Source organism: Cenococcum geophilum (genome assembly GCF_001692895.1).
Source record: "Cenococcum geophilum 1.58 unplaced genomic scaffold K441scaffold_55, whole genome shotgun sequence".
NCBI classification, from domain to species: Eukaryota; Fungi; Ascomycota; class Dothideomycetes; order Gloniales; family Gloniaceae; genus Cenococcum; species Cenococcum geophilum.
The window spans coordinates 754,843-894,118 of record NW_027137613.1 but is presented as its reverse complement, the minus strand read 5'-3'; the positions used below and the strand labels follow the sequence as shown (position 1 = coordinate 894,118).

The window sequence follows — 139,276 nt, the reverse complement described above, 5'->3', positions numbered from 1 at the left end:
TAACGGTTATCCTATTAAAAAAAGGTAAAGCAGATTACTTAATCCTAGGAAGCTACCGCCCTATTACCTTAGAAAACACCCTTAGTAAGATCTTAGAAAGGGTAATAGCGGAACGTATAGCAGATATAATAGAGGAACACGCCCTACTACTATAAAGCTAAATAGGGGCAAGAAAGAACTGCTTAACACTATTAGCACTTACGCTACTCGCTGCCACTATTAAATCTATATAGGCGATATAAAAGGACTTTATAGTATTAATACTTAGCCTAAATATTAGTAGTGCCTATAATAATATACCCTATAAGCGTCTCCTATATATCCTTAGGGTAAAGGGCTTCTTAGAATGGATTATATAATTTGTCTAAGGGTTTATAGGCTAGAAAGAAATATTATTAGTCTTTAGCGGATACCAGAGCCCCCCTATTATAGTTATAATAGGAATACTACAAGGATTACCCCTCTTGCCTATTCTCTTTCTTTTCTTTATAAGCAACCTATTTAACTCCTTTAAGGAAGGGGCGACCTAGGGGATAGGCTTTATTAATAATATAAACCTAATTATATACGGGCTAACAGCTATAGAGAATTGTAAAATACTAGAGAAAGCCTATAATACTTATATAGAATAGGCAAAACGTTATAGAGTTTAATTCTTACTAAAGAAATACTAGCTAATTTATTTTATAAGAAAACGTAACTAATCTACAGATCTTTAGCATATAATTTATATTTAAGGCTTTAAGGGTTAACCAGTTTAGGGCCTAAGGGTATTAGGAGTATAGGTAGATAGTAAGCTTCGGTAGAGCGTATATATAGTATAAGCGGCCTATAAAGGCCAAGTATAGTTTATCGCTTTATCTAGGATTATTAATTTTATATAGGGTCTATGCTTTTAGAGGTTACGCCTACTATATATAGTAGTTGTCCGGCTAACCATAATATATAGATCCAGTATTTGGGCCATTAGAGAAACTAAAAAGGGCCCCCCTAAATTACTCCTTAAACTACTTTAAAAGGTCTAGATAGCTTACCTTTAAAGTATTATAGGTGGGTATAAGCGAACGGCTATAGTACTGCTTAAGAAGGAATCTAATATTCCCCCCCTACAGTTATATATTAAAGCCGCTATAATATAAAAAATGTAAAATAAACGTAACTTTAATGTTATAAAGTATATTAAGACACGCCTAAGTAAACTATAGAGGGACCTTAAGGTACCTTATAGGAGAATAAACCAACAACCCTAAAGTAGGGAAGAGATATTAGAAAAACAGGTAAAGAAAGCAAAAGAAGAATAGTGCCGCTTTAGGGCCCAGGTCTATATAAAGGAGGAAGGGAGACATATAAGAGGTTAGTAAAGATAATAATAAGATAGAGAAAGGAGCTAAAGTAGAATATATAAGAACGCTAGGAAACCATCCACTATAATACAATACTAATTAGACTAACGCTAGAGAGGTAAATAGGAGTTAAAGGTATAAAGGCTAACTTAGGCAAGACGAACCTAAGCTATAGTATAGTTAACGCTATAGGGGGTAAATACCTAAGGGCTCTAAGAAGGCCTAATAAAGGTAGAAAATATAATAGTAATACTCTTAAGAACAGGAATAATAGGACTAAAAGATTAGCTTTACTAGGTAGGAGTCCTAATAGGTAGCCTAAAATGTAAATATGGCTAGCTAAAACAAATATTAAAACATATAATACTGCTATGCCCCCTATATACTAATTAAGAAATAATACTCTTAGTAGCTAGCACAGAGAACTATAATATACTGCTTTTAATATAAAAAGGCCTTAAGGCGGTTACCTAGTGGCTTATTAGTTAAAATATGCTAAATTAGTTCTAGGTTATAAGGGAAATAGTAATAAAAGGTAAGGGGGCGAGCAGTAGGTGCCCCCTAGTAACTTTATAGTAGTAGAGTAATAGTTTATAATACTAGCGCGTCCGTAGGCTTGTTATGGTAGTAGTGGTTCCTAAGAAGGTTAAATAGTAAGGTAGTAGAGCACTATAGGCGACTTATAGGCGTTAAGTAGGCGAGTCCTAAAAGGCGGGAAGATGGATTACGGGGTTTTCTTATTTTTCTTAAATAGAGTTTTCTCCCTATATGTAAATAAGGAGTAGTCCGCGTGGGCCCAATAGGGATCTAAATTAGACGTTTAGTAATAGTAATACCTAATTATTCTATACGTAATTAATATAATACCTTAAATACTATTCTAGTGTTTAGTTTAATCTTTCTATTTAACCGTCTATCTGCGGATAATATATAGTAGAAGTTACTACTCTAACTCCTTATTCCGCTAAGAATACCTTTTAAAATACTGCTATAAATCTTAGATCTCTATCTAATATAATTTTACTTAATACTCCGTATCTTATAAATACTTCTTTAACATAGATTTTAGTGATATCTTTTATTAAGATTTCTTCTATATATGCTATAAAGTATCCCTACTTTATAAGCTTATCTACTATTACTAAAATTGCGTTATAATCTTATCCGTTAATAGGATCTCTTAACTTTAATAATTTAATAATAAAGTCCTATAATATAACCTCCTATAGTTTTTCTAGTATTTTAATAGGTTATAGTCCTCTACATAGCTTATACCTTATTAGTTTATTTCTCTAGCAATCTAGATACTCTTTTATTACTTTTCTTATAATATTTTAGATTCCGTTAATAATATACTCCTTCTAGAGTCTTAACACTAGGCCTATAGCTCCATTATATCCTTAAGTTATTCCCTTATAAAAATCTTTTATAAATTACTCTATTATACTTTTTAGGATATACTTCGCTTCTTAATTTTTATATATATCTATCTATAGATCTTCTAGCTAGGCCTTTAGAATTCTTTATACCTAAAAGCTTTTTAGTATTTTATAGATTCTTCCTAGCTTATTATTTTCTTAAGTTGCTATAATTTTTAGATAATTATACCTAATTAATCTATCTATGTCTTTTCGCAGTAAAGCTCCTAACGGCTTTTTATTATTTTATAGTTTAGCCTTTTAACTTAGAGCATCTGCTCTTATATTATCTATACCCTTAGTATACTAAATCTCAAAATAGTATTCTATAAGTATCTCTACCTATCTAACCTATCTTTAATTAAGTTCCTTTATTATTAGGAATCCTATTAGGTTCTTATAGTTTATCTTAACTATAAATAGTTTCTTTATACCTTATAAGAATGCTCTTTATTTCTTTAGTACTATAACTATACCTAATAACTCCTTATTATAGATATTATAGTTTAACTCTAGTAGTATTATCTTCCAACTGTAATATGCCACTAGGTGCTATCTATCTTAATATTTCTATATAAAGCACGCCCCTAGTATATAATCTAATATATCCGTTTTTATAACTATCTCTAGCCCTAGTTAATAGATCTTAAGAACTAGTTCCTAGGTAAATAACTCCTTAATTTTCTTAAACAATTCTTATTACTCCTTTCCCTATACCTATAGTTCTTCTTTCTTTATTAATCGCGTAAATGGCTTAATATCCTTTAACTATTATACTATAAACCTTTTATAGTAATTACAAAACCCTAAAAACAATTTTAACTGCGTAATATTCTCTAGTTCTTACTAATTCACTATAGCCTTAATCTTCTTTAGATCTATATTAAGTTAGCCTAATTTAATAATAAATCTAATAAAATTGGTCTTCTTAGTAAAGAACTCGCATTTATTAATTGCTACTAGCATTTATTCTTCTTATAGTCTTTTTAAAACCTATTTAACGTATTCTCTGTATTCTTCCTTACTTATTAAGTAGATAATAATAATATTAAGGTATACCATAACAAATTTATCTAAGTATTCTCCTAATATATTATTAATACGTTTCTGAAATATTACTAGTATATTTATAAGTCCGAATTATATAACTAATAGTTTATATAATCCTTCCTTTAACCTAAAAGCTATCTTTTATTTATTACCTTTCTTAATTCTAATCTAATAGTATACCCATCTTAGATCTATCTTTATAAAGATTTACACATTACCTATCCTATCTTAAATTTCGCTAATTAAGGGTAAAAAATACCTATCCTTTTTGGTAATGCTGTTTAACTATCTATAGTTAATATATAGTCTTAGTTTACTGTTCTTCTTTAGTACGAACAGTACTAGATAACCCGCTAATAACTATAATAGTCTAATATATCCCTTTTATAGATTTTTCTAGATAAACTCTTTTAATGCTTTACCTTTTTCTTTAGTAAGCTTATAGATTAGAAAGAACTTTAAATTTATTTTTAGTTCTAATTCTATCTTATAGTCATATACTATATAATCTAATAGCTTTTTACTTTTTAGCGACTATAGTTTTTTACTATACTTATAGTATCTCTTTAGTATATAGCCTAACCCTTTTTCCATTTCTTTATAGGTTGCTTTTACTTAGTACTATACCAACTTAGTTTATTATTATATTTTACGGCATTAAGTATCTCTAATATTAACCTAACCCGTAATCCAATTAATCTTTAAATTATATTCCTATAACTAAGGTATTCCTAATACTGCCTTATCTCGTCCCAATAGTAGGATATTAAAAGACATTTTAATTTGTTTTTCTTTAATTGTTAGCTAAATAGGTCCTATTTTAAGATTAATAATCCCTCCTCTATAGGCTATTAGATCCCCTAAAATTATAACTAATAGGTAAAGTTGTTCCTTCTATCTATAAGGTAGTCCTATTCTTTTAACTACTACTAATAAAATATAGTTTTACGTTACTCTACTATCTATTAGCGCTTTAAACTACTAATCTTACTATTTAACTTATAAATTTAGATATTATCCTTAAATTCCTTTAAGGGTCTAAGGCTCTACTACTAGCTCCCTTTAGTCCTATAGGCCTCTACTTTTCCTAACTATTAGCTGCTTAATTCTATTACACTTAGCTTATTCTTTAGCTAATACCTTATTCGCTTTTTATCTTTAATATACTATAGACATATATTCTCTAAATATTCCCACTACTATTATCTATTTAAGTATTCTTCTATAAGGAATCTTTTTGGTTAAAGTATTAAGTCTCCTAACTCTTAAACTTCTACTAGGTACTAACTATATATATACTTAGCGTTTCTATACTTTACCTCGTTTAATAACTAATATATTCTTACTAGGTACTTTTAGTTCTTATCTTTTAGTACTCTATATATATTATATATATTATCTATATATATTATCTATACTAACGTATAATATACTAGGTGTTTTAGGTTAACTCTTAGTTTATCTTTATTCTTAAGTTTAAACCTTTCTTATATTAATCTAAGCGTTGCGACTTTATTTATAGGTACTATAATTTACTTCTTACTTCTCTAGTCCTCTAATTACTCCTTTAGATCTTTTAATATTATAATTAAGGCTCCTTTAATATAACTTATGGCCTTTTCTATAATTAGGTGGTTCTAGATAACTTTCTTATCTAACTATATATAGAAATCTTCCTACTCGTTATTATGTCGTTGCCTATACTACTTTTAGTATAGCCCTTTAAGTATATACGGCTTATCCGTAAGGAAGTATCTCCTTATTACTATATTATAATAGCCTTTTATATATCGTTCTTTAAACCTAGTAGAAATTCCTAGATCCTCTTTATTCTCTAGTTTAGTAAGCTATTTAGCTCTTAGTATACCTATCCTAGGCCTATTAGTAATTCTTTGTACTAGTGCTCTGTCCCTTATACGTCCTAATATACTAGATCTCTTATCTAGTTTCGGTTCTTACTATACGATAATTCTTTACCTAAACTCTTTTATAGTTTCTTTCGGTTTACGTCTTATACATAAATCCTTAAAGTCTTCTTACTTCTTAATCTTGGTATTAATTCTTTAATTTTTAGGCTAAATACTATATTCTTCTAGTAAGTCTTTTAGGTCTATATATCTATCTCCTAGTCTAGTTGCTATTTATACTATAGATTCTCTAATCTATAAAGAAGCCTCTTACCTCTTATTTATAGGTGTCCTTATTTATACTCCAAATTCTTAACCCCTTTAAATTCTTAATCTTAAGCTTGCTTCTATCTTAAGCCTTACCCTAGCCTTAGTCTAACTAAGCTTACTTAGTATTCTTATCTTATTTTAAAAGTCTTAAATCTTACTTATCTCGTCTTAAGAGTCTTATGTCTATAGGAAACTCTATCCCGAGCTTATTTGTATATCTTTAAACTAAGCTACTACTCTACTCTATCGATTATTGTCCGTTATAGGTCCTTAAGCTTACCTTATCTTGTCTTAAGAATCTTAATCGTCTCTTATCTCGTCTTAAGAATCTTAAGCCTTTAGCCTTTTACCTTTATTAAGTGCTAAAGTGGCTTACTATCCTACTTCTCTTACGTCTTATAAAGCAATAAACATTATATTTAGTGGGGTCTTAATCCCTACTAATATTCCCTATTCTATAGTAGAATTATTCTCTACCTTTTATATAAAAATGTCTATTCAAAGCGAAGTCACGCCTTCCCTCCAAACAGCAACATCAATATCTATCACAATCAGCCTTTTAGCTTTTCGCTTTGAAATAAGGCTTATTTAATAAAGATTTTGTTGTTTATTCGTCTTATAGCCTTAATAATACTATGCCGTACGGCGTTGTGTTGTCGTCGCAATAAAACGTCTTACCCCTAGAGGATCGCGAAGTTTCGCGTCGCGTCTTTCCACAGCAGCTGTTGATAAGTAGTCTTTCCTGACAATTTTTCCCATAGGGTTTTTCAACAGGTTTTGAATTAACGCTTTCCAGCTTTCTCCCTTCCTCCTTCCTATATTGGTTATTGGGCGCAGGCCTTATACCGCTAGGTTCGTTGTTAACAGCCTTTGATATTACCTAGGTTCTAGGTTACCCAAACGGTCTTTTAACGATACCCTACGGGCGTAAAAAAAGACGAGATATATTCCTACTTCTATATTGGTTGTGGGGCAGGCCTCGTACCGCTAGCTTCTAACGGTACGCGTTGTTTGGGGCAATGAGTGTATAATCATCTACCACTGCTTAAGATAGTAGGGAACCTACTATGCAATACAGCAGGCTGAGATGATTACCCTCTCCTCGGGCCTACACCCCCCAATATAATATACTATTTAGAATATATCTTTATCTCTACAAGTAAGTAAATAGATAAAAATGTCTATTTAAAGCGAAGTCACGCCTTCCCTCCGAACAGCAACATTAATATCTATTACAATTAGCCTTTCGGCTTTTCGCTTTCCCACCCTCTACCCTATAGATAGATTTTGCAGCCTCTTAGGCTTGCGGTAGGCCCGAGGGGGGCAATAAGTGTGTAATCATCTACCACTGCTTAAGATAGTAGGGAACCTACTATGCAATACAGCAGGCTGAGATAATTACCCTCTCCTCGGGCCTACACCCCCTAATACAATACACTATTCAGAATATATCTTTATCTCTGCGAGCAAGTGAATAGATAACATCTCTAAGGTCTATATACTCCTAGTAAGCCGCTTTCGTCGCCTTATTATTATAAAATGTTTCGCCTATATTAAAGTTATTGTCCTTAATATCCGATCTACAAACTGGTTTATTAGTTCCTTTATATTTTAAGGATTTTAGCTCCTATAGCTAATAGCTTACGCTATACTTAGCGTTTTTATAAATTTAGTATGCGTTATTATAACAAAACGCAAAACTTTTAATTAAACACTCTTTTGTTCCTCGTAGTATATTATTATCCCTTTATATATATATATTGTCCGCTAGTCTTATTCCCTTTACTATATAGTAACTCTAACCACTTCTATAGTCTTTAATATAATAACCTTATTTTCCGTAATTTATATAAGCTCCTTCTTTAAACCATTTTTCTTATTATAGAGTCCGCCTAAATATCTTCTACTACTAAGATCCCTGGTTTAGCCTCTGCTTTTTAAACCTTTAATTACTTAATTCTTATTCTCTAGGTTTCTATAGCTTTTTGCTCCATCTTTTATAGGCTTCTTTAGTACTACTTAGGTCTATTAGCTCTGCGCCATACTATAGTTTTTAACTTAGCTTTAGTTGTTACGTACTCTACGCCTTATATAACTATAGAACTTTATCCTAGCCTCTTTTAGCCTGTTCCCTTTAGTAGATCTAATTATTAATCTTAATTACTTAATCTATTAGTTCCCTTAGGGTATCTGTATCTTCTATTAGGATAATTATATCCTAGACTTTAGCCTTAAGTCCTTACTTATACTATGCTATAAGCGCCTTATTATTTAACTTAACTTATATTACTAACGTTTAGAACTATGTTATATACTTAATTACTAAGGTTTATTATATAATGTCTTGGAGTTTTCTTTCCGCTATAGTTACTACCTCTAGGTCTCTAAATATTTGTATAAGTCGCTCTATAAACCCTTCCTAGCTTATAAATATAAACCGTACTTCTTAATTAGTGGTCGTTATACCATTCGCTTATATCTCCGTAAGGTAAAGCTTAAACTATTTAAGTGCTCTTCTTAATAGGAATAGTCCCGTATATGCTATTCGATCTATAGGTATTAGTAGTTTTACCCCTTCTTACGTAACTTTAAAGTGTATTTAGGTAAGAAACCCCTTAAGCTTTAACCTTTCTCCTAAGTACCTCTTAATTAATAGTAACTTAATCTTTACTACTCTAATTCCATTAATTCTATTTTCTAATATCGTATTATTTTCTATTAGCTAGTTAACTATTCCTTATAGTTATCTAACCGTTATAGGTTGCTATAAGTTAGTATCTGCTATACTAGTGTCGTTACCTAACCTTAAAGTAGTTGCCGCCGTTAATGGCGTCGTAGCTGGTGCTTTTAGTGGTATATTATTCGACTTTTTGTATTTAATACTATAACTAGGTAGTAATTATATAACGGAATCTTATAGTAGGAACTACAGTGGGCTCATTATTAGGCTAGGTATATAGGTAATGTAAATTAAAGTTAACAACGTAATAATAATTGGTGGAGTGGTTGCCTAACAGATTAACTTTAATTATATTCTAAGAATTACTATAGAGGAAGAAACTATCTAGGTAGGGATTAAGGGTCCTTAAATATACAACCGTACTCCTATAAAATCCTTCTTATACGTAATGTATATATACTCTATCTACTCTATTACGGATTATACAAATCCTATAGATTATACAGATTACGTTATATAACCTTGGTTATTATTTCTTATTATATGGCTCTACCGGCTCCATCCTAGACTATACTTAAATTAACTAACTAGCTTCTTCTAACTCTTTTCCAAGTAGTCGTAATATCGTACTTAAAGCGTCCGTAATAATCCGTAGTGCGGTTAATATTAATAGTAAGAAGGAAGATATAGCCGTCTCTAGATTAGGGATATTAAGATATTTAATAAAGAGGGTTAAGCTTTACTCTAGGCTAGTATACTATAACTTTAAGGGTTTCAATGGAGCGGGTTATAAGGAGTTATGCCTAAGAAATCCTCTTAACTTTATAGGGGCTAGCACCATCTAATAACACCTAAATACTCTTCGCTTTGTAGGATTCTACCCTACTTACTAAGTTTAAGGAGCGCCGCTACTATATAATTCAGCTAAATTCCCGTAGTTTTATCTAGTATACTTATATAAAGTTGCCTAAGTGGATAAACTTCTGGAGACTAAAGCTGTCTAATCCTATATTAACGTTTATAATTAAAACTACGTCTATATAAGCCGGCCCTGCTCGGTTAAACCTATACAAGGATATTACTAAGCCATTCCCCTAGGCTTTGCGCTAGTAGTTTAGCCTAAAAGTGCTATAATTCGTTAAATCCAACCCCGGCGTCGTCCGCCATTAGTGCTTATATAAATTTACCCCACTTAATTAACTTCTAGATATTAGACTTGTCCAATCTAGTCTACTTACTCGCACTATTTAATCCAGCCCCTTATTCTATATTGGGCCGTCTCTATATAATACTACTCCCCTTACTATAGCTTCTTACGTTCCTTAGAGCTATGCCTACCTTAGATCTACGCCGCTCTACTAACTAGTTAATATTAGCACTATCTTATCTATATCGGCTATACCTACCCTACTTGCTTAGATGGTAGGGGCCTACTAATATAACCCCTCTGCTCTTAATTAGGCCGTGTTTATATAATAATCTATATAACTTAGGCTAAACCTAGCTGATATTATCTAATCTAATTTACTCTTTACTAAGCTATACCCCTATAAGCCCGCGCCGCGCAGTCCAACCTATTTAATTCACTTCCTTATTTCCTAATTAGGCTATATCTATATAAATCTCCTCTCTTAGGTTAGCTTATAAAGGCCTATACTATCTAATCTAAGCCCCTTATACTATACTAAGAAGCGTTAGTATAAAGTCTAGGTCGCCATCTAAGGAGTATTTAAGTTTATACTAGGTAAAGCGGGTTTATTAAATCTCCTCTTTAACCTATATCCTAGTCCGCCCCTAAAGTATTTAAAGGCACTACCTAATCCTATTATTCTAGCCATTTATATTATAGGGTTTATTTAAAAGTACGTGTAAATCCTTTAAACGATTACCTAAAGGGGAAAACTATATAGTTATTAGCCGGAAGTTAATATGGAAATACTACTAAAACACTTAAAAGAATAAAACGATAGTTAATAAGGAGCATTTTGTACTATATAGCTATTTTAAATGTCACGGAACCCCACCGCAGGGGCCTCTATAGAAGAGCCCCGTGCTCTCGCGTACACCTCGCGTACAGCTTATGTCAGCTACGCGTAGGTATATCACCTCCTTACGCCCTCGACCCTTACGATCGATCGCGTAACGTCTTGTAGACTCCTCAAATACATACGCTTTGTAGCCACTGCCCCCGTCCCATAACATTAAATAATCTTAATAATTGCGGTATAACCCAAAATCTAAAGCTGGGCATAAGTTAAGCTAGGGTCGTTAATATGGTTGCGATAAGGGGTAAGCGTAAATACGTTAGTAATGGTTTTAAGGATTAAAGGAGGTGGCTAAGTCTAAGATAGTAGTCTTGGCCGAAACTTTTAATTTAAGGCAATATTAGGCATCTTTAGCCGATTTCTAAATTTGGGCCCTAAGGGCCCAGAACTAGACCCCTCCTTATATACTTAGGGCGTGCTTAGGGCTGCTTACCCTCAGCTTAGGTTAAAGCGGCGGCTGCTTAGGTCTAAAGACGGAAAGGGATCTTAGTAAGGGGAGTTTTCGTTAAGGACTATACTAGTAGTAGTACCTAAATTAGTTCGCGCGATGACTTACAAAGCACTGCGTAGGGACTTGCCCTTTAAGGAGGACTTTACTAAGGTCTCCTTTGGCGCGTTCTAAATCTAATTTAGACTCCAAAATTAAGATTTAATTGTAGTGTTACAGTTATAAAAGTTACGTGGCGCGCATTGATTTTCGCGATATAGGCGTAAATAAGTCAAACGCACGTAATATTCTAACTTGGTAAGGAAGCGTCTAAACTTAGTAAGGAACTGTTTAAACTAAATAAGGTAGGGGTGTATACGTATCAATTAGGGGGTATACACGTATTATTTAGGGGTATATCGCTAGCAGTGTCCTAAATTTATAGCAACTAGTACATTTCTATACTTATTAAAGTTATCTTATAGATATATAAAGTCTTAGTAGATAAATAGAAAAAAGTAGGGTACTATTTATAAAAACATATAGAATAGTTGACAATATAAATATAACTGGTAGAGTGGTTACCTTATAGATTAACTCTACTTATATTCTAAGATTTACTATAAAGAGAAGAACCATCTAGGTAGGGACTATAGTCCTTTAAATATATAACCGTACTCCTAAAAAATCCTCCTTATACGTAAGGTACGTCTTATATATAAGGTATATAAGTTTTTCCTATTCCTTTTATTTAATATATAGCATATTATATAACCTTAGTTACTATTCCTTATTATATAGTTTTACTGGCTCTATTTTAGACTATACCTTAATTAACTAACTAGCTACTTCTAACTCCTCTCCTAGTAGTTATAATATTATACTTAAAGCGTCTATAATACCATCTCCCTCCCTTCTATCTTCGTCTTTAAAAACTCTTAATATCTTTAAGTTATTTACTAGAGATATAATATCCATCTAATTAATTTAGTTAATATTATTGCTTATTATACCTAAAGCTTCTTCTTTTTTATATACCTAACGTTATACTTATACCGTTGCTGTAATATTATCGCTTAGTGAAATTATACTACCTCCGTGTTCTCGCTATATAAAAGAGGGGTTAGTTTATATTATACTAGCGAGTCTATCTTCCTAATAACCGTCCTTTTACTTAAAGTATACTAAAGCAAATATTCGTTTATTTTATAACGTTTACTTTACTTTTAATACTAAATATACGCGCTTTATTACTTTTAATAGTTATCTAGTTCCTTAATTAATTTGCCTTAGGGTCTTATATTTAATCTACTATTATACGTTTTAATAGCGAGTTATCTTAAGCCTTTATTAAGTTAAAATGTTTTTATAATGCGGAATAGAAGGCCCTAAATACCCGTATTACGGCGTCTACTTAGTTACTCCGTCTTAAGAAGGTTTATAAAAAGGTTTATTTTGAGGAGTAAAAACTTATAAAATAAGGTTTATAGGAACTTAGTAATAAAAAAATGGATTCTCTTCTAACTAAGAAGGAAATAGATTTAAGTAGTTCAGCAACTACTCTTCTTAGGTCCCCCTTAGGTGGCTTATTTTTTAGTAATTTTTTTTATTAATACTGCCTAACCTAATCTCTTTTAATACTCCTATACCTTTCCTATAGCGTTTTTTAGGTTCTTTAATAGCTTTTAGGTAGTCTTATTATAGCCTATCTACTTAACTTTATACTATATTTTATCATTAATATCCTTATAACTAATATCCTTACAACTAATAATCTTTAAAACTTACTATTTATCTTCTTCTTGCCCTCTATACGTGTCTACTTTATAAACTAGTAGCTTAATATTCCTATATGCTAGTTTTAGCATTATAATATACTATATAGGGTAGATCTTTATTCTAGCTAGTAGGTTTGACTTAAATATAACTAGTAAAATCCTTTATATAATCTTAAAAGGTCCTAATCTAATATAGTCTAACTTCTTACTTAGTTATTAACTCTTTAAATTTTTATATAGTAGTTATACTTTATCCCCCTCCTTAAGATCTAGTCCCTTAGATCTCTTAGCGTTATAATACCTTTTTATTCTTTCTTATACCTTTTTTACTAATTCTATAATGTTACGAACGCTTTAAGTACGATATTACAACTACTTAAAGAGGAGTCGGAAGAAGCTAGTTGGTTAATATAAGCACGGTCTAGAATAGAACCCGTGGAACTATGTAATGAAGAATGGTAAGCGAGTTATATAATATTATACGCAGTATACGCAGTGTACGTAGTGTATATTACGTACATTACGTACAACACGTATATTATATACAAGAAGGATTTTATAGGAGTACGGTTGTGTATTTAAGGACCCTTAGTCCCTACCTAGATAGTTCCTTCCTTATAGTAATTCTTAGAATATAATTAGAGTTAATCTGTTAGGCAACTACTCCACTAGTTATTATTACGTTGTTAATTTCCTGCAATACCTACACACCTAGCCTATTAATAGAACCTATCGTAGTTACTGCTATAAGGTTCCGTTATATAATTACTACTATAGTTACGGTTTTAAGAAGTTAAATAATATGCTACTAAAAGCAGCTACCACGACGCCATTAACGGCGGCAACTACTTTAGGGTTAGGGGGTAATACTAGTATAGTGGATACTAACTTATAACAACCTATAACGGTAGGATAATTATAGGAAATAGTTAATTAATTAATAGAAAATAATATGGTACTTAAAAGTAAGATTAACGGGATAGATACAGTAAAGGTTAAGTTACTATTAATTAAAATATTTTTAGGAGAGAGATTAAAGCTTAAAGGATTCCTTACGTAAATGCACTTTAAGGTAATATAGGAGGGAGCAAAGCTAGCAATACCCGTGGATTAAATAGCGTATATAGGACTGTTCTTAATAGAAAGGGCACTTAAATGGTTTAAGCCTTACCTTATAGAAATATAGGCAAATGGAATAATAACTACAAACTAAGACGTACGGTTTATGTTTTTAAGCTAGGATGGATTTATAGAATAACTTATATAAATGTTTAGAGACCTAGAGGTAATAACCACGGCAGAAAGAAAACTTTAAAATATTATATAGCGAACCTTAGTAATTAAGTATACAATATAGTTTTAAACATTAGCAATATAAGTTAAGTAGAATAATAGGGCGCTTATAGCACAGTATAAATAGGGACTTAAGGCTAAAGTCTAGGATGTAATTATTCTAATGGAAGATGCGAATACCCTAAGGGAATTAATAGATTAAGTAATAAAGATTAATAATAGGATCTACTAAAGGGAATAGACTAAGAGAGGTTAGGATAGAGTTCTATAGTTATATAAGATATAGAGCACGCAATAACTAAAGCTAAGTTAGAAACTATAGTATGGCGTAAAGCTAATGGACCTAAGTGGTACTAAAGAAACCTATAAAAGATAGAGTAAAAAACTATAGAAACCTAGAGGTTAAAGATTAAGTAATTATAGGACTAAGAAGTATAGGCTAAACTAAGGATTTTAACAGCAGAAGATATTTAAGCGGACTCTATAGTAAAAGCAATAGTTTAAAGATAGAGCTTATATAAATTACGGAAAATAGGGTTATTTTATTAGAGACTATAAAAGTGGTTAGAGTTATTATATAGTAAAGGGAACTAGACTAATAGTATATAATATATACATATAAAGGGATAATAGTGCACTATAAGGAATAAAAGAATGTTTAATTAGAAGTTTTGCGTTTTATTATAATAATATATACTAAATTTATAAAGACGCTAAGTACGGTATAAGCTATTAGCTATAGGAGCTAAAGTTAAGAGGACTTAAAGGAACTAAAGAGTTAGATAAAGAATAAGATTAACTCTATAAGCTAGATTAAGATATTATAGTAACATATAAATAACGATTAGTAATAATAACAATGGAGTTAGAGTACTTATTAATTAATAGCGATAAGGACAGTAAAGGAACTAACTAGGGGTATTTAAACCTTAATAACGTAATAAAAGTAGAGATTAAGACCGCTATAGAGCAAGGTTTAGTAATGGGTATTATAACACCATTAAATACGGCATCTATTACTTTATAAGACGGAAGGAGTAATATCTAGAGACGATTAAGTAAGTAAATAACTGCTAGTGCTAGCTTATTACTTAATAAAGGTAAAAGGCTATAGGCTTAAGATTCTTAAGACGAGATAAGAGATAACTAAGATTTTTAAGATAAGATAAGGCACGCTTAAGGACCTATAATGGACAAAAACCGATGGGATAGAGTAATGGCTTAGTTTAGTAATATACAAATAAGCTTAGGACGAAGTTTCCTAAAGGCATAAGACTTTTAAAATAAGATAAGTAAGATTTAAGACTTTTAAGATAAGATAAGAATACTAATAAAGCCTAGTTAGACTAAGGCTAGAGCTAAGCTTAAGTTAGAAGTAAGTTTAGGGTTAAAGAATCTAAGGGATTAAGAATTTGGAGTATAAATTAGGACACCTATAAGTAAAAGGTAAGAAGCTTCTTTATAGATTAGAGAATCTATAGTGTAAATAGTAATTAGACTAGGAAACAGATATATAAACCTAGAAGACTTACTAGGCAAATATAGTGTTTAACCTAAAGATTAAAAAGTTAATACGGCGATTAAGAAATAAGAGAACTTTAAAGATCTAATTATAAGACGTAAACAATAAGAAACTATAGATAAGTTTAGAGTAAGAATTCTTACATAGTAAAAAAAGAAACTAGATAAGAGATCTAGTATATTAAAACGTATAAAGGATAAAGTACCTATATAAAGAATTACTAATAGGCTGAGAATAGGCATACTAAAAGCTAAGTGGCTTACTAAACTAGAAAATAAAGAGGATTTAGGGATTCTAACTAGGTTTAAAGAACGATATATAAAAGGCTGTTATAACATAGTAATAAGAAGATACTTCCTTATAGACAAGCCGTATATACTCTAGTAGTTATACTAAAAGTGGTATAGACAGCGACATAATAATAAGTAGGAAGATTTCTATATATAGTTAGATAAAAAAAGTTATCTAAAACCACCTAATTACGGAAAAGGCTATAACTTATATTAAAGGAGCCTTAATTATAATATTAAAGGATCTAGAGGAACAATTAAAGGACTAAAGAAGTAAGAGACGTATCTTAGTACCCGCGAATAAAGCTATAACGTTTAGATTAGCATAATAAAGGTTTAAACTTAAGGATAAAGACGAGCTAAGAGTTAACCTAAAGCACCTAGTATACTATANGCTATTATAGATTGCATATATNGANNATATATATAANATATATAAGAATCNAAANGAAAAGAATTAGAAATACCCTATAAGGATATACTGGATAATAGATAAATAATAGTACAGAAATGCTAAGTATATACACAGCTAGCATTTAGCAGAAGTCTAAGAGGAAGGAGATTTAATACTTTAACCAGGAAGATTCCTTACAGAAGAATGCTTAGATAAACAATAGTGGTGGGAATGCCTAGAAAACACGTATCTATAGTATATTAAAGATAAGAAACAAACTAGGTATTAGCTAAAGAACAAGCTAAAGCGTAATAGGAAAAGTGGAGGCTTATAAAACTAAAGGGAGCTAGTAGTAGAGCCTTAAACCCTTAAAGAAATTTAAGGATAATACCTAAACCTAAAAGTTAATTAGTAAGATTAACAGTTTAAAGCGTTAGTAGATAGTAGAGTAATACGAAACTATATCTTACTAATAGCAGTTAAAAGGATAGGGTTACCGTATAGGTAAAAAGAGCACCCTTATCTATTAGTAACAATTTTAGAAGATCTAATAGCCTATAGAGGAGGTATTATTAATCTTAAAATAGGATTAATTTAAATAACTATTAAAGGGAGATAAGTTAAAATATCTTTTAATATATTACTATTAGGGAATAATAAGGCAGTATTAGGAATACCTTAGTTATAAGAATATAATCTAAAGATCGATTAGATTACCGGTTAGGTTAATATTAAAGATACTTAACGCTGTAAAATATAATAATAAACTAAGTTGGTATAGTATTAAGTTAGAGTAATATATAAGGAGACTAATTAGGAACCAAGTTATATACTAAAGAGATACTATAAGTATGGTAAGAAACTATAGTCACTAGAAAGTGAAAAACTATTAAAATATATAGTATAGGATTCTAAGATAGAGTTAGAACTAGAAATAAGTTTAAGGTTTTACTTAACTTATAAGTTAACAGAAAAAGAGTTATAGGCACTTAAGAAGTTTGTCTAGGAAAATCTTTAAAAGGGATATATTAGACTATTGCAGTTATTAATAGAATATCTAGTACTATTTATACTAAAGAAGAATGGAAAACTTAGGCTATGCATTAACTATAAATAGTTAAATAGTATTACTNGGAAGGATAGGTATTCTTTACCCTTAATTAGCGAAATTTAAGATAGGATTAGTAATGTGTAAATCTTTATAAAGATAGATCTAAGATAGGCGTACTATTAGATTAGGATTAAGGAAGGCGATAAATAGAAGGCAGCCTTTAGGTTAAAGGAAGGACTATATAAACCACTAGTTATATAATTTAGGCTTATAAACGTACTAGTAACGTTTTAGAAGTATATTAATAATATATTAAGAGAGTACTTAGATGAATTTGTTATAGTATACCTTAATATTATTATTATCTACTTAATAACTAAGGAAGAACACGGAGAATACGTTAAATAGGTTTTAAGGAGACTACAAGAAGAATAGATGCTAGTAGTAATTAAGAAATATAAGTTCTTTACTAGGAAAACCAATTTTATTAGATTTATTATTAAACTAGGCCAACTTAATATAGATCTAAAAAAGATTAAGGCTATAGTAAATTAGCAAGAACTAAAAAATATAACGTAGTTAAGGTTATTTCTAGGGTTCTGCAATTACTATAGAAGGTTTATAGCTTAATAGTTAAGGGACATTAAGCCACTTATAAGATTAATAAAGAAAGAAGAATTATAGGTATAGGGAGAGGAATAAAAGGAACTATTTAAGAAGATTAAGTAGTTGTTTACCTAGGAGCTAGTTCTTAAGATCTATTAACCATAGTTAGAGATAGTAGTTAAGATAAATGCATTAAACTATACACTAGGAGCATACTTCCTATAGAAATATTAAAATAGATAGCACCTAGTAGCATATTATAGTTAAAAGATAACACTACCGGAACTAAACTATAACATCTATAATAAGGAGTTATTAGGTATAGTTACAGTATTAAGGGAATAGAGATTATTCTTATAAGGTATAGAAAAACTATTTATAGTTAAGATGGATTATAAGAACTTAACGGGGTTCCTAATAATAAAATAACTTAATTATAGATAGGTTAGATAGGCGGAGATGCTTATAGAATACTATTTTAAGATTTAGTATATTAAGGGTATAGAGAACACACAAGCAGATGCTTTAAGTAAAAAGGCTAAACTATAAAGTAACGAAAAGCTATTAAGGGCTTTACTACAAAAGGATACAGACGGATTAATTAAGTATAATTATCCGAAGATTATAGTAATATAAGAAGAGAAGATCTATAAATTACTAGAGAGTAATTAGATATAAAAAATCCTAAACGCATAAATAAAGGATCTAGACTTAAAATAGTACAAAAATTAAGAAGCAATATATATACTAAGATCTATTATAAAGGAGTTTATTAAGTTATTTTATAAAGGACTAACTTAAGGACATAATGGAGCTATAGGCTTAGTGTTAAGACTTTAAAAGGAGTATATTATTAATAGAATCTAAAGACTAGCTAGGTAAGTTATAAAAGAATATCTAAATTACTAAAGGAATAAACTAACAAGGTATGAGCCATATAAAGGGCTACAACTAGTTAAAATACTAGAGAGACTATAGGAGGTTATATTATAGAACTTTATTATTAAGTTACTAAAGTTAAAAGATCCTATTACCGGATAAAATTATAATATAATCTTAGTAATAGTAGATAAGCTTACAAAGTGGGGATACTTTATAGTATATATAGAAGAAATATTAGTAAAAGATATCGCTAGAATCTATATTAAAGAAGTATTTATAAAATATAGAGTACTAAGTAAGATTATATCGGATAGAGATCTAAGATTTATAGCAGTATTCTAGAAAGTATTCTTAGTAGAGTAAGAAGTTTAAGTAGTAACTTCTACCGTATATTATCTATAGACAGACGGTTAAACGGAAAGATTAAATTAGACACTAGAATAATATCTAAGGTATTATATTAATTATATATAGAACAATTAGGTATTGCTATTACTAGTTATATAGTTTGCATATAATATAATACCCTAAGAAGGAATAGGTATATTACTATTTAAGGCGAATTATAGATATAAGCTAAGAACATCGTTATTACTACGGTAAGTAAAGAAAATAAGTAGTATAGCTAAAGAAAGAATAAAGATATTAATAAATCTTTATGCAGACCTTACGGAAATAGCTAAGGTGGTATAGCAAAGGATAAAAAGGTACTATAATACTAAGAGATCTAAGGGACTAGATCTTAAGGAGGGAGATAAAGTGTAGCTACTATATAAAAATTTTAAGAGTTAACGACTAAGCAAAAAGTTAGACTATATTAGACTAGGACCTTTTAAAATTACGCAGAAAATTTCATTAGTTATATTTAAGTTAAATCTACCAGCTAGGATAAAGATCTACCCTATATAGTATATTATAATGCTAGAGCTAGCATATAGGAATATTAAGCCACTGGTTTATAAAGCAGACACGTATAGAGGATAAGAGAAAGATAAATAGTAAGTTTTAAAGATCGTTAATTATAAGGATATAGACGATAAAATATAGTATAAAGTAAAGTGGATAGGCTATAATAAGACTACCTAGGAACCACTAGAGAACCTAAAGAATGCTATAGGAAAGGTATAGGAGTATTAAAAGAGAAAAGGTTAGGCAATATTAATAAAGGGGAATTGCTAAAGAATAAGTTATCTAAGGGGGACCTAGAAAGAGTGACTGCCGAACTACTTAGAGTTATTTCCTTCTCTGTTAGAAGAGGATCCATTTTTTATTACTAAGTTCCTATAGACCTTATTTTATAAGTTTCTACTCCTTAAAACGAACCTTCTTATAAACTTTTTTAAGACGTTAAAGATAAGTATAAGCTAAACGTTAAGCTTTAAGGACACGAGCGGATTTTTTTAAGGTACGTTAAACCTTAAGTAATATAGAGGCTAGCTTACTATTAAGCTTCGCAGTAGTAAGTTAAATACGAGACCCTATAATAAATTACTTAGGGAACTTAGAGACTATTTAGAGTAATAGAACGCGTATACTTAGTATTGGACGTAGAACGAACGTTATATAATAAACGCATATTGGCACAAGTGCATTTAAAATAAGAGGAGGGTTAGTGACCGGAAGGACTCGCGATTGTAACGTAACTTAACTCCTCTTTTATATAATGGGAGCAAGGAATCGCTATTACTTCGCCTAGCGATAGTATTAAAGAAACGGTATAAAGGCGACGCTCAACCTAGGAAAGGGAAAAAGGTGCTTTAGGTATTATAAGTAACGATATTAACTAAATTAATTAGACGGATATTATACCTCTAGTAAATAACTTAGAGATACTAGGTATCTTTAAGGACAAAGATAAAGAGGAGGGAGATAGTGTTATAAACGCTTTAAGTACGATGTTATAACTACTTAGAGAGGAGTTAAAAGAAGCTAGTTGGTTAATATAAGTACGGTTTAGGATAAAACCCGTAGAACTATGTAATAAAGAATAGTAAGCGAGTTATATAATGTTATACGTAGTGTACGCAGTATATATAGTATATATTACGTATATTATATATAACACGTATATTACGTATAAGAAGGATTTTATAGGAGTACGGTTGTGTATTTAAGGACCTTTAATCCCTACCTAGATAGTTCCTTCCTTATAGTAATTTTTAGAATATAATTAGAGTTAATCTATTAGGCAACCACTCCACCAGTTATTATTACGTTGTTAACTTCCTGCAATACCTATACACCTAGCCCATTAATAGAACCTATTGTAGTTACTGCTATAAGGTTCCGTTACATATAAGATCTATATAAAGATTTATTAGTATCTTTATCCTTTCTTTAGCTATACTACTTATTTTCTTCGCTTATTATAGTAATAATAATATTCTTAGCTTATATCCGTAGTTTGCCTTAAATAGTAATATATCTATTCCTTCTTAAGGTGTTATATTATATATAAACTATATAATTAGTAATAATAATACCTAATTATTCTGTATATAATTAATATAATATCTTAAATACTATTCTATTATCTAATTTAATCTTTCTATTTAACTATCTATCTACAAATAATATACGGTTAATATTACTACGCGAACTCCTTATTCTGCTAAAAATACCTCTTAGAATACTACTATAAATCTTAAATCTCTATCTAATATAATCTTGCTTAGTACTCTATGTCTTATAAACACTTTTTTAATATAGATTCTAGTAATATCCTCCGCTAAGATTTCTTCTATATATACTATAAAGTAGCCCTATTTAGTTAACTTATCTACTATTAATAAGATTATATCGTGCTTTTATCCGGTAATAAAATCTCTTAACTTTAGTAACTTAATAATAAAGTCCTATAATATAACCTCCTATAGTCTCTCTAGTATTTTAATAGGTTATAGCCCTCCGTATAGCTTATACCTTATTAGTTTATTCCTTTAGCAATCTAGATACTCTTTTATTACTTTTCTAGCTATGCCCTAGATTTTATTAATAATATATTCTTCCTAAAGCCTTAACACTAAGCCTATTGCTCCATTATATCCTTAAGTTATTCTCTTATAGAAATCTTCTATAAAATACTCTGCTATACTTTTTAAGATATACTTTACTTCTTAATTCTCGTATATATTTATCTACAGATCTTTTAGCTATGCTTTTAGAATTCTCTAAACCGAAAAGCTTTTTAGTGTCTTATAGACTCTTTTTAGTTTATTATCCTCTTAAGTTACTATTAGCTTAGGGTAATTATATCTAATTAATCTATCCTTATTTCTGTATAGTATTGCTCCTAATAGCTTCTTATTATTCTATAGTTTAGCTTTTCTACTTAGCGCGTCTACTCTTACGTTCTTAGTTCCTTTAGTATACTAAATCTTAAAATAGTATTATATAAGCATCTCTACCTATCTAACTTATTTACGGTTAAGTTCTTTTATTATTAGGAACCCCATTAGGTTCTTATAATCTATCTTAACTATAAATAGTTTTTTTTACGCCCTATAAGAATGCTCTTTATTCCTTAAGTGCTATAACTATACCTAATAACTCCTTATTATAGATGTTATAGTTTAACTCTAGTAGTGTTATCTTTTAACTATAGTATGCTACTAAATGCTATATATTCCTATACTTTTATAGTAAATATACCCCTAGTATAAAGTCTAATGCGTCTATTTTTATAACCGTGTTTAGTTCTAGTTAATAAATCTTAAGGATTGGCTCCTAGGTAAATAACTCCTTAAGTTTCTTAAATAGCTTTTTTTATTTATCTCCTTATACCTATAGTTCCTCTTTTTTAGTAAGCCTAGTAAACGGTTTAATATTCTTTAACTATTATACTATAAACCTTCTATAGTAGTTACAAACCCCTAAAAATAACCTTAATTGCGTTATATTTTCCGGTTTTTGCCAACTTATTATAGCTTTAATCTTCTTTAGGTCTATACTAATATAACTTAGTTTAATAATAAATTTAACGAAATTGGTCTTCCTAGTAAAGAACTTGTATTTTTTAATTGCTACTAGTATCTGTTCTTCTTATAGTCTTTTTAAAACCTATTTAATATATTCCCCATACTCTTCCTTAATTATTAAGTAGATAATATTATTATTAAGGTATACTATAATAAACTTATTAAGGTATTCTCCTAATATACTATTAATTCGTTTCTAAAACGTTGCTAATATATTCGTTAATCTAAATTGTATAACTAATGGCTTATATAGTCCTTCCTTTAACCTAAAAGCTGCCTTTTATTTATTGCCTTATATAAAAGGAGCTCTTGCTACACCTGGCCCAAAAAGACTAAAACCAACCAAAAGAACCCTAAAAAATACCTAGAGAACCCCCTTAAGATATATGCATTACAGGGGAGGCACACGTTAAATGACGGTGGCTCGCACTTGCGCGCGACCGTTAGAACTACGCCTAGTAATAGCCCTCTATAATAAAGACGGGCGAATACCACACTATAAAGCGGAAATACCTCTATTAAGAAGGCATCTAATAAAATATAAAGCCTATTAGACGCGTTTAGTATCTAGAATTGTGGGGAAGTAACCGTTAGTTATAACGAACTAATATAGCTAGTAAAATGGCTCCGCTAGTCTAGCGAACCTTAGGCGCCCCTCTAGTAAACCCTTAATTAAATCCTCTAACGGCTAAGCAAAATTAAAAATAAGTATAACCCCCCTTTACCGGCGAACCGCACCTAGGCCGCCGTAGCTGCGCTTTTATAGCATAGGGAACCTACCCCCCTTAAGTTAATAACCGGGTATATAATTATAATATAACTAAATATAGAANAAGTAGAGGGGCTTAGGGGATAATTAGAAATAGAAGTCCTTATAGAAATATGTAAAGAGGTTTATAACGCTATTATAGTCTAATACCTTAAGAGCGAAGATATTAGAGTTACCCTAAAAGATTAATAGGCAAAGGAATAAGCCGTAAGGGTAGGGGATAGGCTAGGAGAACGTATTAGTATAAAAGTACTCTGTAAGGATTACCTAGTTAAAGTCCTAGTNGTTCCTATAAGCCTTAAGGTAGAAAAGGGACGCTAGGTAGATAATATAGCAATTATATAAGAGATAGTAAGATAAACGGAACGCCCTATATTAGGACTCGAAATTACCTAAATCTAATAGCTTTAATAGGAAAATATAAATTAAGTATATAATAAGAATAATAAGAGGATATAAGGGTCGCCGGAGATTTACTAGGGAGATACTGGACGAACGTATAGCTCCCTTATCGTTAGTATACATATATTAGGAATGCAAAAACTCCTTATTTAAAAAGAAATAATTATAAATAGCCTTATATATAACACAAGGCTCTATAACTATAAACTACGCCTAGAATAATGCTATTGCTGTATATAATAGGGACATACCTAATCTATATATGTAGTATAGGTGTGCTACGGCCACTATATAGGCCCCTATAATATAAGATATTACTTAAATTAAGACTAAATAAAATACGTGAACTACTACTAAAGCACATATAAGGCGTGGGAAAGAGAAGACTGTATTAAATATAGGAGATGGAAGGTAAGGGCTTAATAGCTACGGGAATAACTATATACTAGGTTATATAAATAGAAATAATAGGCAATAAGCTAGGGGAACGTAGGTACCTTTTTAGCGTTTCCTACCTTTAATACTAGAGGGCTAGGCTAGCCATCCTAAGCCTTAACGGGCTAGAAGTAACGCCGCGCGATATTACTAGATTAATTAGGGATATAAGGGTTATAGGGGACATAAGGGAGAGGACACCCCGTAGGAAGACCTCTATAGATAGTGATAGTAGGCTTAAGACTAGGATAATTAAGAATTAGACTTAATACGGCAAATATAATATTTATAGCCAACCTATAAAGGGTATATAGCCGACTAGTAAGAATAGGGGAAGAACTGGTAATAATAATAGATTTAAATATAGAAGCGCTAATAGGAACATAAAACATGGGAATAAAAAGCTCTATATAAAATAAGTAGTAACTAAGGTATAGATATAAGAGATAGAAGCTCTAAATATCCTAAAGAAAATAGAAATAGAAGAAGTAAGGAATAAAGGAGAGTTAAAAAACCCTTACTAGGGGTCCGCTACCTATCTATTATATAGTATAACTACGGCAATATAAACCACCGCCTCGCAAGGCCCCTACTAGATAGTTTAGACCTAGAGAAATACTATATCCTTACTATATAAGAACTGTATTATAATACCTTTATATAATTAATATACTGCCCCTAAGGATTTTAGCTCCTATATAAACCAAAAGCAGCTATATACGTGTGCTTTATAATTAGTAAAGCTATTAGCCTGTCTTTATAGTTATAGTAGGCAGTTAACCTAGATATTACAGTTATAATAATCCAAATATATAGGGGACTGGTATAAATTATTAATATATATAACCCTAGGGTTAAAGGGGTCCTATAAATAAAGAATATTATATCGGTAATAAGCTTACTAGAAACTAAAGGTATAGAGTTTATCCTACTAGGAGACATAAACCTCTACTACCCGCAGTAGGGGGGTATCTATGTTGCTGCAGATTAATAGTTAAAGTGCCTACTAAAAGCTATAGATATTTAGGGCCTTAAGCTAGCCACCCCCCTAAAAGCAATTATATGGCAATAAGGCACTGCCAGAAGTATAATTAACCTTATATTTATAGATAAAGGCTTATACTAGAGACTTAAAAGGTGCAACCCTAAAGAAGAATAGGCACTTACCCTAGACTATATCCCTATTTAGATATAGCTAGACCTAAATACTAAAGCGCAATTAAATAGAAAAAGATATGTAATAAGGAAGCTTAAGATAAACAGTTTCCTTAATATAGTTAAACAACAACTTTAAGACTTAGAAGAAATTCACCTAATACTAAATAAGTAAGGCTTATTGGCTACCCCTAAGGAAATTAACTAAAGACTAGAAAGAATCTAGGCAGCAATTAAAAATAGGCTAGAAGAGTACTGCCTAATCTTAAAACTAGGCCCCTATGTGTAATACGTATAGTCTATATAATATATAGTTCTAGTTACCAGCTAATGATAAGTAAGAAGGAAATATATAAATAGCTATAACCCTAAAAATAAGAGACAATATAAAGATATAAGAAACTAGCTAAAGAATACCCTAAAAAAAAAGTAAGGAATAACTAGAGATGGTTTATAAATAAGTATACTTCTAACCCGAGCCTCCCCTATAATAAGGGCCTTTGGGCTATAGCGAAATAGGTAAAAAAAAAAAGGTAGGGCGCTTAGCAGAAGACCTATACCTACTACCCCTATAAAGAGTAGAAGAATTATAGGCTATAAATAACAATAATAAGAAGGCAAAGATCTTTATAGAAAGGTTCTTCCTCTAACTAGCTCTAGTAGACCTTAGTAATATTATAGGCGAAATACTAGTGACTCGCCTACGGGTCGACAGCGATATAATAATAGAGGAAATGGCTAGAACTATTAGCTGCTTTTTAAATAATATAGTACTAGGACTAGATAGGATTCTAAATAAGGCCCTAAAAACCTATAGGCCACTTATAGCACCTTAGCTTATAGATATAGCCAAAGCATACTTTGCTATAGGCTACTACCTATAACTTAGAAGATTTATAACAATGGTTGTTCTATAAAAAGAAGGCAAAGCAGATTACTTAATCCCAGAAAGCTACCGCCCTATTACCTTAGAAAATACCCTTAGTAAGATCTTAGAAAGGGTAATAGCGGAATATATAGTAGATATAGTAAAGGAATACACCCTACTACTATAAAGCTAAATAGGGGCAAGAAAGAACCGCTTAATACTATTAGCACTTACGCTACTTACTGCTACCATTAAATCTATATAGGCGATGCAAAAGGACTTTATAGTATTAATGCTTAGCCTAGATATTAGTAGTGCCTATAATAATATACCCTATAAGCATCTCCTATATATCCTTAGGGTAAAGGGCTTCCTAGAATAGATTATATAATTTATCCAAGGGTTTACAGGCCAGAAAGAAATATTATTAGTCTTTAGCGGATACTAGAGCCCCCCTATTGCAGTTATAACAGGAATACTATAAGAATTACCCCTCTCGCCTATNTTCTTNCTTTTCTTTATAAGCAACCTACTTAACTCCTTTAAGGAAGGGGCGACCTAGGGGATAGGCTTTGTTAATAATATAAACCTAATTATATATGGGCCAATAGCCGCAGAGAATTACAGAATACTAGAGAAAGCCTATAACACTTATATAAAATAGGCAAAACGTTATAGAGTCTAATTCTTACTAAAGAAATACCAGCTAATCTATTTTATAAGAAAACGTAACTAATCTGTAGATCTCTAGCATATAATTTATATTTAAGGCTTTAGGGGTTAACCAGTTTAGGGCCTAAAGGTATTAGGAGTATAAGTAGATAGTAAGCTCCGGTAGAGCGTATATACGGTGTAAGCGGCCTATAAAGGCCAAGTATAGTTTATCGCTTTATCCAGAATTATTAATTCTATATAGGGTCTATGCTTTTAGAGGTTATGCCTACTATATATAGTAGTCGTCCGGCCAACCATGATATATAAATCTAGTATTTGGGCTATTAGAGAAACTAAAAAGGGCCCCCCTAAATTACTTCTTAAACTACTTTAAAAGGTCTAGATAGCCTACCTTTAGAGTATTATAGGCGGGTACAAGCGAACGGCCATAGTACTGCTTAAGAAGGAATCTAATATTCCCCCCCTATAGTTATATATTAAAGCCGCTGTAATATAAAGGACGTAAAATAAACATAACTCTAATGTTATAAAGTATATTAAAACACGCCTAAGTAAACTATAGAGGGATTCTAGGGTGCCCTATAGGAGAATAAACTAATAACCCTAAAATAGGGAAGAGATATTAGAGAAATAGGTAAAAAAAAGTAGAAGAAAAATAGTGCCGCTTTAGGGCCTAGGCCTATATAGAGGAGGAAGAAAGACGTATAAGAGGTTAGTAAAGATAATAATAAGATAGAAAAAGGAGCTAAAGTAGAATATATAAGAATGCTAGGAAACTATCTACTATAATATAATACTAGTTAGACTAACGCTAGAGAGGCGAATAGGAGTTAAAGGTATAGAAGCTAACTTAGGTAAGATAAACCTAAGCTATAGCATAGTTAACGCTATGGGGGGTAAATACCTAAGGGCTTTAAAAAGGCCTAATAAAGGTAGAAAATATAATAGCAATACTCTTAAGAACAGGAATAATAGGACTAAAAAATTAGCTTTACTGGGTAGAAGTTCTAGTAGGTAGCCTAAGATATAAATATGGCTGGCTAAGACAAACACTAAAACATATAATACTGCTATGCCCCCTATATACCAATTAAGAAATAATACTCTTAGCAGCTAGCATAGAGAACTATAATATACTGCTTTTAATATAAAAAGGCCTTAAGGCGGTTACCTAGTGGCTTATTAGTTAAAATATGCTAAATTAGTTCCGGGTTGCAAGGGAAATGGTAATAAAAGGTAAGGGGGCGAGCAGTAGGTGCCCCCTAGTAACTCTATAATAGTAGAGTAATAGTTTATAATACTAGCGCGTCCGTAGGCTTATTACGGCAGTAGTGGTTCCTAAGGAGGTTAAATAGTAAGGTAGTAGAGCACTATAGGCGACTTATAGGCGCTAAGTAGGCGAGTCCCAAAAGGCGGGGAGATGGATTATGGGGTTTTCTTATTTTTCTTAAATAGAGTTTTCTCCCTATATGTAAATAAGGAGTAGTCCGCGTGGGCCTAATAGGGATCTAAATTAGACGTTAAGCAATGAATTATTATTATTATTTATTGCCTTCCTTAATTCTAATTTAATAGTACGCCTATCTTAAATCTATCTTTATAAAGATTTAAGCATTACCTATCCAATTCTAAATTTCGCTAATTAAGGATAAAGGATACCTATCCTTTTAAATAATGCTATTTAACTATTTATAGTTAATATATAGCCTAAGTTTCCTATTCTTCTTTAGTATAAATAGTACTAGATAACCTACTAATAACTACAATAGTCTAATATATCCCTTTTATAAGTTTTTTTTAGATAAACTCTTTAAGTGCTCTTAATTCCTCTTAAGTAAGCTTATAGGTTAGAAAGAATTTTAAACTTATTCCTAGTTCTAACTCTATCTTATAGTCCTATACTATATATTCTACTAGCTTTTTACTTTTTAGGCTCTATAATTTCTTACTATATTTATAGTATCTCTTTAGTATATAACTTAAGCCTTGCTTAGTCTCTTTATATATTGCTCTAACTTAGTACTATACTAGCTTAGTTTATTATCGCATCTTATATTATTAAGTATCTCTAATATTAACCTAACCTATAATCTAATCAATTTTTAGGTTATATTTCTATAACTAAAGCATCCCTAATACTGCCTTATCCTATCCTAATAATAGAATATAAAAAAATATCTTAATTCGTCTTTCTTTAATAGTTATCTAAATAGGTCCTATGTTAAGATTAATAATGCCTCCTTTATAGGCTATTAGATCTCCTAAAATCGTCACTAATAGGTAAAGTTGTTCCTTCTATCTATAAGGTAATTCTATTCTTTTAACTACTATTAGGTAAAACCTAAGTAGATAGTTATATAGCCGTAAGGTATGGGCGACCCTAGGGCAATCTAGGGGTGACTCGCCCGTAAGGTACGTGCTCTATATATACCTAGGGAAAACCCTTCCTACCTCGCATATAGACTCCTCCTTTTCCCTTAAGGATTTGTCTCTGTCTATACAATATACCTATTATTCTATTATTGGACTCCCTATCTATATTCTTACCTTACATTTAAATCCTTACTAATCTCCTTAGGAGGATAGCCGGTTTAATTTTTCTATAATGCCTCTAAAAAGAAAACTAACGCCTACACCTAACGGTAATACGCTAGCAATGCGACTGTAGAATGCCTTAAGATCTAGTGTAGACAAAACCGCGAGAAGTATACTAGTAGCATCTAAGCCATTTTCTAAATCTTAAAACGATTAGATATCTATAAGCGCTAAAGACTAGTTTAACTTATATACCTAGGCTTAGTAGGAGCTTAGTAAGGTTACTAGCGTCCTATCTAATACCGCTAATATAAAGGAGCTAGATAAGCTAGCTAAGAAAATAGCTAACTTACGAAGCATTATTAATTTAATAAAGCCCTCCCGTTACCTCTTTAGTAAAGAGTATAAGTTATATAGCGAACGCATACGCTAAATAAATCTTAACGCCCTAGTTAAGAAGTCACCACCTAATATTAGTAGTATTACTTAACAGCATTTTAACCGGTAGATCGCCGCAGTTAAAAACCGATTTAAGGTTAATAACGCTAACTATAACTATAAGCGACGCACGCGCTAGGCTATTAAAGGTCTTATAAAAGAGAAGATAATTACCTAGCTAGTTTATTGCCGATTAAGTATTAAGGACAAGAGTCCTTTACTATAGGATAAATTTAAGACTATAGTCTAAGACCAGATCAGGAACCCCATAGTAAGACGCTTTAATAACGCTATAATGTACTATACGGCTGTTATAAAGGAGAACTAGAGGTTTAACGTCTTCTTAGCCCGTATATATAGCTTAGAGGACCTCTTTTTATATACCCCTTTTATTAATCCTAAATAATAGGTAAACTTTTAGTTCTTATATCTCCCAGCCTACCTATAAGTAGAGCTCTTCCACCAGAACTTTGCCTAATGGGTAAAAACCACTAAAGACCTCTTTAACGAAACCCGCCGTATAAAGCAATTACTTAATACTATAAAGCTCGCAAAAGCTCGCGTAAGTAGTAGTGGTAAATTATTGCGTAGAAAGCGTGGTCGCAGCATAGGCTTTATAAAGTTAGGCTTAGGGAACACAACCTAAAAAGGGTAACGCTTTTCTAAGCAACCTCCTAGGGAGACTACCTAAAAGCTAAATAGCTTAGGGGACCCCCCAGACGCTAGTGCTACGTAGGTAAGTTAAAGGACCATAGGCGGCTACTATAAGGAATACTAGAAGTAGGCTAATAAAGAGAAGTTAGCTTAGGCTTTGGAAAACCTAAAGCCCTAGTAGCGCATTTCTCTTAACTACAACTAGGGCCTAATATAGAGGGAAAAAAGAAACGCATTATAGTATATATTGCGATAGATACACCCTAGGGTAAAGTCCGCCCACGTGCTTTATACAATAATAGGTACTAAATTAACCTTATTAATTAAGATATTATCTATAGGTTTAACCTACCTATACGCTACGCGCTATATTTACGTAAACCTATTATACGTTTCCTTAATAGTAACTAGATAATAATCTAGGATACTTATAATCTAACGGTTACTACTAGCGATTCCTAGGGTACCTCTTACACTATTAGCCCGCAAACCTTTTAGGGCGGCTCATTTAATAGTTATAATATAGTTCTTAGATAGGATTAGCTCGCGGAAGCAGATTTATTAATTAGCTTCCGTTTTGGACAGTTTATTTAGGATACTTTAGACCCTAGACGCCTCTAAATAGTTACCCTTAACGCTTTCCTAGCAGATATTAAGGCTAGTAAAATAGTCTATTCGCTATAGCTAAAAGACTTCTTCTCTACGCTGGTTGTAAATATAATAGAGGACCTATTATTACTAGTAGCGAGTACCTATATAGACCCTCCGGACGTAGAGACACTAGTTATAAATATAATAAAGGACCTACTGTCACTAGTAGCGAGTACCCGTAAAGACCCTTCGGTGCTAGTATAGATTACCTATATATAAGGGGGAGGTAATTAAAACCCTAAAACTATTAAGTATACTACAGTAGAGCTGTATATACTCTCTATATAAGCATACCTACAAAACACATATTGGCTACACCCTTTTTTTTACTAACTCCTAGAAGCGCACTACTATATAATAGTTGCTTTAACCTCTATAGCCCCTAGCCTGCTAAATATATATAAGGAGGAAATTAATATCTTCTCTAATAAGCTAGTAAGTATACTACCGCAGAACTCTAAGTACGACTATGCGATTAACTTAAAAGAAGGCAAAACGCTACTATAAATGCCCCTCTACAACCTCTTATAAAAAGAGTTGTAGATCTTATAAGAGTACCTAGATAGTGCTCTTAAAAGGGGCTAGATTAGGCCTAGTAAGTCGCCTACTAGAGCGCCTATCCTCTTTATACCGAAAGTAGACGGTATATATGGCTATACGTTAACTATAGACGCCTAAATAAGATTATAATTAAAAATCGGTACCCCTTACTGCTAGTCGGCGAGCTCTTTAATAGGCTTAGCTATATAAAAATATTTATAAAGCTAGATCTTTATAATGCGTACTATAGGATTTATATTAAAAAGGGAGATAAATAGAAGACTGCATTTAAAATACGCTACGGTTACTTTAAGTACCTAGTAATGCCCTTTAGTCTTACTAACGCCCCTATAACCTTTTAGAGCTATATTTATAAAGCTCTAGAAACCCTAGTAGATACTATCTATATAGTTTACCTAGATAATATTCTTATCTATTTAAATAATAAGGACAAGTACGTTAAGCACGTTAAGTAGGTACTACAATAGCTCTACGCTTAGGGCCTATACGCCAAACTATTAAAATATATCTTTTATACTAAGAACGTTAAGTTCCTAGGCTCTATTATTACCCCTAGGGGTATTATAATAGACCCTAACCGTGTAAAAGCTATTAAGGAATAGCCTAAGCCTAAGTCCTATAGAGATATCTAGGTCTTCCTTAGCTTTACCAACTTTTATAAGCAATTTATCTAGAACTACTTAGATACCGTATACCCCCTATATATATATCTTGTATAGGCATATTATAACCCAACATTAGATAGGGAGAAGAAGAAAAAGCGTAAGTTAAAAGAGCCTACTAAATAGTATTAACCCTAGTCCTGGCCTAATAACGCATAGAAGGCGTTTTATAAGCTACGCTGTTACGGACGCTTTAAGTACGATATTACGACTACTTAGAGAGGAGTCGGAAGAAGCTAGTTAGTTAATTTAGGCACGGTCTAGAATAGAGCCAATAGAGCTATATAACAAGAAATGGTAACCAAGGTCACGTAACGTAATCTATATAATCTGTAGGATCTATATAATCTGTAATAAAGCAGATAGAGTATATATATATTACGTATAAGAAGGATTTTATAGGAGTACGGTTATATATTTAAGGACCCTTAGTCCCTACCTAGATAGTTCCTTCCTTGTAGTAATTCTTAGAATACAATTAAAGTTAATCTATTAGGCAACCACTCCACCAGTTATTATCTATTGTTAACTTTTATACTTACATTACCTATATACCTAGCCTAACAACAAGCCCATTGTAGTTCCTGCTACAAGGTTCCGTTATATAATTACTACCTAATTATAGTATTAAATATAGAAAGTCAAACAACATGCCACCAAAAGCAGCCACTATAACGCTATTGACGGCGGCAACTACTTTAAGGTCAGGTAATGACACTAGTATGGTAGATACTAACTTATAGCAACCTATAACGGTTAGACAGCTATAAGAGATAGTTAACCAGCTAATAGAAAATAATATAATATTAGAAAATAGGATTAACGGGATTAAGGTAGTAAAGATTAAGTTACTATTAATTAAGAGGTACTTAGGAGAAAGATTAAAGCTTAAGGGGTTTCTTATTTAAATACACTTTAAAGTTACGTAAGAAGGAGGTAAGCTACTAATACCTATGGATTAAATAGCCTATACGGGACTATTCTTGTTAGGAAGAGTACTTAAGTAGTTTAAGCCTTACCTTATGGAAATATAGGCGAACGGAATAACAACCACTAACTAAGATATGCGATTTATGTTCTTAAGCTAGAAAGGATTTACAGAATAACTTACGTAAATATTTAGAGACCTAGAATTAACAACCACAACAAAAAAAAACTCTAAGATATTACGCAACGGACCTTAGCAATTAAGTATACAATATAGTTCTAGACGTTAGCAATATAAGTAAAGTAGAATAATAAGGCGCTTATAGCATAGTATAAGTAAGGACTTAAGGCTAAAGTCTAGGATATAATTATCCTAATAGAAGATATGGATACCCTAAGGGAACTAATAAATTAAGTAATTAAGATCGATAATTGGATCTACTAAAGGGAATAGGCTAAGAGAGGCCAGGATAGAGTTCTATAGTTATATAAGGCGTAGAATACACAATAACTAAAGCTAAGTTAAAAATTATAGTATAGCGCAGAGCTAATGGACCTAAGTGGTACTAAAGAAGCTTATAAGAGATAGAGTAAAAAACTATAGAAACCTAAAGGTTAAGGATTTAATAATTATAGGACTAAGGAGCAAAGGCTAAACTAGGGATCTTAGCAGCAGAAGGCGTTTAGGCGGACTCTATAGCAAAGTTAATAGTTTAGAGAAGGAGCTTATATAAATTGCGGGAAATAAGGTTACTTTGCGAGGGATTATAAAGATGGTTAGAGATACTATATAATAAAGGGAACTAGACTAATAGTAGACGACGTATATGTATACAGGGATAATAACGTGCTGTAAGGAATAAAAGAGTGTTTAATTAAAAGTTTTGCGTTCTATTATAATAACGTATACTAAATTTATAAGGACGCTAAGTACGGTGTAAGCTATTAGCTATAAGAGCTAGTACCTATAGGATATAGAGGAATTAACAAACCAGTTCGTAGATCGGACATTAAGGATAATAACTTTAATATAGGCAAAACATTTTATAACGATAAGGTAATAGAAGCCGCTTACTAAGAGCGAGCAAACCTCGGAGATATTATACTAGAGGTAGAGGATAATTCCACTACAGAATAGGGAACATTAGTAGGGATTAAGACCCCACTAGATATAATGTCTATCGCTTTACGAGACGTAAAAGAAGTATAATAATAAACCACTTCGGCACTTAATAAAGGCAAAAAGCCAAAGGCTTAAGATTCTTAAGATGAGATAGGAGATAATTAAGATTCTTAAGACGAGATAAGGTAAGCTTAAGGACCTATAACAGACGATAACCAATAGAGTAGAGNAGTAGCTTAGTTTAANNATATATAAATAAGCTTANGATAGAGTTTCCTATAGGTATAAGACTCTTAAGACAAGATAAGTAAAATTTAAGACTTTTAAGACAAGATAAGAATACTAAGTAAGCCTAGTTAGACTAAGGCTAAAGCAAGGCTTAAGTTAGAAGTAAGCTTAGGATTAAAAAATCTAAGGGACTAAGAATTTAGAGTACGAATAAGGACACCCATATATAAGAGGTAAGAGGCTTCTCTATAGATTAGGGAATCTGTAGTATAAACAGTAGTTAGACTAGGAGACAGATATATAGACCTAGAGGACTTACTAGGAGAATATAGTGTTCGGCCTAAAGATTAAAGAGCCGATATTAAAATTAAGAAGTAAGAGAACTTTAAGAATCTAAGCGCAAGACGCAAACTAAAAGAAACTATAGAAGAATTTAGATAAAGAATTATCGTATAGTAAGAATAGAAACTAGATAAGAGATCTAGTATATTAGGACGTATAAGGGATAGAGCACTAGTATAAAGAATTACTAATAGGCCTAGGGTAGGTATACTAAGAGCTAAGTAGCTTATTAAACTAGAATAAGAAGAGGATCTAGGGATTCTAACTAAGTTTAAGGAACGATATACTAAAGGCTGTTATAATGTAGTAATAAGAAGATACTTCCTTATAGACGAGCCGTATATACTTAAGGGGCTATACTAAAAGTGGTATAGATAATAACGCAATAATAAATAAGAAGATTTCTATATATGGTTAAATAAAAAAGTTATCTAAGACTACCCAATTACAGAAAAGGCAATAAGTTATATTAAAGAAGCCTTAATTATAATATTAAAGGATTTAGAGAAGTAATTAGAGGACTAGAGAAGTAAGAGGTAAATTATAGTACCTATAAATAAAGTCGTAACGCTTAGATTAATATAGGAGAGGTTTAAACTTAAGGATAAAGACGAATTAAAAGTTAACCTAAAACACCTAGTATATTATACGTTAGCGTGGATTATATATATAGATAATGCGTATAATATATATAGAGTACTAAAGGATAAGAACCAAAAGTACCTAGTAAGGATGTATTAGTTATTAAATAAGACGAAATATAGAAATATTAAGTATATATATAGTTGGCACTTGGTAGAAGTTTAGGAGTTAGGGAATTTAATACTTTAGCTAGGAAGATTTCTTACGGAAGAATACTTAGATAAATAATAGTAGTAGAAATACCTAGAGAATATGTGTCTATAGTATATTAAAGACAAAAAGCAAACTAGGTATTAGTTAAAGAGTAAGCTAAATATAATAGGATTAAGTAGCTAATAGTTAGGAAAAGTAGAGGCCTATAGGACTAGAGGGAGCTAGTAGTAGAGCCTTAGACCCTTAAAGGAATTTAAGAACAACACCTAAATTTATAAGTTAAGTGGTAAGATTAACAGTTTAAGGCATTAATAGATAGTAGAGTAATAAGGAACTATATTTCGCTAGTAGCAGTTAAAAGAATAGGATTACCGCACAGATAGAAGGAACAATCTTACCTATTAGTTATAATTTTAGGAGATCTAATAGCCCACGAAGGAGGGATTATTAGTCTTAAAATAGGACCTATTTAGCTAACTATTAAAGGAAGATAAATTAAAATGTCTTTTAATATCCTACTATTAGGATAAGATAAGGCAGTACTAGGAATACCTTAGTTATAGAAATACAATTTAAAGATTAATTAGATTATAAGTTAGGTTAATATTAAAGATACTTAACGCCGTAAGATATAATAATAAGCTAAGTTAGTATAGTACTAAGTTAGAGTAATATATAAAGAGACTAAGCGAGGCTTAAGTTATATACTAAGGAGATACTATAAGTACGGTAAGAAACTATAGTCACTAAAGAGTGAAAAGCTGTTAGAATATATAGTATAGGACTATAAAATAGAATTAGAACTAGGAATAAGTCTAAAGTTTTTTCTAATCTATAAGCTTACCGAAGAAGAAGGTAGAGCACTAAAAGAGTTTATCTAGGAAAACTTACAAAAAGGATACGTTAGACTATCGCAGTTATTAGCAGGTTATTTAGTACTATTTATATTAAAGAAGAATAGTAAACTAAGGCTATATATTAACTATAGATAGTTAAACAGCATTNCTAGAAAGGATAGGTATCCTTTACCCTTAATTAGCAAAATCTAANATAGNATAGGTAATNTATAAATNTTTATAAAGATAGATCTAAGATAGGCGTACTATTAGATTAGNATTANGGAAGGCNANAAATAAAAGGCAGCCTTTAGATTAAAGGAAGGACTATATAAACTATTAGTTATACAATTCGGGCTTATAAACGCACTAGTAACGTTCTAAAAGTATATTAATAATATATTAAGAGAACACTTAGATAAATTTATTATAGTATACCTTAATAATATTATTATCTACTTAATAACTAAGGAAGAATATAGGGAATATATTAAATAGGTCTTAAAGAGACTATAAAAAGAACAGATACTAGTAGCAATTAAAAAATATAAGTTCTTTACTAGGAAGACTAATTTTATTAAATTTATTATTAAACTAGGCTAACTTAGTATAGATCTAAAGAAGATTAAGGCTATAGTAAATTGGTAAGAACTAGAGAGCGTTACGCAGTTAAGATTATTTCTAGGGTTTTATAATTACTATAAAAGGTTTATAGCATAATAGTTAAAGGATATTAAACTATTTACGTAATTAATAAAGAAAGAAGAACTATAGGTATAGGGAGAGGAGTAATAAGAATTATTTAAAAAAGTTAAAGAGTTATTTACCTAAGAGCCAGTTCTTAAGATTTATTAACTAGGACTAGAAACGGTTATAGAGATAAATATATTAGGCTATATACTAGGGGCGTACTTTATATAGAAATATTAAGACAGATAGTACCTAGTAGCATATTATAGTTAAAAGATAATACTATTAGAGTTAAACTATAACATCTATAATAAGGAGTTATTAGGTATAGTTATAGTATTAAAGAAATAGAGAGCATTTTTATAAGGTATAGAGAAACTATTTATAGTTAAGATAGACTATAAGAACCTAATAGGATTTCTAATAATAAAAGAACTTAACTAAAGATAGGTTAGATAGGCAGAGATGCTTATAGAATACTATTTTAAAATTTAGTATATTAAGGGTATAGATAACACAAAGGTAGACGCTTTAAGTTAAAAGGCTAAACTATAAAATAATAAGAAGCTATTAGGGGCTTTACTATAAAAAAATATAGACAGATTAATTATGTATAATTATCTAAAAATTGTAGCAACTTAAGAAGATAAGGAGCTAGGAAAGGTTTACGAGATATTAGAAAGCTTTTAGGTATAAAGAATTCTAAAAGTATAGCTAAAAGATCTATAGACAGATATATATAAAAATTAAAAAGTAAAGTATATCCTAAAAAGTATAGCAAAGTAATTTATAGAAGATTTCTATAAAGGATTAACTTAGGGATATAATAGAGCTATAGGCTTAGTGTTAAGACTTTAGGAGGAGTATATTATTAACGGAATCTAAGGCTTAGTATAAAAAGTTATAAAAGAATATCTAGATTACTAAAGGAATAAATTAATAAGGTATAAGCTATATAGAGGGCTATAACCCATTAAAATACCAGAGAGACTATAGGAGGTTATATTATGGGACTTTATTATTAAGTTACTAAAGTTAAGAGATTCTATTACCGGATAAGATTATAACGCGATTTTAGTAATAGTAAATAAGCTTATAAAGTAGGGATACTTTATAGTATATACAGAAGAAATCTTAGCGGAAGATATCGCTAGAATCTATATTAAAGAAGTGTTTATAAGATATAGAGCACTAAGTAAGATTATATTAGATAGGGATCTAAGATTTATAGCAGCATTTTAGGAGGTATTCTTAGCGGAGTAAGGAATTAAAGCAGTAACTTTTACTATATATTATCCGTAGACAGACGGTTAAATAGAAAGGTTAAATTAAATACTAGAGCAGTATCTAAGGTATTATATTAATTATATATAATAATTAGGTATTGCTATTACTAGTTATATAGTTTATATATAATGCAACGCTATAAGAAGGTATAAGTATATTACTATTTAAGGCAAATTACGGACATAAGCTAAGAATATTATTATTACTATAGTAAGTAAAGAAAATGAGTAGTATAGCTAAAGAAAGAATAAAGATATTAATAAATCTTTATATAAACCTTATAGAATTAGTAAAGAAGGTATAAGAGAGAATAAAAAGGTATTATAATACTAAGAGATCTAAGGGACCAGATCTTAAGGAGGGAGATGAAGTGTGGCTACTATATAAAAATTTTAAGAGTTAATAACTAAGTAAGAAGTTAGACTACGTTAGACTAGGACCTTTTAAAATTAAATAAAGGATTTTACTGGTTACGTTCAAGTTAAGCCTATTAGCTAAAATAAAGATCTACCCTATATAGTATATTGTAATACTAGAGCTAGTATATAGGAATATTAAGCTACTAGTCTATAAAGCAGACACGTATAAAGGATAAGAAGAAGATAAATAGTAAGTTTTAAAAATTATTAGTTATAAGGACGTTAATAATAAAATATAGTATAAGGTTAAGTAGATAGGCTATACTAAAACTACCTAGGAGCTATTAAAGAATTTAAAGAATGCTATAGAAAGGTATAGGAGTATTAGAAGAAATTAGGTTAGGCAGCATTAATAAAGAAGGATCGCTAAAGAATAAGTTACCTAAGGGGGACCTAAAAAGAGTAGTTGCCAAACTATTCAGATCTATTTCCTTCTTTATTAGAAAAGAATCCGTTTTTTTATTACTAAGTTTCTATAAACCCTATTTTATAAGTTTTTACTCCTTAAAATAGACCTTCTTATAGATCTTCTTAAGACGGATTAACTGAGTAGACGCCGCAAGATAAGACTTAAGGGCCCATTACTAAGCATTAGCAGCCTCCTATTCTATATTATAAGAATGGCATAACTCTGCTAAAGTAATAGACAGTTTATTATCTAGCTATATAGTAGTAGATTAAGCATAAGACCCTAAGATAAATTAATTAGGGAACTAGACGACTATTAAAAGTAATAGGTCGCGTATATTTAGTATTAAAGACGAAGTAAATATTATAGGATAAACAAATATTCGCTTTAGTGCACTCTAAATAGAAGGACGGTTGTCGCGAAGATAGGTTCGCCAATATAATATAGACTAACCCCTCTTTTAAATAGCGAAAATATAAAGATAGTATAATCTTACTAAGGGATAATATCGTAGTAATAGTGCGAATACAACGAGCAGTTAAAGAAGAAGAAATTACTTTAGGCATAATAAGTAATAATATTAACTAAATTAATTAGACGGATATTACACCTCTAGTAAACGACTTAGAGATATTAGGGATCTTTAAGGACGAAGATAAAGAGGAGGGAGATAGTATTACGGACGCTTTAAGTACAATATTATAACTACGTAGAGAGGAGTCAGAAGAAGCTAGTTAGTTAATTTAGGTATAGTCTAAAATAGAGCTAATAGAGCTATATAACGAGGAATAGTAACTAAGGTTACGTAACGTAATCTATATAATCTATAGGATCTATATAATCCGTAATAGAGCAAATAGAGTATATATATATTACGTACAAGAAGGATTTTATAGGAGTATAGTTGTGTATTTAAGGACCCTTAATCCCTACCTAGATAGTTCCTTCCTTATAGTAATTCTTAGAATATAATTAAAGTTAATCTATTAGGCAACCACTCCACCAGTTATTATCTATTGTTAACTTTTATACTTATATTACCTATATACCTAGCCTAATAACAAGCCTATCGTAGTTCCTGCTATAAGGTTCCGTTATATACGCGCTATATTTATATAGGCTTCTTTACTTCGCTACTTTAACCCTAATTTACCCCTAATAGTAATTACTAACGCTTCCAACTATACCTATAGCGGTATACTTCTATAGCCTTTAGGGTAAGGAGATTAACTCTACTAGCACCTAATCGCTTATTATAGTTAGAAGCTTACTAGCCTAAAAGTATAGTATAATACGTATAACAAAGAACTACTCGCTATAGTGTAATGCTTTAAGACGTAGCGCCATTACCTTAAATACGCCGCGTATGTGACGTGTATACTCTGCGATTATAATAATCTTAGGTACTTTATAACCACTAAAAGCTTATCTACTTATTAGGCCTAGTACGCCAAAAAACTAGCTAAGTTTAATTTTAAGATTAAATATAAGCTAGGTAAAGTAAATCCCGCTAATATACTATCCTAGCGCCCGGATTATATTAAAGGCTTTAAAGATAGTAGTAAAAGGACAATCCTTAATACTATACTGCCTATATTATAGCAAAAGTTACGGGTTATAGGCCTTATAGGCGGCCCTAGTACTACTATACTAAACTAGTAAGTAGCATATATATAGTATATAAGCGACCCTTGCGAACTTAGCGCTGGCAGACTAGAGCGTCTTACTATTTTTTCTAAAACCACTCCAACTAACCTGATAGCGCTTAACCCTAAGGAAGACCCCTTAGCCTAGGCTATAGTCCCCTATAATAACCTAGTAAGTCACCTATATATTATACGTTACTTCGCTAGCACTAACTTTACGCAGAGTCTCGTGCCACGGTAAGAAGTAGTAGTAGCTACTTTAGCTAAAACGGCGTTTATGGAATAACCCCCTAAGTCACTAATTAATTTTATTTATAGAGTATAAAAAAGAGACGCCTTTACACGCTTTATATATAATTAGTTAACCTAGGAATAAGTTCTTACTAGTAATAAGGACTATACCCTTAATAATTAAGGACTTTTAAGGTAAAATAATAAGGTCTAGGTGCTAAATTGCACACTACTATAATAGGAGATCCTTAAGTGGAATTATAACGATCCTATAGGCGGCCACTATAGTTTTAACTATACTTTTAAGGTAATCGCGCGAAAGTATACTTAGAATAGCCTTACCTAGGACCTTCGTAAATACCTAGATAATTATAATGCCTACTAACGCTCCAAATCGCGCCGCTATAAACCTTATAGTAAGCTATAGCCTCTTTAGGCCCCCACCCAAGCCTAGCGGCATTATTTACTTAACTTTATTACGGATTTCCTAAAGTCTAAGACTCCTAATAGCGTAGAGTATAACCCCGTCCTTATCCTTATAAACCGTTTTATAAAGCTAGTACGCTACTATTTAGTATATAAGATAATTAATGCTATATAACTCGCAGAACTCTTATTTAGAGTCTTTATATAAATAGGCCTCTAAATAATATTATCTCTAATAGGGGTAGTATATTTATAAGCGAATACTAAAGCACTATATACTACCATCTCCGTATTTAACGTAAACTTAGTACTATATTTTATCCGCAAATAGATAGTTAGACGAAGCGTTAGAACTAGGAGTTTAAGGTATACCTATATATATTTACAAACTAGGAACAGTTTAATTAGGCCTCCCTACTTAAAAAAGCAGCCTTTACCTATAACTTTAAGGTCTATACTATAATTAAGCGTTCCCCTATTAAGCTCGCCTATAGCTAGCTACTAAACGTCCTAAACGGAGTCCTAGATAGTATTTAAGACGCCTAATAAAGTAGGGAGGGGTTTAAATTAATAAATATCCAACTTATAAAGATATATCTATAACGCCTACGCCTTATACATAAGGCAGCGGCGGCGTTAATAATGCACGCCTAAAAGCTTTAGGTAAAATACTATAATNNTNACNACCTAGCTAANNACTTNNCCGTNAGTNAANNAGTCCNNCTNTCCTCNAAGAANATCNNNATAAAACGTCCCTATAAAAAGCTTAACTATAAGTTTATAGGACCATTTTAGATCCTAAAGCGCGTAGGGCAGTAAGTATATAAGCTAGAGCTCTTACCTACTATAGTATGGCTCTACCTAGTCTTCTATATCTCCCTACTAGAGCCTTATAGGTCACGCCCTAGGTTTTAACCCCTAGCAGTAAAAGAGCTTAAGAAAGGCAGCTAGGAAGTAAAAGCAATTATTACCTACTAGAATCGTATTAGACAACTATAGTACTTTATTAAATAGCTAGGATGGCTAAATAAGTATAATAAATAGAAATATAAGACAGAACTTAAGAATTAGTAATAACTATTAGATAAGTACCGTAAGCGGAATACCCTAGCCTTATAGCTAAAGCATAGGCAAAAAGTAAGCGCTGCTATTAAAATATAACCTGCATTAAAGCAAAATAGAGGATGTTTAAAGGGATTAAAGAATAAGCAATAATTCCTATAACTTATAGGCGAGGCTATAGCGTATACTAGCAACAAAGCTTAATTTAGAAAGCACCCTTCCTAAACCTAGTCCGTTACTCTATACTAGCTAAGTAGATTATTTATATATTAGAGAATAGGCCCGTTTATAACCGGGGTCTATTTAACTAGGGTTTATAACCTACTAGTAACTTACTAGTAGTAACCTATACTAACAACTTACACTATTTTACGTATATGCTATGTAGATAATATATAAGGCTAAAATATAGGTTAGTAGCGGGTTTAATAGGTATATAGCCTTACCGTCCTAGTCTGGCTGTATATAAATAACCTATAACCTACCTATAAAGTATATACAGCGCTACGCCGGTATAGCGTAAGGCTAAAGCAGGGTTAGTAGCGGATTTAATAGGTATATAGCCTTACCGTTTACAAATCTAGCTGTATATAAATAACCTATAACCTACCCGCAAGGTACTAGCAACCCACCTATATAAGTAAGCTTTGGAATATTTCTAGTCTACTAAATTTAAATAACGGTATTAAGCTCTACTAGCTCTACCTATTAAATGGACTAATTAGGATTTTCTATACTAGGTATATAAAATTGCTACTAGCTTAGTTAAATGCGGGGGAGTCTTAGCAAGGCAAATCTAATTAATTAAATAACTTTAACCGCTAGTTAAAGTTCCTTAATATCTTCGCGCCACGTATATATACTACCTGTCTCTCTATACGCAAAATTAAGACACTCTTTCCCCTTTAAATTTTTTCCTTACTAAGGTTTTTTATGGGGTTTTATTAAGGCTTAAGTATATAAAGGATTGGGGACAACACTTTTTAAAGGGGGGGGCATTATTAGGTAAAACCTAAGTAGATAGTTATATAGCTATAAGGTATAGGCGACCCTAANGCAACCTAGGGGTNACTNGCCTNTAAGGTANNTGCNCTATANATACCTAGGGAAAACCCTTCCTACCTTATATACGGACTCCTCCTTTTCCCTTAAGGATTTGTCTGTCTATATAATATACCTATTATTCTATTATTAGACTCCCTATCTACATCCTTACCTTATAACTACTGCTAGTAAGATATAGTTTTATATTGCTCTACTATCTATTAGTGCTTTAAACTATTAATCTTACTAATTAACTTATAAATTTAGGTATTATCCTTAAATTCCTTTAAGGGTCTAAGGCTTTACTACTGGCTCCCTTTAGTTCTATAGGCCTTTATTTTTCCTAACTATTAGCTACTTAATCCTTATACACTTAGCTTATTTTTTAGCTAATACTTAGTTCGCTTTTTATCCTCTATATACTATAAATATATATTCTTTAGGTATTCCTACCACTATTATCTATTTAAGTATTTTTCTATAAGGAATCTTTTTAGTTAAAGTATTAAGTCTCCTAACTCCTAAACTTCTACTAGATGCTATCTATATATATACTTAGTATTTCTATATTATTGCTTCTCTAGCGCCTAATATATTCTTATAAAGTACTTCTAATTCTTTTCTTTTGGGTTTTTATATATATTTTATATATTGTCTATATATATAATCCATAATAGCGTATAATATACTAGGTATCTTAGGTTAACTCTTAACTTATCTTTATCTTTAAGTTTAAACCTTTACCGTATTAATTTAAATGTTATAACTTTATTTATAGGTACTAAGATTTGCCTCTTACTTCTCTAGTCCTCTAATTATTCCTCTAGATCCTTTAATATTATAATTAATGCTCCTTTAATATAACTTATAGCTTTTTCTATAATTAGGTGGTCCTATATAACTTATTTATCTAACTATATATAGAAATCTTTCTACTTATTATTATATCGCTACCTATACTACTTTTAGTATAGCTGCTAGAGTGTATACGACTTATCTATAAGGAAATATCTTTTTATTACTATATTATAACAGCCTTTTATATATTGTTTCTTAAACCTAGTAAGGATCCCTAAATCCTCTTTATTTTCTAGTTTAATAAGCTACTTAGCTCTTAGTATGCCTATTTTAAGCCTATTAGTAATTCTTTATATAGGTGCTCTATCCCTTATATAACCTATTATACTAGATCTCTTATCTAGTTTCTGTTCTTACTATATAAGGATTCTCTATCTAAACTCCATTATAGTTTTTTTTAGTTTTTGCCTTATAAGTAAATCCTTAAAGTCTTCTTACTTCTTAATCTCAGTTTATTTAATAGCCCTTATTTATATCTAGAAATCTTAGTCCTATAAGATTCTTAATTCTAAGCTTGCTTCTATCTTAAGCCTTACTTTAGCCTTAGTCTAACTAGGCTTATATAGTATTCTTATCTTATTTTAAAAGTCTTAAATCTTACTTATTTTGTCTTAAGAGTTTTATACTTTTAGGAAACTTCGTCCTAAGCTTATTTATATATTACTAAACTAAGCCGTTACTCTACTCTATCGGTTATTGTCCATTATAGGTCCTTAAGCTTATCTTATCTTATCTTAGGAATCTTAATTATCTTATATCTCCTTTTAAGAATTTTAAGCCTTTGGCCTTTTGCCTTTATTAAGTACTAAAGTAGTTTACTATCTTACTTCTTTTACGTCTTGCGAAGCGATAAATATCGTATCTAGTAGGGTCTTAATCCCTACTAATATTCCCTATTCTATAGTAGAATTATCCTTTATCTCTTTTATAATATCTTTAAGGTCTATATACTCCTAATAAGCTACCTTTATTACCTTATCGTCACTAAATATTTCGCCTATATTAAATTTATTATCCTTAATATCTAATCTAAAAACTAGTTTATTAGTTCCTTTAAACTCTAATAATTTTAGCTCCTATAGCTAATAGCTTATACTATACTTAGCGTCTTTATAAATCTAGTATACTGTAACGTTTCCCGCCCTAACGTCGCCATTCGGCCAAAAAGACATGGAGTGCTTGCGAACTTGTTCGCAAGCGCGGCGGGATCTAATATATGTACTCTTACAATTGCCCTCCCCTTTGTGCGTTCGTCCTCGAACGCCAAGCCGCAGGGGGTCCGCACACGAAGAGTCGCACTATATATTAGGAGTCCCTAGTAACGTAAGCGATTGGAATCTTTACCGACGCCTTATCGCACGGATGCGCGTTAGACTGTACCAGAGCGAAGTGACCGATGGGGATCGAACCCACGACACCTGGCCCCAGTAAGTTCGCAAGCACAATTGTAACGTGGCCCGCCTCCACGTCGCCATACGGCCAAAAAGACTGAGAGTGCTTGCGATATTACTAGGGCCAGGTGTCGTGGGTTCGATCCCCATCGGTCACTTCGCTCTGGTACAGTCTAACGCGCATCCGTGCGATGAGGCGTCGGTGAAGATTCCGATCGCTTATGTTACTGGGGACTCCTAATATATGGTGCGACTCTTCGTGTGCGGACCCCCTGTGGCTTAGCGTTCGAGGACGAACGCGTAGAGGGGAGGGCAATTGTAAGAGTATATATATTAGATCCCGCCGCGCTTACGAACAAGTTCGCAAGCACTCCGTGTCTTTTTGGCCGAATGGCGACGTTGGGGCGGGAAACGTTACAATTGTGCTTGCGAACTTGTCGCAAGCGCGGCGGGACCTAATATATATACTCTTACATATACGTTATTATAATAAAACGCAAAACTTTTAATTAAATATTCTTTTATTCCCTATAGTATACTATTATCCCTCTATATATATAAATCGTCTACTAGTCTTATCTCTTTTACTATATAGTAACTCTAACTACTTTTATAGTCTTTAATATAGTAACCCTGTTTCCTGTAATTTATATAAGCTTCTTCTGTAAACTATTTTTCTTATTATAGAGTCCGCCTAAACGTCTTTTACTATTAAGATTCCTAATTTGGCCTCTGCTTCTTAAACCTTTAATTACTTAATATTTATCCTCTAGGTTTCCATAGTTATTTATTCTATTTTTAGTTTTCTTTAGTACTACTTAGGTCTATTAGCTCTACGCCATACTATAGTTTTTAACTTTAACTTTATTATTACGTACTCTACGCCTTATATAACTATAGAACTCTATTCTAACCCTTCTTAGTCTACTCTCTCTGGTAGATTCTATTATTAATCTTAATTGCTTAATTAATTAATTTCCTAAGAGTATCCGCATCTTTTATTAGAATAATTATGTCCTAGACTTTTACCTTAAGTCCCTATTTATACTATACTATAAGCGCCCTATTGTTCTATTTAACTTATATAGCCAATATTTAAAACTGCGTCATATACTTAATTACTAGGGTTTATTATACTAGGTTTTAAAGCTTTTATTCTACCGTTATAATTGCCTCTAGGTCTCTAAATATTTATATTAATTATTCTATAAACCCGTTCTAACTGGCAAATATATATTATATATTTTAGTTAGTAGTTATTATGCTATATTCCTATATCTCCGTAAGATATAGTTTAAACTACTTAAGTGCCCTCCCTATTAGGAATAGACCTGTATAGGCTACTTAGTTAATAGATGTTACTAGTTTTACTCCTTATATAACCTTAAAGTGCATTTATATAAGGAATCCTTTAAGTTTTAACTTCTCCCCTAAGAATTACTTAATGAATAGTAGCTTAACCTTTACTGCTCTAATCCCATTAATCCTTTCTTTAAGTATCCTGTTGTTATCTATTAATTAATTAACTATTTTCTATAGCTATCTAATAGTAACTAGTTACGAGTTAGTATCTATTATACTAGTGTTATTAACTAATCCTAAGGTAGTCGCCGCTGTGGACGCCGTTATAGCTACTGCTTTTAGTAGCATATTATTTAACTTCTTTTACAATAACCTTAGTAGTGAATATGTAATAAAGCCTTGTAGGAAATACTATAGTAAACTTATTAGTGGGCTAGGTATATAGGTATAGAATAGTTAATAACGTAAATATAACTAGTAGAGTAGTTACCTAATAGATTAACTTTAATTATGTTTTAAGATTTACTACAAAGAAAAGAACTATCTGGGTAGGGACTGTGGTCCTTTAAATACACAACCGTACTCCTAAGAAATCCTCCTTATACGTAAGGTACGTCTTGTACGTCTTATACGTAAGGTACGTAAGTTCCTCCCGTTCCTTTTGTTTAATACGTAGCACATTATATGACCTCGGTTACCATTCCTCGTCACATGGTTCTACCGGCTCCATTCTAGACCGTGCCTCGATTAACCAACTAGCTGCTTCCGACTCCTCTCCTAGTAGTCGTAACATCGTACTTAAAGCGTCCGTAACAATATATAGACTTAATTTTAGTAAAACTAGACTTTGGTTAAAATAAGTATAAATAGAAAGTCGCGAAGCTTAAATAAAGCTAATATTAGCTATAAAGTTCTTCCCCGTGGATATAGTACGATAATTGCGGGGATAGCCTTAAATAAACGACGCCAAATCTAGAGTCTAGGAATATCACTCCTAGCTCGACCCAATGAGGATGTGTCGATTACCTCCGCGCCATAGTTTCTCCACACCCTAGCTTCGGCTTCTGTTGATGTCGGCAAACTAGCATGTCTCATGGCACTTTAAGCCGATCGACATGCGATAACAGACCCCCTTACTAGCATAAACGAAAGTCTACTTCTCTACATTCCCTAACGGATATTACTTAGTGCGATGGATATCTATACACAGGCCTTGCGAGTATTTCCCTTGCAACTGTATGGCCCGCTCGTGAAGTTAGGGATTAGGGGTTAAGGATGGATGGCAGGCAGTATGCTTGGCTTACGAACCGTTACTCTAGATAACTACGAAGCATTTTACCTTATGAGATGGAATATTTATAATCATAATGTTACGATCCTTAGTCTTATTAATTATTACCCGTTATAAAATGCTAGAGAGATTAATGGCATCGGCCATGACCGTCTAATAGATCAGGTGAGGAAGCTGATTAACTCAAACATCAGGCCAACCGCTCCATAGACTTCAACCCCCCCATGCCAGCACCGCCCTAATTCTCCGGTATCTCTTTGGTGCCTGGCACACAAAAAAACGATTTACAGTGCCGCCAAGTCAGACCATGTCAGCGCACCGCAACTTCTTCATGCACAATTGCGCCTTCCATCGCTTTACATCATCCGCCCCGCAGAGTCGTAAGACCATCATCCGATGCTCCAGTCAGGAAATCCCCCGACATGTAACCCTCAAACCCCTCTACGCTGCACTTGTTGCATAGAGCCACCAAAGATAGCCAATTGCTGCATTGCAGTATGCTTCTAGAGCTGTAGTCACGTTCCGGAGGTGCTTCCGCTGGAGAGAGAGAGAATACCAATACGGGAACGCGCCGTTCCCAACAGTTCTAGAAGATGGTCGAAGCTTAATCCTTCGCGCCCATTGCCGTGACCCTGGAACGGCTGGAAGGGGAGGTGCGGTCCAAGGTGGGTTTGGGAGGTCTCGAGCTTTGCTCTGGTGACGGCCGTCATTCGATATATAAAGTCCCTGACGTCTGTTCTCAAGTGGGGCTCTACTCTACAGCACATTACTCAATTACCAATTCTCCACCTACGAGATTCTAATCCCTCGCAACTCTCCTCTTCTCATTTCCCACAAACACAGCTTAATTACAGTACCAAGCACCCTTCTCTGCCACATACCTCAAACTCTCACTTAGTCAATCCAACAAACAACTCGCAGCAATGGCCCCAGAAATCCCCCAGATGCAATGGGCGCAGGTCATCGAGAAGACGGGCGGTCCAGTTCAATACAAGCAAATCCCTGTGCAAAAGCCCGGCCCGGACGAGGTCCTGATCAACATCAAGTTCTCGGGCGTATGCCACACTGACCTGCACGCTCTTAACGGCGACTGGCCTCTGCCAACCAAGCTGCCACTCGTCGGCGGCCACGAGGGCGCTGGTGTTGTCGTCGCGAAGGGCGAGCTGGTCACGGATATAGAGATTGGTGATCATGTGGGTGTGAAGGTTGGTGCAGCTCTATCTAGTCCGGGAAACTCAATTGAGGCTTTGCGAGAACCCCCTCCCTCAACTCCTCCCTGCCACTCCCCTCTCTAAACCTCAATCCTATCGATTTTACACTAACGATTGGCTTCGCGATGTAGTGGATCAACGGAAGCTGTCTCGCCTGCGACTTTTGCCAGCAATCAGACGTGAGTCGACCCTCTCCCCCATTCCCCCCACCATACCTCCTCCATCCCCCGAACTGACACTCTAACATTCCATTCCTTCAGGAACCCCTCTGCCCGCACGTACTCCTCTCAGGCTACACAGTCGACGGCTCATTCCAGCAATACTGCATCGCCAAAGCCGCGCACGTCGCGCGCCTACATAAAGACATCCCGCTCGACGCCGTCGCGCCCGTCCTCTGCGCCGGCATCACCGTCTACAAAGGGCTGAAAGAGTCCGGGGCGTGGGCGGGCCAAACCGTCGCGATCGTCGGCGCGGGCGGCGGGCTGGGGTCGCTGGCGCAGCAGTACGCGAAGGCGATGGGGCTGCGGGTGATCGCGATCGATACGGGGGATGAGAAAAAGAAGATGTGTCTGGAGCAGTTGGGCGCGGAGGCGTTTGTGGATTTCGCGACGAGCAAGAACGTCGTTAAGGATGTGCAGGCGCAGACGGAGGATGGGCTCGGTCCGCATGCGGTCATTTTGGTGGCGGTTAATGAGAGGCCGTTTCAGCAGGCTGCGGAGGTATGGTTGGCTGTTTTCTTTCCTTCCTCCTTTTTCCTTTCTCCTATCCCTTTCACGCCCCCCTTTTGTCCTTTCTGCCTCCTTTTCCCCTGTTCTATTTACGGCTCTTCGACAACCCCTCACCCCTTTCCTCCCTAACTCCCTGCCACTCCCGCTCTCTCTCACCCCCGCTCCACACATCAACTAACACTCCCCCAGTACGTCCGCCCCCGCGGCTCCGTCATCTGCATTGGCATGCCCGCCGGCGCGTATCTGAAAGCGCCCGTCTTCGAGACCGTCGTCAAGATGATCGCCATCAAGGGCAGCTACGTCGGCAACCGCAAGGACTCGGCCGAGGCGATCGACTTCTTCCGCCGCGGGCTCATCAAGGCGCCTTACAAGGTCGTCGGCTTGTCGGAGCTGCAGATGGTTTATGATAAGATGCAGGCGGGTGAGATTGCGGGGAAGTATGTTTTGGATACTTCGAAGTAGGGGTGGGGGGTTAAAAAAGAGTTTGTGCTGGGCTTGGGTTTTGCTCTTGTTGGTCACGGCCGTGGTTGTGGATGAGATGACGAGCCGTGGTTGTGGTAGGGTATCATATCATTTCCTTTATTCCTTTACTGTAAATATGCTCTTGGCTGCTACTTCCTGTCTGTTTGTCATAGACACTAAATCAATCCTCTAACCTAAACGCAATTGTTCGCACCCCGAGACTTGCTGAAAAGCGTCGATTGGCCGACTCCATGGCATTCGGTCAGCAGTGCGGTAAAGAGGTTTCTGAAAAGCGTCAAATGTGCGCGATGCTCGGTATATACTATCACAAGTAGATACGGAGCATGTATTTCGTCCCATCGTACCATAAACCCCATTCAAGAGAGCCCCCGCCTCCAATCCGAAGCCTCGCAGGGACAGCTAAACCAACATCTTCGTGGGCATCCACCCATCCATAACCTAGCTATAAACCCAGCCCTAAACCCAGCCACCATCTCCTGCCCAACATCCTCCCCAACCTCCCCAAGCCCATATACCTCCGCACCTCGCCGGGCCGCCTCGCCCTCCGCACACGCCAGCCTAGCTCCACCCTGCTCTTCCGCTCCCTCTCCCTCTCCCTCTCCCACCCACGCTCCCCGCTCCTTCCCCCACCTTCTCCACCCCGCTACACACCTCCCCCGAACTCCCCGGCAGCTCCGCCTTATACGCGAAACCCCGACCCCTGCCACCCGGCACCAGCACCAGCGCCATCAACACCCGTAGCACTACAGCAGCCGGCTTAGCATCCCCTCCGTCCTCCGCACTATCCTACTGAGAGCAGGAGCGCGACCGTGACCGCGACCGCAGATAGAATCACATCGCCGTAGCGCTAGCGAGGAAGAGGACGAAATGGACGCCGACGATGAGTTTCGTCTGCCTATCCGGCGAGTACGCCGAAGGAAGCCGCGGCGTAGCTAGCGTAGTCCTGTGTGTTTGTCGGGAGGGGCAGGATGGGCGGGATGCTGGGTGGGGGCCTTGAGCGGCGAAGGCGTCGCGCTGGGGTGAGACTTCGGAGCGGTCTATCGCCGGCAGTGCTGGCCGCAGCTGCCGGGGGTGGTGGCAGAGCCATGTGTTTTGCCAGGAAGATATTGCATTTCCCTCGAAGCATGGGATGATCGCGGGAATCAGCTTGCTTGCCTGCGGCGTAATAACATGGTGGAAGTTGTGCTGTAGAAGTGGCGAAGAAAAGTCTGAGAAGGTGTATGCAGATAAAAGCTTCGTACTTGAGCATTTGAAAGCATTGGTTTCTGTATTTCGACAATTAGAACGGCTAACAATATGCGTGTCCTTCGTGGCGTATCCAATTGGTGATTATCTTCTGGCAGTTGACGGAAATATGTAAGGATTGAATGATTGATTAAGTTATCTTGACATCGGTGATTTGGTCGCGTTATTTGAAAAGTATTGATGCGGATTGATTTATTACTCCGTCATAGCACGTTAGCATATGGACCGGATCAGGTGAAAATACTCTTCCAAGAGAACCAAAGTCCTTATAGTCCAGAAGCAGTATTAAAAAGGTGTGCCAACAGCTCATTAGGAATTTCTAGGTTTAGTTGTTCAAATCCCCGCACGCCGCAGTGATTCATGAGTTTCTTAGTATACGAGGCCTTAGCAACAGGTATTCGGCTGTGAGGCCGGCGTTCCTGAAAGAGCCATAGGAGGTAGCAAAGATAGAAACGGCGTATTTACTTAAACGGACCTGATGAAATGTGTGGGTGGTATCGCTGCCGCAGTCGTGGAACTTTCAGCCGGGGTAGGTAGCCATTTGTCGTGTATCAAAGACTTGTTTGCGGCCTTAGATGATGGAAACCTACCGTGCGAATGGAGGAGTATTCAAAGCGCACTGACGGGTAGCTGCACTTCTTGCGACCGAAAACCGCAAACATATGATAAGGCGGCCACAAAATGTCGGCCGAGAGAAACAAGAGAAGATATGTTTCCTAGTGCATTCCGGATGCTTGCAGAAACCTTTTCAAGAATGGGATCCGCACTAAAAAACTAGTACGGGATGGGAAAGTAACACCTCTTGATATGTCTGCTCTTGTTTGTTTCTTGCGGTTAACGGGTAGTTGCATCTTGATCTTAGGGGTAAAGAATCTTGACTCGAGTTGATAGAACGGAATACTGCAATAAGTGTGCGACATGCAAAAAGGTGCAAAAAGGTTGCGCAATGACCGTTTATAGGAATTAGTCCACCATTTCCTTGCCTCAAGCAGGAATTTCCGAGCAGAGAAAACGGATAACGAGACGAAACACTCTACAACGCCTGCTGGAAACAATCGAAACCGACCGTCTAAGAGCACATCGATAATCTGGTAAACAAGTATGGTGAAATGATATTTAGATCAATATCATGGACCTAAACCTGGCACCATCTAAATTTCCCAAGCCCGCAATGCAATGCCGAGCGCCGGCCTAAGCTGCGCCATCAGTCATGCCCGCTAACACAGCAGCGCCAATAGTGCCGCCATCCAACGCCTCCCGAAGAACAACTCTTTTGGATTTATTCTTTATTGACCCCTTGCTTACAAGAATGTCAATCCAATTCTGACAAGTATCAAGCCATTCCGGATACTGCGAAATTGTGCCCCCAGTGTAAGCAACGACCAACTCCTCGATATCTGCTTCGGCTTGGGTATCTCCATTTTCATATTCTTCCGCAGGTTTAACTGCAACGGATTTGTTTTGCTGGGTCGAGACCAATTGAATATCTCCGACACAAGCAAGCAGTCCAACTATTGCTGCTGCAATGAGTGCCGAAGATCGGATCTGGACAGCTTGAGCTATCGCACGGAGCAAGTTGATTTTTTCTACAGTCCAGAAGATGCCGTTATGTGTTGGAGGCGTGGGGAAGAGCGCCTCTAGGTCCAAATCGAGTGTCCTAGTATCTTCCGGCGCAACCTTTGTGGCAAGGAATCTTGTAGATATCGAGTTTTTCCGCTCCAGTGCAGTAGGTAGACCGACTACACCACCTAAAGCACTTTGGCTTGATAATAGGTCGAGTAAGACAAGCCGCACAATCTCGCCGAGATATCGCCCTGCAGTCATGTATTCGAAAGGTTGGAAGCCAGGTGCTTCACTCTTCCTGTCCAATTCCATATCCCATTTAGTTCTTATTCCGAGGTCGACAAGAGGAATATCAGTGCCTCGAATGGTCCACTCGGTATTTATAACCACGGTTTTGTTTGGATCATCCTGACCGGGCAGAGCAAGCGCATCAATCTTTGACGGGTGGAGATAGTCAAGCTTCATAGGGACTGTCGCGTTTGTGCCTGTTCCGACAATGAGTCCCATAGCCACGCGGCTATTGGCAGTTGACCTCGTAGCATATGCCAGGGATGCGAAAGTGGCCACGGTATCATTTGTGATAGCAGCAATACGTAGCCTAGGCAGTTTCGACAATTTCCTTCTCTTGTTCGACGGCGTTTCCTCGGAATGATTGAGCTCGCCATTGGTACTTCTTTCTTGTAGATGACGTGCATAGCCAGATAGAAGCATTTTGCCAAGGTTGAGGTCAGATGTGATCGCAAAGCCTTTGCCCATGGGCATCAGCGTAGCTTCCGACATTGAAGACTGCCTGAGTAAAGGTGTCTATCAGCTGCAATTCCTTAAATAGAATTATACTGGGGAACAACACGGTTCATTTCTGTTTTTCTGCGATGACAAAAATATGAAAATATGTTTTAGTATGAAAAAGGAGTCATACGTCATTGGAAAGCTGAAAGTAATGCCCAGAGGTAGCTCATCGTCAAAAGGTGCTTCTGCAGAACCGACTTCAGAAGCTTCGTTGAGCGCGTCTGTGATGACTTCGGCAATGCAGTCACCAATCCATGCAAAGAGGTCCTCCGCTTGGTCCATCTTCAAATGCTCTTCGATCGGCCAGGCTTTCTCGTGAGACCTGCTGATTTTGGGAAATTTTGCATTGTTAGAATGAGGAGCAGTAACCGGGGAGCCATCCTCATTCTCCCCAAGAAGCTCAATGAATCCGACTCTTAAATTGGTTCCACCAACGTCGATGGTCAGGAACTTGCCTCTCTCCTTTCCAGTGGGCAGAATAGTGACTGGGGTGGTCAGAAAATGCTCCGTTGAAGTTTTAGCTAGCAGTCGGTATGTTTCCGAGAATTTTTGTGCTAGTTCAAGTAAGCTGGCCTCATCGACGCGCCGTGTAAGAGGCGAGAGCAATTCATGCACAGCACTCTCATCGCAAATAGCTTTTTCAAGATTATCCATGGCGAGGCCCATGAATGAAGGCCAATGAGAGAGAAAGAGGTAAGTACTCAATCAACAATGACAATTTTATGCGCCATATAGCAGACAATTGGCGCACAAGAGGAAGTTGCGGAGTGAAGGAAATTCGATATTACAAAACGCAACAGCGGGAGAATAAAAGAAAAGAGATCACCTAGGCGCCCGGTAAAGGGGCGTGAAGGTTGGCTGAAGAATAAGAGAGCCTGGAGGTTGGGTGGCTGCATATGAGGTTGCTGTGGAGTGTCACTGCCGCAATCCTAAAAGGGTTGGTCTGTGCCGAGCAGCCCTGCAATAGTGCGCTCGCGTCCAAACGGGCCTAGAAGTCCCAAAGTTGACTGAGGCTGAAATCTGACAGCACTGCCATCATCTCGCATCAGCGCCTTCATGACATTAAAAATTTATCAGCATCCGACTTTATATAGGCGGCCCCCCGTCCCGTTACCTCTGCTCCGAACATCATGGACGCGAAGACACCACCCTTCCCTACCACCGAAAACACCATGCCTCGACGACCATTGACCGGGAAGCCCAATCGCTTCCATTCCGCTGCTTTTGTTTTCATTATCGGCCTTTTCTGGCTTGCAAGGAGCTTCCAGTGTCAGGATCCAACTCATGATCATTTCACTGAAATGAAGGTCCCTCTCGAGATACACATAATGTCCGTCTCATCGCTCTCCGCTGCTTCCCGCCCTTTCTGACCAAGTCCTACTACTCAGGTCGAAATGCCCCGACGCTAGAGACTGCCTCCAACAGCTCATTCTTCCAACCATGCAAAATGTCTCCAGCAAAGTAAACTTTCGGCTTTCGTATATCGGAAGGTCCGTTTTCATCTTGTCTACATGCGAACTTCCTCCTAACAGTCCAACAGGGTAACAAACGATGACGATGGTGTACAATGCATGCACGGTCAAACCGAATGCCTTGGCAATATACTTGAGCTCTGCGCAGCTTCCTTATACCCGGACCCGAAGATATACCTTGGCTTCACCATGTGCCTCAGCCGCGACTACCAGGATATTCCAGAACGGGACTTAATAGAAGACTGCGCGTTGGAGCATGGCATCGACTTTGACAAACTCAATCACTGTGTGAGCCAGGATGGTGGGGCCTATGCAATGGGAATGCTGCGAGAGAGCGTGGAGAGAAGCGCAGAGGCAAACGTTACTAAGAGCTGTACAGTGAGTTCGCCCCTGAGCACCACAAAAAAGGGAAAAAAGAAAGATTCTAATCCCTTTCCAGGTCCGCCTAAACAACGAAATCCGTTGCATTCGGGATGGGGGCAAGTGGAAGGATTGTGAGGATGGCTTCACACCCGAGGACCTCGTCCGTGATATCGATAATTTGTACAAAGCCGCCCAGGGATGGTCGGATTGATGCGCCCGGTCTTCACGTTACATATGACGACACCTCATCTTACCAACTGGGCTTTATTTTTAACCTTCCCCAGATGGACAAAAGACTAGACATCCGTCCTCAGGCGCTGGCCGTCAGCATTTATGCATCGGCATAACTCTGCACTTCCAGCCCATTTCCGACCCGATTCGTGGAGTGGAGATGATCAGGACTTAGCATCCCCGGAGGATATACCTTCGAATATTACCTTGCAGCAATCCACCTCTCAGTGGCTTCAGAAGAGGTATACAAGGCCATAGGGGCCTAATTCTAGATGGAGGTTTGTATCCAGGACGTACGCCCGGATTCGCAATGGATTGTATAATACGTGCAAACGCAGCGGCGCTACTTGTAATCTACAGAATAGAAGTCATTAACACAAGTTTCCATCAAGGTTCTCCTAAACACCATGTAATGCAGCTAAATGGAAACTATGGTCGTGACTTCCTTATTACTCATTCCATACTCCTCGTATCCTCTATCCGTGAGATTTCACTGCCCCTCCCAATAGTATTAACTAGGGCCTCTATTGAAACTCCCCAAACTCGCCATCATCAAATCCTAAATCCTGCGGCGAGAAATTCTGCCTGCTCCTTCTCCTTTCCTCCTTGACTTCCCTCGCACTGGGGGGAGGCGGCAAAAACGGCATTCCAGCACCAGAACCCGTGCTGGCATTGCCGCTGCCAGGCGGGGGTCTGATGGAATACAACGCAGCCTCCTCCTTCCCCTCTCTCCCCCCGCCATCCTCCGCACTCCTCCCCCGTCTCCCGCGCCCGCCAATATTCACCGTGATCATCTCGCCCTCCTTGAGGCTAAAGTCGCGCTTCTCCTCCGCCTTCTTGGCCTCGGGCTGCGGCTTCCGCCCCGGCGCCGCCGCCGCGCCCGGGTTCTCCATCCCCAGCACCCGCCGCGCGTCCTGCAGCGCGATGCTGAAGTCGAACGCCTCGCTGCGCTCCTCGAAGCCCATGCCGAGCACGGCCTTGCGGCCGCCGTCGCCGACGACGCGCACCGCGAAGAACCGCGACGAGTCGAGCGCCTGCTCCACCGCCGCCGCCGCGTTGTACGGCGCCGCGGCGAACAGGGCGCCGTTCGACGGGTCCTCGAGCAGCAGTGTCGTGGTGACTTTTTCGGAGCTCGTGGTGGCGGAGGAGTTGAGGGGGGATGACGATGCGCCGGCGCCGGCGCCGGCGGCAGTTGGGTTCGGGATGGGGATCGCGGTCTCGAGGATGCGCAGCCTGGCGGTGAAAATCTGGCGCTGGTTGTTGTTTGCCGTCCACGAGGCGGCGCTGTAGCCTTTTGTCGAGGAGAGCGGCGGGATCTGGTAGATGTGGACTTTGGGCGCGATGAACAGGATGCGTTGGATGGCGTCTGGTGGCAGCGGTTGCCCCGTTGTTGGGTCTGTGTTCATGGTGGTTATGTGTGCTTTTGCTTTTCCTGTCGAGATGCCTCGAGCTGGGTTCGGAGGTGCTGGTGCCGCGAGAGCGGCGGATAATCGTGGAGGAACGTGTCCTCCGAACTCTGATACAGTGGGGTTGGAGTAAGTAAGGAGTGTCGGCTCGATTCGAAGAACGTGCTTGCAAGGTTCTGAGATATTTATTTCGACCGGGAAATGTATTTCAGCCACAGCCTGCCAGCAATTGTCGAATGGGCGTGCGGAGCGTGGACGCGGTAGAACGCGACAACTATTATAAGGTATGCTTTGTATAGTATGATTTCTGGAGATGATCAACACGCGTTTTAGTATGGAAATAGTGTTTCATATTGTCCAGGGGTCTTTAATATTGCAGAAGGCTGTTCAAGGATCATATCTGATCAATACTTCAAGATCGAACCAAGCATTTCTATTCTTATATGGTCATTGTCCTGATCTACGAGTCTATCTCTATATGCAAGTCGTAATGAAGGTATCTATCTAGGGCTAAGCTGCCGTCTAAGTTTCTCTGGGGAATCTATAATTCGGGTTAAAGGAGTTGTTCCACTGCCCCGTCAGCTTCAGGCTTTAGGCTTCAGGCTTCAGGCTTCAGGCCTGCTTCGCCAGCTTTATATTGCTCATAACCTTCGCGAGCAGCATCCTTGACGGAAATCTTTCCGGCCCTACGATTCCTGTTAGGGAATTATTTTACGATTGGGAGACAATAAACTTACACTATCTCCTTAGTCTTGGCCAGGATTGACTGCCAGCTCTCGAAAAGGGTAAAGGGGATGCTTTCCCTCGTACAGTAAGAAACTAAATCTGGCAGCTGGTCAGTAAAGAAATATTGGAAGTTGAATAGGACACGTACCATGACCCGTCTTTGCAAATAATAGGTCCGTCTCCTTGGCGGCAGAAAGGTCGGATACACCGTCACCGGCATAAAACATGGTTGGTCGAATTTCCTCCGGCAATTCCGCATATGGACGAAGCGTCAGGGACTTGTCGTGGCCAAATCCACTGAAAGATTTAGTTAGCTTTCCAAGCACTGCCCAAAGGCATTTCAAGCGAACCTCTCATCGTGAAAGGTGATCTCCCAACCACCCTCTTCATCAATGCTTTTTCCAGGTCGGGCAGCAACGTTGTTTGCAATAACCTGCATCTTCTCCGAGTCTGGTCCAACTAGAGAAGACAGAAGAGCTTTGATAATTGGTTCCATCCCAGATGAGAGGACCACTACTGGAATGTTGTTCTCAAGACTCCATTGGAAGAACTCCTTAAAATAGGGGTCGAGTTTGATGTTGTCAACAAGGAACTTGATGCACTCAGGATACGGCTTCTTAACACTGTCCATCATGTCCTTGAACGAGTCTCTGGCCAGTAGTGCTGAGCTTGAACGTAATACTAAGGTGATTCATGAAACCGCTTACCTGAATGTGGTACGGCCTTCAAGCGTATCGATATTGCCTTGACGGCGCTTTTTTTGTCCATAACCGATATTGTCGGTCTACATACGCATCAATGAGAGTTCTATCGTAGAGCGACTCTCCACCTACCATAAAATCATTGCCTGAGGTTTTCAGCTTGCATTCGATAACTCACGATATCGATAATGAATGAAAACTTTGGCGGGATTTGCGATTGTCGAATCTGGAGAACGGCGTTCTCATGTTCGAGGAAAGACAGGTCATTACTCACTGTCTTGGAGTGTAATAGTTCCGTCGAAGTCGGTGAAGAAGATGAATTTTGGGCCGGTCTGCATTGCGGGAAGGCCGGTTTGTGCGCCCATGATTGCCGTCAGACTTCGTAAACCTTCTGAGTGAAGAAATTCGGTCCTATGAAGATTTTGCAGGAAGAATGAGTTGTAGATAGCGGCTGAGAAAAAGTTATGGGTTTCAGTCATCCAAAGATGGCATCCCGGCATTTCGGTTGGCGGCGTTGAATGAAGGCTTGGCATGAAAGCCGCCTTTCCTTACAACTCCACATGCAACCCTCTTCATGTGAGCTCCACGCCACGGCTAGCAATGAGGCCAATGCTTCAGTATGCTTCGCGCTCGCTTTTCGAACATGCCGCTTCTCTGATATCGCCTAAAACTGGCAAGAGGGCGTTCGGACTTCTCGTTCAGTCGGCAACGAGATCATCGTCAGTATGCGTCCGGTGCCAATTCCGAGCTTCTTCTCTGTGGGATGGCAGAAGTCCTAGATTCCAAATACCTTCCGGCAACTTGTCGATATACGTTCCTAACCAGCCTTTCTCATCCTCGAGGATTCAATTAGGGAAACCTTCCGATCCTTCACAGCCCACAAAATCCGAGACCTCCCCGCAAACTACCCCTCCTCCACCCTCTTCGGAAGCTTCAGTCCCTCCCAAGAACGAACCTACAGTCTCCCGAGTACCACAGGAGGACCTTCCTTCACACCGAGAAGGCCAGAGATGGAATTTATCTAAGCGGTTAACTGAGATTATGGACGAACTTCTACCTAAGCTGGCAGTTGTAACTCAGAAAGTCAATAACTACACCGGAACAGATTATTCTGGTATTGAGGCATTAAGGCAGGCGATTAAAGAGCAAGGTATGGTTTCCTAATCATCTATTCGCACCGTTTTCCTGTCACTTATAGAGTCAGAAATTGACACGGCCATCAGAACAGGTAGTCAAATCCCGCCGCGCCGCCGTGGATGAAGCCAAACGGACTTTAGATGCAGCGCATGCTCAACAAGCTTCGGCTCAGAAAGAGGTGGTTGGGTTGCTAGAACGCAAGCATTCGTGGTCTGCAGTGGACCTCGAGCGCTATATGGCCTTAATTAGGTCAGAACATATCAATGACCAAGCTGTTCAGGCGGCAAAAGACAGCGTTCTGGCTGCTGATACAGCTCTGGAGGAAGCAAGGTCACAATTAGAAAAGAAGGAACGATCACAGTACCATGAAGAACAAATATGGAGCGATACAATTCGGCGCAACAGCACATGGGTAACATTTGGGCTGATGGGATTGAACATTTTCCTCTTGCTCACATCATTGGTTATCATCGACCCATGGAGAAGGAGACGGTTAGTGAGGGAGATCCGAAGTGCGCTGGACGAACAGAAACCAGTGCCAGCGCCTCCACCAGCACCCCTAGATGTTCCATTGGTGGAAGCTGCAATCGATTCGGTAGTAGAGCCTGCTGAGCTTTCGCTGGAAAGCCTAGGAGAGGCCAAGTCATCTGTCCAGAAACCTGTTCAAGAACCTGTTACTCCGATATCTTCCGATGCACAATCCCCAGTCACCGAAGCGGTAGCTGCATCGGCTGAAGAACTAAAATCGGCAGATTCTCCCGAGGTCTCAAAGCCTAGTGCAGTCGAAATGTCACAAGAAGTCGAAACTACTCCCCCGCATTCCGAGGATGCAAAGCCAGTAGGGTATATCCCTTCAACCACTTCCCCCTTGTCATGGCGAGACACATTGCCCGCGGCAATTCGACGATCCAAAGAATATTTTCACGATCTGTTCAGCGACAGACACATCACCGTGCGTAAGGTTGATCTGACTGCTGCTACCCTAGAAGGTGCCTGTGCGGGTGCAATCCTCATGAGCTTATTGCTCGTTCTGGTCAGACAAAAATAATTTTATTTGTAGAGTATCAACATCATGTATAGTATTTAAGTGTAAAACATTGGGCAAACGAGGTCCCAAGTTGACCAGTAGATGATCGAATAGTATTTAAAAAGGCCGTGTTTATGGTCAGTCTCAAAGCCATCCACCGTCTTCTAAATTCCATGAACGCTGACAGCCATCGGACTAATGCACGTCGATTTTCGTGCAAGCCAATGTCTGTGTTGACAGTTCTTAAAATGGCAGAGGGATTTGCTCTTATGGTTGAGGTTGACGATTGAGATATAAGAGATAATCTGACCTCTCAGATCTGGACATTACATTGCGAGTTTATCTCGTACCCAGACCACCTACACCACTCTGGCGCATCTGGTTGAAAGCGCGCGTTCATCACGCTAATCAAAATGCGTAGATTATACCTTAAAAAAGGGGCTGTTTGGATATTTATTAGCTTTTGCAGTCAAAAGTCACAACAACCACAGCTTTTATAAATATTCTAAAGAGATAAAGTTATTTAATAATATTTAGTAAATAACGGAAGGTAGCCCGATTTTTAATAAAACTATTAGTTATTTTACTATTAGCTAAGGAATTAAAGCGGTAATATTCTAAAATTTGTCAGGTGACGGAGTCAGCGTACCTCTTCGGGTACGATAAAACTGGCCCATTTGGCACGTGCGCAACCCACTTAAAATAATCGTCAATTTACACATACATTTAAGGAGGAGCTAGACCAAAAGAAGGTTCGGAAGCAGTACGAGTGGTACACAAAGCGGTTTCATAAATGTAGACGATTACACTGTCAAATGACGAGGTATTAGATCTAATATATGTGGTGTTTTGACTCTTGATTTTTGGGGGTTGCGCACGTGCCAAATGGGCCAGTTTTATCGTACCCGAAAAGCCTGGCAACTTGCCAGTCACTCGCTTACCTTTTGTCGGTAGGGAGCTTCCTGAGATCACGTGATCGTCACTTAGATAGTTATATAGAGTTGACTCAGCATGCTCAGACCAAGAAACCGATGAATATCCGCTGCGCGGATAATCGAATATCCGCAAGCTAACCTATTCGATCGATCGATCTGTTTCTGGTCTGAGCATCCTTGGCAAGCTTTTGGAGCCGAGCTTTGGCAAGCTTTTGGAAGCCGAGCCGCGCTTTATTTGTATGAGGCAAATCATTAACTTTGACGAAATTAATGTAAGTAACAGGCCACATCTATTATCCCTGTCAATACCTGCATTAGAGTCACCTTTATCAGGCGCTCTCTAATTGATGGATTTTCTCAGAACCAACTGCCGCCGGCTATGGGTGCATCTAAAAGGCGTGGAATAAACCCCTATTTTAATCTAGCAGGAACCAGTCTTCTCAAGCTTCTCGATGCAGAAAGACGGTAGTATATCTGGGCATCTGCATCTAGCGATGGATACTAGATGCAGGCTAAGATGCACTAAGCAACTAGAACTTCAAGCTTTCAAGACGCTTGGGGCGCGAACGTATGGACGTTCAACATACAATGGTCATTTATTAATATCCACAAAGCCGTTATATGGTAGTTTTACACCACTTCTCTAGCAACCAGTAGCATCGTAGCCGTGACAGGATTAACTAGCTACAAATAGTATTACAATAGGCAGAAGGAGAAGAGCAGGCCCAACAGCGACCTCGGCAGCAGCCTCTACAGACAACCTCTGCAATAGCCTCCACAAGCAGCCCTCCGCAACAGCCTTCGCAACAGCCTCCGCAACAGCCTCCGCAATAGCCTCCGCAACAGCCTCCGCAGCAATCTCCACAGCAATCTCCGCAGCAATCTCCGTAGCGGTCTCCGCAGTCTCCGCAGTAGCCTCCGTGCTATTGCTCCAGTTGTAACCAGCCACCGCCAACCCTTCTAACTTAGCGCGGTTTAAAACTTGCGAGATCCTGCTATATAACCAATAAAAAAGCTCTTACACCTAAAGGTTTAAGCGGACGCAGTTATATAAACTAATAACGGCTAGGCGGTTGCCTAGTAGCCTAGATAGTAGTGGCAAAGCAGCTAGAGTAGGGACGGTATGGCAGCAGTAGCAGTAATGGCAGTAGTGGCAGCAGTAGGGCAGCAGTAGGGCAAGCAAGTAGGGCAGTAGTAAGGTAGTAGCAGGTTAGTAGTAGGGCAGGTAGCAGGGCAGTAAAAATTAAGGGCTGTAAGTTCTTGGAAAATTTGGCAGAATTCTCGTATTGTACACTTTGGCAAACTATGTCACGGCTATTTTGAAATTAATGTCAGGAACGGGAAGGCAGGGAGACTTTTTATATAGACCATTTAATTCGCCAGAGGCTCAAAATAATAATCGAATGGATTTTCAAGCTACCTAAACTCGTTGTAATATAAAAAGTGAATATCCCGTAATATTAGCAATGTGGATTTAGCGACGTGCTTTACAAACGTCTGCCAAAGTGTCTCAGACCACACAGGGACAGATGGCCTAAACTGGTTTAGTGCCATCGGGCCGGATTTATCCGGCGTCCCATGTGGTCTGAGCATGCTGAGACAATATATAGAGTCGTTCTTCGCGACGACTCCACCTTATGGAGTCCCACACCATCATACACCTGCGTTCCAGTGTGACACCTTTTGCAGGTTTACCTGGTGACTGAGTGGTGCAGAGCTTGTCACCTCGCAGCATTCTTTAAAAAGCTGCTAATTAAAACTTTAGACCAAAATCGCATAGGAACTACAACACTACTTTATATAATTTTAGCAGCGTTTCAATCGGCTCAATATGCTTATAAACAATATGACCCAAATTTTAATAAAACTATCGGTTAACACTTGAGCGTCAACCAGTAGATATTTGAGCCCGCAAATCTCTACTAAAATTAGAACGGCGCCCCAGACCACCTACACGCTTATGTAATTCTGCACATGATTGTAGGTACAAATTGCGAGTTGCACAACCCCACCATTAGATCAGCGCCTGAATGACACCGCTTCCCAACCCCACCACACAAATATTTTTTTGACTGTCGGTGATGTAGATGGCAGTGATGCTAACTGAAATGATGAGGCAACTCCGAATTCCTAAAATTGGCCATGCTCGTCTACATGCGAAGGACGGTTAGCGTTGCCGAATTTACCACCGTCGTCTTTCTCGTCTAGAATTAGCAATCCGGACGACTAGCTTTGCTAGAGGTGCACAGCTAGCTTGATCAACGCAGCGCTAACCATCAGGACATGGCCATTCGCCTAGAACGGCCAGCCAAGGGCGCCACATATATTCGCTCTTCCACATTATACAGTATAAGCTAGAATAATGCGCGCGCAACTTGAGCTAGTAAAATCTGGGTCTGAATAATGCAGTGGAGCGACTTCTCCACAGATGGAATATCAAGCTTCCACATCCCGACGGTCCCGATGAAGCTAAACGGTGAGCTTCGTCAATAAGAGGGCCTGGCCCGACACCACTGTAGCTATTTTCTGCTGACTATGCTGGGGTAAGACGTCAGCACAGCCCCAAAACAGGCTCCCGGGTCAAGCGAGAAAGAAGCCGAAATAGAGTCGCGAATGCTGCCCACTGGGCCATGTCCTGGGAGATGTTGATTGCTGACATACAGACACCCACAGACAGAGGCTGCACCAGATGCCATGCTATTGGTGTCGATGAGCCCAGGAACATTCAGCCCTGTGGTGATTTTATGTGACGATTCTATCTCACGGTGCACCACTCATGCGCTTTGCGACCCCCACATCCATATGCTTACCGGAAGATCTCACTGACGATGTGCAAGACAACACTACTTATGAGAGGCCCATCACCCCAGATTATGCTACTCCACAATCATGAACCGCTGGCCATGACTACCTCTTATCTCCACATACCTCACAGATGTCTCTGATCTAGCGTTCTGTATCACTTCCAACCCGTGCCAATCCTCATCTATTCTCTCCTCTTCTCCTCCTACCTGCCAGCTTAATACCCTTTTCGTCTTCAGCTATTCTAATTCTTCTCTTTTTTTTATTATCTTTTTTTACTGCTGCATATACGATTTTACGACGACACGAATTTCTTCTCTTCAATTTTCAGTCGCCTTTGAATTCTATAAAATGGTTTATTCAGATATTCGTCTTCCGCTCCGTAAGCAGCACCAATTCGAGACTCATAACCACAGAGTACTGAACAATCCCTGCAGCTGGCTTCATCGCCCTCGACTGGATGCTCATGACGGTCGCCTTAATACCTATCCTCCTACGGCTATCACTCCGCCGGCGACACATTGGCTCACATCCCCTTTCTACCAACCTCTCGGATAGCTTCGTGATCATGGCCTGGCTCTCCGGAATCGTGCTAATCAGCATTAACGCTTGGAAAAACTCGCTACGAGAACGCTACGTCCACGCTCCTCCTTCATCACTCTACTACATGGTACCCTGGGACCAAGCTGCACACCTCCTCTACGTATCCTGGATCTCGCTCTTCTTCATCTACATCAGCTTGTGGTGCTCCAAAGCAGCCTTCCTGGCATTCTACTACTCGCTCTTCAGCCTGCAAGGCAAGCGCATCCGCATAGTCCTCTGGTGCGCCTCCATCTTCACTCTCGCAACCTTCATCTTGCACATGTGCCTGATCGCCTTCTGGTGCAGCCCGATCTCCAGCAACTGGAACATCGAAGGACACCTGTGCTCGGCCGTGCACAGCATCGAATCCGTGACCATCTCGACCTTCACGAACGTCGCCACCGACCTCGTCATCCTAAGTATCCCCGTCTCCACGCTCGCCGGCATGCGGCTGGGGAAGGCCGAGCGCACGGGGCTGATCTTCGTCTTCCTGATGGGCAGCGTCAGCATCGTCGCCGCGCTAGTCCGCTTCATTACGCTCAAGCTTGTCGAGCACGTGCCCCGCGCCGATATCACGCACACGATCGGTTCGTCCTCCCCCTTTCCCTCCCCTTCAACCAAACTCTGAAACCCGAACCCAAACCCGAACCTAAATTAAAAACCGAACCCTAAACTCCAAAAACTAACCCCCCCACACAGATGTCTGGGCTCTCGTCGAAATCGTCTCGAGTCTCCTAGCAGTCTGCCTCCCCAGCCTGCGCACCTTCGTGCGGCACCACCGCGCGACGCCCAAGGAATGCAGCCGTGCCGACTCGACCTCGCGCTCCGGCTCCGAGACGCCGCACGGCCTGCAGAGCACCGAGGAGCTAAGGCCCAAGCGCGCCATGACCGAGACGGCTGAGGAAGGGTATTTTCGAGGGCGGGATGAGGAGGTAGAGGGAGATGGCGATGGGGAGGGGGAGGGGGAGGGGGAGGGAGAGAAGGCGCCGAGGAAGCCGGTGGAGGTGTGGAGGGTGAGGGGAGTTGAGGAGTGCTGAGAAGAGGTACGGAGGTTGGAATATCTGATTGTTTAATCCAAATAATGATAGCGCGGCGTTTGAGCGGGTTTTGCATCGATTCACGGGACGGGATGGAATGGGATGGGATGAGATGGGGCAGTCCACAGACAATCAGTTAGCGTGCGGGCTACGGCTGAATTGATTGTACGGCGGTCCTCGCAGGACCCATTATGTCTGTCTTAGATACCAAAGAACACCGAGTTTACGATCCCGCCCCCGATCCCGCTTCTAGCCCCTTATATGCTTCTCCGTCCCATTCCCACTCCAACTCCCACTCCTACTCCCACTCCTACTCCAACACCCCTATACCAATCCCCCACTCGCACCCCCAAACCGCACCCCCTACCCCTCACCTCCACCGCCCCAATCCCCACCCCCCCTTCTCCTCCCATCACTCCCCCCCTCCAACATCACCGAATCCTACTCGCCACCCCCCCTTAACCCCATCAATCCTCTGCGCCTCGAACCCGCCCTCACCCCCGCCACCACCCTCCCGGCCCGCAGCGCCGTGCACCGAGCGGTACCCGCACGGCAGCGAGGCGCTGAGCTTGCGCGTGTGCTCCCAGACGCGCTTGATGCGCGGGTGCTGGTGCGGGAGCGGGAGCGGGAGCGGGACGGGGGAGGAGAACGGCGAGGGGGGTGGGTTGGCGAACATGCGGGTGGCGTCTGCAGCGGCTTTGGCGCGGAGGAAGGCTTGGCTGGTGGTTGTGGTTAGTTTGGGGTTGGTGGGATGGGATGGGATGGGATGGGATGGGATGGGATGGGATGGGATGGGAGGGCGATGTGGGGTGGAGTCATAGGGGGCGAGGTTAAGGTGAGGGAGAGGTGGTGGTGTTCTGCCTGGCATATGTGCTAGAGAGGGGAGAAGGGGCGGCTTGCTTGGACTGGATACTATTGCGTTTTGAAGCCTTGGAGAGCAGAGGGATCTGGGTGGGGGGATCTCAGGGGTTGACGTACTAATCTTCCGAGAGACCGGGCATGCATATATCCACGCGGCGAACATCTGTGGGGGAGCTCTAGTGCGATACGCGGATTAGTAGCTACTTCATCAACTAGAGTAGGAGTTCCCACAATCTGCAATACCCGCTTCTGCTTGCGTTTGCCGGAGCAACACGCCATAACTCGCTGGAAGGCAGCAATGATTCCCGCAGACGAGTCCATCTTTGCCGACAGTGTGATTGAAAAGAAGGACAAATTGCAATAAATAAGCAGGCATTTGAGAATGAAGATGCAGTAAAAGGATTAGAATACGCTTGCTCAATGCTAAAAGAACGGACAGCCAGACACCAATCGTACAGAGCGGCCACGGGAAACGAGTGTCGGATGAGATGAGCACCGCGAAGGTGGTTACTCAAGTTGGTGGTGACTAGAAATGTCTTTCAAAGCTCCTGAGGGCTATATATGAACAGTCGGATATGAGGCGTTCCTGGTGAATTCTCATGGATATGAGTTGCCACGCGAGGAAACACCCATTCCTTGCCTTTAAAATCAGACAATGCTGAAGTTTCACATTCCTTGTTTCCAAGTTTATGAAGCGGAACACGGGATTGACTATCCGGAAGCTCAAGGAATGCTGATTGCACAAGACTTATGGGCTTATTGTAGTACCTTTGCGCTCCCCCGAAAACCAAAATGCAGAACTGTAGTCATCTCATCACTCAAGCTCATCAATTCGGCAAAGGAATGAGTTTGAGAAATTATCTTTTAGATGCTTCGGTAATGTGCATTTAAGGAAAAAGCTGCTTCCAAATCTTGTTCATTGATGCTCTATATTCGGTAACTTCCTTTGCTGAGCACTTGTGCTACGTTCCTTGCATCTCAGGGCACATTCCACAGCTAGACCTTTAGCGCGCAGACGACGCGTCTGTGAACATAAAGCCGTATAGCATAAGTTCTGCGTTATAAGTCGATTGGTCTCAAATTAGTGACTCCAAGGATAAAGTTTCACAGACGAACATATCATCTAACCAGATTATTTCACCAAAGCGGAGTCAGGCGAAGACGTGTTTATGCCACTTCTATACGCATAAAGACCTTGCTTCTCAGGTTAGCTTAACACCATCCAACAAGTCCCCCATGCGTGGCAGGTCGCATGGAAACAAGAGAGTGCTCTGCCACTAACGATAATGCTTAGTCCATACCGTGTCGATACGCTTTCTATTTCGGGTAATCCTTGATGTGATAGCTTTTCAGCTTCACAAACTGGTCAAAGCCAAACTTGCTCAGAGTCTGTCCCTTCCCAGAGTTTTTCCATCCTACCCAGGCGAGGTCCTAGAAGCAGTTAGCAACCAGTAGCTATAAGTGCTGCACGTCACTCACTGGGCTTGGGTAATCACAGCGATTTACAAATACTGTTCCTGCTTCGACATCGTCCGCCAGTTCATGGCCTTTGGCAACATCCTTGGTCCAGATACTCGCGGTAAGGCCAAACTGACTATCGTTCATCAACCTAATGGCTTCCTTATCACTCTTTACTTTCATTACGGGGATAACTGGACCAAATGTCTCCTCCGTCATGACAGTCATGTCATGCGTGACCTCAGTCAAGAGGGTCGGAGGAACGTAGTTGCCATCAGCGGGAGGAGATTTGAACGATTCGTTCTTTGGTGTTAAGTCCTTTGCGCCTTTATCAAGAGCATCCTTTATGTGAGAGCGGATGGTTTCAGCCGATCTCTTCGACACGACAGGGCCAATGTGCGTTTTAGGGTCGAAAGGATCCCCAAGCTTATAGCCTTTTAGAACTTCCTGTATGGCAGCAACAAACTCGTCGTGGATTTTCTCACCCACATAGACCCTCTCGATGCTGCAACAACTCTGCCCGGAGTTGAAGACCGCACCGTCCACGATCTCTTCGGCGGCCCATTTGACGTCAACATCAGATCGAACGTAGGCTGGATCCTTGCCACCGAGCTCAAGGCCAACGCGCACTGCGACACGATCGCTTGCAGCACTCTGTACAGCGAGCCCACCCGCTACAGAACCTGTGAAGCACACAAGCTGTATTTGAGGTGATCGGACCATAGTCTCGATCAGCGTGAGAGAGCCGCAGTGAAAGTATTGGATAACGCCTTCTGGAAGACCTGCCTCAGTGAATACCTGCTGGACATGCTCGGCAGTGGTGGGGGTTTGGGGTGAAGGCTTGAGGATAACAGGGTTTCCAGCGAGCAGGGCAGGCACGATTGAGTTCACAAGAGTCAAATAGGGATACTAGACAGGCTTTAGTGGACCAGACGTCTAGGCGCGAGTGAACATAATACCGACATTCCATGGGAATAGGATGAGCACAGGACCGACAGGTACTTTTTTGATATATCTTTTGAAGCCCTTCTCAGCTTCACCGTCGGCGTCGCTCAAAGCTTCATCGCTAATTTTCAGAAGATACTCGCCACGTGCTACAGCGGTGGTGACCTCTTTCGCAGTATATGCAATGGGCCGCCCCATCTGCTCAGTGATCTCTTTGGCCAGATCATCTTGCTTGCCCTTGAGCAATTTGAGAGCCTTTTTCACGATATGCTGTCTGTCGGCGAGGGAAGTTCGGCGATACGAGTCGAAAGCGTTTGTGGCGCCCGCGGGAAGGGCTTGGAGATCAGCATCCGTCAAGCCCTTGCGGGTCAGGATGGGCTTGTTCGTGATTGGGGAAATGGTGGTAAGGGTTTCAACAGACATGATGACAGCTCGTACAGCTAAGGATTAATTGCAGGAGGGCCGCGCAAGAGGGCGCCACTGTCGTACGGTGGAATTACCATCGCAAGTGCCCTCGCCGATGCCGGCTGACGTTTCGTTTGAGGATCGTGAGGGATTAATGTCTTAGCCACCCACACGAGTCAGCCACCCACCTGAGCCACCTGCCAATCATCCAAATCACCCCTTTTAAATCAAAATACCTTTTCACTACACTACAGCTATAGCCTCCCCATATAAATCGCAACCGCTTAATTAAAAGCCTTAAATATAACTTATATTTAAATATTTAAAAGTTAAATAATTTTAATTTAAATATATAATTTATTACTTCTTTTTACTTACTATTAAAAATTTTTTTTAAAAGCTTTAAAAGCTTTTAATTCTTAAAAATATATATAAATAATTAAAAATAAATGGCTAAATTCTTTTTAAAGTTTAATTTATTAAATACTTTAATTAAAAATTAGTTTACTTTATTTTATAACTTAAGTTTTAAATATAAAGCTAAATATTTTAAAATATTTTAATTAATATATAAAGTTATACTTTTAAAAACTCCTATTATTTAATAGTTTTAATAATTATAAAAACAATATATATTAATTTAATTTATAAAGCATTATAAAAGGGTTTCTTTCTTTTTAAATTACTATTTTATGTAATATATAACTAGATTAGGGATTAGGTTTGTTAATGCGTATTATAAGCTTAGCTAAGTAAGCATACCGAAAGAGAGTAAAGGCTGGAATAGCGAAACGGATCCAAGAGTTAGAGCAGGAAGAGGATAGGCTAGTAAAGGCACTGCAAGAACTCAAGGATATAGATCTAGGACAGATCTGGATAGATAGTAAGTCGAAGGACTTAACGGAGCAAGCCCTTGCCTGCTAGTAAACGAACTAATAGGATTAGATTAGTGGATCGATGGGATCGAAGAATAAAGTCTCGGTTTAACTAAGGACGAGATCGAAGGATCATAAGGATCGAACACTAAGTGGGCGATCCTAATGAGTTCGGAAGACTACAGAGATTTCCATTTGTATGGCGTTAGAATTGTATTTAAGAACACACATTCTCTTACCTAGATAGAACCCTCGTGATTAACTCAAAGTAATATAAAACACCTAGTTGATATTAGTCATTCACGCTCACTGGCGAGTCATTGTTATCTTTATATCCCTACTCAACATATACAATACGAATCAGCCCGATACCTAGTCATTTATACCTGCGTTACAAGGTATAAAGGATTAGCGTAAAGTATATCATAGCGCGAGTGTTTGGCAATGTCTCTGGCAGACCCGAAGAGAAGGTTAGTGAAAGCCACATGGCCTACACTCCCCTTCTTATCAGGTACGGCTGAAGATTTCATCTCAATCAAGAACATCCTCAGACGCGCGCTAGACAAAGTTGGAAAGGTTTAGTTTCTGTCATCGCAAATACATGGAAGGGCGAAGGATGGAGGATTCTCATGATCAGACATGAACAGGAAACAATCGTCGGCGAGCGTCATTTCTGCTCTAAGCTTCCTATGTTTGGTTTGATCAACCCATAGGAGCCTCAAATCAACCATTACACGACATTTAAATGCATATGCAACTGAAAATCTTGGGGGATCAACGTGCTGAAAATGGAATTTGCCCCGGATGTCTCACAACTCACCTGCCAATACGTCTGTTGGAGTTACCAAGCCCATTGTAAACGTCTTCTCGAAACGAGGCCCCGCCAGACGGACCCGCCAGAAGGGGCCGCACGTAATCTGAACTAAAGTTTAAGCAAAAAAGACTAAAACAGTCGACTTGGGTCCCAAAGAGGCCCACTAAAATAAGAGGAGCTGAACTACGATGCTACTACTTGATAAGCAAGCTCATGGACCCCATGAGTAGCCAAACCGCTTAGCTTTGCGGTCGAGCAGGACCCTGATACGTTTCCAATACAGCGGATCACCGATACTCGTTTCTCATTGGATCATCTGGATGAGTCGTAAGAGTTCCGCCCCCCCCATTAGAAGGCAGCAGCGAGTGAGCAAGGCAAATACCGCTTCGCTTGATAGAGCGTACCGTCAAGCCGGTAACGCGGTGACATTTTGGGGGGGAGGGGCCACGGTGAGCGAGAGTCGGAGTAGGAGTGGGCGGCATCGTGTGGATACAGAGGAAGAAGAAACTTCTCACGCCTGGCATTCGCAACAATCCCATCTTTATCATTGGCCAAATTCGATGCGCGACGTTTTTAGGAGTTCGGTAGCTTCGCTTACCAACGGGCGTAGTCTCCCGCTCATCGCGTCCCGGTATCAAGAAGGGGGATGTAGCCATCCACACGCTGGTTCAGGACGGATTCGTGAAGCTAACACTGCAGGCCAGAGACTATGTTCGTGGTGTGAGAGATGAGGGTTCTTCTGGGTTCGCTTGCCAGCGTGCCAATGAGTAGGAACACAAACTCTCGCAGACACTGCTCCCATTGTTTGGTGTTGAGGGTGCAAGGCTGGCGCCACGCGGAACAATCCTTCCCGTTCCTTAACAGGACAAGGGTAATGATCCAACTCACACCTCATCCAGCGCCCAAGATTCTCTCCGCTCGTGTGGGGGGGGGCTCTATGCAAGTCACGACTCAGCGATAGCCACTGCTGCGCGTAAACTAGTTTCCTGGCTTTTGGATGGCTTGACAGCAAGCCAGAATTCCGATTTCTCGGGTCTCTTGGCAGCAGTTCAGACTGCTTTAGTTGCTTACAGTACTTGGGCTCGCTGCCTTGACTCAGGTCGCAAACGATGGCTGTGTAACCGGATTTCTTGAAGAAAGTGGAATTAGGGTTTGCAATAAGTTGTGGCTTCAAACTCAATATCTTAGGCTGTGTCACTCTCTTCTCCTTGAGCCATGCAATACCCGCACTGGAGTGACCTGAGTTGTCAGAGGTGGGTTCGAAAAATGTTCGAACATTGTACAGAGAGAGAAGTTCCTTGCGATTCTGGATGTAATATTAACGATCGCCCGGGGGAATGTATCCGAGTCAGAACAACCTCTGGAAATTGACGTTCCTGCAGTAACGCAGGCGACCAAGATGATAGAATGACAGAGAATAAATGGGCAAGGACCCAGCCGTTGAAATGCGGAGCGATCCGTAAGCTCTACAGTATGGAAATAATCTCAGGGGTGGCGTAGATCATTCCATCTCACGGTATCGCAAGGTTGCTAGATCGTCTCCGTATCCTCACTGTCATCAGACACTAACCTCAGGTTAATTATTTGATCGGAGCAGGCAAGTAAGTGGGAAGGCGAAGGAGAAGGGCCATAGCGCCGTCGTCTGCTCTCTGCCACTCATGGTGGAGGCGGGCAACGGGCTGTTAAGACTGTCGCGCTGGGAGGAATAACTCGTACTGGAGGGTATAACGGGGAGTCGGCCAGCGGGCGTGGCAGAGGAGAGATGCACGTCGGCTGGCCGTTTTTTCGAGCGGAAGCACCTTCAATCGCCGTCGCTCGCCAATCAAGATGGCGGAGGGTTTCCGTAACGGCCTAATCGCCCTAAACATCGCGAGAGGCGGGCCCCATGGTGGTTTGCGGTACGGTGGGTGGATTCGCCGCCAATATCACTTTTGATTCCGATCCTAACCCGCGTTGAGAGATCGGGGTGCAGCCGTCAAAGTTGCGGCACTGGCGATCCTAGAGGCGCTGCTGTGGCATCCTCTTGGCTGTCATGGCTTTTGCTCCATCTCGTTTAGACAGCCCATGTGGCCTTGGAGGACTTCTGACGCGCGGTGCAACTAGCCCCGGAGGTAGACGCATCGAAAGTATGCCGTCCAGTATTGGCCACCCTGGTAAGAATTGGGCTGGCTTGCACCTGTCAATGATTCCCTGTGCTATACCCCGCGACTCCGCTAAGGCGGAGAGGCGGTTGGCCAGGTATATTGTACTCAGGCACACCGCAAAGTTCCATCGAGCTATTACTACGCCTTTCGACGACGGGGCACTGTGTGCTTCGTGACTCCTCGCTGTTGCTTCTAGCCTGACTCTTTCTCTACCTCCTCACCGCACGCGTGCTCAGAGTACTAGTGACGACTATCAAATATCCACCCTCACCATCCTGTCTCTGCTGCGTTGTCACTGGTGCAATTGTGGCCGAGGCCGCGGAAGCTTAGCACTATGATTTCCACCAGTCTTCATCAATATACCCCGGCGTTCAGCCATCTGCCCACGCCGAACATGGTGAGCCATGAGCAACACCTCTCTTCGCAGCACATGGGAGCATCTGGGCTCGACACGCTGGCTCACACCTCGCAATACGCGCTGCAATTCCACCAGAGCAGAAACGTCCTTCCCAATGGGAAGGGCATTGTGAAGCAGCGCCACCATCCTTATAGCAATGGGCCGATCGCTGCAGCTCCCCGCAGCCAGCGAGACGCAATGATTCACGAACGGTCGGGCAGAGGAACATCTGCCTCTGGTCCAGTGCGACGAAGGATCAGCAGGGCGTGTGATCAATGCAATCAATTGAGAACGAAATGTGACGGGAAAAGCCCTTGTGCGCATTGTATGGGTGAGTTTAACGGAACATCCAGCGTCTGTTTGTCGTGGGAATCTAATCTTTCGCCAGAGTTCGGTTTGACATGCGAATATGTTCGCGAACGCAAGAAGCGAGGAAAAGCATCTAGAAAAGACATCGCACAGCAGCAGGCAGCTGCAGCTGCGGCTGCAGCCAATGCGGCCACTGGAGAATCTAGTCATGGAAGTCCGCAATCAAGGAACGGATTTTCCTCAGACGACCAGAACATGACCGACTCTACTAACGGGCATGAAAGAATCGTAGATGGTTCAAGGTCGATGAGCGATCTTCCACCTCCAACTCCGCCGCCTCCAAGGTCTGCCAGTATGGCCAGCAGCCGTACGATGGACGGGAACGGAATGTACGGCGGGATGGTTTCCATGTCTCGAACGATGAGCATGGGAACTGTCGACAACATGTCTGAGAATGGAGTCCATCACCAAATGACAGGTTCTAGTGATGGAGTGGGAGCTGGCATGCAAGCCCCTCGACTTTCAAGCAATAGGGTCCACGATCGCAACGTTCCTATGGTCGGAATGGCCGATTACAGCTCCATGGAAGACTTCCGCAATCTCATGCACCCTTCAGCTGCAGCAAACGGGCATCCTATGTTGCAGAACGGTGCCAATGTACTTCCCCATCCGATAATACCTTCCAACAGCATGCAAGACTACTCAGACAGTTCTTACTCGATGCTGAGCCCACAAAGCCAGCAAGGGCCGTCCATTGCTTTCCGGATGTCTACCGGAGAGTCACCTTTGCCAGGCTTCATAGGAAGCTCGCCTGCCACAGAGTCTTCTAGCTGGTTGTCTTTACCGTCTCCATCTGCTACCCTGTATCCTAGTGCAGCGCATATGGGCACGTCTCAAGCATTGCGCTACCCAGTATTGCAGCCGTTGCTTCCTCATCTTGGTTCCATTATTCCACCCTCGCTTGCTTGCGACTTGTTGGAACTTTATTTCCAGAGTTCTTCTTCCGCTTTTATGCAGCCTCTCTCTCCGTACGTTCTTGGTTATGTCTTCCGCAAACACTCTTTCCTGCGGCAGAAAAATCCCAGGATATGCAGCCCAGCGCTACTCGCCAGCATGCTTTGGATAGGGGCGCAGACTAGCGAGTCAGCGTACCTGACCTCGCCACCCTCAGCGCGTGGTAAGACCTGCGAAAAACTTCTAGAACTCACGGTTGGGCTCCTCAAACCGTTAATTCACGCGTCAGCAAGCAACGAAGGATCGCCGACTTACACTGATGCAGTCGTCAATGGCGCTACTCTAGGAGGACTCAGTGTGACACCGCCTGCCAGGTCGCAAGAAACAGATCGTGGCTCGCCCGGTGCGATTGGTGGTTTGGACGATGTCGCAACGTACATACATCTTGCAATCGTTGTTTCTGCGAGCGAATACAAAGCTGCAAGCCTAAGGTGGTGGAACGCTGCATGGTCCTTAGCGAGAGAGCTCAGGTTAGGAAGAGAGCTCCCGACAGGCCCAATCTCTCATGACCAGAACGATGAAGATGACGACGCGGATGCTCCAGGAGAGGTTGATATTGAGATGGGCCAGCACATGCCCAACGGTCAAGCCAATGGTGCACCTAATCACCAGGCTGTCATTACGGAAGAGCAACGAGAGGAGAGGAGGCGGATTTGGTGGTTATTGTATACGATGGATCGCCATCTGGCGCTCTGTTACAACAGGCCACTCTTTCTTTTGGATATCGAGTGCGATGGCCTACTACAACCGGTAGATGACTCCCTCTGGCAGGCTGGCGAGTATTTCAATGGGGACTTCGCTCAATCGTTCTCAGATCCAACATTCCCCTACTTTCGAAGACGAGGTCCAACTTTCGAATGCACTGGACACAGCATATTTGGATTCTTCCTACCTTTGATGACAATCCTCGGAGGAATTGTCGATCTGAACCATGCTCGCAACCACCCACGGTTCGGTCTTCGCTTCCGCAGTGGCTCTGATTGGAACGATCAAGCGACAGAGATCACTCGACAGTTGGAAGCATATGGAAGAAGTCTTCAGGGCTTGGAAGCAAGATATACAAGCAGCCTCGCCGAAGTCAATGGCAAAGCCGGCGAACCCAACCATCACGACATCAGCATGCTTTCCGCTCACTCAGCCAATTCATCAACATCACGAATCGCCGAATCTATTTTGCAAACCAAAATTGTTGTAGCCTACGGAACCCACCTGATGCACACTCTGTATATCCTACTGAACGGGAAATGGGACCCAATCGCTCTGCTGGACGACAAAGATCTCTGGATCTCCTCCCAGTCCTTCACTACAGCGACAGGCCACGCTGTATCAGCAGCAGAGGCGATCAGCGAAATTCTCGAACATGATCCCGATCTCAGCTTCATGCCCTTCTTCTTCGGCATATACCTACTGCAGGGCAGTTTCTTGCTCCTTCTCATAGCCGATAAACTCCAAGGCGGAGCAAGTCCCAATGTCGTCAAAGCATGCGAGACGATCGTCCGAGCGCATGAAGCTTGCGTCGCCACACTCAGTACAGAGTATCAGGTGAGTTGACCTGCCCTATTTCACCCGAAATTGGTGACATTATGCTTACCAGAAAAAATCTATAGAGGAATTTCCGCAAAGTCATGCGATCAGCTCTGGCCCAAGTTAAAGGGCGCCTGCTTGAAGACTTTGGTGAGCAGCAGCTCCGCCGGCGAGAGGTGCTAGCGTTGTATCGGTGGACGGGCGATGGGACTGGTCTCGCGCTCTGAAGTTCGGCATAACCAGCCGTATTGTAACTCCTTGTCTTAGTATTCAAAACTGTAACCTTCTCCTTTCCCCGTCTTTTTTCTTTCTGGATTTGGAGTGTCCCGGTGGTGGCGTATTGGCGTCTTGTGCGGCGGAGATCAGGAGTATTCTTTTAATTTTTAATGGGTGGCGGGTTGGAAGGGCAGAATATCCGGAAAATGTTCCCACGAGTCTCTGGGGTGACCATGACTCTAGGAAACGCAACACGTTGAGTCATCTTGTTAATGTTTCACTATCCCAGCACTTAAGCGCGCGGAGAGGAAAAAGTTGCGCTGACGTTAATGTGTAATCTTGTTTAAACATGTCAATGCCGTATTACGAGAGGGTACCTATTGGGAAAGATAGTCGAAATACCTTCAACTCTATCAAACTAGAATGTTTATATCAATTGTAAACTGTCCGAAACTTTTCACAAACGTTTCGGGCAACGATATTCATTCTCGCTCCAAGTCGGGACCACTCTGCACGCGAAATAGATTGGGGAATGGCTCAACATGGCAGCAGAAAAGTGCATCATTCTCTAATCAGGTACATCAACACACTCTGGATATTCCTCGCTCACCTCTAGTCACCATATCTGGTGTTTCAGCACCCCAGCGCTGATCCTCTCATTATGTGCTGGCCTTAGCAGGGCTGCAATGCACCCCAGTGTCTAGCCTCCACACACCCCCAAATACCTTCCCCAGCCCTCCTCCCTACAGTTTGACTGGCTGGCTACCCTCAGCCGTCCGCTCCGCTGGACAATGGGGACGCATGCTTCATTGTGCAGTTCTGGTCACATGCCACCCCCCTTCATATACAGGACGACGGGCGGGAAAGCTTTTAAACGGCGATCTATATCCTCTAGAACAGATTTTAACAGAGCAAATCGTCTACGAGGTCGGTTCAACTAGTATTCGTACCGCCCGTGCATCGTCGCCCAAAATCAAACCCCTGAACATAGTAAATAAAGATCCCTACCACTAAAATTAATCACCAATATGGGCCGCAAAGGCCCTGAACTGTCAGAAGTCCACCGCGCAATTGTAGTTCACGAGGTTACAGCTAAAAAAATACCTTTGGGCGTTATTTCTGCCAATTTAAAGCGTGATTTAGGCTAATATCTCTCTAAGTCTATTAATCTATCACAAAATATACCCTTAAAGCTCCTCCTAAGACAACTCTTACCCACTAAAGCCTTAAAATCTAGCCTTGCATAAGCATCATGGAGCTCCCCATATCCTCTCTAACCGCGATATTAATTAACTAATTACGTACACAATAAAGAATAAGCTTTAGAGGCTTAAGGAATAGATAAAAATTACGGCTAAACTTAAAATTAAAGCCTCTTATAGGACAACTGATTTAGCCTTCTTTCCTTGAGGCTATAGACGTTATTGAGAAAAGCTATATCCTTTAAAGGCTATAAAGGAAGTTTAATTAGCTTAGGTGCATAAGAGAGGTATAAGAAAAGCGACGGATTATATATCTTATAGATAAAGGCTAGCTTAAAGATACTATTAATAAGACTTTCATCGGCCCTAGGTAAGGCATTCTATTCTATAAAATTATAGGATATAAGTATAAGAGACTCTATTACATATATTAAAAGGGAGTGAAAAAGTAGAGAAAAGTTTTACTTTATATATTAATAGACCCTTATACTAATAATCTTAAAGCTACGCGTATAGATTAACTAAGGGGGGGCTTGGCTATAAAGGAAGATAATAAGATCTTTAATATAAGAACTGCAAGCTAAGAAGATATTCTATAAGGTTATAACTATATTAGCAGCTAGATAAAGTAATAGTAAAGGCGTTAATACCTTTTAATTTTATTAAGAAGTTGCTAAACTAATTCTTTACCTAGCCTTTAAAGTAGTTTTAACAAATGGAATATCTAAAGACTTTCTTTATATAAGATAGAGCCTCTATAGAAGGTTTAGGGCATTAAGTTTCTTTTATAGCTAAGTAACTCACCTAATCTAAATCCTATTAAATATATATTGGGTTTTCTAAAGCAATATATCTATAAAATTAAGATAATATTTACCTCCTTTAGGGGCTTAGAGTATGTCTAGAGCTCCGCATAGGATGACCTTTTAATTAAGGACGCTAACGAGCGCGCTAAAGCCTCCTAGGTTATACATAAAAAGTCAAAGAACACTAAGCAAGGAATAACTTCTACGGATAAAAAATAGATGGATATTACAGATGTGCTTCATTTTTGGTTGTTGGTGATTTGATTTGGTGAGGTTTGGTAGAGCGTATGAATACGACGTGGGAGGTACGGATACGGCGTAGAAGGTGGAATCGTGGTGGCTTTCCGGCTAAAACATGTACGGCGCTGCAGGATCTGCGTTGTGGAGAATTTAAGGTTGGGGAGCATCAATTCGTCAGTCGCGCAGGGATTAGGGATTATGAACACGTCCCGATTTGGAATTCAGGCTAAATTCGACGCTATCGAGCCCAAAAGGGGCGTACGGGTGTATCTTCCCTCGTATTATGCAGGAGTAAGTCTTGTTTCAAAGCAGGAAGGCTTGCATTATTAGTCTGCCCGACATCTTTCCAACGACGTGCTCTCAAAATTTTTTCCCTTAGTTTGCTCTTGTGTTCTGTCGTTCCTAGCATATCCTAGCTCAAATAACTCAAATAACTCATAGTACCGCGAATGATGTTCCTGTGGCAGTCGCCTGAGAAAAGCCCGCACGAGACGAAACAGAAAATACCGGCTTATGCAGCCATCTCGCCATCGCTGGGGTACTCAAGATCCGTGTGGCTGGGTACGGCCGAGTCAAGGACATCAGATCAGTGAAAGATTCAGAGGCTGAGAATGTAAGAGAAACCGAGTGCACGCCCCAGAAGTCCAGATCTCACCTAGCCGTGTACCTAACCGTGTACCTGTAAGGGCAGGTTACATCCACTATATCAGCGCGTGGTATAGGGCAACGAGATTACGGATCGCAGAGTGTCCAAGTAGCCGCACGGTCTTGGCCTGTGCTATCAAGAACTGGGAATGTAAGACATGTCGTCAAAGGCCGTTGGATATTGAGAGGTGGAGCGATATCATTCCGGAATAGAGAATCGCAACCTTGCAGGTTGCGCTCTACGCATTATGCACGCGCCTGTACTTGCGAAATAGCGAGATGGTGATGCGATAGCGGATGCGAATGCGAAGTCAACCTCTCACATTTGAACACCTTTTACTTCCATAGCGGAGCAACAAGACTAAAGCTAACTTGAAAGGGGAGGATAAATGAAAATTTAATGGTAACCAACCAGTTGCTAGAATAACAGCATCGAGGTGTGGTTGATTGGGCAAAATCTAGCTCTTGACCCATAGGTCGTGCAACATCGCGAGGAGCGTTGGTTGTCCTTAGCAGAGGCTGATTACCGAGTGGGGCAGTATAAGATAGGGTTAGTACGCTATGAGAACTCACTGGCACGTGAACAACATTCGCGAGCTACGCCTCAAAGAATCACCGAGCTTGGCATTTAGGTCCAAGACGAAGCACTATCTAGGCGAGCTCTGTCCTTCTCCACAGATCTAAGCGGCTGCTGCAGTGTGCCTAGCTGGTTAGGGAGGACATATTGACAGGCTATTGACAACACCAAGATGCGACCGGGGAAGAACGGATGCTTTCTGATACCTCCTGTGTAAAGAGGAAAAGGTAACCGTGTCATAGCGAAAATACTCTGGGCTTAACAGTGCGACGAAAGGCTGAAGCTAGCGATGAACGGGGGCCCAAAATAGGACTAGTTTGGGTGATATGATTTCGAACGAACACTGAAGAGATGATCGCTGAGTTGAGTTGATACGCTGCAAGGTCCGCCTGAAACGAACCCGCATTCGGTATTCAAGGTCCTGGAATTGTGGGCCAGTTTGCCATGAAAGCGTCATTCCGAGAAGCTCGCCGTTCTTTATGCTCTCCGCACTGCTGGCGGTCGAGGTTTATTGATATTGCTCATGCTTAATATCGTAGGGGATGTGTCGTCTAACAGACCTGGTTTTTCGACGAGAACTCTCCGCCAACCGCCCAAAATCCGAAAATTTTAGAACTTCAAATACTACGGCCAACTTTCGTGTCTTAATAAAAATTTAACTACGCATTCTATCTATATACTTTTAAGATGTAAAATATAGATATTAATAAGCTAGATTTAACTATATTATTATTATTAAAAATTAATTATAGGTAAAAGAGTTATTATATATTAAAGTTTAAATATCCTATAACGTATTTGATCACCGAGACCGCCAGATCACCGAGACCGCCAGCGCAAAACACACCAAAAAGCCGAAATTTCAATTTTAAATAACTCAACAACCACGTTATAATATTTTCTAAAAATTTAAATACAAGCTCTTATATGCCTATATGTATACTTTTTAAAATATTAGAGTGTATAGTCTAGTAGTTATTAAGATATAGAGTTTGGGGGCCAAAAACAGAGACGTTTTTAAATATCTTAATAACTACTAGACTGCACATTCTAATATTTTAAAAAGTATAAGCTTAGGCATATAAGAGCTTATATTTAGATTTTTAGAAAATATTATAAAGTGGTTGTTAAGTTATTTGAAATTGAAATTTCGGTTTTTTGGTGTGTTTTGCGCTGGCGGTCTCGGTGATCTGGCGGTCTCGGTGATCAAATACGTTAACTCTATATCTATATAGAGCTTCGTACAGAACTTTATACGGAGGCTCTGCATACGGAGGCTCCGCGTACATAGCTTTATGCAGAGCCTCTATATGCAGAGCCTCCGTATGCAGGGACTCCGTACGCAGAGTCTCTATATGCAGAGCCTTTGTACGCAGAGTCTTCGATGCAGAGCGTCGTGCAGAGCGTCGTGCAGAGCGTCGTGCAGAGCCTTCGTACGCAGAGTCATTTCGTACGCAGAGTCATTAATGCAGAGCGCTATACAGAGTGTCTATATACAGAGCCTTCGTGTGAGCGTTCTTAGAGACTTCCTAGTATATTAATACTGTATATCGAAAGAGTTTTAGAGCTCCGTATAAAGCTTTAAGTAGAGCTTTTGCAAGATTAAGACTAAGAATTTGATGTTCTGAAAATTTCGGATTTCGGGCAGTTGGGGTACGTATGGCCCACCATACAAGGGAATTTTAAAGTCATCCATTTAAATGAGACCAGCATCCATAACCAGCAATAGCATGGTAGCAACCCAAACTTCTCCAAGACGGAAGAACCAACTCAAAAGCGCCGTCATATTCTCCCTTGCCTTGCGTAATTATCTTTGGGCGCCAGTCGTCGGTCTAGGCATTCTAACCAGTGCCATCCTGGCCTGCTTAGAGATCTTTCGAGTGATATCTGTGGAATCGGGTGTCCCCTTATCTTCACCAATATAGTAGCTCGTAGCTCACCCAAGTCATTGGAACTACTGCAATCGTTAGTATAAAAAACCGGACACTCGCCGTCGGGGCCAAATGTTAGAATCATCAGCTCCCCTATGGCCTCAGATGTCTGAACACGGAGGTGAATGATCTTCCCGATTAGAGAACCACCAACCTTCCCTTGAACCGCATTCCACAGCTAGAAACCGGTCCTGACGCTCTGTGTGACAGAAAAGGACATGCTGGGCTGTAGAAAGGCTTTACTGCGTAGGAAAAATGCTGAAAGCAAGACCTGCTTTGATTCAGGGGAGACCTGGAAGTATGCGTTTAATAGTGAATTCATTATGGGCTCTGTGATTTGGATGCGGAAGGTTCGTCGAAGGAGAGACGAACATGACTATATAAGAAAGGTCTTGTGGCAAGGAGACGAATAATACAATGAGGGAGGACTCGACCTAGCAGCTTTTGAAGCATTAGCTCCAGGCACATCTATTGAGTTATCATCTTCTGCGGAAGAATTACCGTCCTGGTCTTCAGCAATGTTTTCGGATAGGTTGGTTGATTTAAAGAAGTGGGCGAAGGACCTGAGTAGTCAATGCGTGTAAACGGCGTCACCAATGGCTTGAAAGACTTGAAGTGTGATAGACTCCAGAGTAGCCTATTTCAAATTCAAATTCATCCCAAAAGATCAAACTTTTATTCTAACCCATTGAATTCCGCTTATGCGCCTCCTCAACCGCACGCTCCCAGCTTGTCTTGTAAAGGAACACCGCTTCGATACTCGCAACAACTCCAAGAGCAATTGCTGGGCCCTATTTCAGGTTAGCGCATATGTCTCAAAACCGAGAACATGAAAACAAGGTCGACTTACGGCCCATAATCCATACAAGCCCCATTTTAACCCAAAACCTGTTCCAAACGAAATCGGCATGGCAATTACATAGTATGCAAACAAATTCACATAGCCACCAATCTCTTGCCTCCCCAGTCCCCTTAACATACCGTTGCAAACCGTCGCTAGCGCATCGAAGAGCTGGAAAGCTGCGCACAGAGGTAGCAATCCCGCGACTACTAATATAACATCTTTGTCGTTCGTGAACAGCGCCGGGATGTAACCTCTCAGCGTGCTCAGCATCGTCGCATTGAGGATTCCCACAATGAAGGCTGCACAGAATGCAACTTTCGCAGCCGTCTTCGCAGCGTCACTCAGCGTCGCCCCAATCAGATTTGCAATCCTCGTCGACGCAGCAATAGATATCGGGAACGGGATTTGGAACGTCAGGGCCGCAACCGTGCTTAGCACGCTCTGCGCTGCCAAATGCGTGGTGGATATCCAGCTCGCGCTCAGCGTCAGGATTTCGAACGCCAAAAACTCTGCAAGAANCATGACCAGTCCTGGCAGCGCGAGCTTGATCATTGGACCCCAATTACGCAACGCACGCTTTTCGAAGCCGCCCCAGCACTCTCCACCATCAACGAAGCGAACGTAGAGGAGGAGGCAGAGAGGAAGTAGGTTTTCGGTCACGGAGACGGCAATGGGAGCACCGACAAAGCCCCATCCGAATTGCCAGACGAAGAGATAGTTCATGAGCGCATTCAACGGGGCACAGATTAATAATACGTAAAGAGTTGCCGAAAACAAGCCTTGGGCCTGCAAGAAGCGCTTGCCGCTTTCGAAAGCAGCGTAGCCGGGTGCGCCGGCAAGGAGAATCTTTAGATATAGACCGGCTAGGCGAGCAGTTTCCTTTTCAGGAACAATGGCGGAGAGTATAGCAGTTCCGCTAAGCCAAATGATGCTGATCGGGATTGTGATTAGCCAGAGGAAGTAAACCATCCGTTGTAGTTGTAGTCCGACAAGTTTCTTCCGTCCGGAGCCGTAGGCTTGTGCACAGAGGGTGTCGAGGGAGGTAGCGAGGCCCTGATAGACAGCGTAACCGGTTATATTGGCCGTCACTAGAACCATGTTAATCTGTATGGTCTCATTTTTTGCTGCAATGAGTTAGCGATAGGGGAAGAATAAACTTACTACTTGCTAGACTAACGGCTCCAAGCTCGACCTTGCCAATGTGTCCAACCGTAAATATGCTTGCTACTGTGAGAGAATACTGCAGTAAAAACGTCAAGATCAATGGACTGGAGTATTTTGCTAGCGTTTTTGCTTCTCGTTGCCATGTCGTATGGATCTTGCCCGCCGCAACCGCCTCCTCCCATTTCTTATTGATGTTGACCGGCGTGTCTCCTCCCCCGTACGGTTGGACGAGATTTGCTCCAAGGAGGGCGGTATTCTCAGAAGGGGTGTCGTGGTCTGAACCTATTGTGGCTTCTTCGTCTGCTGAACTCCTTACTTTTCGCAGCGCTGATAAAGACCTTTTGCTCAAGCGTGCAGACAAGCCCCCTTCGCTACCTCGGCGCGGGTGCTTTGGCGGGATCAGCAGGTTATCCCTTAGCAAGCTACGTTCTTCGTCACGCACGGCGGCACGCTCTTTCTTACTCAAGTAGCCGTGTTCAGGAACGGATGCCGCGAGGGGGACACAGGACCTGAGTCCAGGATTTACATAGCTTGGTCGATGGTATGTTTCTGTCATTGAGAACTCAAAAGGCCGTACTGTCGAGCTTTCAGAGTCGTCATCTTCAGAGCTGGAGTCAGGGCTCTCAGGAGCGTCTTGCAGATCTCGCGCAATTGCCTCCTCGGCAAGCGGCGAAGGCGCTGAGAACGAGCCCAATTGTGATCTAAAGCTTGTGCCAAAGGCATGCGATGACTCGCCACGCAATTGGGTCTGGTCGTGGGGATCTCCCATTTTCGTCGTGGGGCAACGGGTTGACCTCAACGTAGGCAGAAATTTACGATCTCCAGCAGCAGTGGGAGATTAGGCAATGAAAGAAAAGAAAGAAGACAAATGCGGGGGTCAATGAAGCATTTTGTAGGGCGCAGTGCCCTTAGGCAGCTCTCAAGCCATGTTTCTATGACTGGTATCAAAAGACTGGCGGGGAGCATGCATTGTGTGCACAACGGCTTCCCTAATTGGGTATGTGCAGCCGTCGTTTCCGATAAGACGCCATTAATCCATGTCGACATCGCTTGTAGAAAGACGTAGACGGCACAGGCCGCAGGCACCCTTATACACCCTTAATTTCTATAAAAACCACCGCTTTTGCCTCGCTTAAATCATTCCACACGCATTCGCTCTTGCGATTAATGGCATATTCTTTGATTCTAGAGCTTGTCCGCAACATTCTACCTCATAATTATTACACACCGCCTAGGCATCCTACCAAACGCTTCGTCGATTAAAGGGAGGCCCGAATCGTCCTATCATTTCGAGAGTCATTCAGTGGTGCGTATAGTTTTCACATTACTGACACTGTGTTGCACACAGTGGCTTTGTCGTCAGAGAATGGGAATCTACGAGCACCAGATTGAAAACCTGACGGGATTGCGAGCCACCATCACCGGGTTGAAATTTGTGTGCACCGCCAAATGTGCAACCATGTATTCTATACTTGTGATAATTGCTCTACGGGGAGTAGATACCCTTACCCAGAATTGAGAGACACTCGCCAAGTACACCAACAAATACTCTAAAAAAAAATCCGTAGGTTACAAATACGACTCGCGTCTAGGATAACACCTCTGGATGCATGAGCACTGAAATCTTATAGTTACGGCTAACTCAATTCAGGTATCCTTCAGCCGTTGTCGTTGTGAAGTCATGCAATTCTCTATCTGTCTCGTCCTAACCGTTCCTCCTGGTCTTCTACAAGCTCATATGCAGGCCGGAATTTGGGAGTGCTTGTGCCGTTTTGAACACCATTTTCTGTCTGAGAGCCTCTAGGAGTCTGTGGCTGGCAAAGCAGGGCCGGGTTTGGGTGTGTATCAGTAGTACCGCCCAGGGAGGTATAACCACCTAAATAGATAAGAGTCGTTTGACTTCTATTAGTTATAGAGAGCCGTAGAGAATAGACTTACGGTCATATAAGACACAATACGGGATTTTGAGGTGGCGAATGAACTACATTTGAGCGAACAATTAGCAATAAGATCATGGACATGATTTGGACACGATTTCAATGGCGGTGTAATTATATTTTGGATATGATAGATAGTTCTGACTCACCGTCCAAATGTCAACGTAGTGCCACTCTATGACGGGATGTATACGCATAAACTCAGGCCATCCGTGATCTGTAGGGTCAAAGTGTGTCAGGTCAGTCCCGTGCGGGTCTGTCCGCCTCGTTCCGACGAATATAGCTTTTACCGAGGGTTTGTCGTGGAGATAGTCAGCAAAGGCGGCTTTCATCGGTTTAGCATATGAGTCTAGGGAGAGGGAGTATATGGCGACGCTAGAGGTGACAAAGGTCTCAACTTCAGTGAAAGGGTGAGGCGCTTGGATATAGACGCATTGGATGGGCTCGTGGTGAGCGCTGCTGACGTTGTTGGTAGTAGAACGGGCGAGCCCTTTCGAGTGGAGGACGGAGAGGTAGAGAATGAGAAGAACAAGGCAGTCCTTTCCTCCGTTGTAGGAGAGTGAGATCTCCGGAAGGCTATAACTATTTATTAGTCCATTGAGGAATATAAGATGTCATGTTGGTAAGACAAGCCAGCAGCATGTGAAGAAGTCAGGATGTACCTGTAACGGTCCAAGGCTTCAGATATGACTCCCAAAGAGATGCGAGTCTGCTCCTGGACGCTCCGCAAGTTTTGCTCGTTTGTCTCTTCGGTTAGGAAGGTGCTGATGCGGTCATGGATTCTCGCGCAAATATCCGGGAAGGAGAGCGGCGACTCAGGTACGAGTGGTGTGGATCGGTCGACATGATTACTATTATTATCTCCGACAAAGGATGCGGACATTGCGATACTGCGGTTGAAAACACGACATGAGACGCAGGTATGCTTGCGACTATGTGGAATCCATTTGCGGGTTGCTGACCTGGATACTTCTAGAGAGTTTCCAAAGGATTTACCGAAGGCGGTGAGAGGCAGGTACTTCATACTCTGAGACTGCCAAGAGAGAGCCGTTCGCATTCCCCTCGTTCTCGGGAGAGCTCCAGCAGTAAATTGCCGGCCAACAGGAATGGCCCTGGACTGTTCCACTAGTAGTATGTTGAACCTCTTTCGCCACCTCGACACGGGTAGCTATTTGATATCCCTTATCCCGTCAATTTGCGTCCAACTGTTATCGATAAGAACTCGCTAATCGATTGAGCTGAATTCGATGCGCGTACTGAGAGATACTAAGCCTTTAAGAACCGAACACTATAATATTTTAACATATAAGCTCAATCTTTGGAGTTAAGTCGCTCAATACGAGGTTGCCAGCACTCATCCTTTCTACAGAGCGGCATTTTGCAGATACTGCAGCCAAATAGAGTCCTTGGAGTACGCTCCTATTACGGCATTTGCGCATGGGCCACTTCTCGTTGGACGCTAACGGAATAAGGGATACACGGTGTATGTAGGAACTGACGAATAATAGCATGGGCAATTGATTACCTACATGTCCTTACCCTATGGGTATCGGGCATGACGTTCCAACCTTCCAGAAGTTTAGTGGGCGCCAAGCCACCGATTTTCCCTCATCATGACGTTCCAACCTTCCAGAAGTTTAGTGGGCGCCAAGCCACCGATTTTCCCTCATCATGACGTTCCAACCTTCCAGAAGTTTAGTGGGCGCCAAGCCACCGATTTTCCCTCGTGTTGCGGCAAACCGATGGCGCGATTTGCGCTTGTCTGCTACAGGGCTTCGGGGGAGAATCGGGGTGACAAAGGTTGAAAAATATACACCTCGCCGTGCTCAATTACCAAACTCCTCTCTTCATCTCATTCCATTCCTCTCCCTTTGAAAGTCGCCATTATGGCTTCAATCTCCACCGCTGGAGAGGCGGGTAAGTTGATACCCCCGCATTGGACGTCTGGGGATGCACGGATGCCCCTCAAACTGTTATTCGTAACCTTTATTGTCTGGCGGATGCGCTGACTCGAGCTCTTTCTTTTCAGTGGCGCGAATTGCATACCTCTCAAGCGATGTGATTATATCTGTTCAACCATCTCTCGCAACGGATTCCGAGTTCTCGGGCTTCCTTCGTTCTTACAGCAATAATAAAGCTCCCAGTTTAGTGGCAAAGGAGCTACCAGAGGTACTTTGATCCTCTCTCTTAACAATTTCTAATAGCGTCTGACCATTCGCAGATTCTTCCTGTCCGACACAATGCCGACCCTTTCCTCTCCGCATTTCAGCCCATTCGCTCCGGAAAAATTGTCTCCGTCACCACTACTTCCACAATCCTCGTCAAATCAATACCCTACCTCTACAAATTAGCGCAATACCCAGTCGTTATCCATGTATCCATACAACCTTCAGGCTATCCGGATTACTCCGACATCACATCCATCAGACAGTCTGGCTTTACCTTCTTACAATCAGAGTCACTCCAGGAGGCCCAGGATATTGCATTGACTGCCCATGCTTTGGCCATTAAATCAGGAAGAGGCGTCATCCATTTCTTCGACTCTGCGAACCTTGCTGGGGATAAGTCGATCCTTTATGAGAATCGAGATCTAGTGAAGCAGGTATTAGATTTAGGTGCTGCAAGTGTGTTCCAGAGTTTGTCAACTGGAGAATCCAGTCTGTACGCGGATGATGGAAGAGTTGCTTCTTTGGCTGTGGCGCGGAGCCAAGCTACTGTTGTCAACGGTGAGTCGATTGGGCGTGTGAGCCCTGCAGATGATGGAAAATCTTTGCCATTGCCCGACCGTTCAGGTGCACGAGAGTCCTCTGAGGGATCATCGAGACGCGAAAGTAGCTCTGCAAGTGACGCGTCTCTGTCATCTGCCACATCAGTAGAGTCGCTTACGTCGAGACCAATTTCCTCTGGTGATATCTACAACTTCGTCTCTCAGGTTTGGGCTACTGTGAAGGAATCCACCGGCCGATCCTACGAAGCATTCGAATACACCGGACCTCCAAATGCAGAGGCGGCACTCTTCCTTTTTGGAGCCGACACAGCTCTCTTTGCCAAAGAAATTGACGCCGCTAGTTCCTCGGATCAATATGCAAATGCTGGAATAATCACAACTAGGCTATACAGGCCCTGGTTAGGCGCCACGCTAGCTCCACTACTCCCGAAGTCAATCAAGAAGATTGCTGTGCTAGAGCAAATTCGCCGAAAGACTACGAAATGGGGTCCATTACTTCTCGACTTACTAATGTCGCTGAAGTCTAGCGGAGGAAACTCGCCAACCATTGTAGGCTACCAGTTGGGCTACATTAATGAAAGCACGGTGAGGCAGGCTTTGAGAGGCGTTTTCCAGAATCTACTGTCCGACTCTCCCATTCAGAACCTTCAGATTGGTAATCCTGAAGGGCCTCAGGTTGAGCTCGAAGAGACCAGGCTGAAGCAACCTGGACTGGAGAACGCATATATGAAGATACTCGATCAAGTATTTGGCCAACGGCTTCACATCGCAAACCAATTAGGTGCAAGCCACGCTGGAATATCCCGGGAGAGATCTTCGAGCCCAGAATTCGGTTTTGGTTCACTTGTTGCACGCAAGGAACATCGGAAGCGCTTCATTGAACAAGTTCAGTTGGCTGCCAAGTCTCGCGACTTCGCTACTGATGTGCCTCAACAATGGCTTTCCAAGTGGGCTCTGGAAGCTGAAGATGGCGAGAAAGCAGGTGCCCTGGCGTCCGAGGTCATTGCAAGACTCAGCAACGACGGCTCGCCAGCTGCGACGCAGCTCCTTTCCTCCAAGTCCCTTTTTTATAAAGAGTCACCATGGCTGATTGGTTCCGATGCCTGGGCATACGACCTTGGGAATTCTGGTGTCCATCATGTTCTTGCGTCTGGCGAGAACATCAATATGCTGATTATTGACTCTCAACCATATTCAGAGCGAACAGCAGCAGATGCAGCAAGACGGAAAAAGGATATCGGCCTTTACGCCATGAATTTTGGAAATGCATATGTTGCGTCCGTCGCTGTGTATAGTTCGTACACTCAAGTCCTGGAAGCTATGATTGAGGCCGACAAATTCGACGGGCCATCAGTGGTTCTGGCATACCTACCGTACGAAAAGGAGAGTGACTCACCATTAACAGTGCTGCAAGAAACCAAGAAGGCGGTTGATCTTGGCTACTGGCCCCTTTACCGGTGGGATCCTCGTGGTGATGAGAAAGGCGAACCAAATTTCCAGCTAGACTCAGAACGCATTAAGAAGGAGCTGGAGGAGTTCCTCAGGCGAGATAATTATCTCTCTCAACTAATGAAGAGACACCCTGAGTTTTCTGCTAACCTTTCCGCCTCGTATGGCTCGGAGGTCAGACAACTGCAGAAGAGGAAAGCAAAGGACGCTTACAGCAAACTTTTGGAAGGGCTTGCTGGTGACCCTATGACAGTTCTCTTCGCTTCCGACAATGGCAATGCTGAGAACCTTGCTAAGCGGTTGGCTAGCCGGGGTAAAGCTAGAGGACTTAAGACCGTGGTTATGGCGATGGACGACTACCCTCTGGAGGACTTTGGGAGTGAGCAGAATGTTGTGCTTATTACTAGCACAGCAGGCCAGGGAGAGTTTCCCCAGAATGGAAGGACATTCTGGGAAGCTGTTAGGGATTCGACAGATATTGACCTTGCAACGGTTAACTTTGCCGTGTTCGCTCTTGGTGACAGTCATTACTGGCCGAGGAAGGAGGACAAGATCTATTACAACAAGCCCGGAAAAGACCTCCATGCCAGACTGCTCACCCTAGGGGGTAAGCCGTTGACGGAATGTGGGCTTGGAGATGACCAAGATCCAGATGGTTTCCAAACCGGTTACGCTGAATGGGAACCTAAGTTGTGGCAAGCATTCGGCGTTGACAATATTCAAGGTCTCCCGGACGAGCCGCCACCACTTACCAACGAAGACATTAAAGCTGCATCAAACTACCTCCGGGGAACGATTGCTGAAGGGCTGAAAGATGAGAGTACCGGTGCAATCTCCGCAAGTGACCAGCAACTTACCAAATTCCATGGCACATACATGCAAGATGACCGTGATCTTCGCGATGAGCGGAAAGCTCAAGGCCTAGAGCCAGCCTACTCTTTCATGATCAGATGCCGACTTCCCGGTGGGGTTGCTACTCCTTCCCAATGGCTCCAGATGGATGCTATTAGCACAAGGCTGGGCAACGAGACAATGAAGTTGACCACCAGGCAGACATTCCAGTTCCATGGTGTTGTCAAAGGAAAGTTGCGGCCAGCTATGCAAGCCATCAACACAGCTTTGATGACGACCATTGCGGCGTGTGGTGACGTTAACCGCAATGTAATGTGCAGCAGCTTACCACAGCACTCACAATATCATACTGATGTTCACGCTATATCTAAGAAAATCAGTGACCATCTCCTTCCGTCTACGACTGCATACCACGAGATCTGGCTAAAGGACGAGAATGATGAGAAAGTACAAGTCGCTGGAAATGCGGTCGTTGATCATGAGCCGCTCTATGGCCCTACATACCTCCCCAGGAAGTTCAAGATCACTATCGCGATCCCACCCCACAACGATACGGACGTTTACGCCCACGACATTGGCCTTATCGCGATAAAGGGTTCTGATAATCGACTTGAGGGTTTCAACGTCCTAGCCGGAGGTGGTATGGGTGTCACTCATAACAACAAGAAGACATATCCTCGCACGGGTAGCATGCTTGGCTACGTACCAAAGGACGTCGTTCATATTGTCTGTGAGAAAATCATGCTCGTCCAGCGTGATCATGGTGATCGCAACAACCGTAAACACGCTCGTTTAAAATACACTATCGACGACATGGGCGTTGACGTATTCCGTGGCAAGGTGGAAGATCTGTTGGGAGACAAGTTCCAGGAGCCCCGGCCTTTCAAATTCGATAGCAACATCGACACCTTCGGCTGGCAGAAGGACGAAAACGGCATGAACCACTTCACCTTCTTCATCGAGAACGGACGTATTGAGGATACCGCAGACTTCCCCATGAAGACCGGACTAGTTGAGATCGCTAAAGTGCACAAAGGTGAGTTCAGGCTCACAGGAAATCAGCACCTCATTCTCAGCGGCGTGAGCGATGAGGATTTACCGGCTATGAAGGAGCTGCTCGCCAAGTACAAACTTGACAACACAGACTTCTCTGGGCTGCGCCTCTCCTCTTCGGCCTGCGTCGCCTTCCCTACCTGCGGCCTCGCCATGGCTGAGAGCGAGCGCTACCTCCCAGAACTCATCACCAAGCTCGAAGGCGTCATCGAGGAGAGCGGGTTACGCCAGGACTCGATCGTCATGCGGATGACCGGCTGTCCAAACGGCTGTGCTCGTCCTTGGCTGGCGGAAGTCGCGTTTGTGGGGAAGGCGTATGGCGCCTACAACATGTACCTTGGCGGTGGATATCATGGCCAGCGGCTCAACAAGCTGTATAGGTCGTCGATCAAGGAGGACGAGATCTTGGCGATCATGAAGCCGTTGCTGAAGAGGTATGCGATTGAGAGAGAGGAGAGCGAGCGGTTTGGCGACTTCTGTATCCGTGTGGGTTTGATCAACCGGACTACCGAGGGAAAGACATTCCACGACGATGTAAGTTGCTGTTCATCATGTGCTTTTGATATTAGAACGCTTACTGACACTGTTTTCTAGACTGCTGAGGTCGAGTCGGACGAGGAGGTATGAGAAACGGGAGAACTGAGAATGCATTGGGCGGTTGTGTTGTTATTGTCTTGCATGAAAGCTTATAGCTTTGGGCTCTGGCGTTCTTGTCATCATGTACTGTGTCTGTCTATCTATTTGATCGGTGCCTCTTTTTTGCCCAGTGCTTGTTGCCCTGATCAAATCTCGGAAAAAATAAGGATTGTTGGGGAAAGGGAAATACCATACAATAGCTCTAACAACATGACACAATCCTAAGAATGTTTGAGTATCAAGAAATGGGCCAAAGAAAATTCTAATTGAATGAAAAAAGCTATGATACACTGGTACTCCTAAGAGATAAAGTGCCTTGTTGAATAGCTCTAGCATCAATCTAATGACAATGTCCTCTTGTAGCCAGCATAGGGAGATATTGTTGGACTCCGCTGCATCCTAGCAAGAAAGCGTAGTGCAGGTGTATTCTCGTATCATCTTGCTGCGAGTTGACTATCTCCCCCAGCCACAAGCATTTATCACTGACCGAACCCTTTTGGGATCCAAAGGATGATATCTAGTCATGTCGCCACCTTTTGGAAGTAGCCTTTTTGGTACGTCCTACCTCGGTTGGGGATTGCGATAGCAGAGCTTTGAGGAGCGCAAAGTCGGCAAAGACGTGCGCAGTACAACTCGCTATTCGGCATTAGAGACCCGCTCGTAACATTGCTCTCCAAAATACCCCACAGGGTTCCAGCTCAGTGGTTCCTAGCCCGTGGGATGATCCAATATTTCCCCTGCCGAAAAGTCCCGGCCCTGGGGTTGCGACACTCTGTAGGCGAACGCAATGCGGCTGGCTAGTCCTCATGGGGTATCTTGAAGCTCGAGTCAGAGCTGGCGGATGTTCCTATCTGAGCATGTGTTTAGTGTTCAAGTTAAGATCTAGAAGTAACCTTCGTAAAATTTGGTTGGTTGTTGAGATGATAATTGTAATATACGATGCTGTGTGCGGCTGTGCTCCCGCCGGATCTAGCCTCGTTGGGCAGTCTTTACGTGTACTTGTGATGAGAAGAGATAGAGAAGTAGATTGCCGGTAAAATACTAAACATTCGAACGACCGGGGGTAAAATGTCAAGCTGCCAATTAAACTCGTAGATGAGTGCACATTGTTCAGTATAGGGGCCCGTATTCACGGTGTGTCGCTTACAGAGAGAAAACTGCTTTTGTCGCTCGGTGGACGCACGACAGAACGCCTCAGCGCCTGATCTAGCGGAGGCTAATTCTGCCCTTCGGCGCTGTCATGATCTTGCTGGCTTCGATGTGAATGTGAGAGTATGTGGCCGCTTATCGTGTTGACCCCCGTGCCCATAAGCCCTATCCGTCACGCTTCACGATGCAGACGGTTCTCTAAATAGTCTGAAAGTGTTGGGTGTATCCACGTCTCGCGCCGGCCGAGGCAGGGGGGGTGCAGATTGGGTGTGGCGCACTGCAGGTCCATGCACCTTCAACACGACACTCCGGGTGCTTCGAGGCGTGGAAGCTTGCAGAAGTCCAAGAAAGACCAAGGCGGCGGTCAACCCACGCAAAAGCAAGAAGGTTATAACGGCAGAGATAAGCTTCCAAAGTCCCACATTGACGCACTTGCCGCCCGGGCCATGTGCCGTAAGTTGACACACTGTTATCCCGTAAGAAAGGCCCCGAATGGTGGAGTTCGCGTTCCGTCGCCCTTCTTGGCATGTTCCAAGAGCCTGTTGTCGTCCATTTACACGCGTCCTAACTCGTTCTAACGCGCCCCTAAACCCGAAACACCCAAAATACCCACTCTCGCCTTATCAACACCAAGACTCTATACCAAGAACTGTACTCCCATGGATGCCGTGAAACCGCAACCGCCCCATTCCTGCGCAGGCCTAGCCTTGGCCCACCGCGCGGACTATTCCTGAAGCTGACCCGCTGCCGCAAGGCCAAGTCGCTTCCCCTAGCTTCGGCCAATCTCGGGCTCTGGTCGTGAGACGANCCATGCGGCGGAAGGGCTGGGCATTCGTGGGCGCGACAGGTGAATGTGCTGCTTATCAGTTGCCAAGATGAGCGTGAATGGGCGACGGGGGCGGGACGTGCGACTTGTGGTGGCTTCGCTAATATTAGTGGGTACGTATCTTTAATGGAGGGATGCTGAGATGAATACTTATATGACTTGACGGATGCCCTGTTCGAAAGCTAGGATTTGGCAGCGCACCTCACTCATTGAAAAGCTCCACGCTTTTGTGAGAGAAAATATACCCATAGAATCTGAAAACCCTAGCTTCGGCAAGGAAAGATGTCGACGACTGTAAGCCCCCTTCGTCCCCTGCTGTGAAAAAGTTGAATTGTACATGCTGACAACTCTACCAGCCTGAGTTTAACTCTGACCAGCCCAATGGTGGCGATTCTCTTACAGTCGACGTAAATGCCCAATATGCCGGCTTAGAGTACCACTACACCTACCTCGTCTTCTGTGGCTTCATTGTCTGGCTCATTATCCCGGGTATCGGTCTGCTCTATGGCGGTCTCGCACGGAGGAAGTCGTCGCTTGCCTTACTCTTCCAATCGCTTATGGTAGCTGCTGTGTGAGTACTTGCAAGTCGTTGCAACAACTTTTAAATAGAATATGAGCTTATACAAGAAATAGCACAACATTTCAATGGATGTTCTGGGGTTATTCACTCGCATACTCCCGCACTGCCAACAAATTCATTGGTGACCTTGCCAACTTTGGCATGAAGAATGTCATGGCAGCGCCCTCTCCTGGCTCCGCCGTGATCCCCGAGATCGTCTTCTGCCTCTATCAGATGCTTTTCTGCGCCTGCACTGTTCAGATCGTAATTGGTGGTTCCTTCGAACGTGGTCGCATCGTCCCCTCTCTTGTCTTCGCCTTTATCTGGGCTACTGTCGTCTATTGCCCTATTGCATGCTGGACTTGGAACTCAAACGGCTGGCTGTTTCAACTGCCGTCTCTTGATTTTGCTGGAGGAGGGCCTGTCCACATCTCTAGCGGTTGGTCTGCGTTGGCATATGCTTGGGTTCTCGGAAAGCGCAAGCACCACGGCGAGAGGTCACACGGCAAGGCACACAACACCACACTCGTTTTCCTTGGTACTGTTCTTATCTGGTTCGGCTGGTTCGGCTTCAACGGTGGCTCGGCGCTGAACGCTTCCGTGCGCGCCATGCTCGCCGCCTTCAACACCAACACCGCTGCTAGCTGCGGTGTTCTTGGTTGGGTCTTGGTTGACTTCATCCGCACCAAGGGCAAGTTCTCCGTCATAGGTGCTTGCTCTGGCGCCATTGCTGGTCTCGTTGGCATTACGCCAGCAGCTGGTTTTGTTTCCGTCTGGCTGGCTGCTCTCATTGGCTTCTTGACAGCAGTGGTTTGCGCCTCACTCCAAGATGTCAACAAATGGTTGCACATCGATGAGGGCATGGATGTATTCAAGCTCCACGGTATCGGCGGCATGTGCGGCTCTTTTTTCACTGGAATCTTCGCCCAATCCTGGGTCTCTGCTCTTGATGGCGCTTCACAGTACCCCGGTGCTATTGATGGTGTTGGCGTCCAGGTGGGCAAGCAGCTCGCTGAGATCACTGCTATCTCCTCGTACTCGTTCGTCGTCACATGCATTCTTCTATATGCGCTCAAGTATATCCCGTACATGCATCTGCGTGTCAGCGAGGAGGCGGAGATGGTTGGTTTGGATATCGATCAGTTCTTTGATGAGCAGATTGGGGACTGGAGCATGCTTGAGTCCCATCACACACTCGAAGGTGTCAAACAATTGGATGCTAGCAGCCAGCGCAGTGCGAAGGCAGAGACACAAATTCCAGACAATAAGGAATAGCTCACTAAGACGAAGAAGTGAGAGGGAGTTTGGAGATGAATTGGTTTCTTAATTATAGCTGTGATACCACTCTTTCAAGGGGCTAGGAATTTCTTTATAGCTCATAGATGTAGAACCAATTTTAATTCAATTCATTAGATTTCCGGATCTTCGAATTTGCTATCATACTCTTAATAGTGACCTACGAGACCGCCCCTTTCGATTTCGTATCTCTTCTACTGTGGCAAATTCCGGATAGTTTCCGGAGAGATGCAGAGTATCAACCGGGATGATTCCTAGGTATAAATTGTGAGGTCTCTTGCGTTAGAAGATCAGCTCCTCGCGGGTTGTTGGTTATCTTCCACCCCTGCCACACGTTGGCGGCTCGTTGGTGGAGAAGAGATCGAGGTGCGCAAGGCTGCGTGGCGTTTCTTTGATCCGTTTGTCGTATGTACCGCGGTCGCGACAGCTCAGAGCAACAACGCAACCAGGAAGTACTATCCTCTGCTATGGCTGGCTTTCGGTCTTGCTTCTCCTCAATCTTCCCTCTCTCAAACTCTCTGTAACCACGTACTCTCTCATCCCTTATTCATTCGCTTCCGTTTATTTTGCAGCACTTTATTTCCCCCTCGGATTATTGAGATAGTTGTGTATGGCTTGAATACCTCAAAGACAATATCGTATTGTCAGAACTACGCCGAGGTATTGTTTCGAATGATCTCTAATATATTCCCGAGACTCAACTGGACCTTGGGAATCCACTCTATCATTGCAAAGCGAGTAGTATGACATTACCAACTATGAAAGACCGCTGCGAGGAGATTTCTAGCCCAAATGTCGCAAACTTTGTTATATCAATGTATGTGCTGCTCTGTTCTCGGCTTTCGGATTCGTGCAGGAGCTTACAATCTAATCTAGCATCATCCTTATCGGCATACTCGTCTCGTACCTCCCTCAGCACATTAAGATCATAAGACGTCGCTCGTCTCGCGGCCTTTCTCCGATGTTTGTCCTTCTTGGGACAGTCTCGGGCACCGCCGGCATTGCGAATATCCTCACTCTTCCATCGAGTCGTGCAGATATGGGTTGTTGCAAGGAGATCAGCACCTTTGCGTGTACAGCGGCATTGCTGGGTATTGCGCAAGTGGGCGTTCAGTGGACTTGTTTCTTCTTCATGTAAGACTCCGTCCGGTTTATGGCAGGCTCTTTGTTAATGAAGCAGTATGCTCCTCTTCCTGATATTCTTTCCACGACGAGTCGACGATGTGGATGAGCCAGACCTCCCTACCTGGGTGGAGGCAGTTATGGTCCTGAGCGTCTCCATGGCTTTCTTCATTGCAGTTTTTATCGCCTCCGTTGTTTTCATCTACGCTCAGCCGGAGCATCTTCAGGGTTGGGCCAATTTCCTAGGCATTACTGGAACAATTCTGGCTTCCTTACAATACCTCCCGCAGATCTGGACCACCTGGAAGTTACAACACGTCATGAGTCTTAGCATACCGATGATGTGTATACAAACCCCAGGCAGCTTTGTTTGGGCCGCAAGTCTCGCTGCTAGAGTAGGGCCCGAAGGATGGAGCGCTTGGGGTCTCTACTGCGTTACAGGCTGTTTGCAAGGTGTCCTGTTAGCTATGGGTATCTCATTCTGGCTCCGAGATCGTAGGCAGGTGAGGTACGAATCAGATAGCAGTCTAGCAGGGAACCAACCAAATGGTCACGCCGCAATACGCTCTGAGGAAGGCTTGAACGAGCAAACGCCATTGCTGTCGGATTCCGGAATAGGACCTGAATGATCCTGACCTTCGTTTTCGGTTGCTGTTGCTTTTGCTTTTGTTGTGATCTCCTAGAGTGACAACAATGCAGCCAGTTGTACTATTTCAATTCTATCTTCGGCACCAACAGGGAATACAACCCATTTGACTCACTCTAATCTTGATGGACACAACAACTCTCTTAACTCTAGCATAAAGATGGTTTTAATTCTGTATGCTCTTCAAAATCTAAGATCCAGGCCGCATTGAGCGGTGTGAATCCGAAGTATCGAACAGGTTAGTACGACCGACCGGACCATCTCTGACAGATCTGCCTCCCCGTGGGCCGTACCTCATTCAAATATTCTCAGGAAACGCAAGCGAACTTCTTTGGTTAGCAACAGTAATTCATTGTACTGAACACCAATGCTGCCAAGCATGAAGCCAAACTTCTATTTTACCACTGAAACTACGGATCCGTGGGTGATCTCTGATTACGTTGGTGGACCTTTTGTTACTCCTAATAGCCTCGGCGTGATAGAGGGGAAGGTTGGACTTGGGCGCCTCATAAACTACAAAGGCCAAGTCTAGGATTTAAGTATGTGAGCCTTGTGTCCACCCTGCAAACTCCTGCAAGGTAGTGATAGTAATGAGATGGCTCAGGGCTTGCGTCTTACGCGTTAATCGAGGCTGGAAAATCGAACCTTGAGAACTATTTCGTTTTAAATGCGCCATAAGTTGTTATACTTCAACGTGTTGAATAATTCTGGGGAAATGTATAAAGCAGAATTAGCGTGCACACGTAGTGCATTGACATGCTTCAGTATTAATGCTGCTCTTTCTTCCCCTGGTAGGGTTCTACAATAGTTGGACCGTGCGCGAACACCAGAATCGGGTGCGTATGATCACGGAGCCTTGATCCTATTGATTCTATTGGCTGGCTCTTATCGATAACCGTAGGACCCATTTTACCAGGGGAAGGGATAGCTGTGAAAACGAGGTTATTGATGGAAATCGCCAACAATTCGCAAATTTTGCATAATTCGATGCGAAAATCTACCGTCTACTCTCCAGTATATTAAACTCGAATCTAGATATCGCTTTATAAATCTTCTAAGATTCTCCAAAATTTAGGTATCCCTTAACCCGTCAGAGTCCTACACTAAGGTCGCTTAAGTTCGCCATTGGATTTCATTGGGTGTCTTTCGCTAATCCAGATGCCTTAATTGGCCGATAATCGTTGGACGAATTTTAACGGGTTAAGGGATAGTGTCAGTTCGTTACAGATATATGCAACTCTTGTCATCGCTCCGCTCAACGCCGCTTCCAGAGCTTCAAACTCGCTGCCCGAAATCAGATCCCCAGCCTTTTAAACGCCACTCAATGCCCATCCTTTTTTTCAATGACTCCTATCACACAACAACCCTCCGCAGTACCTCCGTCCCCCCCAGCAAGACGCGCCCAGTAACGGCGCACCGGCCCTTCCCGCTCTCCCACCTCCCCTCTCGACTCCCCTCTTCAGCGCCCCAGCCCTCTTCCCCGGCTTCAGCGGTTCCTGAACCTTCCATGAACGCTATTTGGCGCTCATGCACTCCCTCTACCCAGCGGTGTATGCACGTGTAGCAATACACGAACCCGGTGGGCGCCGCGGTAGGCGTGGTAATAGGGGAGGTACAGATGGGGCAGAGAGAGGAATTGGGCGGAGGAACGGTAAGAATAGGAAGGAGGGTTGAGGCTGCAATCGGGGGATTCTGCGGGATGGTGGAGGCGGATGGAGCCTTCTCTGCGTCGGACGGCGCCGACGGCCTCGGTTTGGAAAAGGTGGTCGAGGTAAGACCGGATGTTACGGGTGGGGGGAGCTCGATCCCTTCGGCTGCTTTGCGGGATAGCTGCCGCGCGAAGTCGGATGCGTGCCACCATTCTAGGAATTTGAGCGCGAAAATGGAGGCTGGGAGGACAATGCGTAGTGAGGATAGCAGCTTCGGATAGACTGTCCGCCCTAAGGTCCGTGGGTTGAAGATGGAGCCACCTTCTCCTGACCTCGCTCCCGCTGTCGGTGATCCGGCGCTAGGTTTGGTAGCCAACTCAATGGCCCTATAGTCCGCCTCGCCTAACCTCCGCATCCGTGTCCCAATTAGCCAGAGGAAGGGAGAGTGGTACTTGGAGCCATCGAAAAGGTAGGCTAGATTAAATGCTAACAGGCTGAAATAATATGCCGCGTTGACGCTGGGGTAGATGTGCTGTAGGAACCACTTGTAGTAAAAAAGCAACCGCTGTTTTATGTTCGCTCCTGGTGGTAATGTGTCTCGATCTCTGTTGAAACCCGGGCCTAATACATTCGCGTGCGCGGCATGGATGTCATAGCCCTCGTCCAGCTTCCGTTTCAAGTACGGCAGGCCAACCATCACTGCCAGATTCCGCCAGATATCGCGGTCCTGAAGTTTGAGAGTTTCGCGAACATCATTGGGCGCGCCGAGCTGTGCGCGCGGCACTTCGTGGCCTTTCGTGCGGAGAACGCGCTCGCGTTTGAGCCCATAGAAGTTCTCGGTGAAGCCGCCGCCATATGTACGCAGAAAGTGCCGCTCCACCAGAAGCATGAGGAGCGCGTAAACTTCATCGAAAGAGTTGAGGATGCGGAGAAGGTAGCGGGGATGACGGTGGGTGGCGACGGCGAGTAGGTAACGCAGAGAGGGTGGAAGAAGGGAGGAGAGCTGCTGCTCTGAGAGGAGTTCTGAACAAAGGCCATGTTAGAGAAGGTCGGTCATAGAAGGGTACTTATTACCGAAGAGGGACGGCTTCAGCTCGTCCAAACCATTCTGCAAACTCGACATGAACTCCATGGTGTTAGGTCGGAGTTCTGATTTGTCGTGATTGACATTGCTGGTGGAGTAGCAGGTGATGGAGCAACCACCGAGACTTGAACGTGCTGCATAAGTTGAGCCGAGGTTGACGTATTTTATGCACACGTCGCTTAGTAACACGTTTCTTTCATAAATTACTTTATGCTCCAATGGACTCTTCGAATATATTTGGCAAATTGGATACTCTAGAAGGCAATTAATTCATCTCATCTTGCATAAAAATCACAAAATATCTTCAAGCTGCATCAAAGCTCTTCCCTCTGCGTTCGGAAACACTAATTTAGCATTGAATCCAGCTCTGGGAAGTAGGAATTGAAAACTTCTGCCGGAGCTTGTGTGGTTCCTTCAATAATTTGGGGTTATCTAAAATATCTTACTCAACACCCTCTTGACCTCCTCAGGCTGCTCAACGTTGCTCTTATCTTTGGCAGTCTTTAACTTCACTTCGTTCTGCTTAAACTGTCTCCGGAAATCTACCTCGCCTCGATTAGCGCTTACCACTTCATCATCAGCAGGTGTTGCAAGGAAGTCCTCGCCATCTTGTTTCTTCTTCCGCTTTGCCTTTATCCCGTCAAGCATCTTTGCTTTCTCCACATTTTGTAAGAACAGCTTGTTCTCCCTCGTTGTCTGAGCAATCTCCGCCCTTAACCTTGCTGCTCGTTCCGCATTCTCATTGGCAATCTGCTCTGTAAGATGATGCCATTTGAATCCTTTCAAATATTTGATATTCCACACATCATCGTGGTACCAGCCGCCCTTTTTGCCTCCAATAATCTGTGCGTTCAAGGTTTCTGCGACTATCTTGGCATTCTTCTTGTCTAGAAACTCTACCCAGCCATCCGTAAAAGAGCGCTTCTTATTTCCCCCAGCTTTTACCCGCCGAGTGTGTGCTGCTGGGTCCTCGGGTGTGAGAAATATTCGACCAATCTCGCCATAAGGTGAGAGAAGATGTTTGGCGGTTTGGGGCTTCATGAAGGGTGGAACGCGAGAGATGTAAATGACACCAGTTTTTGAAGAGGCTTTCTGGCTCGCAAGAAGCTGTTTCTGAGTGAGAGGTTTGAGCTTCTTCGATGGTTTTTTATGTGTTGCGGCCGCTGCTGGTTCGGGCTCGCCTGTTTCCTTCGCTATTCGTTCACTAGAGTCCTCCTTGTCGCTTTTGTCGTGCTTATCTCCAGCAGCTGGCCCATCTTTGTAGTTCAATTCATCGTCCTCCTCCGCAAGATCGGGGTCAGAGTGGATGTCAAATTTCCGCCGTTTTGAGGCACGCCCTGCAAGCACCTTTCCCTTGCTCTCTTCTCTAGAATCGTACCCCTGATCACTCTCCTCACTCTCCTCCGCTTCCAGCCATTCGTTTCTCCTTCGCGTGGTCATTGTTATGTGGTTGGATAGGTGATGTCGTGCGTCGAAGTTGCGGGAATAGAAAAATCGTGGTTATCGATAAGGTTGCCAAGAGTGTTAAATTTGGACCGGGCTTCAGCTTCAAGTTCCCACCTTTTTGATCCTAATATCGTCCAACCTACCAAATACGTCGTTCCTTTAACTCGTAGCAAAAGAACTGTCCCCGGAGCTTTGGCAGCTGCCTTCGAGCCCTTTGCCAGAGCTTCATATTCTCTAAGATCCTAACGATCTAATTGGCTAGAGCTTATCGATAAGAATAGGACCCAAAATCAATGTTGCAAGGGATACAACGCCGCAGAAGGCCCGTATTACTGGCGCGATCGAGTTTAACCACGCGATAGGCCTTCAGGGCTTTAACAATAAAGTCTTTAATTACTACGGCTGCTCGAAGGCCTCTGGCTATCGTATTCTTAGTAGTAAAAGTAGTCAAACGGAAAGACGACTACAAATTCCGGTGGTGGGCGATGAGAACGTGGATCTCGCGATTTTGCAGTCCCACTTTTTCTGTCAATCGCGTGCCACTAAACGTTTCTAGTAAGGCGCTATTAGCCTAGACACGTGATTTATTGCGGTACAAGAAGATACTTCTTTATCACCGCTCAAGTTCACAACCCTGCTGTCGGTGGCAAAGTGCCGCCTTGGTGACAGCCGCCACGCTAACAGATCAACACCGGGCTACCACTTCCATAAGTACCCTCAAGTACCTTTCTTCGTACGATGTTCTAAACTACTTGTCAACTGTCTTAGAACATATAAGTAGAAAAGTATAGTTCTAACATCTACTTTACGCGCCTCCTTCGGTACGGTGAATTCATGTTAGTCAACTAATCTAGCCACCATTAGCTGTCCAAGGTTAAGGAGCCAACGTCCACCTGCTCTGCCTGCTATGTAGCCATCGTTTTGGAGGCAGAAATGTAATGTGGATGGCTAACGCCTAGAACGTGGCGGCGTAACTGCACACAGTCACGCATGAGCTTTATAGCTTCTGCATCGCGACCCTGTCTATTCCATGTGAAGGCAAGATTGTTCATGCTGGTCAGCGTGTCGGGATGGTCTGCTCCGAGTTTCTTCTTGCGAATCTCCATCACTTCCACCTCCAGCGCTTCGGCAGCCTTCCATCGACCTTGCTTCCCGTATGTCAACACCAGATTGCCCATGCTGGTCAGCGTCGAGGGATGGTCTGCTCCGAGTTTCTTGTAAGTCTCCATCACTTCCACCTTCAGCGCTTCGGTAGCCTCCCATCGGCCTTTAAGATTATATGCCAAGCCTACCATCGTTTTACTATCCAGCATTTCTTCATGCTCCGGACCAAACATCTTCTTCCTTGCATTCATTGCCTGAACCGACATTTTCTCTGCCTCTATCCCATTTTCCATCCCCCACGCGTACCATGCTGCCCTGTATAGCATTGTAGTCCAGTCACCCAATACGCTGTCTCCCTCCGGCTGCTGCCCTGCTGCTGGTTTGGCATGCGGGAAAAGCATCTGACATCTTGCCCAGTTCTCATACCCTCCCGTAGGAAACTCGGCGCAGAGATTGTAGACGAACTGCCGCTTCTATAGCTGGCTCGAGAACCTCATCTACCAGTGCCAGAAGACGGGTGAGATGGAGGCCATGTTGAAGCTCGGAGGCGCTATTGCTAGCTTGAAGGCTCAGAGCACAACCACCTTTGAATTCTGCGCTCGAGAAGCCTCTCAGATCTTTGGCGGTCTCAGCTGCAGCCGGGGAGGCCAAGGCGCGAAGGTGGAAAGGTTATATAAGGATGCGAAGGCTTATACCATCCCCGGTGGAAGCGAGGAGATTATGCTGGATTTGAGCATCCGGCAGGCTTTGAGGGTGCATAAGGTACTAGGGATGAAGTTGTAACATGTAAGATTGTATATACGTGTGGATATAGCGTTGGGTCACAAGCATAGTGGGGCACAGTACGTAACCCATACGTCCGTACAACCTGAAGGCCCTGTACGGGTAGATTTGTGGGTAGTTACTGCACGGTAAGGAGTAGAGAGAGGTACGTACGGGGCCAAATTTAGTGCTGTAGCTGTACGTACGCTCACGTGCCTCGAATTCGCGTGGCTTTTCCGTCTGGACTTTGAGCTCTGATAGATTGTTCATGTAAGAATAAACAACCCCAGTGCGTAGCCAGTTCTTCTGTACTTGTAGAGCTTCAATTGTACTGCCCTCAAGTTGATTGCGATCAAAGGTGATGGTCCGCTGACGGCTTCCTCACCTGTACGGGCCATACGCGCCGTATTTTCAGACATTAAGTTACGTACGTACGGCCCTGAACGAGCATCCCTACGTACGATTACGTAAGCCGTACCTACGCCGTAGTTACGAGCCGTACTACGTACTGTGCACCACACTCGTCATAAGGTTTTCGCATAGGACAGGTGTATGTGTTACTACCTTAAACAACCAGACGGTATTTTGGTTGCCAATTCTGGTGGATGAGCTTTTCCATAAAACTGCCTTAGCCCTTTTTCAACGTACTCGCCCACTCACTAAATTAGGACAACATCCTGCGTTTGAGGCTTCTTCTGATCATTGTTCCGCTTCAGATGGTTTTTCAATTTCCAAGCCCTCTCTGATCTAAGGCTCTGCTTTGATCCAAGATCCTTCAACGGGAAACCTTTAAACATTCCAATACGTCTGTATCGGTTGTGGCTCATCTCCACTGGCAGAATAATGAGGCCCGCACCGAGGCTCCCAGATTCGGCAAGGAACAAGAAACATGAATTCACTAGCTCCTTTGGGTCTCCCTTCCTTCCTCTCCTATATCTACGCGGAATATCATTTAAGTCGTCGAGGTATGTCTCCAGGGTAGAGCAGAGATCCCCCCATGGTAGGAAATTATCATAGCCGCCGTAGTAAGAGCCGAACTGGTGGCAGCGGATAGTACTCAGCTGCAGAACCGATCCCTTGATGGACAACTGGTAATGGCTATGGAAGCCCTCAGTCGTGCGACCCTTGGATGACAAAAACTTGACGACAAGGTCAGTTGTCTGGAAGTAATCCTGCAGGAAGCGAACTGGACCCTTCACAGATGCCCAGGACCATGTTGGCGCTTGAAACTCCATTTTTCGAGCATACTCCTGCTTGCCCCGCTGATGCATCCAAAGGAGACCCTGAGAAGCATTCTGACGCCAAACGCCAGCAACATAGGCATCACCTGTGGCTTTCTGCGCAACCCCCGCAAGGCCCGCGATAGCGGGTAGTTTATCGGATTTTTTGGAAAGCATCCGTCCACTGTAGTCCTCAACGATCTCCTGCCAGCCGTCGTAAATTTCACGAGCCTGCTCGGTTGGCTCTGCCATTTGCTCTACGTCGATGCTCCTATTCGAAGGAGGATACGCCTGCCTCTCACTGCGAGTTTCGGTTTCTTCCGCATGGGAACAACGCCAGGAGACTTCTCTGGTTCCGAATCTCAGCAACCTCTTAGACAACGTTGTTTCCTGTAATGCCCAGCCACGGCAGTGCAGCGGCTCCGTTATTGTGGGATTAGAGAACTGGTGCTGTCCCAGATAGATCGCATCAGAATCCCCCTCAGATTTTGGAATGGCACAAAAGTCAACGGACGGTGCGGGTCGTTCGTTGAGTATACCGGCGAGTGCTGCGGGCGCACTTTCAGCGGAAATGGTAAAATAGGCCGATTGATATATTTGCCCCATTTTCCATGACTCAGATAGCCAGTCTTGTTGAGCTGCTGTGTCCGTACCTTGCAAGATGCATAATGAGTCAACCCAGAGATACCTGAGTCCCATGTAGCGAGTAATTCTGATCGCATCCTGAATCGTCTGGGGTAGCTGAGAAAGCGAGATTGATTGCTGCATGGCCCTGATATTTGAGGAAGTCGTAGTCAAGAATGGATCAGTTCCCCAGCAGTAACTCAGCGCGGCATATTTCACGGATGTTGGATTGCCCAGGTCATCGTACTCCAGCAGCGAAACCAATTTGACCGCATCTCTTCCCAGCTTAGGGCTCACATCAATGAGGCGAGTTGGAACGAAGTTCATGTCGACATTTTGGCATCTCTTTCCATGCAGTTCAGTGCATGCATCCAGCCACCGTCTCGCAAGGCGTAAACAATCATCGGAACCAGGATTCGTGCTTCGCAGCCGACGTGATATCGAGTCGCTTTTAGATTCTCCTTCCCCACCATAGTCAGATAATGTGACCCCCGGGTCCATATTTCACATACCGATGCCAAGATTGACGTTCAGAAAAGCGTAGGCAAACTTGAATTTGTACTCATACGCCTCGGAAAACCATTTCTCTCCGTGTTCCCCGCACAATAACTTGGGCAGAATGCTTGTCCGTACAAATTCCTTTGTAGTTGCAGCGACCACCACCGCTCCAGCATGTGCGTTGTATCTCAACAGTAGAGTGTCCATCCACCAATAAACCCCGAGGCGCAGGGAGTGGTAGATAAGTGCGCACAGCCCGCACGGATTTCGCGAGTCCAATCCATTCTGCCAGGCGGTTAAGTGCGGTTCGAGTGGTAGGGTGATTCCAGTCGCCACAATGACATTGAGACTGATTGGTTGGCACAGAGTGCAGCGATTGGTGTTGATCATATTGGTCGTAGAGTCGGAAATTTTGCGATGGATGCCGACTGCATCATAGATGGGTGTAAGGGAAACACAAGATGGGGTGAAAGTAGTTAATTACGAAAATACTGCTCCAGAAGACAAGGCTGTACAAAGTCACATACTATACGTTTCTAGAAACTTATTGCCTCTCTTCTAAGCTAGCAGGGAGGATGGCCGACCTGCTCCGGCCATAGGGTTGTGAGGTGGCGAATTTTGTAGCTGTTTTTAGAGAGTTAAGTTAGTTAACTAGAGGCATGGCCAAGGTTGAGTTAGATCGCAAGGCTGCGGGGCTGAGATCGGCCCGCTTACCAAGTCTCCGCACGGCCATAGGCCTGCCAGCCACAAGCTTGGCTCACTAGATGATATAAGTAAATTACACGGTGATGATTATCTAGGACGTGCGGTGTCGTTTCGCACTAGCCGGAATCGGTAATTGCTTTAATCAGAAGTACCGACCGGGGTTCCGACCTCGCATAAATTTGCGCGCGACAGCAGGCACAAAGCTGATGATGACTTCCCACCATCGTAATAAGGCTCTAAGGCTCGGATACGATCCTTATATGTGTATTTTAAGTGGTAAGAGCTTAATAGTGGTGCTGTAGCGAAGGGACATTATTTCGCTATAAGAGAAGGCTCTAAGTGAATTAGGCGAGAAGGTGACGATGCGAATGTAATTTATAGGTTGGAAGGATCCTAAATATTTAAAAGTAGCTATAGTACACTATTTATATATAACTCTAGTAAAGCTTGATGTGTGCGTAGAGTTATAGTCGCTTGAAGTTAAAGTACCCCTTATATTTTCCGCCACGGTTGGTTTTCCGCCACGCATGGAGGGACGTTAGTGCCTGTCTGTAAGGTATCGTGGATAGGTGTGTCTTATTAGGATGAAGCGTTTGCGAAATCTCAGTCACAAGGGCAAGCAAACTATGAAATTTCATAACTTTCATGTGGGCGTTTTACCTCTTTCTGGGGGATGCACGTGATAGTCCCGTAGTCTCAGGACTTTAAATATGCAGTTCCTCTCGATCACTAATTGTCAATTTTTCTTAATTAATGAGCCTTGGAGAGGGCTAACCGACGCTAATTCAAGACATGTTTATTCAAGAAGCCTAAAGGATAAAAGCGTTTGCTGAATCTAATAATGTTCCGTACGGCGCTATGCTGGGGAAAACTAAGGGACGGTTCGTCCCCGCGTCTTTGATCAAGACCAGCAAAGAGTCAACGACGCATTCGGTGAGATTTTAGCACCTATCCTGAAACCAGCCACTTTTCTTGACGCTCTCCTCTAAATATCCCCGAGATCCATCTTGCTAGTTATCGAATTCACTAAATCCAAATTACACCGCTCGATTCTCACACCTGCGCTTGTTCTCAAGCCGAACTTGCACAACCATGTCGTCCACAAACCCGAAGATCCCCCTTCCTTATCGGCTCTTCCACCAAACCATCGAGCCCATCTTCGCGCTCAGCGGCGCCTATCTCGCTCTGTTCCGCACGCCTTCATATCTCCAAACCATTGTTCCACCTTCTGTATACACGCCTGGTTCAACGTTATCTCCTGTCAGTAATCTTCTGCTTGCGCATGAGGCTAGCCTGTATGCGCAATTCGCGCTTTTCGAGGTGCTGGTACTCCGCATTACTTCTGATCTCCGCATATGGCGAGCAGTGGTATTTTCTATCTTGTTTTCTGATGTCGGACATCTGTATGCCGCGTATCTAGTGTTGGGGCCGGCGTTTTGGAACATGCAGGAGTGGAGGTTCCAGGACTGGACGAATTTGGGGATCACGTGGTTTGGGATAGCGTTAAGAGTAGCTTTTTTGTGTGGCGTTGGAATGGGAAAATCTAAGAGCGAAGCTAGGGGAAAGAGAGTTAAGGATACCAAGTGAACTGGTAAAGAAGGAGATGGCCGTTTGGGGAGGCTGGGAGATAGAGCTGATCTCTTCGTGTTGTTGAACATCGTTGAAACGATTCATGTCTCGGGGGAAGAACTCAGGACAAAATACAACCCAGCGACCTACTTTTCGCCTTTTCTTGGACCACACCTGACAGCCAGTTGTATTGTTCAGATTAACACTCACCAGAGCCGCACAAGATTTTGGCCTTCGCCATACCAAACCCATTCATCAGAAAGTATCCTACCGTAATATGTACGAAAGAACGCAGCAAAAGTCCTAAGAATTATCAAGCAACTTTGACAGCCAGCTTTTGATGGCGTTCAGCCTACGCTCCAGCGGGCATTCGGAGTTGAGGCTAAGGGGCGCCATCGATGGCCAGTCTCACGCTGTTGAAGGGACAGACAGCAAAGCCAGCACACTCGCGATTCACCCTGTGGAGAGAACTTCGCAAGTATAGGTTCTTAGGCGTGCCTGAGCATTTACTAACTAGCTCAAAGCTGCATGGCAGCAGTATGTTCTTGAATCCCTATAGCGGGATATTTGACACTGTATAGAAATTGCAGCCATTATATAGAAACCGGATATCGGTACTGTAGATCATCTTATGGGCGTCGGGTCCTTACAGCATTTTCCAATTTTTGCGCTGCTAACTATCAGCCTAGGCGCGCCTCCGGGTCGGTCCGTTAGAAAATGCATCCATAGCTGGACTCACCTTCACAACGAACCTGGTATCCTGCCAAGCTATCGAACTACGAGGAGCAAATCTAATTCCAAACGAAATTAGTTAATATTTATTCTCACGTTTTCGAATCGCTTCTATTTTTGACTATTCCACTTACGTATCCGGACTCCAGATATCTCCCCGACTTGCCGTCGCAACGCCAGCGGACATAGCAGTCTGCTCCATTTACTTCGTAGGGGTCTCCGTCCGCTTTTTCCTTTCGGCGATGTAAGCCTGCTATTCTCATGGCATATTCAGAGTCGTTGCGCTCATTCGCCTGTCAGCTACCACACTATTACGAACCATAGCAACGAGTACTCCAGACTTAACCTTGAGCTCGACTGCCAAGGCATAACTCTCCTTATGTGGGGCGCCACTGTTCCCTTGATCCTAAGCTACAAAAACTGTACTGGTTCCCTTGCCACGGCCTGCTCAATCATGACTTTCCAACCTCGCTTTCGTGATGCGCCTCTTCAACGTGCCGCAATCTTTGGTTGTTTGGCGTTATCAACAGTATTTCCTGTTCTCCATAACATCATCAAGTAAGACGCCAAAATCCAGGCTCAGCGTATGGGCCTCGTATGGGTAATTATAACCCTAGCCTTGAACACTGTTGGAGCCAGCGCATATGCTATTCACGTTCTGTCGACGCCCAATTGGCCCAAAAAGACCGGCCCTTCTGACGAAGCCAAATGGGAAGTATTTTATCGGTTGACACGTTCGTAATCCTACCCTACATGCCTTTTTTCCTAACCATAAGGACCCTTCCTACTAAATATCCTTTTTAGACATGCCCAGGCTAACGTGTTTAAGTACCCGGAAAAGCAGTTCCCTCGTCGCTTCGATATCTTTGGAGCCAGCCATCAGATTCTCCATGTTATGGTCGTCCTTGCAGGACTAGCGCATACGTTTAGTGTTTTGCAGGCATTCGACCTCTCACATAAGTATGGGGATACTTGTATACGACAGGGCTCATGACCTCAGTTATATTTCTAGAGTAGATCTTGTATTTTATACCCTTCATCTTACGAATAGAACAAGATTCATTGGATATTAGATGGGAAGCTGTTTCAAAGCACTGTTAATACCACGCAACAGTCAGAATAGCAGCACTTAAGAACGATATTGGTGTAATCGTGACTAAAAATATTTTCAGTCATTGCTGTGGCGTATATCTCGTCTAATTTGACCACAAATAGCCCTTACTCTCCATCTTCCATGGTCATATCCTCAAACTCATCGAGCAATTGCTCCATTGGAATGACCGGGCCCTCCTCCTCTCCGCCCTCGCTCTCTTCATCCATTTCCTCCGTCACATCCATCTTCTTAGCTTGTGGTTTCTGCTGAGCCTTGTAGAGCGCCAGACCAGCCCTGAGCTCCGCGTCCTCTTCAACATCCCGCAAGAACATCTCAAAGTCACGCTCCATTCTCTCTTGATCCTGCTTCCGTGGGAGCATCTCCGACTCCTCCTTGGCCATACGCTTAAGCCGCCAGTTTCGTGATTTGCTCTTCTTCTTGCGCGCGTAGAATTTCTTGACTAGTACAACATCCGGGATAGTACTGGCGTAGTGCTTGTGTTCTTCGAGGGCGTCGAACATTGGGTTGTTGAAATTCGTGCCAGTGAGGTGATATCCCATGACCGAATCACCTGGATGCAGGACTCCGCCTAAATGTGTTCGGGTGTAATACGTTTGGTCATTGGCACCCATATCCGAAGCACGAGCGACGGTGGCTTCAGCTAGAAGGAAGCGGCCTTTGGAGGCGCCTAGGGGTTCAATGTCGAGCACTACGAATTCCACTAGCTCCTGGACGTCCGCGAGAGGCGCAAACGGAGCGCGCCAGTAGATTTCGGTCGATATATCGGCAGTTTGGAGAGTTGTGGGATCGATAAGATTGACTGACGTTCCGATGCGATGGCAGAGAGTAAGAGGGTTCACATTACCAATTTGCTTGGCGAGTTTTATGGGGAGAGCAACGAGGTCATCCTTGCATATTGGAACGAGTTCGATTGAGTAGGAAAATTTGTAAGATTTTGTAGACGTGTGGATGTCCATAGAAATGAGTTCTTGTGACTTTTTGGAGTTGATTGGCGCGACAGATTTTAGAAAGTCCACGAATTTCTCGGCGTGGTTCCGTTGCCCAAAGTAGAAATCGATTCCGTCGTGCACTTCCTTAATGTTTATAGTGTCTTTATGTGCGGAGTGTTTGAGTATGAGTTGCTCGAGGTAGAGGAAGGTTCGTTTGTGAGGGACTTTTTGCCGCACTTGTACAACAGCTCGCCAGGTGTTGTGTGTGTATGACTTAGCGCAGTCTGGACATTGCTGGTATGCTTGCACATATTCCACTTCAAATGTTTGTTGTAGTATGGTCCCCTCAAACGCCTCTTGCTGGATTGTGATCTTGACTTTTATTCGCCTCGAGTGCGGCTCCGTCCATATGAAACTCGCATCGATGATCCTGACTTTCGAGAGACCTCTCAGTTTTCGTAAACATAATGCAAGTAATTCTCTTGACTCCGGGGCAGCAACGAGCCACTGATTTGGTGGCGATAACCATCGATCGCAATCACGGCACATGTGGAGTGTGGCTTCTCTCTGGATGCCTTCGGAGACATCTACGGTAAGTTTTATGCAGTCGTAGCACATCGCCCCAGCAGAAGTGGTTCCATCAATGGGAGCGCCACAGTTGCAGCACAGAATTCTGAAGTAGGGATCAGTATTTTACTTTCAACGGATTGGAGAAAATAGCGTACGTTGCTGCGCTCTGAGCCCCCGGCTGGAAGCTCAGCGGCGTGTCCACTTCCATAGACATGATGAAGGGAAAAAGAGGGTATAGGGGGAGTGAAATAAGGGTATCAAGAGAAAGTTGAAGAAAGAAAGGGCAAGAGGGTGGTTTAAAGGCGATGATGATTTCAAATTCACCCCACCAAGATTTTGGAGTCGATAAATTGTCAGCCACCGAACTAGAGGAAACTTAGCCACCAGCCTTATCGGAGAATATCTAATCCGGGGCATGATAATTCATGCAACTTTCCTGGGGGACTCCTTCACCAGCCCGTCAATTCCAATGTCCTGGAGCAAGGCTGTAACATCGAGCCTCCGCTGCAATGGCTGTCGTTTTGCCGTTGTCAGGTCATTCGCCTCTCTGTCGGACGTTAGCCTGAGATTTCCACGTGAATCGCCAGCAGCATTATCGACAGCCACTCATTGGGGGCAGAGAGCTTTTCTCGGCTTTTCAGCGCGTTACGCCAGCTGGAGGACTGGAAATGAGCTTGCAGAAGAAGGCGAACTTGTTGAGGGGGAAAATGGCCCGCCGCCTCCCGTGCAACAAGAAGCCCCTGTACCGTGGTATTTGGAAGTTGAGAGACAACCACAGAAATTTAACGACTCGCATCCATTAGCAGAACGACAGCGTATTCCCGAACTCCCCGAGGATCCTCCTCCAATACTTCGAGAACTGCTAGAGCATATCTCCGTCGATCTAGGTCTGAATGACCTCTCCCTCCTCGATCTCCGCCATCTAGACCCACCTCCCGCGCTAGGCTCGAAACTTTTGATGGTTATTGGGTCCGCTCGTAGTGAAAAGCATCTGCATGTTTCAGCAGATAGACTTTGTAGATGGTTACGCAGCTCCTACAAGCTTAAGCCGCATGCGGCTGGATTGCTAGGGCGAAATGAACTCAAGTTGAAGCTGAGGCGAAAAGCTAGGCGCTCAAAGCTCATGGCAAACGTTGGCGCTTCTGATACTAGCAGTAGTATGGATGATGGTATTCGGACTGGTTGGGTGTGTGTCACTGTCGGCAGAGTTAAGGCTGCCGAAAGTGACCAAAGCAATACGGAAGAAAGAGAAGGTTTTATTGGATTTGGACGTCGGACTGATGGCGTCAATATCGTAGTACAAATGTTTACCGAGGAGAAACGAGCGGATATTGATTTGGAGGGACTTTGGGGAGGAGTTTTGCGGCGTGCAGCCAAGGAGAAAGAGAAGATCAAAGAGGAGTCTAAAGGGCATCAAGAATCTGCTGTATCAGCTTCAATGAATACCCTGACTTCGATTGAGGGTATCGAAAACTCCCTATCCCGCTCGGGAGGGTCTTCCGGTGGTGAATTTCCCCGCGTCTCAAATTCACAATCCGCCCAGCATATAAGGCGACTTCATACTGTTGGTATCCCTCCACGACCTGCATTAACCAGCCTTCCATTAATGGCGATGAGGTTGCCTGCAGTTCTTCATCTATGCAGAAGGTCACGATATGCTATCAATGATTTCGCCGAAGCCCAGAAAGTAACCGAAAATACGGCACCTAAAGACCAGCAAGCGCTTCGTTTGCTTCTCAATGAGCTAAAACACATGCCAGTTCAAGAAGCACAAACGGCACTTGGAAATGGTTTCCATAATATTAATAGTACAGACTTTTTGCGCTCGTTTCACAAAAACATTCCTCGTGTATTTCCGGATACGTACCATTTCGAAGCTTTAGTGGAACTTGTATCATACGCAATCAAAGTCGGAAGCCCCCAGTACAGCCATAGTCATATAAATGAGATCATTCTCAAAACTCACGCCGCAGCCTTGCCGGTTTCTGAGCCAATGTACTATGCTGCCATTAAAGCTTACTTAGCATCCTACAACAAGCTCATCTCCCAGGGTGTCAAGAAGGTGGATTTGCTAGAGAACTGTTTTAATTACCTAGAAGAGATGGAAACCTTCGGATACAATTCTATTACTCCAGAGATTACTCTCATGTTCCATCAAGCTCTTTCCCCTAATCTCTCCAGTGATGTTACCCAGAGTCCAGCCGAGGAAGAAATATTACGAAACGCATCAATGCAGAGGCTCCGCCTCCGCAAATTCATGGATATATTTGAACTCAAACCAGGAAATGATAGTAGCTACAATGAGCTTCTTCACTCCTACGCTAGGCTTGAAGATTGGTCCGGCTTCTGGGATATCTGGGACGGCATGGCTCGACATATGCACCCAAGGTCTTCGGACCTCTACCGCACCGTCTTTGCTAGCGTAACAAAAACTGGGGATAAGCGGCAGTGTAAATATGCCCTTCGGCATTGCGTCCCAAACATGCCGAGAGAGCAACCAAGCGTTGAGCTGACGGCTGGGTTGGCTGGGCATGTACTCAATTGTTTGCTTGTTGCGGAGCCAAAAGTCGGAGACGAAAATGCGCATGGGACTGTAGATGTGGAGTGGGCAAAGCTGTTCCATCAGTGTCAACTCGCCTTAGGGAGGTCATGAGCCTAGCGCTGAGTTTAAGTTGGAATGTGGGATTATTACATCTTGACATGGCCACTAAGCTTTTGTAGATTAGGTTTGCATGGCTTTTGTAAGATTACTTGTATTTGGTCATCTGATTGTACGGTTCCTGTGAAGGCTACTCTTCTCTCTTGCTCCGTCGATGCAACAAGTCCCTCTTTCAGGACTTTTGATTTGTGTCCGACCCTTTTTCCCCTCACTTACATTTCCGCTGAACAAGCTCATCTACACTTGTGGTGGCTAGCAGGCGTAGCAATTCTCGTGGAAGGAGAACGTGAAACGGTGAATTTCTTCGCAAGAATTTTGCGATATAACGGAATAATCGCAGAACATGATTCCGGTAGAGTCCATGTGGCCACAGCCTACGTGCAGGTTATTTGAATACACATGATAAGCACAGAGTGAAAAGGAAATTGTACTCGTGAAGCAGACGGGGCTTATATACAAGTTCGGTGAGAGGCGTGTCACGTAGCGTTTGCGTTGGCATCGTAGCCGGAATATTGCTGTGTCGACCGTAGGTCCGTGCGCAGATTTAAGGAAAGAAGAACTCGTGTGAAGATTGATCTATGAAGAAAATGAGGCTATATATACACGTGGATGACTGAGTCGGTGACCGAGTCAAGGTGGCAAAGAAATCCGATTCAGGTCGACATGCTGTCAAAATCTTGATGTGTGGATGGTGGAGGAGCATTAGAACGCCACTAAAAAATACATCTGCTCCAATTTTAGCGGAACTACTGCGGCCGTCTTCTTCAAAGACTGAAGTAGATGTCCGGAGTGGTGATTTTTCTACCTACTTACTTTTATTCATGAAAACTTCCTTTTTTACAGTCCTATTCTCGCACCTCCGATCTAGGTAATTTCGCCCCAGCGACCAGCAGACGATAAAGCCTCCGTAGTAATATTGAGCGCTTATTCCTTATATCCGTCCTGTTTAGCTATGGATTTTAGCTATGGGTTTAACCAAGAAGGCTTTATGCTAGGTCTTACCCAAAGGATAAATACGAGGTAGCTCAGGACTATGCTCCGTGGAAAGATTTATTGGAATTCGATGTGCTAGTTTATCCTCATCATTCTCCTCCCGCTCGACTGCGAAGAACGTAGGCGGAGACCGCGTCACTGAAAGGGAGCGGCTTATAAGCAAAGGTTATCCTGCCAGGACCTGCCCTGCCTCCTGTTATTGGTTCGTAGGAAGGGCTTGGTCCTTAGTTTTCGATGCTAAGAAGTGATTACCTGAAAAACTGTTGTCCTCGGGGTTGCAAAATGGGCATATGCAAAACCATATTGCCGAGGAAGCAATCATAGATAGAGTAGTAGGTATGGTACGAAATGCATGTTAATTCTCGAAGCCGAGGAAATTCCAGAGTAAGAAGTCATTGTAGAATAGTATTCCAGAAACTATTCTGCGTCCGCAATATATCCATTGAAAGCTGGTGTTTTAATGCGAAATCCAGGCTTGGCATTACTGCCTGTTCGTAGAGCTAGAATATTCGTTGCAGATGAGAACTTCTATGTTGTATATTTATTGTCCATCGTCTCTGCGAAAGGGACTAGACTATCTTGTTAGTACATCTAGGACATAGTGAAGACGACGAAGCATTAAATTTGTGCGTGGGCAAGTCCTGTAGAATTTGTTAAGTGAAATCTTAGTCCTACGAGAATGATTAAGCAAATGGGATTAGGCATGTTAAAAGCATGCAATGGGGAGTTGGTGGAGCTTTGTGGAAGAGAGCCTGGGTATTTTTGCCATCGTAGTGACATATTTCACGACGTGGCTGCAGTGCTCATCTATTCCAACATCAATTCACCTATTCCTGATTTACACGAAGTGTCATTGCCGCTCTGCACCAGCGAGCTTAAGGGCAAGGGGGGAATAGGTATGCAGTGTACGTGACATAAGCAGCGCTTGTCGACACTATAAATTCCAGTTTCATATCCATTTCTTGCTGAGTTATTGCGGGAAAAGTGCAGCAACAATAGCAAGAGATACATAATGCTCTTAGTCCCGTTCAACTCCATGCTAGCAATCATTTCAAATAACAGAAAGGTTACCAAAACACGTACCCAGAAGCGGTACCTATGAGCCTTGTCCTCCCCTATGTTCAGACTGGTTCAGATTGGTTCAGATGTGTTTCGAGCATACCACCACATTCCATCCACCGATTACGCGTCTCGTTATTGCATGTTGAACATACCTGGTGGTCTTCCAGTCGGTCGTCCTTGCTGTTGCGGATCTCCAAATTGATCGTACTCGGGTCGACGTAACGGGCCTCCCATCATCATGCGGGGATCTTCCCGCTGCATGCCCATTGGAGGAAATCCTGGAGGTGAAAAGTAACTCTGAGGAGGTCCTTGAGGCGGCATTTGACCTTGAACTTGACCCTGAACTTGACCAGGATACATGCCACCGGGTCCGCCCATACCACGAGGTGGCATACCTGGATGGCCGAGTGGAGTATTTCCGGCCGAAAAAGGTCCCATCTGCGACTGTGGGCTATTCTGGGGACCGCCAAAGCCGGGCGGTTGGCGCATTCCACCCGGGCCAAAGCCAGGAGGAGGCGCAATGTTACGTTCTTGTGGTGGTTGTGGCATCCCGGGATTCTTCATCCAGGGTGGGAGGTCGGAAACTGGCTGTTGCGGAATTCCCATATTGGTCATTTGGCGTGGCATATTCTCCGCGGTATTGCGTCGTTGCAGGTTAGCAATCGAAGGGTCATCAAAAATGCCAGGTGGAAGACGCTGCGCGGGCTTGCGTGGAGCTTCAGGTTGTGGCATTCCTGAGTCACGCATGCTTGCCTCGCGCATACTAGCCTCGCGCATGCTGGCTTCACGCCTAAGCATTTCATTGTCTGCGAACATACGAGGGTCATCGAAGATGACCGGTGGAAGAGCACGCGTCTTCGGTGGAGCCTGTCCCTTCGACGCGTTGTTATCCATATACAAGGAGTAGTTAGGATTTTCGGCAGTATGACGAGGCATGTTTTGGTTAAGCATCTGAGGTGGCGTTGCACGGGATGGCTGCATAAGAGTGAGCAGGAAGTCGCGCTTGCTATCCCGGGGCGGTTCTTGAGATGCGCGCCCTCCAAGCAAGGCTTGCAAGTTCACAGCGTCTTGGGCACCTCCATTCCGCGATGGCGGCTGCATCATATAATCTTCACTAGGACGGCTTGACTCTGGCCTAGAGGATCGATATTGATCTGAAGCGGACTCTGGCCCGGGTGACATTGCGGTGAACATGGCTTGCACCGACCTGCTATCAGGAGCAGAGGGCCTCGGCGCCAGCACAGCATCAACAAAAGCGTTGCGTTCCTCGCGAGTTCGCGGGGCCTGTTGACGAGGTGGTTGCATGCTCTCAAGGCGTTCCTCTGGCTGTGGCTGAGGGTAATCCATTCGCAGAACTCCCTGTCTCATGCCATTAGAAGCGTTTTCTTGCTGTGCACTTGGCTGGGCAGATATGTTTGTGCCACCTAACATCTGGAGTATTCGCTGAAAGCCCTCCTTATCCTCGTTGCTACCATTCGATGCAGGTCCAGGCGAAGATGGTGCAGGCGGCTGAGCTTGGGTCTGCTTTGCTGGTTCTTCAGGAGGAGCAAATAGACCCGCAAACCTTGATGGTTTCGGCTTAGCCTTATTAGCCTTGGATATCGCTGTGCCTTCAAGGCTAATGGAGTCTGACCGCTTGCTCTCACCCCACATTCCAAATAGCTTTTCTAGCCCGCCATCCAGTGCAAGAGGGGTAGCAGGCTTGGAAGTAGATGCGCTGGAGGTTCCAGCAGGAGCAATTGTCGGCTCGGTGGCATTTGAGGGTTGCTCTTGAGCCGGTTCCTTCTCCTCTGCCGGAGTTGCGCCCGCCTTCATGCGCTCTTTCCATCGCTGGAAGTCTTCCTGAGTATGAGCTTGCTTCTTTTCTGTCTTTGTGGGCGAGTCCATCCACTCTGGATCCTCTTCAATCCGACCACCTCTGTTCCACTCCCGATCTCGGTCCCGGTCCCGGTCTCGCTCTCTGTCACGCCAACCCTGGCCTCGCGCGCCTGTCTTTGTGCCTTCTCCATCCTTGGGTCCTGATTCTTCACGACTCCAGGGTTGATCAAACCTGCCTCTACCTATGCCTATACGCCGCGAAGCGCTCTCTGTATTATCGACATCGCTATCTTTTTGGTATCTGTCTTTGTCGCGTTCTCCATTCCGGTGTCCTCGATCACCATCTTCTTGACCCAAGCTTTTGCGAGACTTCACACTCGTCCAGCCTTCTCCGTCCTCACGTGTTCCGCGTCTACCATTCATAAAACCCGCTTTATCACGGCTGCGCTCAGAGTCACGCTCTTTGAAGAAACGCTCGCGGACATTCGATCGTTCCGGAGCCGAACTATCACTCTCTTGTGAAGTAACCGGACGCTTGTCTGTGCTATCGGAGGACTTCGCGGTGCGTGATGCCGAAGTAAAAGAGAGCTTGGGAGGGCCTAGAACTGTGTCTTCGGGTTCTATTTTTTTTGTCAGTCAAAGTGGAGAAATCATCTATGGTAAGCTTACGAGTGCTTGAGCGTCTTGCAAAGTGGCCCATTCCCATGTTCATGAGAGGGGGGCGCTCAGTACGAGCCTCACCATTTGATGGCTGTTCGCTATCCCGTATCACCTGTGACCGCGGCCTTCGCCCATTTTGCTCCGAGGGGGTTTCCATCCATTGTTCAATAGAGGGAAGTCCGTCCGGCTTGTGCACGAGTGGGGAGTCGCGAAGGCGCTGAAGCTGCTCGGGGGTATATCGAACCACCTCACGGTCCATACTTGCAAGCTGCACTCCAATGTGTGTATGGGTGGGTGGGAAATGATTCGAGTTGAGAATTAAATCGGCAATTCGTAGGTGTTGGAGAAGGTTCTAAGGGTCACAAGGACCATTAAGGAGGCTGCCTTGAAGGCCAGCCGCTTGGAGATGCGTGTGCAAGCAGTAGTATGATGTTGAAATTTGAAGTTCTAGCACGGCAATGTGACGACAACTAGTTGTTCAATGTGGCTGGGTAGCAGGGAAACGTTTTGTGAAGCAATGGTCTGGGATGGTACGAGATATTAGCAGGCGTATGTGAGCGTTCAACGAACCGCGCGCGTGTTCCAGCAGGGGCCAAAGGGTTCATGCTCCTCAGTGTACCTGTGCGGACCCTTACAGACTGGGCAGCGGCGGTGTATGAGAGCGCGGACAGCAGCGTGCATGCGAGGAAAGAGATGGATGCAGTTTTCAATGTACCTGTGGATATTGGAGCAACAGAGTATTCTCAAGCGCAGATTGATGCAGGTGGTGTGAGAGGGAGCAGTGGATTGTTGATGTTTTGTGTGTTGCAGTCGGGAGTTGGCCGATTCAAGGGCACACCCCAACATCATTGCCAAGCGAAAGCGTGGTGCGGTGAGGCGTGGCACAATATTTCAGTCACGCGCTGGACCTGCCGCCTGGCATAACCACCATAAGGTAATCACTTGCCCAGAGCTGGCCTTTGCTTTATTAAGCACCTATATATAAACCCGAGCTCTAGGCTTCATGTGCGACTTATTTCTATGCGTTTCTGAACACAGCTCACCCGAAACATTCTCCACACTTATGAGTGCCTCCGCCTCAAGCGACTTCATGTTCGAGGCATGCCTACCATGGTATCAGGCCGAAATATTGTTAGTGCCACGCTAAGCAGAGGTCAACACACTAACTAGACAAAGCAAGGGAAATGGGTAGTTATCAGGTTTCAGCATTCTATAATAAGCACTAGTACTTTCATATTATGCTAAAACCTAATAATCATTGGTTTGTTCCTGCTTTGTCTGGTTAGCGTGGTAACCCCTGGTTAGTGTGGCACTAACAATATTTCGGCCTGATACCATAGTATGTCTTTGCAACATTGCAAATCACCTACTTCTCCCCAACCAATCCCTCCACCATTTTCTTGACTCCGCCACTGCTCCACTCGTGGACCTTCGTCTGGTCACACGTCTCAAAAAGTCGTGAGGCCAGCTGCCTCAGTATCACCTCACGGCCGTCCTTGAGGGCTATCTGGGCTTGAATCCAGCTCAAGATGCCGGATCGCGTGATCAAAGTTGTGCTGCCACCCACTGCTGCAGCACGGAAGAGGAGCCTCAGTATCTTTTCCTTTATCCCGGACCAGCAGATGGGAGAAGCGTAGAAGCTTAGGATGCGCTCAAATATGTTCCTGGCTCGAAATATCTCCATATCCTACCTCGCGTTAATAGGATGTTTTGGTAGTAACCGAATCACTCACCTCTACAGTCCGAATGCAGTCGATGAAGAAGTCCAAGAGCCAATTCACCTCTTTATGGTATCCGCCGTCTTCGTCTGGTTCTTTTCGAAGCACGTTTTCTGTCCAGTAAGATGGAAGTTTATCTATATTCCAGGACGGGCCTCTGTTAAGGAATCTGTTGATTTTTGGAAACATGAAATGAGTAGGATCTGCGAGAACCGTCATGGCTCCCGCAGCAAACACAGTTGCCGTGTAGGGCATATGAGTCCTATCAATGATGGTTCTTGCTGTCTCAATCGCTTCGCCAAGCAGCAAGCCAATTTGCTCCCATTCGGGGTTTTTCGTAGACTTGAGTAAATGTTAATGGCGAATCTAGTGAGCAGCTGCTAAACATACCTCGATCTTAGCGATGAGCTGTCTTGTGCTGGTCAAAGCTTGTAGGCGAATATCGACATGTCTTGAGCTAAGACATAGCAACAGTTCTCCCACATTTCCATCTTTAATACTTTCTTCTAACTCTTTCTGCCTCCATCGATTTAGTCCAGGATGGTTGTCGTCCTCCTGTGGAGGTAACTCCAAATTTGCTTCGCCACCCAATCCTGATTTCTCTGTAGGCGGAGGTTGGTCCGAAGTCTCGTCTACTCTAATAATATTTGCCTTTTTCGAAACTCGTTCTAGAAAAACTTTAGTCCGTTCCTTCCCTTTTGGATCTAGGGCTGTCTTCAAAATCTTCCTGTGTCTTTTAGAGGTTTCAGCCATGGACTGAGCCACGCGGGAGAGCAGTACCTCATCCTCGCCAATATGATTCAGGAGATATAAAAATCTGGATAGCCATTGTGCGAGCTCTTCGGTGGAGTTATTCTTGGTTTCTGCGCTTGATTTGTATGCCCATTGTTCCATCAACGTCATCACAAGGCCGCTAACAGGATCATGATGCGAAACATTTACGTTCATTGACTCCGTTTTGGACAACACATCTAGATCATCCTGATATTTGATCGGTCTCTTTATAAAACGGCCAAGGCAATCATCCAAAAAGTCTAACACTTGGTCTGATGTCGCGCCATTCGCATCCTGGACGCTTGCAACCAGAGCATCTAGGGCAGATGGGCATGTTTCTAGCTGCAAAATCCCATGCTCTCGAATAACGGATACCAACAAACTTTTGAGCCCAGAATATGAGTCTTGTTTGGCTGAAGTAGCCATGAGATTCAGCAAGGTCATGAAGGGAGAATGATGAAGAGATTCTGAGATAGGTTAGCCATGCTCTTATGGTGAAACTATGCACATACCAGGTTTCTGCCACCACCGCATGTTTGGAGAAAACCGTGCAATCTGCACCAAATGCTCGATTTCAAGAATTTGTATTTCTCGCTCAGAGTGTTGTTCATCTGATCTCTCAGCCCGAGCTAGTGCTGTGCTCAACGGAATGGAAATATCGAATTTCTCGCTCAAAGCAAGTTGAGGAACTGCTACGTAGTATAGCGCTAGTAGTCGAGTCACGGCTTCTCTCTGCATAATATTGTTGGCTGATGTGTTTCGAAAAGCAGATGTTGCGACGCCCATCTGCGGGCATCGATGACAAAATTCAGTTATAAGACGCTGTGATGCTTGCTCCCAGAGCGATGATCCTCCGACTGACGCTTGCTTGAATCTTTCCAGGACATCTTGAAGCTTCTGGAAAGCTACAGTCAAAATGCGAATGGCGAAGAAGGTAACAAGCTCTGAGTTTTGGTTCAAACATCTTGTCAAGACCTTCTGAGAAAGCGGTTGCGGAAGGACGCTTTCGACCACGATAGGGATAGGCGGAGGATGGCTACTATATTCTGTTCTCCGACCTAGATATTGTGGCACATGAAGTTGGATCGTAGAAAAGAGGAATGATGAGTAGCCGATCCAGGTCGCCGTAAGCTTGGGATCGAAGGCGAAGGTGCTCTTCCGGAAGAAATAATCTGATACTAATTCGGGAGATGATTTAAAGATGGCTAGTAGCAGTTCTTGCTCGAGTACGTTTGCATAAGGTCGAAGGCTTTGCGCAAATTCTGCTAGAATAATATTACGTATTGGCACTTTCTTTTCGTATTTACCCATAGAATCAAGTCCAATATCAAAAATCATATCGTACTCCTGGTCACCAGATTCGTCATGATCGCCCTTCTCCGTCCCTGGAGGATACCAACCGGAGGAAGGTAGCATAATTCCCATTTCTGGAGAAGTACAGACAAGCAGCAGAAATTCGTGAGCCGCCGCATCGGGAAGTTTTTGCTGTGCCGAAGGAGGCTCATCAGTCGATTGAGATTTATAGAGACGCGCAATGCTCGTAAGATTCCGCTCTGCCAGGACATAGCTCTTACTTTTTCGCGTGATAGATTTATCAAGCATGACATGATTTTTTACAACGTCTAAAACTTCTACGACCAATGCTGGCGGGTCCGTATTGATGTGCTCGAACAAAGCCCTCAAGACATTCCCTTGCTTCAATATGTCACTCTTACCACCTTCATCTTGGTATTTCAAATGGGCCAGCAGATACCGCACCGCATTAGACCGCACGGAAGGTTTCCGTGACTCCTCAGCATTGCGTTCTGATGAAGCTTTCCAGAGACTCAGGTTTCTTGCGAGAGTCCTTGAATCAAACGTGTAGTCTCGTTTCGAGTAAACTTGTCTAGCCAGAAGCCCTCCATCAAATGACACGACCTCCGTGAGTAGTCGTAGGCTTGGTGATATGATGAACTCCTTGTTACTGCGCACCGATAGACTGCGACTGAAGAGTTTCACCTGAGACTGTTGTAGGATAGTCTTGCAAAGGCTTATACCGTATTCTCGGAATTCTAATTCGAGAGAGAGAACCTTTAGCAGGAGAGCAAGGACTGCAGTGATGGCAGAGAGCAGCTGCTCAAAGTTGGTCTCCGTAGCATAAGCCCATGTCTGAATGAGGTCTGGGAGGAAGACAGCGTCGCCATCGGCGCCGTCCTTGAGTTTTTGCAACTCCAAGTATTCTCGTAGTATGGCTTGCTGTCTAGGCTGTTCGGAATCGTCGGTGGAGTATAAGATCGCATCAAGGAGGACTTTGAAGCTTTGGATTCCTAGTATGTTTAGCTTGAGAGAACTTTTCGTAGAGCAGGAATACTACGAACCGCTTCTTAGCTCCGCTGCTGCGCCTTGTTGGAAAGTTAGTAATTGCTGCAATTGACGTGCTGAGACAATTGTTTCCGAGGAAGAGACCAGCGACTTGCGTTTCCCGTCGGAAGGATTGTCGATTCTCTGGCGCTTAGAATGTCTCTCATCCCCGAAAGGCCTTTTTTCGGCCTCGGTGGCCGATCGCTTGCTCATTTTTCAGGTCATGGTCCCGCTTGGTTTCGCATGTCTTGCATAGTACTGTATGCCTCCAAAAAATGAAGTCGGGAAAAGTTTACATCCGATGAATACCCGAGATAAAATAGAATCTCGTCAGAAGCTCTCAGACGGCAAGGGCAAATTGAAGGCGCACTTACTAATACTAAAGTATCACTAGTCTCCATCCTAAAAAACGCCACATTCTTTTAACCAATCAGCTATCTACCGACCTTAAGTTTGCCCTGCCGTCCGAGGACCTTTGGTGCGGAACTCTATGGCGCTTAACTTTAATTTTCGCAATTTTTTATAAAAGACACTCTCTCCTGTATATCTAACCCCCTAATAACACCCATTTAACCCAATAAGCTAACGAGTCGAGTTAGACTAGTCTCCTCTATAATCGATCACCTTTTTAGAATAGAAATACCATTTTCTCACAAGTTACGCGCTTCTTGTCACGGCACTGACCTGACGCATACTGTTTCATACTGTCTCGTACTGTTCCCTACTGTTGGCTGGCCCACCACTAGCGACTTGGCGGCCGGCCCTACTATTTATATACAATACCCCCTTTCCACCTTCTTCCCCTCTTCATACCACAACGTAGTTATTTAGTCTACTTTATTATAGCACTGTAACAGTTTGTGGTATCTTTAATTTACGCCCCGTTGCGATCACTAATTCCCCGTACCCTAACTAATTGACCTCCGCCCTAGAGCAATCGCGACCTACGCGCGCCTTTACTAAAACCGACACGTCCCCAGCATAGTCCTAGAACAATCCTTAGTTTTTACCTAGCGCCTAGATGGGCGACACCAACGACGCCGAAATAGCCGAAACCTAGAACCCCTATGACGTTTTCGCAGACCTATTTACAGAGATATACCCTAATATCGCGTAGACAATCCGCCGCTCCCTACTATACCCTAAAACCTTTAAGCCTAGTAAAGCTTACCTTACCCTTGTTGACTATACTAATGAGTTCCTTAATAATATTAAAGCAGGACTATAGTGTATATATAACATAAATACCGCCAATAAGAAAGCTAACGAAAACCTTAGTGCCCTTATCGCTTCTTAGATAGGAACTATTAACTCCTAGGTAGAGACTATTATTATTCTAAAATAATTAACCTCTATAATAACGGTAGTAACCTAGCAAAAAAAACGGAGATCTAAAGACCCGCTAATATTTAGTAGAAAAGGCACCCCACTAGAACGACAAGCTAATTTTAAGACCTAGCATATTAAGATTAAGGGAGTCTTCGACCGGGACTAGGACTACTTTAATATAGTTTAGTCCTAAATCCTTTATATCTCGGATATGCTAGAGAATAAGGCCTATGAGTTTATTAAGCAGGGCCTAGAGCTTATATATAAGAACCTAAATAACACATCTACGTGAAAATGGCCTACTAAGGAAGATATACTTAAAGACCTTACTACCTATTATAAGGTCCTTAATATAACCCAGGTCGCAAAGAACAAGCTTAACCATTTCCCCTAAGGCGAGCGTAATTACTAGTTCTGGAAGGGAGAGCTTAATAAGCTAATAGCCTATATTAAGAAGACAGATAAACAAAAGGTAGACCTACTCTAAAAGTTCATCTCTCTAAAGATAGAAGAGCTAGTACTTAGACTGGCCTATAAAATTAATAACAGCGACTATACAGGTTAGAGTAAGTAAATAGATGTATTCGCTAAGAACCTTACAAACTATATACACCGAGCCAACCTTAAGAAGAACGCTAACCACCGCCTACCTACCCAAGCCCCTGCCCCTATATTAACCCTAACCCTAGTAGTAACTAGAGAACCTATAGACCTTAATAGAATCTTAGACATGGAGCGTAAGCGCCGCGTTAATAATAGACTGTGCCTTGCCTATAGCCTACCTAGCTATTAAAAGGATACCTATGACCCTATTAAGATAGCAAACCCAGTCCTAATACTACCCTATTAAATAACGCGAACAAATAACCGTGGACGTGGCGACCGTAGAGTTTATTATAGACGCGGCGACTACGGAGCCTATTATAGCCGCGGCAGACGACCCCCCCCCTTTAACCCTATAGCTTAGTTACTCTAAACTATACCCTATATGGGAGCCTAACCCGTTAACAACGCCTAGTATTGGCGACTTTACGCTAGCGAATATAAACACAGCCACGTTATTAGTAAGGTATTATCTTTCTATACCCCGACTAAAACAGAGATAGATACCGCTAGCTAGATAGACACTAGACCGCCCCGCTAAGATAGCTTTATACCCTAGTTATTAAAAGGTAAACCCTTAGACTAAGTCGTGCCTAAGGGTCTAAACTATATAAGGAGGAAGACGAGAAGATTAGGTCCCTATTACTAAATCAATTAGTCCTTTTTATTAGTAAACTACTACTTAATTTTAGATTAGCAAACAGTAATAAGAAATTAATCCTTATTTAAACCCAACTCTCCTTATTATATAACCTATACCCCTAAGTTTATATTAATATAGTAAGCCTAGTGGACTCCGGTAGTACTATAATAGCATTTACTAACGTAGAGTCTATTATAAGAAAGTATAACGTTATAATTAAGAAGCTACTAGCACCTAGGCCACTACGCCTCACAGACAGCATTCTAACTTCGCTTATTACGGACTACTTTACCGCCCGAATATTAATCGGCCTCTATACTAAAGCCATACTCTTTTTTATTACTAAACTCTCGCCCGCTACCCTAATTATCCTAAGTATACCCTAGCTTCAAAAGTACGAGCCCTGTCCTAGCTTTAGGAAACTCAAGATCCGCTTCAACTTAGACTACTACTTTAGGCACTACCTCCCGTAGAGAATAGCTAACGTTAGTAGGGACGCCCTACGTAAACACTTAGCACTACTAAGCCTAGTGCCTAGGACTATATACAAAGCCCTAATAGTAGAAGACGTTCCTAATAAAGGGGAGCCCGTATAGCTGTAAAGAAACGAGATAGTAGAAGACTAGACTAACCTAGCACTTAAGACTAAAATAACGGGCTAGCCAGCCCTACCAAGACTAAGGAAGAAGGTCTGCTTTGCGCCGCCACTACTAAGAAACTAACCCCAACCTAGGCACTATTTAAACCCCGGCCGCCCAGCCCAATACTTAGAACTAAGCCATATGCTATATACGCACACTATAGCTCGCGTTATAGCAAGGACTGGCTATAGAACTACTAAGACCTAAATAATAAAAACCGCGCCACTGTAACGCCTAACCTTATACCCGTCTCTTGCGCGTACCGTATAGGGCCGCCGCCTTATTTCCGCCCCCCTAGGTCGACTAAACTGTGCTAGCCTAGCCGTAGCACCGGAGAGCTAGACACGCCCTAACCTAGACAATATTAAATACACCCATACTATTAATTTTACCCAGTTCTATAAATAAAAAGACGTAAAGGTAATAAGGATCTATATAGCGGAGCTAGTAGAACTGGTTAAATAAGATAAGCACCGATAGTTGTTTAAAGAGCTACCTATAGGCCTAATAGAAGTACCGAACCTATTAAAAAGGTCTTTCCGCCGGTTGGTAGAAGGTGACTATACAATAAAGGAAGCCTGTAAAGCGCTCCCCCCCTATTTCTATAACTTCCTTAAGATAAATTTAAAAACTAAACCCAAGCTTTTACGTCGGAAGATAGTTAATACTAATATTAAAAAATTCCTAAAAGGCAAACCAGGATTAACCCATAAAGATATTCTATAACGCCTACTAAAGGAGTTTAGTAAATATATTAAGCACTTCCTCCCTAAAAACGTAGATAAGCTGCCCCCTTACCGACTATAGAACTATAAAATTAAGATTACCCCCAGAAACTAGGCCCCGTACTATAAAAATAAACCACTCTTACCTACTAAACTTAGGTATGTAAAGAAGTGGATTAATAAGATGCTAGATAAGGGTTTTATCCGCGAATTAACCTTACTAGCTACCGTACTACTCCTCCTCGCTGCTAAGCCCAGCGGTGGTATACAAATCTACTATAACTACTAAGGCCTAAACATAGTCACTATTAAGAATCAATACCCACTGCTACTAATCTGTAAGATACTTGACGCACTTTATAGCGCCAAGTACTTTACTAAACTTAATATAATTGCTGCGTTTAACCGGATCCGGATTGCGGAGGGCTATAAGTGGCTTATAGTATTTATTACCCGGTTCGGACTCTATAAGATACTAGTTATACTATTCGGCCTCTATAACGCACCCGCTATGTTTTAGAACTATATTAACTATATTCTACACAACGCCCTTAATAACTACTGCACTGCCTACCTTAATAACGTCCTTATCTTTTCTAAAACACGCGCTAAGCATATTAAGTATATAAATGAAGTTATCTAAAGACTTAGTAATGCTAGACTTTAGATTAATATTAATAAGTTTAAGTTCTACTCTACTAAAACAAAATACCTTAGCTTAATTATCTTAACTAATGGCATAATTATGGACCCTAAGAAAATACAGGCCTTATAGGAATGGAAGGACCTAATATTAATTAAAGAACTATAACAATTTCTCGGCTTCGCGAACTTCTACCAATAATTTATTTAAGGCTACTCTACCATTACTATACCTATAACAAAACTTCTAAAGAAGGATATTGGATGGCTATGGGGATTAGAATAAGCCAAATCGTTTAAGGCCCTTAAGGGAGCCTTTACTTTAGCACTAGTACTAGTATACTATAACTATATAAAGAAAACAGTGGTAGAGATAGATGTATCAAATTAGGCTTCCGGCGGAGTCCTTTCCCAGTATAATAATAACAGAAAATTAAGACCGGTTGCATTCTTCTTCGTAAAGTACTCCGCGCCAGAATATAACTACGAGATCTACGATAAAGAACTCCTAGCTATTATTAAGGCTTTAAAAAAATAGCGTCCTAAGCTATAAGGGACTAAGGAGCCGTTTAAAATTATTACCGACTATAAGAACCTATAGACGTTTATAACTACTAAATAGCTAAACTAGCGCCAAGTCTAGTAGGTAGAGTTCCTTTTATAGTTTAACTTTATAATTATATATAGACCTAGCAGCAAAGCCACGCTCCCTAACGCCCTAAGCCGGCTATTAGGAATAAGGCCTAAGGATGCTGATAATAAACGCCTCCGCCACTAAGCCTAAGTCGTTATACCGCCCCAAAAAGTTAACCCTATAATCTTAGAAGAATTACTATATAAGTCCCGTAACTCTAATAACGCGGAGTTTGTAGTCGCTCTAGACCCTAAAATAGCCAAAAAGTTACTAGACGAGTTAATCCGGCTAGGATACTAGGAGAATAAACTTATAAGAGATATAGTGGCAGCCCTGTATGATTAGAAAGCTCGCCGTTAGCTAAAGAAAATTAGGAAATTACTTTGTTACGACAAGTTAGAATACAGTATTATTGACGGATAGATCTACTTTTACCAACGTCTCTTCGTCCCTAACGCCCTAGACCTCCGCCTAAAAGTTACCCATCACTCTTATAGCAGCGGCCCCGCTAGTTACCCTAGCTGGGTTAAGACTCTTAACCTCTTAAACCGAATATACTAGTGGCTAGGAATCTCCTAGTTTACGGCTACCTTTGTTAAAGACTATACCCTATACTTTTGCACTAAGACCCCCCGTTTTACCCCACCCAGTTTCCTAAAGCCACTAGAATTACCCGCCCGCCTGTAGACTAATATCTTAATTAACTATATTATAACGCTGCTAGTATACTAACGCTATAGTAAGGTATATAAATATATCCTTATTATTGTGGACCGCCTAACTAAAATATAATACCTTGTTTTAGTAATAGGACTTTTAATAGAGGAGTTAGTTAATGGCTTTATTAATAACGTATATAAGCTCTATAGTGCACCAAGCACGATTATCTCTAATCGCGGCATATAATTTGTTAGCGACTTCTAGTAATAACTAAGTGAACGCCTTAAGACAACCTTATGACTAAGCTTAGCCTAGCACCTAGAAATAGACGGCTAAACTAAAATTATTAACGCCGCCGTAAATAAATACCTTTATACTTTTGTTAGCTTTATATAGGACGACTAGGTTAACTACCTGCCGCTTACCGAGTTTGCTATAAATAACTAAGTTAACGAGAGCATAGGTATCTCCCTATTTTTTACAAACTATGGCTTTAACCCTCGCCTTAAAATTGAGCCTGCTGGCCCCTACCTACTAATACTATTAGTATAAGTAAAGAAGGAGTTCTTCCGCGTAGACTCTATGGCTAACCGCTTTAAGCGGATATTAATACAGCTTAAGGCCCTAGCCTAGATTTTACAGTAACGCTATAAAGATAATGCTAATACCCGTAGGGATGAGAGTGCGTTATTCTATAAAGGTAATATAGTTATAGTTAGCTTAGAAAATATAAAGATAAATAGACCTAAGAAGAAATAGGACAATAAATAGGACGGCCTATACCCCGTACTCGCAGTATATTAAGGGGTAGTTATAGTAGACCTTTTAGACTATATCCGAGTAAATAAATCCTTTTATATATCTAAGGTCCGCCTCTAGGCTGCTAAAGAGATCCCTAGCCAAGCAAATATTAATACTATAAAGCGCCGTAATATACAAGGACGAGTGGCAAAGAGAGATAATGACGGCAACATAGAAGACAAATGGGAGTTTAAGAAAATCCTTAATATACATAACAAAGACCCCTAGGGCCTAACTTATAAGATTAAATGGAAATATTATAAGGATATAACCTGGCAGCTAGAGGAAGACCTAAAGGGTTGCGAATAAGCTGTATAGCGCTTTTATAAGTATCACCCTAAGAAGCTAGGACCCCTAGACTAGGCACGAGATAAGGAAAAGTCACGCTAAGGTTGCGGCCGACCACCGTATTAAAATTTGTGGTGGTTAAGATATTATAGAACTTCGACCAGCGGTTAAAGTTATCTAATTAGCTAAATTCTTGCTAAGAAACGCCATACGGACCGATTTAGGTGGTAGTATGGAGTTCTGTTAACCTTACTCACTAAACTAACTAATTAGGATTTTCTATGCCCGGCATAGAAAATCGCTATTAGCTTAGTTAAGGGCGGTAAGCGGAACTAATATCTTTGCGGTAGAAAATAGGCAACCCTGTACACTGCCTATTTTTAAGTTATCTATTCGGTTTGGGGACCAAACCATTTAGGGGAGAGAAGTACTATTACAGCACTGACCTGACGCATACTGTTTCATACTATCTCGTACTGTTCTCTACTGTTAGCTGGCCCACCACTAGCGACTTAGCGGCCGGCCCTACTATTTGTATACAATACCCCCTTTCTACCTTCTTCCCCTCTTTATATTACAACGTAGTTATTCAGTCTACTTTATTGCAGCACTGTAACACTTCTAGTGTTTAGGTAGACCGACGCGTCCCTAGCTAACGCAGCACTAATATATACTAAGAAGTCTTATAATTATCTCTACAAACGGCTCTATAATTACCTATATAATCGTCCGTACAAATGTCTCCACTATTATCTCTATAAACGTCTACACAAACGCTTACACAAAGCTCCATATAAAGTTGTTTACAAGGCCTTTAAAAACAAGCCTAGATATAAGCTCTACTTAAGGCTCTATATAAGGCTCTATACAAGGCTCTACATAAGGCTCTGCTCGGGCTTTATCGAAGCTCTATCGAAGCTCTGCTCGAAGCTCTATCGAACCGTCTGGTGCTTGACATTTTGGGGTTCGGGACCATCCAACGTGGCTCCTGAGCTGTGGGGTGGTTGGGGTCAGTATGCGTTTTATTCGGGTATTATATAACTGGGTCTTAGGGGGGGAGGGGGGTTATAGTGCTTCGAGGCATCGGGGGGAGATTCGCGAGTCGACCCAAAAAGACGCGTCGAGAAATTTTGACCCCTAATTTTAGGACTTTATGTTAGCTAAAATGCATAAATGAGTACATAGATAAATAAAGCGGCCCTTAAAATATAATCGATTGCCTTTTATAGTGGTTAACTAGTTAACTAATAGAGATATATTGCTCTTTAGTAGTGTCGTGTTCTATCGATAGTCGACCCTCCTATATTTTTGCACTTAGACGGCAAACGAGACAGTAATCCTAAATACAGGGGTTTTTATAAAGCCAGTAGGGGTTTTATAAAGCTATACCAGTTAAGTACTAGCGAGATTTACTGTCTCGTTTGCCGTCTGAGTCGTTTAACTTACTGAGACTCCAGGCATGAACAAATTGTTACGGCTCGTACAAATGCCTCTGAACCGAAGCTTGTAGAATGCTGTATTACGAAGATACTAAGCTGAGGAGCTAAAGAAGGTCGAGGAAAGGATAGGTCTATATACACGAGCCAAGTCTCTAAGCGAGCCCCTGACTAGGCTGCATGTAGACGTCGTAGGGGCAGTGCCCCAGCGCCGTCACACAAATAAGTCGTGGCACACTTTTTTTTGGCCTATGTGAAGAACAACTGTGGTTTAACAACCACACTTCGAATAAAATCATTTAAATTTTCGTATATGAAGCCCGTTAACAACTTTATACTTAGTATAAATTTTTTAAAATCCTATCTCTTACCAGCTTTATAGAATTTTACTTTAAAGAAACTGCTTAGTAAGAAAGTGTGTCACGACTTATTTGTTGTCTCGTTCCCAGACCTTCTTGCCAAGGCTTACCTTGCCAAGCCGCTAGCCGCTTTTGGCAAGACCTTCGTTAGAAGGTCTGGTANACGGTTNNGATTTTTATTAGTCCCNNGNNGGGNATTTAGGCCTATATACACCTACTTTAAGCCAAATTGTCTTAACTTCTATAGCTCCCTAAGCTATTCCTAATGGCTAGAATTACTAAATTAAACCTAGCGAAGAAGACTACGTTGCCCGATTTGCCCAATCCTAATTCATTATCTTGTCGTCGCGCCTGACGCCCCCAAGTCGTAGTAGCTGTACCTTTCCCACGACCTTTTTTTACCGCAGCTAGAGTACCCAAACCGACGAGCCAGCTTTAAATAATAACTAAGGACTACTAGTAGGTATAGATTTGCTTTATAAAAGGGGGTAAGCTTTAGGTAGAGCCTCGCGCAGAGCTTTAATAAAGCCTTATATAGAGCTTTAGTAAAGGCTTACGCAGAGCCCTACGCAGAGCTCCGCGTAGAGCTTTGTGTAGAGCTTCGTGTAGAGCCTTATGCAGAGCTTCGTGCAGAGCCTCATGCAGAGCCTCGTATTGTTACGGACACTTTAAGTACAATGTTACGACTACTTAGAGAAGAGACGGAAGAAGCTAGTTAGTTAATTCAGGCACGGTCCAGGATAGAGCCGGTAGAACCATGTAACGAGGAATGGTAACCAAGGTCATATAATATGCTACGTGTTGAACAAAAGGAACAAGAGGAACTTACGTACCTCACGTATAAGACGTACATTACGTACAAGAAAGGATTTTATAGGAGTACGGTTGTATATTTAAGGACCCTTAGTCCCTACCTAGATAGTTTCTTCCTTATAGTAATTCTTAGAATATAATTAGAGTTAATCTATTAGGCAACCACTCCACCAGTTATTATTACGTTATTAACTTTTATACTTACATTTCCTACATACCTAGCCTAATAACGAGCCCATCGTAGTTCTTGCTATAAGGTTCCGTTATATAATTACTACCTAGTTACAGTATTAATATAAGAAGTTGAATAACATGCTACTAAAAGTAGCCACTATAACGCCATTAACGGCAGCAACTACTTTAAGGACAGGAGGTAATACTAGTATGGTAGATACTAACTTATAGCAACCTATAACGGTCGGACAGCTATAGGAAGTAGTTAACTAGCTAACAGCTAACAATATAGTATTAAAAGAAAGACTTAACGGAATAGGGGCAGTAAAGATTAAGCTACTATTAATTAAGAGATTTATAGGAGAAAGGTTAAAGCTTAAAGGATTCCTTATATAGATGCACTTTAAGGTCTTATAGGAGGGAGTAAAGTTACCTATACCTGTGGATCGGATAGCCTACGCAGGACTATTCTTATTAGGAAAAGCACTTAAGTGGTTTAAATTTTACCTTATAGAGATATAGGTAAACGGAATAATAACCACTAACTAAGACGTGCGATTTATGTTCTTAAGTTAGGAAGGATTCACAGAATAACTTACGCAGATATTTGGAGACCTAAAAAAAATAACTATAGTAAAAAGAAAACTCCAGAACCTCGTGCAACGAACTTTAGCAATTAAGTATATAATATAGTTCTAGATACTAGTAATATAAGTAAAGTAGAATAATAGGGCGCTTATAGTATAGTATAAATAGGGACTTAAGGCTAAAGTCTAGGATGTAATTATTCTAATAGAAGATACGGACACCCTAAGGGAACTAATAGATTAGGTAATTAAGATTAACAATTGGATCTACCAAAGGGAATAGGCTAAGAAAGGCTAGGATAGAGTTCTATAGTTATATAAGGCGCAGAGTACGCAACAATAAAAGCTAAGTTAGAAACTATAGTATGGCGCAGAGCTAATAGACCTAAGTAGTACTAAAAAAGCCTATAAGAGATAGAGCAAACTATAAAAACCTAAAGGATAAGGATTAAGTAATTAAAGGTCTAANGAGCAAAGGCNAAATTANNGATCTTAANAGNAGAAGATATTTAGGCGGACTCTATAGCAAAAAAAATGGTTTAAAGAAGGAGCTTATATAAATTACGGAAAATAGGGTTATTACGTTAGAGACTATAGAAGTAGGTAGAGTCACTATATAGTAAAAGGCACGAGACTAGTAGATAATATATATGTATAAAGGGATAATAATGTGCTGCAAGGAACAAAAGAATATTTAATTAGAAGTTTTACGTTTTATTATAATAACGCATGCTAAATTTATAAGGACGCTAAGTATGGCGTAAGCTATTAGCTATAAGAGCTAGCACCTATAGGATATAAAGGAACTAACAAACTAGTTCGCAGATTGGATATTAAGGACGATAAATTTAACCTAGGCAAAATATTCCGTAACAATAAGGCAATAAGGGCCGCTTACTAGGAGCGAGCAGACCTTAAAGATATTATACTAGAGGTAGAGGATAATTCCACTATAGAATAGGGAACATTAGTAGGGATTGAAACCCCACTAGATATAATATCTATTGCTTTATAAGATATAAGAGAAGTAGGACAATAAACTACTTCGGCACTTAATAAAGGTAAAAGGCTAAAGGCTTAAGATTCTTAGGACGAGATAAGAGATAACTAAGATTCTTAAGGTGAGATAAGGCATACCTAAGGACCTATAATGGACGAAAACCGATAGAGTAGGGCAGCAGCTTAGTTTAAAAATATACAAATGAGCTCGGGATAGAGTTTCCCGCAGGTATAAGACTCTTAAGACGAGATAAGTGAGATTTAAGAATCTTAAGATAAGATAAGAACACTACGGACGCTTAGTTAGACTAAGGCGGGAGCTAAGCTTAAGTTAGAAGTAAGCTTAGGATTAAAGAATCTAAGGGGCTAAGATTTCAGAATATAAATAAGGACACCTATAGGTAAGAGGTAAAGAGCTTCTTTATAAATTAGAGAATCTATAATATAAATAGCAGCTAGACTAGGAGATAGATATATAGACCCAGAAGACTTACTAGGGGAACGTAGTATTCAGCCTAAAAATTAAAAGTTTAATACTAAGATTAAGAAGTAAGACGACTTTAAGGATTAGAGCGTAAGGCGCAAACTAAAAGAAACCATAAAAGAGTTTAGGTAAAGAATTATCGTATAGTAAGAATAGAAACTAGATAAGAGATTTAGCACATTAGGATATATAAAGGACAGAGCACTATTATAAAGAATTACTAATAGGCCAAGAGCAGGTATACTAAGAGCTAAGTAGCTTACTAAACTAGAAAATAAAGAGGATCTAGGGATTCTAACTAGGTTCGAAGAATAATATATAAAGGGCTGTTATAATATAGCAGTAAGAAGATACTTCCTTATAGATAGACTGTATATACTCTAGTAGCTATACCAAAAGTAGTATAGGCAAAGACACAATAATAAGTAGGAAGATTTCTACATATAATTGGATGAAAAAGTTATCCAGAACTACCTAATTACGGAAAAGGCCATAACGCATATTAAAGGAGCCTTAATTATAATGTTAAAGGATCTAGAGGAATGTTTAGGGGATTAGAGAAGCGAGAGATGTATCTTAGTACCTACGAATAAAGTTATAACGTTTAGATTAGTATAATAAAGGTTTAAACTCGGGGATAAAGACGAGCTAAGAGTTAACCTAAAGCACCTAGTACACTATATATTATTATAGATTGCGTATATAGACGATATATACAAAATATATAAGAATCTAAAGGAAAAGAATTAGAAATACCCTATAAGGATATACTAGATAACGGACGAGTAATAGTATAGGAATACTAAATATATATATAAATGGTATCCAGTAGAGGTCCAAAAAGAAGGAAGTTTAGTACTTTAACCAGGAAGATTCCTTATAGAAGAATGCTTAGACAGACAACAGTGGTGGGAATGCCTAAAAAACACGTATTTATAGTATATCGAAGATAAAAAGCAAACTAAGCATTAGCTAAAGAGCGAGCTAAACGCACTAGGATTAAGCAGCTAATAGTTAGGAAAAGTAAAGGCCTATAGGACTAGAGGGAGCTAGTAGTAGAGCCTCAGACCCTTAAAGGAATTTAAGGATAATACCTAAACTTATAAATTAATTAGTAAGATTAGTAGTTTAAAGCGCTAATAGATAGTAGAGTAACGCGAAACTATATCTTACTAGCAGTAGTTAAGAGAATGGGACTACCTTATAAATAAAAAAAGCAACCTTACCTATTAGTTACAATTTTAGGGGATCTAATAACCTATAGAGGAGGGATTATTAATCTTAAAACAGGACCTATTTAGATAACTATTAAAGGAAGACT

At 41.9% G+C, this 139,276-nt stretch overlaps 25 protein-coding genes across 25 annotated transcripts; 11 read left to right on the top strand and 14 right to left on the bottom strand.

Moving 5' to 3' along the window:
• The first annotated feature begins 49,833 nt into the window (after positions 1–49,833).
• K441DRAFT_708234 (GroES-like protein) lies at positions 49,834–51,595 on the top strand. Its single transcript, XM_067653765.1, has 4 exons — positions 49,834–50,250; positions 50,388–50,435; positions 50,517–50,975; positions 51,174–51,595. The coding sequence occupies exons 1-4, from the start codon at positions 49,969–49,971 to the stop codon at positions 51,444–51,446; spliced, it is 1,062 nt and encodes a 353-aa protein (XP_067499112.1). The 5' UTR covers positions 49,834–49,968; the 3' UTR covers positions 51,447–51,595.
• A 2,101-nt stretch (positions 51,596–53,696) lies between these two features.
• K441DRAFT_276280 (hexokinase-2) lies at positions 53,697–55,956 on the bottom strand. Its single transcript, XM_067640906.1, has 2 exons — positions 55,195–55,956; positions 53,697–55,065 (listed from the first exon to the last, which is right to left on the bottom strand). Exons 1-2 carry the CDS (start codon positions 55,728–55,730, stop codon positions 53,904–53,906), a joined length of 1,698 nt encoding a protein of 565 aa, XP_067499111.1. The 5' UTR covers positions 55,731–55,956; the 3' UTR covers positions 53,697–53,903.
• Positions 55,957–56,236: 280 nt separating this feature from the next.
• K441DRAFT_583555 (uncharacterized protein) lies at positions 56,237–57,110 on the top strand (the record flags this gene model as incomplete). The annotated part of the gene is made up of 4 exons (XM_067644500.1): positions 56,237–56,394; positions 56,453–56,554; positions 56,605–56,914; positions 56,976–57,110. 4 exons carry the CDS (start codon positions 56,237–56,239, stop codon positions 57,108–57,110), a joined length of 705 nt encoding a protein of 234 aa, XP_067499110.1.
• Positions 57,111–57,396: 286 nt separating this feature from the next.
• On the bottom strand, positions 57,397–58,806 carry K441DRAFT_667473 (adaptin ear-binding coat-associated protein 1 NECAP-1). The gene has a single exon (XM_067649844.1). It carries the CDS (start codon positions 58,534–58,536, stop codon positions 57,655–57,657), a length of 882 nt encoding a protein of 293 aa, XP_067499109.1. The 5' UTR covers positions 58,537–58,806; the 3' UTR covers positions 57,397–57,654.
• A 90-nt stretch (positions 58,807–58,896) lies between these two features.
• On the bottom strand, positions 58,897–60,244 carry K441DRAFT_667472 (uncharacterized protein). Its single transcript, XM_067649843.1, has 6 exons — positions 60,096–60,244; positions 59,970–60,046; positions 59,613–59,912; positions 59,411–59,559; positions 59,274–59,361; positions 58,897–59,222 (listed from the first exon to the last, which is right to left on the bottom strand). The coding sequence occupies exons 1-6, from the start codon at positions 60,096–60,098 to the stop codon at positions 59,135–59,137; spliced, it is 705 nt and encodes a 234-aa protein (XP_067499108.1). The 5' UTR covers positions 60,099–60,244; the 3' UTR covers positions 58,897–59,134.
• A 287-nt stretch (positions 60,245–60,531) lies between these two features.
• Positions 60,532–62,323, top strand: K441DRAFT_708229 (uncharacterized protein). Its single transcript, XM_067653764.1, has 2 exons — positions 60,532–61,113; positions 61,187–62,323. Exons 1-2 carry the CDS (start codon positions 60,564–60,566, stop codon positions 62,146–62,148), a joined length of 1,512 nt encoding a protein of 503 aa, XP_067499107.1. The 5' UTR covers positions 60,532–60,563; the 3' UTR covers positions 62,149–62,323.
• Positions 62,324–65,722: 3,399 nt separating this feature from the next.
• On the top strand, positions 65,723–67,861 carry K441DRAFT_619358 (uncharacterized protein). Its single transcript, XM_067645871.1, has 3 exons — positions 65,723–66,246; positions 66,302–67,033; positions 67,146–67,861. Exons 1-3 carry the CDS (start codon positions 66,216–66,218, stop codon positions 67,481–67,483), a joined length of 1,101 nt encoding a protein of 366 aa, XP_067499106.1. The 5' UTR covers positions 65,723–66,215; the 3' UTR covers positions 67,484–67,861.
• Positions 67,862–67,895: 34 nt separating this feature from the next.
• On the bottom strand, positions 67,896–68,484 carry K441DRAFT_699756 (uncharacterized protein; the record flags this gene model as incomplete). The annotated part of the gene is made up of 2 exons (XM_067653183.1): positions 67,896–68,202; positions 68,462–68,484. 2 exons carry the CDS (start codon positions 68,482–68,484, stop codon positions 67,896–67,898), a joined length of 330 nt encoding a protein of 109 aa, XP_067499105.1.
• A 1,177-nt stretch (positions 68,485–69,661) lies between these two features.
• On the bottom strand, positions 69,662–71,170 carry K441DRAFT_583516 (aldehyde dehydrogenase; the record flags this gene model as incomplete). The annotated part of the gene is made up of 3 exons (XM_067644499.1): positions 69,662–69,775; positions 69,824–70,711; positions 70,766–71,170. 3 exons carry the CDS (start codon positions 71,168–71,170, stop codon positions 69,662–69,664), a joined length of 1,407 nt encoding a protein of 468 aa, XP_067499104.1.
• A 3,903-nt stretch (positions 71,171–75,073) lies between these two features.
• Positions 75,074–78,894, top strand: K441DRAFT_644739 (uncharacterized protein). Its single transcript, XM_067646769.1, has 3 exons — positions 75,074–75,713; positions 75,771–78,247; positions 78,313–78,894. The coding sequence occupies exons 1-3, from the start codon at positions 75,320–75,322 to the stop codon at positions 78,454–78,456; spliced, it is 3,015 nt and encodes a 1,004-aa protein (XP_067499103.1). The 5' UTR covers positions 75,074–75,319; the 3' UTR covers positions 78,457–78,894.
• A 5,632-nt stretch (positions 78,895–84,526) lies between these two features.
• On the bottom strand, positions 84,527–86,772 carry K441DRAFT_699753 (MATE efflux family protein; the record flags this gene model as incomplete). The annotated part of the gene is made up of 3 exons (XM_067653182.1): positions 85,852–86,772; positions 84,697–85,778; positions 84,527–84,637 (listed from the first exon to the last, which is right to left on the bottom strand). Exons 1-3 carry the CDS (start codon positions 86,621–86,623, stop codon positions 84,527–84,529), a joined length of 1,965 nt encoding a protein of 654 aa, XP_067499102.1. The 5' UTR covers positions 86,624–86,772.
• Positions 86,773–87,545: 773 nt separating this feature from the next.
• Positions 87,546–88,674, bottom strand: K441DRAFT_583369 (adenine nucleotide alpha hydrolases-like protein; the record flags this gene model as incomplete). The annotated part of the gene is made up of 4 exons (XM_067644493.1): positions 87,546–87,730; positions 87,793–87,835; positions 87,941–88,367; positions 88,454–88,674. The coding sequence occupies 4 exons, from the start codon at positions 88,672–88,674 to the stop codon at positions 87,546–87,548; spliced, it is 876 nt and encodes a 291-aa protein (XP_067499101.1).
• Positions 88,675–89,614: 940 nt separating this feature from the next.
• On the top strand, positions 89,615–94,790 carry K441DRAFT_667463 (sulphite reductase hemo protein, beta subunit). The gene is made up of 4 exons (XM_067649842.1): positions 89,615–89,708; positions 89,821–89,960; positions 90,013–94,407; positions 94,468–94,790. Exons 1-4 carry the CDS (start codon positions 89,678–89,680, stop codon positions 94,498–94,500), a joined length of 4,599 nt encoding a protein of 1,532 aa, XP_067499100.1. The 5' UTR covers positions 89,615–89,677; the 3' UTR covers positions 94,501–94,790.
• A 1,562-nt stretch (positions 94,791–96,352) lies between these two features.
• K441DRAFT_699750 (ammonium transporter MepA) lies at positions 96,353–98,464 on the top strand. Its single transcript, XM_067653181.1, has 3 exons — positions 96,353–96,778; positions 96,841–97,055; positions 97,118–98,464. Exons 1-3 carry the CDS (start codon positions 96,767–96,769, stop codon positions 98,316–98,318), a joined length of 1,428 nt encoding a protein of 475 aa, XP_067499099.1. The 5' UTR covers positions 96,353–96,766; the 3' UTR covers positions 98,319–98,464.
• A 633-nt stretch (positions 98,465–99,097) lies between these two features.
• K441DRAFT_583389 (PQ loop repeat protein-like protein) lies at positions 99,098–100,090 on the top strand (the record flags this gene model as incomplete). Its single annotated transcript, XM_067644494.1, has 3 exons — positions 99,098–99,156; positions 99,216–99,473; positions 99,520–100,090. The coding sequence occupies 3 exons, from the start codon at positions 99,098–99,100 to the stop codon at positions 100,088–100,090; spliced, it is 888 nt and encodes a 295-aa protein (XP_067499098.1).
• A 1,014-nt stretch (positions 100,091–101,104) lies between these two features.
• On the bottom strand, positions 101,105–102,888 carry K441DRAFT_619338 (peroxisome assembly protein 12; the record flags this gene model as incomplete). Its single annotated transcript, XM_067645870.1, has 2 exons — positions 101,105–102,779; positions 102,831–102,888. The coding sequence occupies 2 exons, from the start codon at positions 102,886–102,888 to the stop codon at positions 101,461–101,463; spliced, it is 1,377 nt and encodes a 458-aa protein (XP_067499097.1). The 3' UTR covers positions 101,105–101,460.
• A 226-nt stretch (positions 102,889–103,114) lies between these two features.
• K441DRAFT_667460 (uncharacterized protein) lies at positions 103,115–104,496 on the bottom strand. Its single transcript, XM_067649841.1, has one exon. It carries the CDS (start codon positions 104,278–104,280, stop codon positions 103,273–103,275), a length of 1,008 nt encoding a protein of 335 aa, XP_067499096.1. The 5' UTR covers positions 104,281–104,496; the 3' UTR covers positions 103,115–103,272.
• A 695-nt stretch (positions 104,497–105,191) lies between these two features.
• On the bottom strand, positions 105,192–105,863 carry K441DRAFT_583446 (putative nephrocystin; the record flags this gene model as incomplete). The annotated part of the gene is made up of 1 exon (XM_067644498.1): positions 105,192–105,863. A coding segment is annotated over one exon (672 nt), but the record flags the coding sequence as incomplete, so codon positions are not given.
• Positions 105,864–105,867: 4 nt separating this feature from the next.
• K441DRAFT_583275 (putative acyl-CoA dehydrogenase) lies at positions 105,868–106,173 on the top strand (the record flags this gene model as incomplete). The annotated part of the gene is made up of 1 exon (XM_067644491.1): positions 105,868–106,173. A coding segment is annotated over one exon (306 nt), but the record flags the coding sequence as incomplete, so codon positions are not given.
• Positions 106,174–106,622: 449 nt separating this feature from the next.
• Positions 106,623–109,125, bottom strand: K441DRAFT_644711 (HET-domain-containing protein). The gene is made up of 2 exons (XM_067646768.1): positions 108,509–109,125; positions 106,623–108,457 (listed from the first exon to the last, which is right to left on the bottom strand). The coding sequence occupies exons 1-2, from the start codon at positions 108,882–108,884 to the stop codon at positions 106,812–106,814; spliced, it is 2,022 nt and encodes a 673-aa protein (XP_067499093.1). The 5' UTR covers positions 108,885–109,125; the 3' UTR covers positions 106,623–106,811.
• A 1,017-nt stretch (positions 109,126–110,142) lies between these two features.
• Positions 110,143–110,824, top strand: K441DRAFT_667457 (uncharacterized protein). Its single transcript, XM_067649840.1, has one exon. The coding sequence runs from the start codon at positions 110,292–110,294 to the stop codon at positions 110,784–110,786; it is 495 nt and encodes a 164-aa protein (XP_067499092.1). The 5' UTR covers positions 110,143–110,291; the 3' UTR covers positions 110,787–110,824.
• Positions 110,825–112,716: 1,892 nt separating this feature from the next.
• Positions 112,717–114,428, bottom strand: K441DRAFT_644705 (nonsense-mediated mRNA decay protein 3; the record flags this gene model as incomplete). Its single annotated transcript, XM_067646767.1, has 2 exons — positions 114,269–114,428; positions 112,717–114,216 (listed from the first exon to the last, which is right to left on the bottom strand). Exons 1-2 carry the CDS (start codon positions 114,325–114,327, stop codon positions 112,719–112,721), a joined length of 1,557 nt encoding a protein of 518 aa, XP_067499091.1. The 5' UTR covers positions 114,328–114,428.
• Positions 114,429–114,576: 148 nt separating this feature from the next.
• On the top strand, positions 114,577–117,222 carry K441DRAFT_667454 (uncharacterized protein). The gene has a single exon (XM_067649839.1). It carries the CDS (start codon positions 114,583–114,585, stop codon positions 116,764–116,766), a length of 2,184 nt encoding a protein of 727 aa, XP_067499090.1. The 5' UTR covers positions 114,577–114,582; the 3' UTR covers positions 116,767–117,222.
• Positions 117,223–118,959: 1,737 nt separating this feature from the next.
• Positions 118,960–121,564, bottom strand: K441DRAFT_583276 (uncharacterized protein; the record flags this gene model as incomplete). Its single annotated transcript, XM_067644492.1, has 2 exons — positions 118,960–121,265; positions 121,315–121,564. The coding sequence occupies 2 exons, from the start codon at positions 121,562–121,564 to the stop codon at positions 118,960–118,962; spliced, it is 2,556 nt and encodes an 851-aa protein (XP_067499089.1).
• A 969-nt stretch (positions 121,565–122,533) lies between these two features.
• K441DRAFT_644696 (uncharacterized protein) lies at positions 122,534–126,428 on the bottom strand. Its single transcript, XM_067646766.1, has 5 exons — positions 126,155–126,428; positions 124,310–126,103; positions 123,414–124,264; positions 123,039–123,365; positions 122,534–122,992 (listed from the first exon to the last, which is right to left on the bottom strand). The coding sequence occupies exons 1-5, from the start codon at positions 126,348–126,350 to the stop codon at positions 122,672–122,674; spliced, it is 3,489 nt and encodes a 1,162-aa protein (XP_067499088.1). The 5' UTR covers positions 126,351–126,428; the 3' UTR covers positions 122,534–122,671.
• Between the last annotated feature and the right edge of the window lie 12,848 nt (positions 126,429–139,276).

Coding starts and splice junctions, on each gene's coding strand:
- K441DRAFT_708234 (XM_067653765.1), top strand. CDS start 49,969: ATGGCCCCAGAAATCCCCCAGATGCAATGGGCGCAGGTCATCGAGAAG. Junction 50,251..50,387: donor GTGATCATGTGGGTGTGAAG/GTTGGTGCAGCT, acceptor TTCGCGATGTAG/TGGATCAACGGAAGCTGTCT. Junction 50,976..51,173: donor CGTTTCAGCAGGCTGCGGAG/GTATGGTTGGCT, acceptor ACACTCCCCCAG/TACGTCCGCCCCCGCGGCTC.
- K441DRAFT_276280 (XM_067640906.1), bottom strand. CDS start 55,730: ATGGGCCTCGCCATGGATAATCTTGAAAAAGCTATTTGCGATGAGAGT. Junction 55,066..55,194: donor ACTTTCAGCTTTCCAATGAC/GTATGACTCCTT, acceptor ACCTTTACTCAG/GCAGTCTTCAATGTCGGAAG.
- K441DRAFT_667473 (XM_067649844.1), bottom strand. CDS start 58,536: ATGAACACAGACCCAACAACGGGGCAACCGCTGCCACCAGACGCCATC.
- K441DRAFT_667472 (XM_067649843.1), bottom strand. Junction 59,913..59,969: donor GAAGGCCGTACCACATTCAG/GTAAGCGGTTTC, acceptor ACTACTGGCCAG/AGACTCGTTCAAGGACATGA. Junction 59,362..59,410: donor ATTTGCAAAGACGGGTCATG/GTACGTGTCCTA, acceptor ACCAGCTGCCAG/ATTTAGTTTCTTACTGTACG.
- K441DRAFT_708229 (XM_067653764.1), top strand. CDS start 60,564: ATGAGGCCAATGCTTCAGTATGCTTCGCGCTCGCTTTTCGAACATGCC. Junction 61,114..61,186: donor GCAGGCGATTAAAGAGCAAG/GTATGGTTTCCT, acceptor CACGGCCATCAG/AACAGGTAGTCAAATCCCGC.
- K441DRAFT_619358 (XM_067645871.1), top strand. CDS start 66,216: ATGGTTTATTCAGATATTCGTCTTCCGCTCC. Junction 66,247..66,301: donor AGATATTCGTCTTCCGCTCC/GTAAGCAGCACC, acceptor CAATCCCTGCAG/CTGGCTTCATCGCCCTCGAC. Junction 67,034..67,145: donor CGATATCACGCACACGATCG/GTTCGTCCTCCC, acceptor CCCCCCACACAG/ATGTCTGGGCTCTCGTCGAA.
- K441DRAFT_644739 (XM_067646769.1), top strand. CDS start 75,320: ATGATTTCCACCAGTCTTCATCAATATACCCCGGCGTTCAGCCATCTG. Junction 75,714..75,770: donor CCCTTGTGCGCATTGTATGG/GTGAGTTTAACG, acceptor ATCTTTCGCCAG/AGTTCGGTTTGACATGCGAA. Junction 78,248..78,312: donor CACTCAGTACAGAGTATCAG/GTGAGTTGACCT, acceptor AAAAATCTATAG/AGGAATTTCCGCAAAGTCAT.
- K441DRAFT_667463 (XM_067649842.1), top strand. CDS start 89,678: ATGGCTTCAATCTCCACCGCTGGAGAGGCGG. Junction 89,709..89,820: donor CTCCACCGCTGGAGAGGCGG/GTAAGTTGATAC, acceptor CTTTCTTTTCAG/TGGCGCGAATTGCATACCTC. Junction 94,408..94,467: donor GAAAGACATTCCACGACGAT/GTAAGTTGCTGT, acceptor ACTGTTTTCTAG/ACTGCTGAGGTCGAGTCGGA.
- K441DRAFT_699750 (XM_067653181.1), top strand. Junction 97,056..97,117: donor TCGCTTATGGTAGCTGCTGT/GTGAGTACTTGC, acceptor TACAAGAAATAG/CACAACATTTCAATGGATGT.
- K441DRAFT_667460 (XM_067649841.1), bottom strand. CDS start 104,280: ATGACCACGCGAAGGAGAAACGAATGGCTGGAAGCGGAGGAGAGTGAG.
- K441DRAFT_644711 (XM_067646768.1), bottom strand. CDS start 108,884: ATGATCAACACCAATCGCTGCACTCTGTGCCAACCAATCAGTCTCAAT. Junction 108,458..108,508: donor GAACGTCAATCTTGGCATCG/GTATGTGAAATA, acceptor ATGGTGGGGAAG/GAGAATCTAAAAGCGACTCG.
- K441DRAFT_667457 (XM_067649840.1), top strand. CDS start 110,292: ATGTCGTCCACAAACCCGAAGATCCCCCTTCCTTATCGGCTCTTCCAC.
- K441DRAFT_667454 (XM_067649839.1), top strand. CDS start 114,583: ATGTCCTGGAGCAAGGCTGTAACATCGAGCCTCCGCTGCAATGGCTGT.
- K441DRAFT_644696 (XM_067646766.1), bottom strand. CDS start 126,350: ATGAGCAAGCGATCGGCCACCGAGGCCGAAAAAAGGCCTTTCGGGGAT. Junction 126,104..126,154: donor AGCAGCGGAGCTAAGAAGCG/GTTCGTAGTATT, acceptor TAAACATACTAG/GAATCCAAAGCTTCAAAGTC. Junction 124,265..124,309: donor GCGGTGGTGGCAGAAACCTG/GTATGTGCATAG, acceptor AACCTATCTCAG/AATCTCTTCATCATTCTCCC.